The 143030-nt window shown below is 49.1% G+C and overlaps 2 protein-coding genes and 1 long non-coding RNA gene across 5 annotated transcripts; 1 reads left to right on the top strand and 2 right to left on the bottom strand.

Moving 5' to 3' along the window:
- Positions 1-7828: 7828 nt before the first annotated feature.
- LOC102456604 (chemokine-like protein TAFA-5) lies at positions 7829-28399 on the top strand. The gene is made up of 5 exons (XM_075909897.1): positions 7829-8504; positions 8993-9099; positions 21573-21725; positions 23694-23821; positions 27119-28399. The coding sequence occupies exons 2-5, from the start codon at positions 9003-9005 to the stop codon at positions 27125-27127; spliced, it is 387 nt and encodes a 128-aa protein (XP_075766012.1). The 5' UTR covers positions 7829-8504; positions 8993-9002; the 3' UTR covers positions 27128-28399.
- A 25324-nt stretch (positions 28400-53723) lies between these two features.
- LOC112544573 (uncharacterized) lies at positions 53724-58042 on the bottom strand. The gene is made up of 3 exons (XR_003087916.2): positions 57625-58042; positions 56635-56772; positions 53724-53847 (listed from the first exon to the last, which is right to left on the bottom strand). It is a non-coding gene; the product is annotated as an uncharacterized LOC112544573 (long non-coding RNA).
- Positions 58043-75128: 17086 nt separating this feature from the next.
- On the bottom strand, positions 75129-128171 carry BRPF3 (bromodomain and PHD finger containing 3). Of its 3 annotated transcripts, none has more exons than XM_075910524.1 (13): positions 128032-128171; positions 109823-111224; positions 105573-105729; positions 102866-102997; positions 99970-100098; positions 99289-99601; positions 96660-96929; positions 94673-95176; positions 92457-92550; positions 88612-88709; positions 84488-84585; positions 81706-81860; positions 75129-77546 (listed from the first exon to the last, which is right to left on the bottom strand). In XM_075910524.1, exons 2-13 carry the CDS (start codon positions 111205-111207, stop codon positions 77363-77365), a joined length of 3519 nt encoding a protein of 1172 aa, XP_075766639.1. In that variant the 5' UTR covers positions 111208-111224; positions 128032-128171; the 3' UTR covers positions 75129-77362. The 3 variants fall into 3 exon arrangements, with proteins under 3 accessions (XP_075766639.1, XP_075766640.1, XP_075766638.1); XM_075910525.1 differs by lacking the exon at positions 128032-128171 and adding an exon at positions 117367-117667; XM_075910523.1 differs by lacking the exon at positions 128032-128171 and having other exon boundaries at positions 94673-95173.
- Positions 128172-143030: the final 14859 nt, after the last annotated feature.

Genomic DNA, 143030 nt, shown 5'->3' with positions numbered 1-143030 from the left:
AAGACGCCCAACCCTGGCCCTGAGCTTCCCCTCCCCCTTCTTCCTCTTGCTTCCCCCTTCCACCTCCCTCCTCCCAGGTTTCCCCCTCCCCTCTCCTGCCTCCTTTCCCCAGTCTTACCAGAGTTTCATCCCCCCCCCCAGTTTTGTTAAATGGAGAGAGTAACGGTAGTTCGGACTAGGAAGCCTAGTCCGAACTACCTAGTTCGTGCTGCGTGTAGCCGCGCGGCACGGGGTTCGAACGAGCAGGGATTTAAAAATGGCGGCGCCCAGTTTATGCAAATGAAGCCCGGGAAATTCAAATCCCGGGCTTCATTTGCAAGTGCGGTATGCCTACATTACCCTCCTAGTTCGAACTAGGAGGGTAGTGTAGACATACCCTGGGTGAATTAGTCTCCACTGACCAGCTACCGTTACTTCTTCTTTCTCTCATTCTCCTCCCGTACTTTCAGGCTGTGTCTACACTGGTGCGATCTCGCGCAAAAGCAGCTGCTCTTGCGCAAAAACTTGCTGCCTGTCTACACTGGCCGCGTGATCTTGCACAAGTAAACTGACATTCTACTGTATGAAATCAGGGCTTCTTGTGCCAGAACTCTGACGCTCCCGCTCAGGAATAAACCCTCTTGCACAAGAGTTCTTCCAGAAGAGGCCAGTGTAGACAAGCAACATGAATTTCATGCGCAAGAAAGCCCATATGGTTAAAATGGCCATCAGAGCTTTCTTGTGCAAGAGAGCATCTACACTTGCATGGATTCTCTTGTGCAAAAGCACATGCCAGTGTAGATGCTCTCTTCTGGAAGAGCTTTTGCAGAAGAACTCTTCCGCAAAAGAGTTTTTGCATGAGAATGCGCCAATGTAGACGTAGCCTCAGAACCATTGGGTGGCCACCAGTTTCTGCCATATATTTCAGTCTTGTACTGATGTGTTCAAGCATCTGAGCATCATTCTGATGGAGGTAGCTTTCTCAATTGTAACATTTCTCTAGACTGCCCTTCTTCTCCTCTTTGCTGCTGGGTTATCGCTTGAGATGAAAATCAGTGTGGTGACCTCCTTCAAACTCCAAAGATCAGGTAGGTAGGCTGTGTCTAGACTGGCAAGTTTTTCCACAAAAGCAGCCGCTTTTGCGGAAAAACTTGCCAGCTGTCTACACTGGCCGCTTGAATTTCCGCAAGAACACTGACGATCTCATGTAAGAAATCAGTGCTTCTTGCGGAAATACTATGCTGCTCCCGTTCGGGCAAAAGTCCTTTTGTGCAAAAGCTTTTGCGCAAAAGGACCAGTGTAGACAGCTCAGATTTGTTTTGCACAAAAAAGCCCAGATCGCGAAAATGGCGATCGGGGCTTTTTTGAGCAAAAGCGCGTCTATATTGGCACGGACACTTTTCTGCAAAAAGTGCTTTTGCGGAAAAGCATCCGTGCCAATCTAGACGCTCTTTTCCGCAAATGCTTTTAACGGAAAACTTCTATTAAAAGCATTTGCAGAAAATCAAGCCAGTCTAGACGTAGCCGTAATGTTTAAAAAGTACCACATGGGTGTTGCTACTTTTCTTCTCGGATGCTATGGGCTACAACACTAAAGCCCCTAGTGTTATGGAAGCTGCTACAAAAATCAAATAATTGTCTATCATGCGAGTAAGGAGTAACTGTTTAAAAAGTACAGCTACTGCTCTGAATCCTTGGCCAGGTCATCAGCTCACACAGCCTGGAATTAAACCACTAATGGCATATTATTAGAAGTGCAAAGGTGATTGATTAATGGCCCTTATCCACTAGCAACTGAAGCCAGAGGGAGTCTCTCCATCGACTTCAGCAGGCACTGGATCAAGACACAAATTATCTAGTGCCAATTATGTCCAGGGCAGGTAGAGCACTAGACTCAGACCCATAGCATTCTTGTTCAAGCCCCTGCTCTGCCACAGACTGCCTGGGTAAAGATGGCAGTGTGGCCTAATGGACAGAGCACTGGACTGGCTTCTATTTTCAATTTGACTGCTGGATGACCTCAGGTTTCATTTTTTCCATCTTAAAATGGGGACATATATTCCCTCCTTTGTGAAGCAGCTTTTTAAGAGCTCTGTTATGATTTAATCTCTCTGGTCTGAATCTCGAAAGGTATTTAGGTTCCTAACTAAGCTGGGATCATAAATGCCTTTTTGAAGATGGTCTCAGTTCCGCATCTGTACAATGAGGATCTTAGCATTGCCCTGCTGACAGTGGGAGCCATAAAGGTACCTGCCATCAACAAGCAATGGCCCATTTATTTCCTGAGCAATAGACGGGTGAAACCCCCCACCCACCTAGGAGAAGGCACAGCATTATGGCCAGCGCCCCAGCAGCCAGATTTAGTCACTAGCGTAGATAAGTCATCGGTGTGTTCTAACACAGCATTTCCTTTCCAAGCTGCTTAATTAGGCTGAAATTAAAATAAACGAACGCTCCTGAGGGCTGCAGGGCCTTTGGGGTCCCAAAGCTTGAGAGCATTTCAGAATCATTTAAAATTAAATTAAAAGAGCTGCTACTCCTTCGTGCCCTTTCCCTGGGTCAGATCTCACCTGCAGGAGGCTACTTTGGTTAACGAGTTGCCCCACTGAACTGTTGTATATTGTTCTCCAGCATCAAAATACTTGTCAGCCTCACCCCTTTTCCCCAGCCAATGTATATGATACGACACATGATAGATCCACTGATGCCTTCTTAGGCTTTTCTGGGAGGTGGAAAAATGGCTTTAAGTGAGCCACAAAGTCTAGAGCTCAGATTCCGCCCCCCCCTTTCCCCCCCACCCTCACACACGCACATTTTGGGCCTTTCCTTAGATTTAATATCAGCAGGTTTCTCCAGTCGTATTCCCCAGATGTAAGCTGCACTGTTTGGAACCAGGTGATAGCATACACATGCCTTGAAGGTTCTGGGGTTGTTCATGTCGTTGCCACGAATGCGTCAGCCCTCACTAAAAGCAGGCACCAGCTGCGCAAAGCAAGCATCTATGTTCAGAACCCACTGATACGAGGGACATCCAACCCCGTGTTTTGCTCAACAATCTCAGAGAGCTATGGAATTAATCCAGCCAATCACTTACGCTTACAGTTAAGCCGGTGCTTATGAGTAATCCCACGACAAAAAGCATGAGGATGATTCTCACGCTTAAATTAAGCATTGGCTTTAGTGGTTTACTAGGCCCAGGCGCAGGTCAATGGCAGAGCAAGTGTTGGCCTAGAGAAGAATGATCTCCGAGTTAGATCACTGTCTGGAGACTTAGGTTTGGTTCCAAAGAGATATTAAAGGATTTGTTCAAGGAAGGCTAAGAAAGGGGAACCCACAATTGCCCTTCCACAGTGAAGTTGTGATTGTAACAAACCCAAGCGAGCTGTAGGCTGGCTAATGTAGCTAACTGTAGTGGTGAAAACCTCACAGAATGAGCTTCAGTGCTGGTAATTGGCGTGTGCACCCAAAACGCCATCACAACCTCACTACTATTGTGATGTCTCTGAGCTAGATTAAAGCTAGCTCCCATGTACTTACCCGTACTCTAATCACCCTATCATTCTTCAGTGTAGACGTACCCGGAATGTGGTGTTGCAGCTGGTTACGTGGGGATTGGTTTTTACAGTCCTTATTTCACCTGTCACTACCTGGTTGTGCCTTCCTTCCCAAGAGGTGTATCATACAGGGCCCAGAGCTGCATGAGGCCCCGGGAATGCTTAAGCAGTGGTTCCCAACCTTTTTGAGCATACGGATCCCTTTTCAAACTATTAAAGTTTCACAACCCCCCCAAAACAATCCATTTTTGCTAGCCCACCTAAACCCTTCCCACCACTCTAAGGCTACGTCTACACTGGCACCCTTTTCCGGAAATGCTTATAACAGAAAACTTTTCCATTATAAGCATTTTCGGAAAAAGCGTGTCTACATTGGCAGGATGCTTTTCCGGAAAAGTCATTTTTGCGATCAGGGCTTTTTTGCGGAAAAGAAATCTCTGCTGTCTACACTGGCCCTTTTCCGGAATAGTTTTCCGGAAAAGGACTTTTACCCCAACGGGAGCAGCATAGTTTTTCCGGAAAAACACTGATGATTTTACATTAGATCGTCAGTGCTGTTCCAGAAATTCAAGGGGCCAGTGTAGACAGCTGGCAAGTTATTCCGGAAAAGCGGCTGATTTTCCGGAATAAGTGGCCAGTATAGACACAGCCTAATAGCTTTTGAAGGGTTGAATATGTTTGACATATTCAAAACAGAGAAAAAAATTGTAAAAAGTGACTGGCCCGTGTATAAGTTAACTCCAGAGGACAGTTGCAGCTTGTCAGCATCAGCGTGGGCTGAGGTGTGCGGACTGCAGGGCACGAAGCGTCTCCGGGCATTGGCCGCTGTTCACCTGCGCTGCTTCTTCAGCTCCTGTCCCTTCCATCCCCTGCCCAGCCACGAAGCGAGGGGGCTCTCGTGGCCAAAGGGAGCTCTGGAGCTGTCAGCTCCACAAAGGTGGAATTTCGGGAAGGTAGGGAGCAAGGGCAGAACTACAAGGGCTTGTGCATGAGGCATGCACAGCATGCAAGCACCTTCCCCACGCTCCCTTCGCTTCCAGAGAACGGGATCAAAAGCAAGCCGCATTCCGGCACGCATGACTGCTGCTCCCCTGCTGTGCTCCAAGGGTGGGGGGAGAAAAGGAAAAGAAAAGCAAGGATCGGGCCCACCATGATGGGCCCGATCCTTACTTTTAAAAACTTTCCGCGGATCTCCTACAGTGCCCTCACAGACCCCTGGCTACAGGTTGGGAGCCACTGTGCTAAAGCACTGTCATCAGAGACCCACAAGACTTGTCACTGATACGACTGTCACACCTCCTGCCCCTTCCATGCGATAACAGCAGCAATAAAAACTACCATCCGGAGATGGCATTTACAAAAAATGCAGAGACTGCCAGTCTGGCTGCTCCAGTTAGCCCAGGATCCAGTGCCCAGCAGCAGACGCTTCTGAGGAAAGATGCAGTCAGACAGGTGAGATAATCAGCCCCACAGGAAAATCTCTTCCTAGCCTTGCTAGCTTCTACAACTTGGAGGCTGTCCGGAAGCAATCTAGGATTTAGCCGTGCAGAAGCCAGCGCTGGCTCTCTGCCCAGGGTGAATTTACCCCAGTGAGAGCAGAGCTGTCCTACATAACTCGATGGATTTCAGAGCAGACAGGGGAACTGAGCTTATGCTGGTGCATCCTAGCATACATGAATGTGGAGAACTGGCAGTTGGGGAGGGGGTGTTCTTGTGCAAGATGTTCTTGTGCAAGAAGCCACCAGTGTAGACATAGCCTAGGTGTGGGTGCTCTGTTAATCAGATGGGTAGCTTTGGAATCTCCCTTGAATGGCTGAACAAGCACCAAGCTTACAGGAATACTGAAACACACACACACACACCAAAATTCAGCAAAAGCTTCTGATACTTATCACCTCTAAGGATCAGGCCAAAAAAAAACCTCTCTCTGTGCCTCAGTTTCCCTATTAGTAAAATAAGTCTAGTCCTGCTTATTTCAGATGGAAGGTGTAGTACGCAGGCCACGGAGCTCTGTCGCTGCCTGGGGCCTAGGCTACATAACTCCAGAAGCATACAGGAAAATCACCAGTAGCACCTCTTGCAAAATCACTAGCCTCGGAAGAGCCTTCAGTGTTTTCTGTGCAAGCAGGACTGCATTTTGGGCTCACTCCTGCAAGACACTGGGCACTCGCGATTTCTGGGAGTTGAGTGGTCTCGTCACTGTGCTGCAGCATCACGTCCCTTGAAAAGAATTCCGGTCCGAGCAACACGAGGGCTGCTCACGAATCAGCACTAATAATGCTGACTTGCGCCCCAGTTCCTTCTGAACTTGGTTACAGCTCCCTTCCCTATTAATGGGATCAGGGGCTTTATGAAGATAGTCTCCCCCTGCTTTGTGGCTCTCCTGGACAAGAGTCAATAATTGTAAGCTGGAGAGCTTATCAGAGGCACACTCCCCTGCATACAAATCTCATTAAAAGAACCCCCCAGTGTCAGTAAACAGTTTTATTACTGACTACTTATATTGGTTTCCCTTTATCCCTCTCTGATCTGATGGTAAATTACCTGCCTGAGCGTTATTCATTCAGGAGTCCTCATAGTTAACAAACTAGTCACAGGCGCCGCCGTGGCAGAAAACATGTATCGATATCCCCCAAATCAAAGGAGAGGGCTAAGAAAGTGTGGGTGGGGGAGGAAGGAGCAACAAGAGTGAGAGCTGGAGCTGCCAATGGTAATAAACTAGCTCCTGCCACTGCATTTGAATGGAGAACATAGAATCAGTGGCACTAGGACAGAGGTTGGTGCTAGGGAGGAGAAGGAGACTCCATCACCTTCCTGTTCTTGGCACTTTTCCTCCGCGGCATGTTGGCTGTTTGCTCAGACAGGGCTGTCTCTGTGATGTGCCAAGACAGATTCAAAATCACAATTTTGGGGGGGCTTGAGGTTTGGACCAGCCTATTATAAAGATAGGAGCCATTTGGTCAGTTTGGATCTGGATCCAGGTTCAAGTCCATCTTCAGTTCTGTTCCTTCTTCTCTTGCCTTGTTTTCTGGGAGCCAGTGCCTTATGTCCCATCAGGACTAAAGCCAGGCAGCTGTGGTGAGCGTGTGGGGTCTCAGCCAAGAGGCCCTACCACTCAGGGCCCTAGAATAGGGCTCCTTCCCCTGCACAGTGTAGCAGACCCAAGCAGTCTGGAGCTTCCAGACGCAAGGGAAATCCCCAGAGCTCCAGAGCAACCTTCCCCTCAAAGCCATAGAGCTGGACTAGCTGGACATCGCTGCAGGCTCGCAGCATCTCCACCTGCACAAGGCCCAGGAACCATGGCAACCACCCACTACAGTCCTGCCAGAGCAGCTTGTCAAGTACCATGCCCTCCCCCCCATGCCACGATCTCCCTTCTCCCCAAGATGGGCATCACAGCACATCTTGCCCCTCCCTCCCCCGGAGCAGGGTAGCCCGGCAATTGCCCCTCCCCCAGCTAGGCATCCCAGCACCGACCCCTCCCCCAAGCTGGGCATCCCAGCACCGACCCCTCCCCCCGAACTGGGCATCCCAGCACCGACCCCTCCCCCGAACTGGGCATCCCAGCACCGACCCCTCCCCCCGAACTGGGCATCCCAGCACCGACCCCTCCCCCCGAACTGGGCATCCCAGCACCGACCCCTCCCCCGAACTGGGCATCCCAGCACCGACCCCTCCCCCCGAACTGGGCATCCCAGCACCGACCCCTCCCCCCGAACTGGGCATCCCAGCACCGACCCCTCTCCCGAACTGGGCATCCCAGCACCGACCCCTCCCCCCGAACTGGGCATCCCAGCACCGACCCCTCCCCCGAACTGGGCATCCCAGCACCGACCCCTCCCCCCGAACTGGGCATCCCAGCACCGACCCCTCCCCCGAACTGGGCATCCCAGCACCGACCCCTCCCCCGAACTGGGCATCCCAGCACCGACCCCTCCCCCCGAACTGGGCATCCCAGCACCGACCCCTCCCCCCGAACTGGGCATCCCAGCACCGACCCCTCCCCCGAACTGGGCATCCCAGCACCGACCCCTCCCCCCGAACTGGGCATCCCAGCACCGACCCCTCCCCCGAACTGGGCATCCCAGCACCGACCCCTCCCCCCGAACTGGGCATCCCAGCACCGACCCCTCCCCCGAACTGGGCATCCCAGCACCGACCCCTCCCCCGAACTGGGCATCCCAGCACCGACCCCTCCCCCGAACTGGGCATCCCAGCACCGACCCCTCCCCCCGAACTGGGCATCCCAGCACCGAGCAGCTCACCCCACCTGCGAGGCTGCCTCCCGGCTGCGGGCTCGCTCTGGGGCCGGGCTGGAGCGGAGACATGCAGCGTGGCCCGCTCGGCCGAGCCTTGCCCCCGGGCTCAGGCGCCTCGGAGGCTGCGGCAGCTCGGGCCGGGCGGCTGCAGCGCCGAAGGGGTTAAGCGCGGCCCCTTGCCGGGGGCTGCTCCCGGGAGCCGCCGCGCGCGGAGAAACTTTCCCTGCGCCGGGGGGGGGGGAGGCTGAGCCGGAGCCGCGGGGATGCTCGGAGGGGGGCGAAGCGGCCGCTGGTCCCCCCCCTCCCCGTGGTTGGCTGCGTAGAAGCGGCCGCTCCTAGCCAGCGGGGGGGGGGGGGGGGGGGGTGATCCGCAGGCTGCAGCGAGCCGACACCCCCGGGAGGGGGGCGCTGGAGGGGGCTGTTGGGTGGCCGGTCTCAGCCAACCCCCCGCCCCCCCCGCTTCCCGGGATTCCTCCCCTGCCGCGTGCGGATGCTGCCTGGCGCGGTGCGGCTGCTCGCCCCCGGCTCGCTGCCACAGGTTAACGAGCCTCGGGGGGAGCGAGCTGGGGGCGGGAGGGGGAAGGCTGCTCCCCCCCCCCCCCCCAGCCCTCCAGTGAATCCTCCTCCCTCCTCTCGCTGCCCAGCTGCGCCGGGGGCTGCAGGAGGGACGCGCGGAGGGGCTGCGGGTGGTGCCGGAGAGACTCGCAGCCTGGTAAACTGCATCCAACCGGGGGGGGGGGACATTAGCCGCCGCTCTGCGGGCTGAATGCAAAGGAGCTGGCTAGAGATCCGGGCTCTTCCCCCGCCCCGCCGGGCAGAGGGACTTTCCCTGGAGCCCTGAGCCCTAAAAAGAAGCCGGCTACTTCGGGTTTAATCCCCCGCCCGTGGGCCCTCGCAATGCTGGAGTGTGGCGACCCAGGCGCTAAGGGAACCAGCCTGCACCCCTGGAGCTGCAACCCACGGCGTGGCTAGAACCGGGGGCCCCGGGGCTCCGCCACGCCCCCTGGCTGGAAGTGCTTCCAGGGGGCACAGTGCGCTCCGTGGCTCCCCTGAAGGGAACGCAGCCGCTCCCCAGCCATGCTGGGCTGCCTTGGGCCAGGGGGAGACGTCCCTGGTAGTTGGATTTAGAGACCCGGACTGCGCGCGGCGTGAGAGAGGTGGGGGGTCCAGTCCAGCCCTGCTTCCCTGCCCCCTTCGCAGCCCACTCAGGATGCTGGCCGGCTGGAGAGAGCTCTCTGCAGGGACTGGTGCCACGCTTTGCTGCCTGCTCTTCTTCTGGCTCTTGTACTCTCACCCGCCTAAGGAAGGTAAATCTCTTCAGTATCATACTCCTGCCAGCGCTGCTGCCTTGTGTCTGCTGGGGGAGGGGGACTTTTAAAGGGATTGGGTGTCCTTCTGCCACATGCCACCCCAGACAGCCTGCATCAAAGCCACCTGGTGCCATGTTCCCTCTTATTTTTTTCCCCATCCCTGTGCAAAATAAATGTTGTTCTGTGCACCCATGCATGTGGATGTGCACCACCATTAGAAACCTATGTTGCTGGCTGTGGGTGCTCTGCTAATAAGCTAGGCCCCTTTGCGTCTCTCCTGGGGGACCACTCAATTGCTCAGCTTTACAGGGAAAGCTGCCTGGTATCATGACTTTTACATAGATTTCCCCCTCCCATCTGGGATTTCCCATAGCAGAGCCCTTAGGGGCACAATGCAAACTTCCCAGCAAGGGTTCCCCACTGGAGAAGAGGTTCAGTCTACTACTAGGCTTGGTCTTTGGTTGCCAAGTGCCTGGCCAGAACTATGGACTGGTTTTCCATCTGAGAGGTGCTGGCTTGGAGGAGGGGGAGGATTCACCTGACTGGGAATCTGGGGGACTGATAAACCTTGGAAGCTAGAGAGTTCAGCAAGGAGAATCCATGGATGCTGGGCCTGTGTGGTGCACTGGGTCAGAGCTGGCTTCTCTTCCCTATTGCCAGCTGCTAAATCACATTAGATATAGTCAGTTCTTCCCCAATGTTTCTTCTCCATGTAAAGCAATTGCTGTAGTTGCCATAGAGTGGAGTCATCCAGTGGGAAGGGAAAGTCCGTGCCATCATGAGTGAGGATGTGCCTATAGGACAATCTCTCCTTTAAGATCTGCAGATATCCTGGGGAAAAGTTTGCTCAACAGGACTGGGAATTAGGAAGTCTGGGAGCAACACTTGGCTCTTTCATAGACTTCCTATGGGACTATGGACAAGTCCCTTTGGGTGCATCTACACTGGACTCTGAGCTTGAAATAAGCTAGGCAATTTGAGCTACCGCAAACTGCATAGCTTATTTCAAGTTAATTTCAAAATAGCTTATTTTGAAATTTGGTACTATGTACACAGAGTACCGAGCACTATTCCGAAACGTCCCTTAATCCTCACGGAACAAGGTTTACAGGGACATTGGAACAGTGCGCCCGTTATTTCAAAAGCTATAAGTCTCTCTGTGCCTTGGTTTCCCATCTGTGAACTGAATCTCATTATGCCTGTGTTTACAGAGGATTGTTTATTAACAGGGGTGAAGTGCTTAAGTGAAAGGTGAAGGGTGCAAAATATTATTGCTATGGGGGGCTGGCTGGGATAAGTTAAAATAAGCCAAGTTATCTTTAATTGAACAGTCACATATAATGTGGCTTGCAACTTGGGCTCCCAGAGTGATTCTTCTCCCAGACAAGTGAATGGATGGAGAGAGAGAGGTGAAAGTAGGACAGTGAAAGGAAAAATGCCAGATTAAAAAAACTCCAGGGAGCCCTGACAATTTCCCTTTCTGGAGCGTGCTTTAGGTTGTACACTGGTTGAACTTTGTCTAGTTCCATGGGTCCCACTTTCCAGTATTGTCCCAGCTGGTTTCCAGAAGGTACTTTGGGGATGGCCAGACATCTATAAAGTGTGAGAGCTGGAATCTCTCTCTCTGTGTTGTTTGCTGATGATATTTTATGCAGTACTGATCCTTTTTATATCTGAAATGAAATTCACTTCCAACACTGCTTAGTGTGTCCCCCAGTTCCTGCCAAAATGGGGAAGGAGGGTGTCACATATGACCCAAGGAAAGACTGTAGGATATTGGAAAAGACGTGACAGATGGCAGAATGAGGAGCAATGGTCTCAAGTTGCAGTGGGGGAGGTCTAGGTTGGATATTAGGAAAAACTATTTCCCTAGGAGGGTGGGGAAGCACTGGGAGGGTTCCCTAGGGATGTGGTGGAATCTCCATCCCTAGAGGTTTTTAAGTCTCCACTTGACACAGCCCTGGCTGGGATGATTGAGTTGGGGTTGGTCCTGCTTTGGGCAGGACTTGATGGCCTCTTGTGGTCTGGGGCCCAGATTTCTATGATTGAAAAAGGCATGAGAGCTGGATGGAAAAAATGTGGAGAACACCCCTTTTCTATGGGGCCCAATCCTGCAGGAGTGCTGTCCACCCTTGACTCCAGAATGACTTGAGGTTGCTCGGCTCCTCAAAGGACAGGCCCTCAGCTACATATCTCATTTGACTTCCAATATGCTCCTTAGCTTTGTTGCTCCTAATTTGCCGCGTGACTGCTGGGACTGGCAGCAACCTGAACAAACTGTGCCAAGATGCTTGCTCACCCCCTGAATCGGCACCGCTATGCTGAGCGCTTTGGCAAGCAGGCCGCTTCTCCCTCGTCTCTGGAGGCTGCGCTTGCAAATGAGGACGTGAGAGGAGCGTTGCTGAGCCATGTGGATCCATAAATAATGCCACAATTATCAACTGTAACTAAACATTTATGCAATAATTCAAATGATGGAGCATTACTCAGTCAAGCAAGAGACCAAGTCTGGCCTCCGGCGTGGAAGAAGCTAGAACTGCGAAAGCCTCAGCTGGGATTAGCAGCGCTATAAGACAGGACAGCTCGGCTACGTCTAGACTGGCATGATTTTCCGGAAATGCTTTTAATGGAAAAGTTTTCCATTAAAAGCATTTTCGGAAAAGAGCGTCTAGATTGGCATGGATGCTTTTCTGCAAAAGCACTTTTTGCGGAAAAGCGTCCGTGCCAATCTAGACGCGTTTTTGCGCAAAAAAAGCCCCGATCGCCATATTCGCCATCGGGGCTTTTTTGCGCAAAACAAATCTGAGCTGTCTACACTGGCCCTTTTGTGCAAAAGTTTTGTGCAAAAGGGACTTTTGCCCGAACGGGAGCAGCATAGTATTTCCGCAAAAACCACTGATTTCAGACAGTAGGAAGTCAGTGCTTTTGCGGAAATTCAAGCGGCCAGTGTAGACAGCTGGCAAGTTTTTCCGGAAAAACAGCTGATTTTCCAGAAAAACTGGCCAGTCTAGACACAGCCCTAGAGGGTGTGATGCTCCCTGACTCCACAGCACCCCCTGCTGGGCCATTTGTAAAGCAGCTGGAACTGGCAGTCATTCATCCATGGTAGAGGTAAAGGACTGCAGCTCACTGATTGCAATGCCAGAGGAAAAGAAACCCCCATTGTTTTTCTGGTTTAAGATATTAAGCCAGAAGAAAGCCCTGCTTAGCAAATAGAGAAAAAGCCTAATCAGAGAGGCAGCACAATCTAGTGGATTGAAACAGGAAATTCTAAATTCAAACCTCAGCTCCGCCATTAATTCCCAGGATAGGTTTGAGAAAATCTTGTGACCTTTCTCAGGTGGTCCACTGTGAATCAGGTGTGACTCCAGTGAAGTTATTCTGGATTTATACCAGTGTAACTCAGCAGAAAAGTGACCCTCTTTGAATTTGACATTCGTGTGTTTTAGCTTCTTCAGTCTGTATAAAGGGGACAGTTGCACTTACCTACACCAGATGTGGTTTGGCAGGTTTAATCAGTTCATGTTCTATAGGCAACTGTTAAGGATTAGGCTCAACTGTGTGTAGGTGGTAAGATGTGTGCATGTGTGTGTCCTAGTGGAGGGAAAAGCGGTTTCTGGTGATTTTGAGGGAGAGTTCCAATTTAAAAGTCAGTGGCACAAAATGACAACCACACACCCATCCTCTCTCTGGCTGGCTGGAAGAGCCTAGAATTCGAATGCCTCTAAGGGAGTTTTGAAATGAATCTTCCCCCCTCTGCCCTTGAGGAAAAGGAGTAGAGAGATTTCAGTGAGACCCGAACATTTTCCAAGCCTTGATTCTCAATACCCTTCCCACAGTGCTAGAGAGTTTCTTCTCGGACTACTTAGGATGACAACTGAGAGCAGTTGTTTTCTCTTGTAGTTGTGTGAGTGCAGTGAGCTGGCGGCACTGACTCCTTTAATAAGAGGATTTCGTTTGGATCTGTATTAGATGTTTTCTAAGCTGCCATCACTCTGGTGTTGGAAAATTCTGCAACATGTGACACACAAAATCTCCTCCAGACATTGGAAATTGCCTATCATTCAAATGGCCACAGCTAATTGGCACTGTATGTGTGGATAAGGGGGAAATGCTGAATCCTTCTGGTGCAGATCCCAAAGGCATATCCCAAATCAAACCATAATCCTGCTGAATCAATAGCAAGTCTCTCAAGGATGCCTGGCTGTGGACAGCAAACAATTCTGGCTACAAAACTACCAAACAGTAGGCCAAACAGGGCTCATGTTGGAGCTTTCTAGGGATGTAAAAGTGTACAGGTGTAAACGGTTAGCCGATGGGCCCTCATAATGTGACCCTACCGTCTGACGCAGGCAGTCACAACTGTTTTATAGGAAGCAGGGATGTTAAAATGCATTAAGGGAAATGTGTAACTGCTGAAATTGTCAACGGTTACACATTTACATGGGGGAGGCAGATTCCAGGAGCTGGTGTGCGTGCGTGTGTGGGGGGAAGTCTGCTTTTAAGCTCCTGGGGAGCCGACTACCCCCACCTTGCACTGCTGACTCTTACAGAGGACAGACTAGAGCTACTACACGGGAAAGCCACGTGCCCCTCCTCCCGCATGCTGCCGTCTCTGTATCAGGCAGCAGCGTGGGGGCAGAAGGGTAGGTGGGAGCCAGTGCTCGTGGGGAGCTGGCTCCTACAGAGTGGCCTACCCCCACACATCCTGCTGCCTGATACAGAGGCAGCAGCGTGGGGGGCAGGAGGGGGGGGCAGGTAGATCCCCACATGCACCAGCTCCCGGGAATCCGCCTCCCCCATGTAAATGTGTAATCGCTGAAGTTTTCAGTGGTTACACATTTACCTTAATAAATGCAGTTTAACATCCCTACTTCCTACAGAACAGTTGTGACAGCCTGCATCAGACTGTAGGTTTGCATCAGCAGCAGCGATTCTGCCTGCACCCAGCAAAGGCCAGGAATGGTGGCTGATGCCCCTAATACTCATCCCCCGACTCCATTTTTAGCAGATTCTCCCCAGTAACTGGTTATGCATTTTTAAAACTTTGGCATTGACAAGGGACCATCGGTGTTATTCATCCATCACTTAGGAATAGCCATAGGGTGCCCATCTCAGCCCAGTATTTTCCTGCTCCCATCTTTCTCCGTGTGGACTTTTTCCTCTAACAGACGGGTGCTCCAGAAGCTGTCTTACCCATATGAGAAGAGGAGACAATGCTTTAATGCTGGTTTTCGAGGGGCTGCTTGAGAGAAGTGCTAGAAACAGACAGATTTATATTCACTGGCTGTTTTAAATCTAGACACACTCTGAACGCCAGACACGCAATTCATTTCATTGTAACGAGAGGGCATAGCAGCATGTTAAATAATTGCTGTGAGGAACAGAGGATTTGGATTCATAACCCAGTACAAACTGGAGCTGCCCACTGGCATTCGAATAGCATTTCCTGTGCTACCTTTGATGTGCATTTAAAACCCAGGTTACCAACACCATAACTTCCAAGGGACGAACTCTCCTGCCCTTACACTTTACATGCCAAGCTGAATAGCTTGGGCTCATTGAACTAAGCCACTCTTCTGCCATGGACTTGCTCCTGGAGTCCTGTTTCACCCCATATCTAGACTGAAAGCCTATTGCAGCTCTGGGAATTGCATGTGAAAGCCGGGTTTCCACCCAAGCCACAGAAACACAAACTGCAGAGTAAGTGTCCTCTGTAAACAGATCTGAGAATCAGGTTGCAAGCCAGGAGTCCACTTTGGCCTCCTCGAAGCTGAGCTGGGAATCACGCTGCGCTTGAATAGTGGTTCCCACTACACGGATTCCTAAGTTGGTTTAGCTGATAAGAGTGGATGGAGTCAAATTTTGTTTGAAAACCATGTTATCCCTCGCTCCCTCCCTATATCCATCCATCCTAGTTATTCTAACACTTTCCCTAATCAGGATCCACCGCCTGTTCAGCAACAGGGGAAGGAGCACTGCTTGTGGCTGGAGGAGACCCAATCAAATTCTCTAGGCCTCCCTCACTTGCCTTCAGTGGGGACCGTCTGGTTTTAGTTCCTGCTAAGCAGGCTCCAGATCAGTGGGGTCACACCAGAATCACAGAGCAGCCCAAAGCTGTTGACGCAGAAAGGGAAGTGGCTAAATGTTCAGATCAATTTTACAAAAAGACTAAGGGTGAACACATTAAAAGGCTGTGTGCCGCTCGGACACTATTGTAACATGAGGCCAGGGGAAGACCAGAGATTTAAGGATCAAAGTTCTGAAAGCTTTGTCATGTTTTGTCCTCTGTTTACCATGAATTAAGGACCTGATTCTGTGACATGGCTAGTGCCTAACTCCTGTTCACTTCAGTGGAGATTCCACCACCTCCCTAGGGAACTCATCCCAGTGCTTCACCACCCTCCTAGAGAAATAGTATTTCCTAATATCCAACCTAGACCTCCCCCACTGCAATTAGAGACCATTGCTCCTCGTTCTGCCATCTGTCACCACTCTGAACAGCCTCTTTCCATCCTCTCTGGAACCTCCCTTCAAGTAATTAAAGGCTGCTATCAAATCCCCCCTCATTCTTCTCTTCTGTAGACTAAACATGCCCGAATCCCTCAGCCCCTCCTTGTAAGTCATGTGCTTCCAAGAGCGGCCTGAGGCTGGCTGTGGCAGCTGGTGCCCTAGGCGGAAGGCATGATTGGTGCCCCCGCCTGCTCAGCCGTCAATGGCCATGACGTAATCATGGGGTGCCCCGTGACATCATCATCAGGCACCCAGGCCGGCAGCACCCCAGGCAACTGCCTAGGCTCATGGGCCGCCCCTCTGTGCTTCAGCCCCCTAATAATTTTTGTTTTTCTCCGCTGAGCCTTCTCCAATGCGACCACATCTTTTCTGTAATGGGGAACCCAGAATTGGAAGCAATACTCCAGATGTGGCCTCACCAGTACTGAATAAAAGGGAATAATCACGTCTCTAGATCTGCTGACAATTCTCCTCCTAATGCACCCTAATATGCCATTAGCCTTCTTGGCTACAAGGGCACACTGTTGACTCATATCCAGCTTCTCATCCACTGTAAATCCCAGGTCTTTTTCTGCTGAACTGCTTATCCAGTTGGTCCCCAGCCTGTAACAATGCTTTGGATTCTTCTGTCTCAAGGGCAGGACTCTGCACTTGTCCTCGTTAAACCTCATCATCAGATTTCTTTTGGCCCAATTCTCCAATTTGTCTAGCTCACTCTGGACCCTAATCCCTACTCTCTAGGGCAGGGGAGGGCAAAAGTGCCTCCAACGGCCAGATCCGGCCTGCCAACCGAGTGGATCCAGCCCACAGAAGCCCTGCCACTCCCCTGCTCCCAGGGTCAATCAGGGCTCGGGGGCAGGAGGCGCGTGCGAAGTTTCCGTTTGCAGTACGTAGAAGAGCCACGCGCTCCTGGCATTGCGGGAGGAGACTTTGTGTGCTCCCCTCGTCCCCAAGCCCTGATTGACCTGGTGGCAGGGGCGGGGGAAGTGCGCAGTCTCCTTCCACTCTGCGAGGGGCTCGGCACTTCAAATCAACAAAGGGAGTCTAAGCGCGGCGCTCCCTTGCAGGGCGGGGGCAAGGAGCAAGAGACATCACGTGCTCCTCTTCCCGGGGGGGAGCATGCGAACTCTCCTCCCACTGCCAGGAGCGTGAGTAGCTAGAGGGAACCGCCAGCTGTTTAGAACTGCTGGTGGTTCTGTTTGTGCACTTCCCCAATTAGGGTCTGTGGGTGGGGAAGCACAGATGCGTAATGGCCTGTCCCCTTCTGTCTGAGGCCCTACCCTTTCCAGGGTGGTCCAGGGCCACTTCCAAAATTTCTGAAGTGCCCCTGGTCAGAAATTATTGTCCATCCTTGCTCTAGCATATCTGCCTTCATCCCGTCATCCAGGTCATTCATAAACAAGAAGCTTCCTCTTCTCCTAACTTAAAGCAAGGCCAGGACAACCGGCAGCTCTGGGAAAAGGACTGGTTTCCATACCATGCAAGGGAGGGGCTGCTGTTCAGAGGGACGTGATAGGAGAGTGGTCACTGAGCACAAGCTGTCCTCAGGGGAGAGCTATGCAGCCGGAGTGACGGCCGGGCCAGCTGCACCGCCAAGGGGCAGGGCTCTGCCATTTTGCCTGTCACCAGAAAAGGTAAGTGGGGGCCCGCTGTGTGGGAGGCAGCTTCTGCTGCCCTCTCTATGCCGCCCAGGGAGTGGGGGAAGGAGAGAGCCCCTACTGCTCCCCCATCCTGGTGAAGGTCAGGGGAGGGAGAGAGTACCACCCCTGGGAGGGGCTGTGAGGGAGGTGACATCCGCCCTGGGAAGGTCCGGGGGCAGGGAGAGAGCCCCTGCCAGCCTAGGAGGGGCTGGAAGAAGGAAGAGTGCCCCCGCTGCTCTGGGCCACCTCCAGGGAGAAGCCAGTGGCCACCCCCACCCTCTGTCCGCCCACCCCAACCTTCACCCTCATACCCACCCATATCCTTGACCTCCTGCCCTGAACCCCCACATCTCCGAGGCCCCGCCCTGACTCCCGCACCCCCTATACCACCATGAAGGACTCAGGCAATGCCAGGTAAGTCTTCTAGTAAGGAATAAAGGACTGGGCCCTAATTAATCAAAACAAACCAAACAGGGCGTAAAACAGCATACTGGAAGGTAAGTCAGAGCTAATGAATGCCATTCTAATAGAAACATCTTATCCACCCACAGCTACTTACTCAGATAACAAATAGCCTAGTCTAGGAAAGTCCAGATTGAATTTATTTATTACAGGCCAAATAAATATGATAAGGCTGCCAAATGCTTTCACATAGACACCAATGATCTCATAGGATTTCGTCTATGCAATCTGGAGAAATATGAAGGAACGTGGCAAGTGTTTTTATCCAGCTAATGGGGTAAATGGCACACAGGTGGGTTTTTTCCACTCATTGGAAGGAGCAGGACTGTCAGAAATAGAGAGAGGGCTGCAGCTGGGGTGTCAAGGCTGTTCCCCACTCTGGCAGAAGTGGGGGCCCACAAGAGCACCCTAAAACTTGCTTCTACAGGCTCTGGTACAAAAACTTCCCCCCAAAAATCCTAAGACACAGATTTTGGGGAATCCGCTGCCACCATCAAATACTTTTGAATCCCCAACAGAGTGGATACTTGAAACCAACCCCAGGGGTGCTCCATGCTCTTTCCCCCCCCAAAAGAGCTTGAAAAAAGAAAAGAGAAAAAACAAGCTGCAGTCTGTGGTAGCTGACCCCTCCGTCAGGCATACAGATACACCCAGACAGACCTTCTGGGATACAACAATCAACCAATACCAGTTAATTAGAAAAAAGTAACAAACTTTTATTATCAACACACAACTACAGTTGCAAGCATAGTAAAGTGGTTAGATGGGAAGAGCCACCAATTGATATAAATACTCAGGGAAAGTCCCTGCGCTAAAAACTTAGTTTTAAAAGGGAAAAAAAACCCACTTAAGCTCAGATATTATTTCCACATCCCCGAACAAGGCAAACAATACATCTTAACAGATTAGCTAAACTTTTCCCTACTTACACTTTGTAAGAAGTCCATTCTTGGAGAGAGAAGTGTCTCCCATCTCCCTCAGTACTTGGAAGTAATTGCTCTGCCTCTCAAACACAGAAGAGAGAGAAAAACCCCTCTTTGCCAGTTTGAAATGCCTATCTGCATTGTTATTGGCTGACCACCCCATACCTGCCTAATCACCAGGTGCTGGTCAGCACTCCTGTTTATGGCACAAGGCTTGCAAGAAGGGAAAGAGGAATCATTCATGTTGTTGTGTAAGAAGTTGTGTCATTTTCTCGGCCACCCCTGTGGTTAAAGGGAAGAGCTACATCTACACTGGCATGATTTTGCGCAAGAGATGTGTTTTTGCGCAAAAGCATCCATGCCAGTGTAGACGCTCTCTTGTGCAAGAAAGCTCTGATGGCCATTTTAGCCATCGGGCTTTCTTGCGCAAGAAATTGATGTTGCCTGTCTACACTGGCCTCTTGCGCAAGACCAGTTGTGCAAGAGGGCTTATCCCTGAGCGGGAGCTTCAGAGTCTTTGCACAAGAAGCCCTGATTTTATACATTAGAACGTCAGTGTTCTTGCACAAGTACTCGCGGCCAGTGGAGACAGGTGGCAATATCGATCAAGAAAACAAGATGGCCACCAACAAAAAGACCAGAAGCAATGCCTTCCCTGGGTCTTAGTGCTCAACCATCTCCCCGTGCAATTAAAGGGGCCATGCTGTTTTAATGCTGTTTTATTTTATTTTGCTTAATAATTTTTGGAGTCCTTTTTTTTTTTGGCTCAACAACTTTGATCTCCCCCCACCGCCTTTTTTCCCCCCAACAGAATTTTTCCCCCAGTGGTTTTTTTTGGGAGGGGCGGAGGTCGGTATTTTTGGTGAAATCATCTGGCAACCCTCGGGCTGTATGTACATTGCACGCTGCTTGTACAAGAACAGCCGTACTGGCGCAAAAACCTGCCAGCTGTCTACACTGCACGCGTGTTCTTGTGCAAGTACATTTACAGCACAGTGTTGGAAAACAGAGCTTCTTCCGGAAGAGTTATTCCTCTCCCCAACAGGAATAAGCCCTCTTGTGCAAGAGCTCTTCCACAAGAGAGCAGTGTAGACAGACAACATGAATTTCTTCCGCAAGAAGCCCCTATGGTTAAAATGGCCATCAGAGCTTTCTTGCGGAAGAGAGCGTCCACACTGCCATGGATGCTCTTGCACGAAAGCACATCTCTTGTGCAAAAGCACATGGCAGTATGGACGTGCTCTTGTGGAAGATTTTTTGCACAAGAACTTTTCCTAAAGAAAGTTCTTGTGCAAGAAGCCTGCAGTGTAGACGTAGTCTAGGAGTCTTGGACCAGGCAGACCAGGCCTCACTCTATGCTGGGCTGGATTAAAGAACTTCTGACCCTTGCCTGCTACTGCAGTTGTGCTCAACATGCACCCAGCCTGCCAGTTTTGCCTTTCCGTCCCCATGCTACCAGCCTGCCCTGTGCAGAGGTGCTAAGGGATCAAAGTAAAAAGACTCCCCCACCTCCATTCGGTCAGGGGAGAAGACCCATGAACCTGTCTAAGCTATTCCCAAGCATCACGGGACAGGAAAGAAGCTGAGGGAAGGTGCTCAGTGCCTGGCCCCCAGGGGAGGTGAAAAACCTTTGCTCTAGATGGGGACATGTTCCGAGTTGTCCTGACTCAGACCCAAGTTCTGTGGGAGTTGTTCCTCCCAGGAACTGTTGCATTGAGACCTCTGTGGGCTTTAGGTTTCCTTTCACCAGCTGGAGACCATGGGAGCACCTGGCTGTTAGCTTCTCTGAAAGCCAGGCCCTAGCTGGTTGGGCTCCCAAGAAAGAGACACCCAGCAAGCAATGGCATTTTTTGACTTGTGGCCTAGCGCAAGCAGGTGGCCAGTGACAGAGCTGGGCCTAGAACCCAGATGTAAGAACATAAGAACGGCCGTACTGGGTCAGACCAAAGGTCCATCTAGCCCAGTATCCTGTCTGCCAACAGTGGCCAATGTCAGATGCCCCAGAGGGAGGGATCATAACAGGCAATCCTCACGTGATCCTTCCCTGTCACCCATTTCCAGACAAACAGAGGCTAGGGACACCATTCCTACCCATCCTGGCTAATAGCCATTGATGGACCTAACCTCCATGAATCTATCTAGCTCTTTTTTGAACCCTGTTAAAGTTCTAGTCTTCACCGCATCCTCTGGCAAGGAGTTCCACAGGTTGACTGTGCACTGAGTGAAGGAAAACTTCCTTTGGTTTGTTTGAAACCTGCTGCCTATTAATTTCATTTGGTGACTCCTAGTTCTTATATTGTGGGAATAAGTACATAAACTTTTCCTTATTCACTCTTTCCATAACAGTCAAGATTTTTATAGACCCCTATCATATCCCCTGAGTCTCCTCTTTTCTAAGCTGAAAAGTTCAAGTCTTTTTAATCTCTCTTCATATGGGGCCCATTCCAAACCCCTCATCATATTTGTTGCCCTTTTTTGAACCTTTTCCAGTGCCAATATATCTTTTCTGAGATGAGGCGACCACATTTGTACACAGTATTCAAGATGTGGCCGTACCGTGGTTTTATATAGTGGCAATAAGATGTTCTCTGTCTTATTCTCTATCCCTTTTTTAATGACTCCTAACATTCTATTTGCTTTTTTGACTGCCGCTGCACACGGCATGGATGTTTTCAGAGAACTATCCACAATGTCTCCAAGATCTCTCTCTTGAGTAGTTGTAGCCAAATTAGTCCCCATCACGTTGTATGTATAGTTGGAATTATTGTTTCCAATGTGCATTACTTTATATTTATCCACATGAAGTTTCATTTGCCATGTTGTTGCCCATGTGCTGCCTCCTGGTCTTATTCCTAGGGTAGCCCCCCGAGCGCAGGTGCCATGCCCATCTGACTGTGCAGCAGCTGCTCAGAGTCCCCTTTTCTTGCTGCAGGGAAGGAGCTGGAGGTGGGGATGTGCGAGATCACAGCACTAAACCGAGACCTCAGCCATCCCAGGAGGATGATCGCCCGGCAGACAGCACGTTGTGCCTGCAGGAGAGGCCAAGTCGCCGGCACAACGAGGGCAAAACCTGCCTGTGTAGATGGTAAGAGAGCGTAGCACGGTTCCCATCCATGCTTCCCACACCAGCTGCTCCAGAGAACTCGGGGCTGGGTCATGAGGCCACCTCTAGCCCCTTGGTTCCCTTTATGCACACCATGGTCACATGCAACTTTGTAGTGACAGCTGCCTCAGGCCCTCTTGTCCACATGGGCATTGAAGCAGCTGTGCTCCGCACCCCTGGCTAGAAGCGGTTTCCATCATGGACAGGGATCACCATTTGGTTCAGTGGTTCTCAGCACCCACACTAGACAAATTGTTCCAGCATCCCTATTTGTTCCGGGTGCACAGTCCCTGGTCATCACTGGGAGCTATTAACCACACAGGTGACATGACACACAGCCAAACAGCCTGCTCATGGTCCAGCAACGTCCAGCTGTATCCGTGTTTATATCCATTGGTAACAAGGCCGGGGGAAGAGGATTTTTGCATGGCCAGTTTCTGCAGCTCTACTGGTGGAGGAAGAATAAGATTCAGTAGGAGTGAGGGGCGTTCGTTTTCCAAGTTTATTCATTCGTAGGCTCCTATACATTAAGCCAGCCAAAATGCCCTTCTCCTGGAGGCTGACAAAGCTACCAGGAGTGCAATAGGAGATGCTGATTTTCGCCATCGGGGCTTTTTTGTGCAAAACAGTTTTTAGCTGTCTCCACTGGCCCTCTTGCGCAAAAGCATTTCTGGAAAAGGGCTTTTGCCCGAACAGGAGCAGCACAGTATTTCCGCAAGAACACTGACAATCTTACATGAGATCGTCAGTGCTCTTGCGCAAATTCAAGCGGCCAGTGTAGACAGCTGGCAAGTTTTTCCGCAAAAGCACTTGCTTTTGCGGAAAAACTTGCCAGTCTAGATGCAGCCTGGGAGTTTGATGCCAAGATGCCTTTAGGAGCTCTTTGGAAAACCTTGTCCACAGCATCATTCCAGGAGCTGCTGGGTACTGCTGAAAATCCGGCCCTTATTTAGGTGCTTTAAACGGGTGTAGAGCTCTTTGGAGTGTTTGGCCCCTTGTGGGAAATGCCTCCATAAAATCTGGCTCTGAACTCTTTGGAGAGTCCAGCTTCACAAGCAAACTTCTCTGCACTCCCTGGCAGGGAGGCAGGAGCCACGTTGGGGCTCCTCTGGTTGGAGTTCTGCAAAGAAAACCCCACTGTGGTTTCTCAGGTTGCTGTGCCCTGCAGCTGTCAGAGGCCCGGCAGAGCCCCGGCAAGGGAGGGACATGTCATCTCACATGGCAATGTGTAGGGAATGTGTCCCTCACTGGGGGCAGGTTTCCTATGTGTGGGAAACATGAGAGGCTGCTCCAAGTCTCTGGCCTGCAACCTGCTGTTATCTCATATTGGTACAGTTACAGATTGTAACTTTCTGCCTTACACTGTCGCTAATGGTCTCCATTCTCTCTCCTTGTCTCCTCTGCCCCGTGACACAATTTTTATTTTGCCCTGTGTTCTGCCTAACCCAACCCTCCTTTCCCCTCTCTGATTCTACTTTCCTTAATTGTCCCTGTTCTTGTTTAATCTTGTGCCCCATGCGTATCCATCTATCCTTCTATACACCCATCTTTCCTTCCCTGTACACCCCCATCCATCCCCCCACATCCCCCATATACACTGTCTCTCCATCCTCTGTATATGCCTTTCTGTATATCCATCTCTAAACACCATGTATCTATCCATCCCCATTCATGTCTCTATCCCTACACACACACCCACACGCCTTTCTATCCATCTATCCCTATATATACCATCTCTCTCTATGCCCATCTTTCCATCCCTATATGCATCTGTCTCTGTATCCCTATATATTTATGCCCCCTGTATGCACACCCACCTTTCTGTCCATCCCCATATATGCCCGTCTAATTTCCCTTTGCACCCTGCTTCTCTCTCTCCCTTGTTCCCGACTCCTGCTGATTTCGCCCTCCCCGCTCCATGCTCTGTTACCATCCTGCTCTCTCTGGCAGCTCAGCTCATTGCCAGTAAGCAGTGGTGTGGGATGGAGCCCTGTGACGAAGAGGAGCAGTGCACTGTGTTAATAAATCGGTCAGGCTGGAGCTGCACGAGGCGACTGGGCCGCATAAAAACCGTCACAGTAAGTAACCTCCTTGCAACCTGCCCTCCTGAGCTGGGAGGAGAAACCTGCTGGGGACGGGGGCGAGGGGCGGATGTCCAGGTTGGAAGGTGTCTGGAGAGAGGGGTTAGTGTGAGCTGGGAAGGAAGGTGAATCACTGGGGCTGTGTCCCTTCTCCAGGGGTGAGCGAGGAACGCCAGTCTCCATGCATGTAAGAGTATTGCTATTGGGGCTGCTGGGTTCCCCTCCTGTGCCAAGGCTGCAGCCTGGAACAGACCCGGACACGGCCGACCTCGGACACCTGCACAGACTGGTGCACAGCTGGTTTAGTACCAGCCTGTCCCGGCGCCACACACTGTAACAGAGGCAGGTGTCTCCCGCCTACTCCAGTCCTTGCCGTTCCCAGCAAGGGGTGCTGTAGGGCATGGCAGAGCAGCAGGACCGTGGGGGAGACGAAAGGGGGCAGCTGCCAACAGCCTGTGCTTTCCCGAGCTCCCACAGGAACGCTGGGGTAACGTATAGGCTTCTGGGGAAAGGACAAGCCCTAACTGCAAAACCTGCCCTTCCTGCCCCCAAGCATTGTGTGTGTGTGTGTGTGGGGGGGGTTGAGATCAGTAGTTCCGGTTTGGCCTATTATAGAAACAGGCGCCACTTTGGGGCTTCAGATCTGGGTACCGATTCCAGGTGCCTCCCAAACATTGGGGGATCCGGGGTCTGAGCTGGGTCCCTTTTCTGTTAGGCGGCAGGCAGCGGAGTGGGGCAGAAGCCCGCTTTCGGCTGTGGGGAGGGCTGAAGGAACTCCGGAGGAGAAGGGGCTGTTTATCTTGCACTTCAGGGCTGTCAAAGTGACATGCTTCTGTAGTGGCATCCCCAAACCAGACGCACCTGCGTGGCTTCCCCCTGCGTGAGGCCCACGGGGCTGCGCTGCAGTCAGCTCAGCAAGTGAATAACAATGAACGGGGAGCTAGACACTGCTGGCAGGAGCCCCAGAAGTGCCGCCAGATATTTTATTAATGTCAGAGATATTAAGATGGAGAGAAAAGTGAATTACGCTCCCTGCAGGACAGGGGAGACAGGCATTGGCAGGCCACGGCCGTGTGTCTCGCGGGCAGGCGGTCCTGTGAGCATGGCTGTCCTGGCCCCTAGCCAGCTCCAGTTCCTGGGAATTGTCTCAAGGCACGACGGGAGGGATGCTCTGCTGCACAGGGAGGAGTAAGGAGCCATTGCAGAACCCTGGCTCTCTGGCTGGTTTAGAACGAGCTGCCCACGGGCAGGGCTGATTTCTGGGCAGTGCAGTGGAAAAGGCCTTTCCTGATTCGTATCACAGGCACAGCCAGACTGGGGCAGACCAAGGGCCCATCTAGCCCATTATCCTGTTGCCAGCCGTGACCAGCACCTGCTGTTTTGGAGGAGGGTGCCAGAAGCCTGTAATGGGCAGCTATGGGAAAACCTGCATTATCATCATCTCCTCCTGATCCCGTCGGCTACTGCTATACTGGAGCCTTCTTGCGGAAAAGCATATGCAAATGAAGCGCGGCATGGAATATCGCCACGCTTCATTTGCATAATTAATTAGCAGCTGCTTTTGCGCAAGAGGCTTTTGTGCAAAAAGGAGCCGTCTACTCAGCTCCTTTTTGCACAAAACCCTCTTGCGCAAAAGTGGCTGCTAATTAATTAGGCAAATGAAGCGCGGCGATATTCCACGCTGCACTTCGTTTGTATAAGCTTTTCCGCAAGATGGCTACAGTGTAGCCAAGGCCTTAGAGAGATCAGGTTCAACCATGTCTAGCCCTTCTAAAATGCTGGCTAGCAATAACTACTGTATGCTCCATTTGGATATTCAAGGGATCCCTGTACACATCTAATCCCTTTGTTAATCTTGCTAAACTTTTAGGCTGCGTCTAGACTGGCAAGTTTTTCCGCAAAAGCAGCTGCTTTTGCGGAAAAACTTGCCAGCTGTCTACACTGGCCTCTTGAATTTGCCCAAGAACACTGACGAGAACAAGAATTTGCGCAAGAGGGCCAGTGTAGAGAGCTAAAAAGTGTTTAGCGCAAAAAATCCCTGATGGCAAAATGGCAATCGGGGCTTTCTTAACAAAACTGCATCTAGATTGGCACGGACGCTTTTCCGCAAAAAATGCTTTTGCGCAAAAGCCAATCTAGACGCTCTTTTCCGCAAATGCTTTTAACGGGAAAACTTTTCCGTTAAAAGCATTTGCGGAAAATCATGCCAGTCTAGACGTAGCCTTAGTGTCAGTGACTTAATGTGGTGGTGAGTTCCAATGACAAACAATGTGGAAAATTACAAATCTGATTAGCTGTGTATCTATGAGAGATCAAGACCTGATCTGCAGCCTTAAGACTCTGTATCCAGCGCTGGTGTCCCATCTGGGTTTGTCAGGGCCGGGTTATCAGAGCCACTTCTGGTAACAGCAGATACTAGATCCAGTGGCCCAAGAGATCCCTTCACAGCGTATGCCCCTATGATGATGGAGTACTTTTAGAAAGGATGGGGCCCTTTATCTTGTCAGAGCATTACCTGCATGGTTGGTACCAAATCCTGCAATGAGGTTTACCAGCTAATTCGATTTAGGGGCTTTAAATCGGAATCCCGTTTCACTGCCGCGTGTAGACGCGGGCAGTTACTTCGGGCTAGTCAATTTCTAAAATGGCGACCAGCCGGGAACATGCAAATCAAGCACGGGACATTTAAATCCTGGGCTTGATTTGCAATTTCGGTCGCCCTCATTAGCCTCCCTAGATCGATCTAGGGGGCTAGTGTAGACGTACCCTTAGGGAAGAGGTTCTGAACCCAGGGATCTGACCACATGGCAGATGGGCCATGACTGCCTTGCCCTACTCCTATTGATAAATGTCAGGGCGAGATAATGGCAAAACAGGGCTGAGACACGTTGGCAGAAGGGCAGGACGAGCTTGCCCTGTGGCTAGACACTGGCATTTGAACTCCGCCCATATACTGTGTCCAGGGCCCTCCGCTCAGTGTCCCCCCCGGATCCCCTGTTTGGGGCCTGCACCCCATCCCTGCAGGCAGACATCGCTCCTCCCCCTGCTCTTCTGATCTCTGGGTTAGGACCCTTCCTCCTCGGAACGGGCAGAGCCACGGTGCCCTGAACTCTCCCCATCTCCCTAGCTGGGCAGAGGGGCAAGGGGCTGAGCTAACTGAACAGGGAGGATGCTCCAGGTAGGAGACGGCTGCTGGGCAGGGTCTGACCAGCCCCGGAGCACCCAGAGCTGTTGGAGGAGGCGGAGAAGGATGGGGGGGAATTGACAGGCTCCCTGTCTGCTTTGTTTCCCCAGGTCTCCTGACAGCAGCAGCTGATGGCCTGAGCCTGGCATCTCCACTCCTGGCTGATGCAGCAGTACAACGACCGTCTCCCTGGGGCGGGGGCTGGCCCCTCTGGCTGCATCCCCATGGGTTGGTCTCCTTGCAGCAGGGCCTGTCGGCCTCTGCTTTGCTGCTGCACACTGGACAGAGCTGCCTGGGCTGGGGGCTGCTCTGTCGCCAGCTGGGATGATGCCTCCAGCTGGAGAGATGGGACGGGATTATCATCTGGAGGGATTTTCACTGAAATGCACCTTTCTGCAAACCTTTTGTGGACAGAGGTAACGGCCCTGGGGCACCCAGAGGGTTCAAAAGCAGCATCTTTGCTGTGGCTGGCTCTAGGTCACTGGGGAGCGGCCCAGATCGGAGACCCAAGGAGGAAACAGACTCAGATGGATGTTTAACCAGAGCCGAGTGGAGCGTGGGGGGGTCAGTCCATCACCATGATGCAAACGCTCTTGTATTTCTCTCCCTCACCCCAATCTCCAGAGTGAAAGAGTGCAGAGGGGACAGCTCTCGGCTACGGTCCTTTCAGCTCTACCCCACCAGCTCATCCGCAGTTCTTTGGAGAGTTCCCTGACACGGGGACGGGCCGAGAGAGTCAGGCCCCCACCCTGCCGCGCAGGCTGTTGTGGGTTGTTCCATAGGCCCGACGTGGATTGAAGGATTTCCATTTGCAGCTTGCCCATCGGCAGCTCACAATCTCCCCAGGTGTAGTCGGCAGCCAAATTATTCCTAGGAATAAAATCTGAGCCTCTCACCTACTTGCAGTTAATTCATCGTGGGGTGCATGTGGGGAAACCTTCAAACTGAGTCAGGTTAATTGGTTGTGATCGGTCCCAGTGTGGTGGGTTTGGGCCTTGATTGGCCAAGTATCACTTTTGGGATGGGGACACTTGCTCCCACGAGAGTTCTCCAACCTCGTGGACGCGGGTCCGGTTCTTATAGGTGGAGAACGTTCGCCCTGTGCACGGGCGGCGGGGGAGGGAAGACAGAGGATGGAGTGAGGCTGTTGTGTGACTGAGCTATAGAGTTGGAAGGGCTTGTTTGCCTCACATTGGTCTGATCCCTGGGTGGGAATAGAAGGAAGGTCTGCGGAGCCGGTCAGGGTGCTGGGGAAACACTCAGCTGTGTCTATACCAAGATTTGGAAGGCATTCGTGGCCTGGTGCAGACGGGCAGTGTCCAGTTAACATGCCTTGCAGGGCTCATGTCAAAGCCTGGATAACTCCAGTAACACGTACTCAAAGCACACTGCGTAGCTGTTAACACCTTCAAAGCACACCTGCAAGGCTGTTAACACCTTCCACATCCTTGTCTTGGCAAGGCCCAAGAGGTGCTGAGCGCTTACAACCCACTCAGAAGCCAAGAGCTGCTGAAATTGCTTGGCACCTCTCACGACCAGGCCTTTTATGTCTGCTCTGGTTGCTCTATAGACTATAGAAAGGTTTATGGAGGTCAGAACTACACAGCTGTGAAAGAGAAGGCCCCTGTCCCCAAGAGTTTATCCTCTGAGAAGGGCCTGAATCAAAGCTGTGGGTGGAGACATCCCTGAGCAGCAGATGGGTTTGGATCTTGGAGCTTGCATGTTCTCCAAGGTACCAACAGGCACAGGGCCAGGAGAGCACATGGAGAGCAGTGGGCTTGTGTCTGGACACTGGTGCAGACAGGCCCCGCAGAACGACGGGTTCTGCATGGGGGGAAGGACACGTGCAGGAAATGTCACCTGTAATTCAAGGGGCAGCGTGGGAGAAGGCAGGCTGAGGAGAGACCGCACAAGAGCAGCGTGGCTCGAAGTCGGCAGAAGTCCCTGAGACACTGGCGTAAAAGAGGAGCGGCTCAGGGACAACATTCAGTTCAGCTGCCCTGAATGCTAGACAACGGGGCAGCGTTGTCCAAGAGGGCTCTTGCTGTCAGGCCACAGGCATTTCCTGCCCCGGCTGCCCTGGTTGCTCTATAGACTATAGGCTTTGTAGTTGGGGATTGCAGGGTGGGTCTGAGCCTGGGTTCCACTTTTCATTCTCTGCAACCAAGCAATATTCGGGGGTGTCCTGGCCCTGGCCTCTTCCATGCTGTCTACAGAGCTGCTGCTAGGGCAAGATCCCCTGTCCTGGCCAGCCCGACCCCATCACCTTGTAAATATGAACAGGGGTCCCCCCCACCCCATCTTGGGAGCGGGACTCAGCCGAGGGACCGTTCCCCCTAGAACACGTTTCCTGCACACTTGTGATGTTGACAATGTACGGAAATAAAATTCTAACTTTATTAGTCAAAGAGACCCCTTCCGGTCAGGTATTTGTCTCTGGTGATGCTTTGCCGTTAGCCGCTCCACAGCAGCGAGGGCAGGGTGGGGGATGCTCCTGGCGATGGCTCCTACGGGGCAGGCACCTCTCACCAGGAATCAGTGGTGACATCCTGGATGTGGTCCTGCGGTCCCTCCACAGACAGGCGGATTGAATGGGAAGCCCTACACTGCTTCAGGCCTCATGGCGAGCCAGCACACTGCAGCTACCACCGCCTGTTTCAGTGGCATGCTCTCGTTCCCTGACCTTGGGCACAGCAAACCAGCTTGGACTGGCCAGTGAACTACAGCAGCTGCTGTGAGGTCCCAAAGCCAATTGCAGTCTTCTCTTGCAGCCCGGTTGGATAGAGGGCTGCGTTTTCCGGAGGTTGTCCTTATGGGTGAGAGTCTTTTCCACAGCCCCATTCCCACTGGAATGTCTGAGCCAGCCTACCCCATTCCTGCGTTTATCCTTCTCACACCTCCACAAGAGAGAGGGGAAGTTATGCTCCCGCTGTATAGCGTGGGGAAGCCTAGGATTGCCTGGTGTCCGGTATTCACCTGGACAGTCCGGTATTTTCGCCTCCTGTCCGGTAAAAAAAATTCAGAGAATACCGGACGCCTGAGATGTCCGATATTCTCTGAATTTTTCCCTAGCCAGGAGGCGAAAATGCCGAACACTTGGCAACCCTACAAACACTCAGTGCCGGGCCTCTCCCCCGCCCCCGAGCCTCTCCTGGCCCCCAGAACCCCCAGCCCCCCGACCCCAGCCCCCATGATTACCTGGTTCCCCAAGACTGCTGGCAAAAAATGGCTGCCGGCCAAAAGACCTAGGGGAAACAGTGCTCAGCCGCTCCCCTGTTTCTATCCCTGCACTCACTCTTAAAGGGGACATGCTGTTTTATTTTAATTGGGGGTTTTTTTGGGGGGGGGGGATAAATAAGTCCTTGGGGTCCTTTTTTTTGGCTCAACAACTTTGGTCTCCCCCTCTTTTTTCTCCCTTCAACAGAATTTTTTTCCTGGTGTTTTTTTTGGGGGGGGGGGGGGGGTTGGTATTTTTGTTTCAACCATCTGGCAACCCTAGAAGCAACACCCAGAGAGGGGAAGGGGCCAGGTGGGTTTACAGCGGAGCCCAGTGTGCCGGGTATAAAAATCTGGCCACGAGTCTGACAATGAGAGCTGAGCTCCTGGGAAAAATCCACTGTCATCTGTGGCTGCTGAGTCCCTTAGAATCAGACCCTACTGTCCACAGCTAATGTCTCCCCATCCAGACTGCCACGGCTGGAGTAAAGCCTCGAGTCCCGTTACAAAGCCCTACACACCAGGCTGCCCTTTCCTCTCCCTCCTGCGCATGAGCAGATACAGCTTGGGATGGGGAGCAGCCAGCACGGCCCTTCCACAGCTCTGCGGAAGCAGGCCAGTGGGGGGGTTAAAGGAGACAGCCTCCTCTTTGGGATGTGCACCCAAAATACAACAAACTCACCTGTGCCTGGACAAACCATCCAGGGATCTGGAGAGCAGCTAGCAGCATTTAGATCATGCTCCTTGCCAGGCGGGGCGGGGGATAGGGGGGAGGAAGGGAGGTGAAGCCCTGCAGAAGAGTCCAGAGGGACAGTCTCCAAGGCACAAATTTATGTCTCCACCGAGTTACCATTGATTAGATTTCCACCTACAATCATCTGTGCCGTTATCACAGCACCATTCCGACAGGCTCTATGCAAGGGAGAAAGGACAGCCTGAAGCAGCTTCTCTAGAGGCAATTTGCTGTCCAGGCACAGAGCAGTCCAACCAAGGAGCCTTTAATTACCCATAAAACACTGGCTGGCAGCATCCCTGCAGTCTCTAGTGGTTCTCCCGGCCCAGGCCTACTCCAAAGTTACCGGCTTCAAGGAGCTTTGGATCAGGCTCTCTGTCCCCAGCTTCTCTGGTAAAGCAGCTGCCGTGTAATTCTTCGTCTCCTCCTAGTACATGGAGCAGGAGCTGGAGTTCACAGCCTAAGAAGGTGTTTAGAGCCTATGCAAAATGCAGGACAATGTAGCACTTTAAAGACTAACAAGATGGTTTATTAGATGATGAGCTTTCGTGGGCCAGACCCACTTCCTCAGATCAAATAGTGGAAGAAAGTAGTCACAACCATATATACCAAAGGATACAATTAAAAAAAATGAACAAATATGAAAAGGACAAATCACATTGCAGAACAGGAGGGGGATGCGGGGGGGGGGGGAAGGAAGGAAGGTAAGTGTCTGTGAATTGATGATATTAGAGGTAGGGAGAGTGGGATGTTTGTGAGTTAATGGTATTCGAGGTGATAATTGGGGAAACTATCTTGGTAATGGGTGAGATAGTTCAAGTGTTTGTTGAGTCCTTTTTGGAAAGTGTCGAATTTTAACATGAATGCCAGTTCAGAGGATTCCCTTTCAAGTGCAGATGTAAAAGGTCTTTGTAGCAGAATGCAGGTGGTTAAGTCATTGAGAGAGTGTCCTTTCTGGTTTGACTTAACCACCTGCATTCTGCTACAAAGACCTTTTACATCTGCACTTGAAAGGGAATCCTCTGAACTGTCATTCATGTTAAAATTCGACACTTTCCAAAAAGGACTCAACAAACACTTGAACTATCTCACCCATTACCAAGATAGTTTCCCCAATTATCACTTCGAATACCATTAACTCACAAACATCCCACTCTCCCTACCTCTAATATCATCAATTCACAGACACTTACCTTCCTTCCTTCCCCCCCCCTGCATCCCACTCCTGTTCTGCAATGTGATTTGTCCTTTTCATATTTGTTCATTTTTTTAATTGTATCCTTTGGTATATATGGTTGTGACTACTTTCTTCCACTATTTGATCTGAGGAAGTGGGTCTGGCCCACGAAAGCTCATCATCTAATAAACCATCTTGTTAGTCTTTAAAGTGCTACATTGTCCTGCATTTTGCTTCAGCTACCCCAGACTAACACGGCTACATTTCTATCACTATTTAGAGCCTATGGCCACAGTTGCTCAGACAGCACTGCTGTGGCGCTTGCTACGCCAGTGAGTGCTCGCCCAGAGCGTGTTCAACGTGGATCGTGGTTGGCTAACAGCGGGGCTGCCTCCCCTCTTTTGGATTGCCCGCTCGTGCTCCCCATGGGGCTACTTGAGCTACAGGGACGTTCGGTTTAATGGCACGTCTCTCCTTGTCAAGCATTCTGAAGAATCTCTTTGCACACATTTTACACAGGGCGGAGGCACGGCGCAGTAACTACTCTGTCAGAGGCTATGCACCAGAGTCAAGGACAGGACCCAGCTCTCAGGAGAGCTAAGCAAGTGCTCTACTCCCCTGGATTGCATAGTTTCCCATGCTGATGCCTCGGAGGAGGAGCTGTTAGTGCTATGGAAGCCTTTAAGCTATGGCGTCCCTCGATAAGTTGCAATTGCATTACTTCGTTAAAAAAGGCTTTTAAATTAAATCGTTCCATCCAAAAATGTCATCGGGGAATTTAAGACACAATTACCTATCCAATCTAAGGCTAAGTCTACACTGGATACCAGAGTATCCTGAAATAGCTATCCTGTGACTTCACAGCAAGCCCATTATTTCGGGCGTGCTTTTCTGACGTCCCTATAAACCTCATTCTATGAGGAGTAAGGGACATTTTGGAATAGCACTTTATTTTGAAATTCGGCGCTGTGTAGACAGCACCAAATGACGAAATAAGCTATTTTGAAATAGCATTGTATTTGCAGTAGGATATTCAGCGAATAGGTGTCTGCTTGCTGTTAGGGTTGCTAGGTGTCTGGTATTCACCTGGACAGTCCAGTATTTTCGCCTCCTGTCCAGAAAAAAAAATTAAAAAAATACCAGACACCTAAGATGTCCGGTATTTTCTGATTTTTTCCCCAGCCAGGAGACGAAAATGTCGGGCACCTGGCAACCCTACAAATACTCAGCGCCCGGCTTCCCCGCCACCCCCGAGCCTCCCCCAGCCCCTAACACCTTCAGCCCCCTGACCCCAGACCCCATGCTTACCTGGTTCCGCAAGGCTGCCGGCACAAAATGGCTGCCGGCAAAAAGACCAAGGGGAAGCAATGACTCCCCTGGGTCTTAGTGTTCAATCGCTCCCTTGTTCCTATCCCTGTCCCCACACTCACTCTTAAAGGGGACATGCTGTTTTAATTTTCTTTTCTTTTCTTTTCTTTTCTTTTTGCTTAATAAATCTTGGAGTCCTTTCCCCCCCCCCCCCCAACAACTTTGGTCTCCCCTCCCCCCTTTTTTTTTCTTCAACAGAATTTTTTCCCAGTGTTTTTTTGGGGGGGGATGTTCGGTATTTTTGTTTCAACCATCTGGCAACCCTACTTGCAGTACTGAGTTCCAGTCAGGGTGCAGCCTCTGGTAAGCAAAGAAGATAAAGCTGGGACTCAAGCTAGATGAAGTCCTGTTTGTTTCTATACTTTGTTCCCAATTTCTTTAAGACGGACTGTGACTCCAAATTGCACAGCAAGAACCTAGGCATTCAAGGGCCATGGCAATTCAAGTGGTCCCTCTGGACCAGACCTGGGAGCAGTGTGGTGGAAACTTGCTCTGTCACTCCTTTCTGACTAAACACAATAGCCCAGGCTGTCACAGTGAGCAGACTCATTTTGGTGGTCTCAAAAATGTCCCATCTTTGCCCCATGCGCATTGGCACGAACCCCCTCTCTGCCCAACCCTGCCTGCCAGCCAGAAGTAAGTTTTGTGCTCCCAGAGAGGAATGAGAGAGACAGCATGAAACCTATTTTGCTGTGACTCACTGAGGTAGAAAAATTGCAGTGCAACGACTGTAGCAAGATTGATGGGCACTTTACAAGATGCTCCTTATGGAATTAAAAACAATGCCTGTGCAGTGGCTAGAATAATACGGCCTCTGCCTATGCTAGCTTGGCACTGCTAAGTCTCCCGCTTTGGCACTACCAGTAATCCAGTCTTGGCACTGCCATTTTACTGCTTTGGCATTGCCCAGAGAAGAGTCAGCATTCTCATCTCTCCTGTGTTGGCAATGCAAGTTCTCCTGGCTTGTTGGCTGCCACCCCCCAAAAGCTTCTGGCTCTTTTCCTCCTTCTCATGTGCCGGCTCCTCTCAGAGCTGCCAAGCTTCCAGCCAGCAGCTGACAGGGAACGAACAGCTGTGTTCAAATGTGCACATGCGCCAGCTGTTCACTGGCAGCACACTTGGTGCCAACCAATGTCAGCCTGCCACATCTTGCAGCTATTGGCTCCCTGGAGGACAGGAGGCAGCTGACTAGCAGTGGTGCCCAACGCCATGTACCAGAAAGCCAGTGATGCCATGAGGGCAAGGTGCTGGGAGGCAGATGCCTTGAGGTTAAGTGGTAAACAGAAGTTGATGGCAAACGGTGCACACATGAGTGAGCAGCCACGCCAGACCAAAGCGCTGTCACACGCAGACAAGAACTAGATCCTGCAAGTCCAAAGTTTCTGTGCACCGCCCCTGTCAGGCAAAGTTCTGTGCACAGCCCCTGTCAGGCAAAGTTCTGCACGCTCGTTTCAGAGGTGCATATGTGGGGAGTTAGGTTATCACACAGGAATAAACTGATCGGGTTTGCAATTATTCACAAAAGAACTCCCGCAGATGCAACCGGCACGGAGGGTATGTAAAAACTGAGTGCAGATATTATTGTAGTTTGAGCTCTTTGCGGTGTCCCCGTCAAGGACAGAAACCGTATTATGCTACGCTTTGCACATACACAAACAATCCGTGCCCCCAGAGAGCTTACAGTCTAAACAAAGTCCGAATTCAGAGAACTGGAGACCAGTCCTGCACTAGATTCACAGTTCTGTAGCTGCATAAAAACGAAAATCGTTTCTCATGCTTCATGACAAATCAATTGTCTTTAGGAGTCAGGAAGGTATCCCTTCACGTCACCCCCTCTCTTGCACACCACGTAACATTGAACATCTAGACAATTGAGATAGAAAAGCCAATATCTAGCTAGTGCTAAAGTATGCAGCTAAAGTCTATTGGACTTCATTTCTGATCTGATATGACAGGCCCTAGGGTACCTAGTTCAGAGTCTTAATGCTTCTCCCATCCAACTTAAAATCACTTAGATTCAGGAAAGTTTTTCTTTTAAATCACCTAATCATAAACACTGTCTTCTAGTGCAACTATCCCACAAATGCTATCCACTCAGTTCATCCGCCACTCACCCTCCACAGTAATCTAACCATAATCAACTTTTCTTTATCTCATAGGCAACTATCTGCTTCCAATGCCCAACTCATTTTTCTAGCATGCCATGTTCCAATTCCCACCCCAGATGGGGGACAGCTATCTTTGACCCATCATATACAGCAAAAGGCAGTGTGCATGGAATGGATACAGCCTCAGACACTGAATTTTAATTTAAATCTTCTTGGAAGGCAGAAGAGACAATTTTGCATTGCTCAAACTAAGAATGAGAAATGAAAGTTCACGCTCCAGTGAGTGCATCTGCCAGGGAAAATTTATTTTATTTAGCAATTCTAATGGGCCAATTAAAATATATCAGCATGACAATTTCATTTCTTTTCTGATCAGTTACAAAGTAAACAGGCAGAGTTAAATACACAAGCTGTGAAGCAAACTCTCCCACACCCCACAAAGTACCTTTCAACTGTGAAGTTAACTTTATTCACTCTTCTCTTTCTGGGAAGAGTCCAGTTACAGTGTTGGCGACAGTAGCCAACTGTATTGTTGCAGGAACAAGATAATGTCACTATCTAGCCACATACATACCCAGCTGTTTCATCCTGACATCTCTGTGAAATCAATAGCATTCATGAAGTCCTGCGTGCGCTTCCCGAGGACACTGCCACTGGTTCTTTTGGAGGTAGGGGCAGAGGGCAGTAAAAACTCCACATCAGGTAGCGTTTGTTTGGTTTTCAAGATTTTATCAACTTGCCTTTGTTGGTAGAGGTTTCAAGGTACAAAGGGGTGTCGTTGTGGGGAGGCAGGTTTGTGACATGCTGACAGTTGGAAAAGCTTTGTCAAAGAAAGACTTCACAGCATTTTCTAAAGACTCTTTGGCCTCCAGTTTCAACTGATCTCTACTAGGAGTTCAGAGTGGGATTTTGAAAAATGACTCAGGGGCACAAGTCCCATTAAAAGATTAATATCCCTAAGCCACTTACGGCCCAGATGTACAATTGCACCAACTGAAACAAATGGAAATTAGGAACCTAAACATTTTTGTGGATTTGGGTCTCAGGCGTTTTTGAAAGATTGACCATTCCCTCAATTACCTTAAAACATGCATATTGCTTCAAAGAGACTTTAACTCCAGACTTCAACGAGAGGCTTCAGAACTGTAGAAGCTTAAATTTGACACTTTATGTATGGGTCTAAACAAAGCCTCTAATTATCTCACGCATTACAAAGATAGCTTCCCCAATTATCACCCCTAATGTCATTACCTCACAGAAACTACCCCTATTATCACCCCTATGTCATTACCTCACAGACACTAACCGTCCCCCCTCATCCTCGCTCTTCCACAATTTGATCTGAGGAAGTGGGTCTGGCCCACGAAAGCTCATCACCTAATAAACCATCTTGTTAGTCTTTAAAGTGCTACATTGTCCTGTCTTTTGTTTCAGCTACACCAGACTAACACGGCTGCATCTCTATCACTATTCATCCCTTAGGTGTCCAGCTCACATTGGATTTCAATGGGAATCGGGCACCTAATTCACTTAGACCTCTGAGCAGGTTGCTGCCATCCAAGCACCCTCTTTTGGCCTCTGCAGCACCCTGCCTCAGTTTCTCCCTCTCACAGTGCTCCTCAAGAACCCCACTCAGCCCGTATCACTTTAAAGCAGGGGTGGGGAACTTTTTTGGGTCAGGGGCCACTGTCCCACAGAAAAAATCAGTTAGGGGTCACACACACGAGAGAAGCCCCTGGCTGAGAAGGAAAAAGGCACTCTTCACATTCCCCTCACACGCCAGAGCCTAGGGGGCCCAGGTGAGTTGATTTTGTGTGCTCCAGCCCTGTGGGTGGGTGGCAGGAGGATCCCTGAGTCTCAGGCAAGCCAGCCCTGCTTTAAAGCTTTCCCCTTCCCCAGGGATCCAATTTATTTAGTCCATCCACACATTGGCTCTCTAGGCTCCAACCCTTCTCTCTAATCCAGGAACCCCAGAGCAGTGCTGCTACACACCAGCTGCACCCAGCTGGCCCCTTCAGCTGCCAGCCTGCCCCTGAACCAGGAACCCCCAGGCCCCTGTTCCAGGGCAGTGCACAATCCAAGCAGACGCTTCACCCCTGCTCCATGCAACACTCACCTCTGGTTGCTTTCTCCAGCCAGCTACCGCTTCCCAGGCCTCCAGCCCTGCCTCACTGAAGTTACGGATTCAAACTTCCCCAGGAGGTGCTCAGGCTGTCCCCTTGTATCCCAGCACCTTGCTTGAGTTTGTCACAGGACTTTCCTGTCACATGACCAAAATAATTTTCCCCCACCTAGGAGGCATCTTGTCAGAGGCTCATGGATTCATGTTTTCCAAGGCCAGAAGGAACCACTGTGGGTTGTGCCCACAAAAGCTCATAATGCCATCTGCACATTTTGTTAGTCTAACATGGTGCTGCTAGACTATTCATTGTTTTTTAAGGGTGTGGGTTTTTTTGGTGATCATCCAGTTTGACTTCCTGCCTCTCACAGGCCAGAGAACTCCCCCAAAATAATTCCTAGAGCAGAGCTTGCAGAAAAAACAACCCACTTTGATTTAAAATGGTCAGTGCAGGAAAATCCATCCTTGATAAATTGTTCCCATGGTTAATTTCTCTCACTGTTAAAAACCTTATTTCCAGTCTGAATTTTTCTAGCTTCCAGCCTTCAGATTGTGTTAGATCTGCCAGATTACAGAGCCCACTATTAAATATTTGTTCCCTGTGTAAGTTGTTACAGACTGTAATTTAGTCCCCCCCTTAACCTTCTCTTTGTTAAACTAAACAGACTGAGCTCTTTGGATCTCTTGCTATATGTAGAGTCCAGCAGTGATTGCAACCGGTGACAGATACAGAGGTAAAATAACCTCTCTGCTCCTACTCAGGAATCCCCTGTTTATGCATCCTAGGCTCCAATTAGCTCTTTTGGCTACAGTGTCACACTTTGAGCTCATGTTCAACTGATTATCTATCCATCAGCCCTGCCCACCAACTCTTTTTCAGAGTCACTATGTCCCAGTGATAGAGATGTAGCCGTGTTAGTCTGGGGTAGCTGAAACAAAAGACAGGACTATGTAGCACTTTAAAGACTAACAAGATGGTTTATTAGGCGATGAGCTTTCGTGGACCAGACCCACTTCCTCAGATCAAATAGTGGAAGAAAATAGTCACAACCATATATACCAAAGGATACAATTAAAAAAAAAGGAACACATTACCTCACAGACATTTACTCCCCCCCCCCCCCCGCATTCCCCTTCTGCTCTGAAATGTGATTTGTCCTTTTCATATGTGTTCCTTTTTTTTAATTGTATCCTTTGGTATATATGGTTGTGACTATTTTCTTCCACAATTTGATCTGAGGAAGTGGGTCTGGCCCACGAAAGCTCATCACCTAATAAACCATCTTGTTAGTCTGTAAAGTGCTACATAGTCCTGTCTTTTGTTTCAACTATGTCCCAGGAGAGAGATTCCCACCTCTTGTAAGTAAGGCCTGCATTCTTAGTTCCCTGATGTGTACATTTACATTTAGCTGCATTCAGACATGTGGGGTGCGTCTAGACTGGCAAGATTTTGCGCAAAAGCACTCACTTTTGCACAAAAACTTGCCAGCTGTCTACACTGGCCGCCTGAATTTGCTCAAGAGCACTGACTTTGTAATGTACAAAATCAGTGCTTCTTGCGCAAATACTTTCACGCTCCCGCTCGGGAAAAAGCCCTCTTGCGCAAGAATACTTGCTCAAGAGGGCCAGTGTAGACAGGGAAGAATTGTTTTGCGCAAAAAAGCCCCGATGGCTAAAATGGCGATCGGGGCTTTCTTGAGCAAAATTGCATCTAGACTGGCCACGGATGCTTTTGCGCAAAAGCACTTTTTGTGCAAAAGCATCCATGCCAATCTAGACGTGCTTTTGCAGAAATACTTTTAACGGAAAAACTTTTCCGTTAAAAGTATTTCCGAAAATCATGCCAGTCTAGATGCAGCCGTGGTGTTTGCTTGAGCCTAGATTACAAAGTGATCCAGATTGTTCTGAATCAGTAACTTGATCTCTTCCTTACTTTTAGCCCCCCCTCCCAGTTTTTGTTTCATCTGCAAACTTTATTAGTGATGATTTTATGGTTTCTTCTAGGTCATTGATACAAATGTGAAATAGCGTGGGTGTGTTTCCAGGATAATGCTGGAAACACACCCACTCGATACCAATTCCTCTTTTACAGTTACATTTTGAGACCATTCAGCTAAGCTGTTTATAATCCACTTTATGAGTGCCATGTAATTGTATATTGTTCTAATTTTTTAATCAAAATGTTGTAATGTCCCAGTCAAACGTCTTATAGAACTCTAAGTGTGTGGTGTCAACACTTACACCTTCATCCACCAAACCAGACATCAAGTTAAACAGAATCTATTTTCCATAAACCCATGCTGAGTTGCATTAATTATATTACCTTCCTTTAGTTCTTCATAAATTGAATCCCATATCAGCCTCTCCATTATCTTGCCTGGGATCAGTGTCATGCTGACAGAACTACAATTACCCAGGTAATCCAATTTACCCTTTTTAAAAATTGGCACAACAGTTAGTTTTCTTCCTGTTTTCTGGAACTTCTCCAAAGCTCCAAGACTTATTGAAAATCAATGTTAATGATCAGCAAGCTCCCCAGCCAGTTCTTTTAAAACGCTTGGACACAAGTTGTCTGGACCTGTTGACTGAAAAATGTCTAACCATAGTAGTTTCTGTTTAATGCCCAGGGCTCGACAAATAAAGCGATCTACTCACCCGTGGATTGCAACCTGGAAGAGCCCTGTTAATGCCCTACCACACCTGTTTCCAAGTCAATACTATTTTTTACCTAGAGAGCCCCACACACTCCCTTTTTGCCCACTTGGTCTTTCTTAAATAGGTTGTAACATTCCAATAATGCCAATCATCCCACCAGGTCTCACTATTGCCAACTGCATCACATTTATGCTAATAAACGAGTAATTCAAATTCATGCTTATTTCCTAGGCTCCTAGCATAGGTAGTTCAAGAATTTCTTCTCATTATGTCCTTTGGTTTCTCAGTTTAATTCCCTCCCCCCGCCACACACACACACACACACACACACACACACACTCCTGAAACAAAAGACAGGACTATGCAGCTACATAGTCCTGTCTCTTGTTTCAGCAAGACCAGACTAACACGGCTACATCCTCTATTACTACACTCACTCCTGACTATTCTAGCCAGCCTATCCCCAAGGAGATTGGTTGCCCTTCTACTGAGATGGAGGCTGAGCAATTCATGCAGAAGGTGAATCAATGTTCCAAAAAACAGAGACCTTCGTTCACCACCAGTTATGTGGAGCAGCAGTTCCCACTTCTAGAATCTTCTACCTTCTGCGTTCCTTTGCTTGTGGGACAGAAAGGATCAGAAAAGCGTGCTTGACAGGGGTGGCCCTAGACTAGCTGCCAGCAAGTGGCGTCCTAGGCAAACCATGCAATCGACGCCCCCACCTCCAAACCCCTCAATGATATTGTGCCACCATTTGGTGCCCCATTTAACTTGGCGCCCTAGGAGACCACCTAGTTCGCCTATATGGACGGGACGCCCCTGCTTGGACATTCTTCTACAGTCTGCTTCTGAGTTCCCCGGTATCTTCTACTATCTGTGAGATATCCCACAATGCAGTGTCTTTAGTGCAGATATGAACCGCTACCAATAGATCCTAACCTGTCAGTTCCAGAACCTACCCTATCTGGAAAGATAGCATCCGGTCCTGTTGTCCACCTGCCCCTTGAAGAATATTTTTTCAATTCTTTCCAGCATTGAATCTCCAACAAAGATCATCTGTCTTCCTCAGACAGTTGGAGAACTCTTTACGGGTGAGCGTGGCTTTCTGACGGGTTAGGCTGAGCTGCCGCTGTTCGCATGTCCTGTGTGTCCTACAAACGTTCCCTTGGACCTGCTGGATTTTGCAACTTATCTTCTAGCTTTTCTATGTTGAGGACTTGACACTGGTTTGAATCTGCTAGTCGTGTGGTGTTCCTCCTGCTTCTCTTCGCACCGGTGGCCACAGCCTGCCCATCCTCAACTATCTACCGCCATGTAGAATGCTCCCATGACCTCTTGCCTCTGGTGGTTACCAACTGCCAGGCCTCTCCTCTAACTTTGTCTCTCCAGTGCCTTTCTGGCCAGCTCCATTCTTTCTTGTACTTGATGTTTCCTGAACCCGCCAGTCTAGAAACTCCGATTCTTAGTAGCGTCTCAGTTCACCCCTCCAATTCAAGAGTCTTCTCCACCAGCAAAGCCACCAAGTGGCACTTTGTGCACAAAAAATCCCTTCCATCACCCAACAGGAAAAAGAACATGGCATTACAGGTCCCCATCCCTGTTCCAGGTGGGGCTACGGCCCATCGCTTCTTTAAGGAGCCAACCATCCCCTGGCCTGGTCATTATTTACTGGTCCTGCTATAGCATCTAGAGGCTCAGATAAAGGCTGCTGTGTGCGAGGTGTTGTAGAAGGTTCCTGCCCCAGAGAGCTTGCACTCCGTGTAGTGTGGATTTTACCAGCTGGTCCAGCCCAGATGCTCTACATCAGAGGTGGCCAACCCATTAAACGAAAAGCCGCACCAGAATTTTTGTTTGAGTCATTTTTGTTGATAAAAAAAAGGAAGAGCTCCCCACCAGCTCCTCAGAGTTGTTGAGCAAAAATAAATAAATAAATAAATTAAAAATAAATAAATAAATTAAATATCTGGAGATATTTAAGAACAGGTTAGATAGACATCTGTCAGGGATGGTGTAGACGGAGCTTGGTCCTGCCTTGAGGGCGGGGGGCTGGACTCGATGACCTCTCGAGGTGCCTTCCAGTCCTATTATTCTATGATTCTATGATAATTAATTAATTTTTTTTTAAAAAAAGGACGCTGTCCCTTTAAAAGAAAGACAAGGCTTTTTGGCCACTTCAGGCTCCTGTCGGCCGCCGCCAACGTGGCGGCGCAATTTTGAATCCCCGCCCCGGACGGCTCCCTTGCCCCGTGAGCACAGGGAGCCGGGGGCCATTTCTAGGGGCGCAGAGGCCGCTTTGCGAGCCACACTTTAAGGAGGCAAGAGCCGCGTGCGGCTCACAAGCCACGGGTTGGTCACCCCCGCTCTACACCATGTCAACCCTGTTTTGAGGTCTGGGGAGAATTAAATGGGGCACATCGGCCTTGGCGTGGGCCTCTGCACGGGGGCAACGTGTCTCTGATTCAGCAAAGCACTTAACCTCAAGCCTCTGGGGCTAGCGCTTGTACAGGTTGCACCTCCTTGGTCCAGCACCCTCAGAATCTGAGCAGTCCCAGACCATGTGAGTTTGACGGACCAGGGGAGGTCAATGCTCCACTGCCGGCTCCTCCCTCTGGGGCTCCAAAGGCTGGGGCACCCTGCCCTGCCAATGCCGGCCTGGCTGGGGCTCCCCCCCCCTCCAGAGGTTCCTGGGGTTCCCTGGATGGGGCCGTCCAGCCGCCACTGGCCCCGCTGCTGCCAGAGGTTTCCTGGCCAAGGCTCCCCAGCCACCACGTGGCCCTGCTGCCACCAGCAGTTCCCTGGGTGGGGACAGGACATTCCTGGCTACCTGGCTCCACTGTCACCGGGGGTTCCCCTGCCTGGCCCCGCTGATACCAAGGTTCCCTGGTCCAGCTGCTGCTGGCCCAATTGGGACTCCCCAGCCCCCATGTTCCCATGGCTGGCTCCCCCACCCGTCTTCCAGGGCTCTTTGGTTCCGCAATGTCTGTGGCCATGCCAGACCATGGATGTTGCTGGACCAAAGAATCCCTGATTTAGAAGGTTCAGCCTGTACCACAATTGCACGGAGAACTAGAGCAACTCGCTTTTCCTTCATTAATTTCAGCTCTGTACAACACCGCTGTCCTTAGGCTATTGCATAGCATTGTCATTTGCTATTAACCAGGTGCATGTTCAACCCCAGAGCTGAAAGTCTGTATAAACAACAGATGAACCCGACAGTTCTAAGGCAGTTTGGCTTATATTAATTCTTGTAGGACAAATCTTGATCGATACATGATAAAGCTGATTGATCAGCAGAATTTTCTGGCTGCCTGGGTGGGCAGAGTGATGGAGGAGAGGGGTTTACAATCCAACAGGTGCTAAAGATGCATTAAGAGGTAATGCCAGTGGATTAGAACTATGTCTCAGGATAATGGCTACTTGCTACTACATAAATTCCCAGGCAAAACTGACACATTTTCAGTTTTATTGATCCAGTGGCAATGTTCTATTACAATTCCTTTATTTCTTTTACACCAAATGGGAGATAATCATTTTGCCTGATAGATGTTGGTACAGGCAAATGACAGCTGCTCGCTGATTGTCTTATAGAACAGACTTATTGTGTGCTTCAGCCAGGCAGGGACCTGATTATCCATAAAATTAGGATTGAAAAAAATTATATATTGTGCTTTTAAGAGGAAGCTGGTTCTCGCTAAATGAACTCTTAAAAAATCTATGGGTATAAAATGGAATGGGTGACTCAGATTGTGCTTAGAATGAAATGAGCAGCCCATATGCAAAAATCAGATATACCGTCCATGCCAAATTAGCCTGGGAACCAGCCATCTAGCTATATCTGTGAGCCTTATAAAATTCTGTGCACCCGTACATATAGCCTACACAAGACGGCTACGTCTACACTGGCATGATTTTCCGAAAATGCTTTTAACGGAAAAGTTTTCTGTTAAAAGCATTTTCAGAAAAGCGTGTCTAGATTGGCAGGATGCTTTTCCACAAAAGCACTTTTTGCGGAAAAGCGTTCATGCCAATCTAGACGTGGTTTTCCGCAAAAAAGCCCCGATCGCCATTTTCACAATCGGGGCTTTTTTGCGGAAAACAGTACTGTGCTGTCTACACTGGCCCTTCTGCACAAAAGTCTTTCGGAAAAAGACTTTTTCCCAAACGGGAGCAGCATAGTATTTCCGGAAAATCACTGACAATCTTCCATGAGATCGTCAGTGCTTTTCTGGAAATTCAAGCGGCCAGTGTAGACAGCTGGCAAGTTTTTCCGGAAAAGCTGCTGATTTTCCGGAAAAACTGGCCAGTCTAGACACAGCCGACCACTATCTTCTCCTTGGTGGGTCAGTACTTGGATTGGAGAACCTCCAGAGGGTGTTTGTCATGACCAGGATATGGGCAATCTTGCTCAGTGGGTAGAACTAATAGTTAGGCCTAGTGCTCAGAGCAAGGGCCAGAGCCAAAACCAGGAGTCAAGCCAAGGGTGAGAAATAAAAGGCAGGCAGCCAGGTGTTTGAACTACAAACAGGGCTGGGGTCCAGCGCAGGCTCTGTTGTAGCAGCAGGCCAGATACTGCCAGGTTGTACAGACAGCTTCCTGGAGCATTCACGCTCCAGCTTCAATCCTGCAGCTGCACCAACAGAGGTTGCAGGGGAAGCTGCCAACTCGGTCTCCCATGGGCAGCACTTCCTGTAGCATTGAGTCACCCAGGATTTATGGTGGGCTGAGCAGACTTCTGCTAGAGTGGCGGAGAGGATGCTTGCTCCCAAGAAGTCTCTTGATTTCTCACGGGTGTTAGTGATGCAGGCCCCAGAGCCTTTTGCAATGAGTCAGCGCCAAGTCCAGCTCCCAGGGCCGTGTCTTGCTGCTAGAGGAGCCCTCACCCAGACGAGAGGTGCGGCTCAGGCCCTGACCACTCGTGGGCATTCAGGCAAGAGAGGCAGACTTACAAGTGTAGGGATTCTGGCTGGATGCCAGCTTGGATAAACAGCTCGGGGCAGAACAAAACCCAGAACCCAGGATGCCTGACTCACAGTCCTTTACCTGAACCCACTGCCTTGCTTCCAGGGGGGCTGACAGAATTGCCAGACCCCTGTGCGAGGTGGGGGGCAGCGCCACAATGGGGGGGCTCAAGTGAAAAGGAAAGGATTGGGGGCAGCCAGCCCTCAATGCTGCCTGGACTGTGCCACCCCTTCCCCTGCCCTTAGAGACACATGGGCTACGTCTAGACTGGCATGATTTTCCTTAAATGCTTTTAACGGAAAAGTTTTTCCAGAAAAGCGGCTGATTTTCTGGAAAAACTGGCCAGTCTAGACACAGCCATGGGCTATGTCTACACTGGCGCGATCTTGCGCCAGAGCTATGCAAATGAGGCTAAGTGTGAAATATCGCCATGCCTCATTTGCATATCTAATGAGCTGCCTTTTTTGCAGAAGAGGCTCTTGCGCAAGAAGGCGTGTCTACACTGCCCCTTCTTGCGCAAGAAACCCCCTCTTGTGCAATGCCGTTCTTCCTGAAAATAATCAGCGTAACAGCCTTGCGCGAGAGGGTTTTTCTTGCGCAAGAAGGGACAGTGTAGACAGCTCCTTCTTGCGCAAAACTCCCTTCCGGAAAAATGGTGGCTCATTAGATATGCAAATGAGGCTCAGCGATATTCCATGCTTAGGCTCATTTGCATAGCTCTGGCACAAGATTGCGCCAGTGTAGACAGAGCCATGGAGTGCGCCACCTGGAACTCCAGCGGCACTTTAAAAGGCCCAGAGCTGCTGCAGTGGAAATGACCAATAGTCCCAGGCCCTTTTGACTCGCCAGGGCAGCCCCTTTGCTCCCCTATCCTGAAGGGGACCTCCTTTTTGCCCAGACTATCACCACTGTTTCTTAGCCACCCTGGCCTATTGGCTGGCTCCCAGTAATCCTCCCCATCACCTGCAGCCATGGTCACCCTTTTGCCACCACCACAGTGACCAGCTCCTTGGCCTCAGATTATTATCGCTCCGGAGGAGCTGTGAGGGTGGGCCCGGGCATAGTGGAGAAGCCGAGCTCTGCCAGCCAAATGAGGGAGCTTTAGAGACACCTCTGCATGCTCCATCACTGGCTCAGAAGCCTTATTAAATACAGCTGCAGCTGCGTGAGCATCTTGCTCCATTAACACCTGTCCCCACCCCCACCCACCGTTCTTCGTAGTTTCGTAGCCCTGCAAGCCCCGTCCCTCCCCTCCCCCGAGTGCCTGACTTTCTCCACTACAGCCTGGAGATGCTGCGAGTACAAGTGCAGTGAAAAGAGCTCACTTCGCCGACTGATTGCCTGGTTATCCACTTTGTACCTCGGAATTAACAGCCCCTGAGATACTTGCTCTCACTTCTCTGGCAGGCAGCGCATGCTGGAGGGCAGCCAATACAAGAGAACACCTCCTGACTCTCAAATGAGCAAGAGAATTGCTGGCCCTGGCTGCCGTGCAAATCTCTATTGCCCTGGGGATCCAGATCCTGAATAGCACAAAGATCCACTGCAATGCAGGGAGCTGCCGGTCCCACAAAACTGGGGAGGGCCTGCAAATCAAACCATGGCAATGCGCTAGGTCGGAGTGGGAAAGCAACGCAGCACGGAGGGATGCAAAGTACATGGAGGATGGGAGTCGTGGTGCTGAGTCAGGAACAATGTTCCCTTGAATCTTTTTCATCCGTGTGCGGAATATTTTAGGTGCACCAACGCATGTATGAATGTGCACCAGCAGCAGAACAAAACTTAGCTATGGGAGCTCTGCAAGTCAGCTGGGTGGCCTTTGAATCTTTCCTGAGTTGCTGTACAAGTGCACAGTTTCCAGGGAACACTGGTCAGGAAGGGTCTTGGACAGTGTTCCCTGTAAGCTGAGTGCTTAGGTGGCCACCCAACAGAGATTCAAACGCCACCCAGCTGATTTATGGAGTTCCCACAACTGGCAGCATGTGTTTCTGCAGGTGGTGCACATCCACACGTGCCTTGGTGCGCATAACAAAATTTATTCTACGCATGGATGGAATTCTATACATGGATGGAAAACATTAGAAGGAACATTGGTCCTGGATTGGGAGAATATCATGTGTGGGGTGGGGAGAACAGTGCAGTAGCCCACCATGGAGAGCATTCATGGCAGACAGAGCATGTCTGCATTGTGCACTAAGGTTCTGATTCAGATTTGAGCCAAGTCCTGTTTCTATCCATACATCAATCAGTCTGACTTGGGTCAGCCAGCACTCAGGACCCAGACTGTAGGACCCTATTCGGGGGGTAGGACCCTGCTGGGACTCAGGTTCAAGCCCGGCCATCCCCCACAAGCTCAAGTCCCCCAGATAGACACTGGCTCAGTGTGCCATGCAGACAACCATGCAGGACATCACGTCCGTGGCTGGGAACAGCGTGCGTGGAGCAGAGCTAGGATAAAAATGGCAAATCATAAATCGCTGAAAAAATTAGTTTGGGGACAACTGAATCGATTTGTGAACTTGAGTCACATTTGTTGAATAGTTTCGACCAAAGAAAAAGAGAGGCCAACAGGAAAAAGGGGACGCAGTTTGAGCGTTTATTCCACGGTGTCATTTTGTTTGACCCACTCCACACTTCTTCTGTTTTTCAGCTAGAAATCAACACCAAACATCTGTCTCGGGCAGATTTTTTTCCCCTTCACATGTTTGGTTCAGTTGCTGAACGGAAGGATCAGTGATGTGCTCAGCTCTGGTGTGGAGCGGGTGCCGAGTGAGGGGAGGCGGCGTGTGCACCAAGGCAAAGACTGACCCCCCACACACATATCCCCTAGGCACTGCCCAGGATCAAAGCTGTCGACAATGTGGGTACCGCAGGGGCTGCATGCTTGCTGCTCACAGCATGGTCAATGCACATGCCCATGGCGCAAAGCCTGCTTGCAGCATCAGACTCTTGCTTTATTCTGTGCCAGTGCCACTGATGGCTCTTTCATTCTTCAGTTGCCCTTGTGTGATTGTTTCTTTCTTCCCCCCTTCCCCTGCCATTCTCCTGCTCTGTGTTACCTTTGGGGCTCATCACCTCACTAGCTTTTACCCCCTTTCCTCTCCCACTCTGCCCTCCTCTTTGGCTCCCCTTTTCCTAGCCATCTCTCAATCCCCCTCCCCTCCCGCCCTCAGCTTTCCCACTTGATGAGAGGAGCTCTCTGAACCGTCAAGGTCACCCTAATTGTTCCCCTGTACCTTATCGGGCCTCTGTTTCAACCTATTTTTGCAAGAACGATAGAATTTCTCAGTTCAGTGGCGCAGATAATCCCTCTGGTCTCAGAAACAAACAGAGTAATAAGGGACTGTAATGCCTTGGGAACTTACTTCAGACGTCTCAAACTTTCCACAGGTTTCTCATTTCAGGGCACGGAATTGAGAAACAAACTAACCTTGAAGGGCATTCTGCATAATCCCCCCCGCCAGACTCTGGCAGGGAGATGTCAGTGGGAGAGTTGGCTTCCAGCCAGTCGCCAGCTGCAGAGCTAAAGGGCAGGGCCGGGAGTCACCTCCATCCAGGACAACCGCACTGGGCCAAGCAGCTGTAGGGATCTGTGGAAAATCCACCCCATCGCTAAGTGATCCTTGCCCAGCCCCCCAGTGATTTCAATTAGGGCTGTAGGGCCAGGAGAGATTTCTAAAGAGCTCAGGGCCAACATTTTAAGGGCGTAGTGCCCACTGAACGGAGCCCTTTTGCAAATCTGGCTGCTTGTTTCAGCGCAAAAATGGGAGCTGAGCTCCCTTTGGAAAATCTGAGCTCAGTTCCTTCCAGAGAGGGGAGGGAAAGGAGTAGGTGATACACAGAGGGAGTGAGGTCGGGGGAGAAGACGAGGAGAAAGGGGAGAAAAGAAAAGGGGAAAGGGAAAGAAATGCAGAAAGAAAGGGGAATGGAGCGAGGATGAAGGGGACAGACAGGACGGGACAAGGTGGGAGAGGAAACGATGGGTGTAATATTTCTGTGAGACTCTGCGTTCACCTTCAGAGGGGTCGCTGGGTTAGTCTGAATCTGCAAAAGCGGCGAGGAGTCCTGTGGCACCTTATAGACTAACTGAAGTGTTGGGGCATAAGCTTTTGTGGGCAAAGACCCACTTCGTGAGATGCATGTGACAAAGTGGGTCCTTGCCCATGAAAGCTTATGCCCCAACACTTCGGTTAGTCTATAACAGGGGTGCCCAAACTTTTTTCAAAGAGGGCCAGATTTGATGAAGTAAACAAGCGTGAGGGCCGACCATTTTGCCTGACATTCTTTGAACCATTAAAATTAAATGCAAATTAACTATTTTATGCAAAGTTTATTGCAAACGGCATACTTTTCATTTCGTCACATGGATGACAAATCTAAACAGGTGTTAAATCACTCTGCCTTTCATATCTGAAGGCCAGATGAAAAAAAATCCAGGAAGCTGAAATATGTGTCAGGAACATTGTAAAGTACATTACATATTATTGGTAATAAAGGTTGTCTGTCAACTTTTAAGTTCAAAAAATATGAACAGGAACATAACACCAAGTATACATGTTGTGTCCAAATATATTTATAACTGATTTAGACCAACTGACATTAACTGAGATTTTACAATGTATTCATCTCAATACATATGGATTCGTTGGGGGCCATAAAAGATAGATATTGCCAAATTACCTGTGGGGCCATATTAAACCGGATCACGGGCCGCAATTGGCCCCCGGGCCAGACTTTGGACATGCCTGGTCTATAAGGTGCCACAGGACTCCTCGCCGCTGTGTTCACCTTGACTGCAGCTTCCCCAGCTTGGCTGCAGCTTCCCCAGACAGGCGCTGAGTTGGGGCTCTCTGCTCGGGCTGGCTGCCCCATGGAGCACAAGTGACCCCAGGAACTTGGCTCAGCATGAAGGGCAGTGAGCCCCCAGGCACTTCCATTTGGGTTTGCCTGGAGGATGCTGAAGTCCTTGGCAGCAGTGAGCTGGGCTCACTCAGGCGGAGCCCTGGCCTCAGGCATGGTGGGAGGGGGGGCCTGCTGTCTGTGAGCTGGTTTCCTTGGCGGGGAAGGAAGGTTAATGACTGTGTGAAACGAGAATCCTTCCCCCTGCCTTTGATGATGGCACACCTGTGTGACACTCCAGCTGGTGCTGCTGGCAGGGTTGGGTGGTCTGTGCAGCCAGGCAGACAGCCTGGCCCAGCCCCAGCTCCACAGCACTTCTAGAGGTGAGAGAGATGGGTGTGTGTGAGAGAGCGAACGTGCGGTGATTGTGTGTGCGCACGAGCAGTGTGCATTTGCACATGGATGAAGCATTTGCACAGGTCACATTTAGGGCCATAGGACCCAGCTGGGGTACTGGGTTTGGGGGATGTGTTTGTTGTTAGTGTCAAAAGGGAAAATAGAACGTTTAAAGTGACATGTTTCAGGTAGTCCGTGCGGGGAGCCGTTCGTCACTGACCTAGAATGTTCCAGATCTTTGTAGAATCTCGTGGATCCTTCTAGACTCGTTGAGAATTATGTTTTCCTTGAACCTCCTAGAAAGCGGAAAGCCAGGCACTCACAGGATGCTAAGAAGTGGGGGTTCCCAGTCAGTCAGCGACATAGAAGAATGAACTGAAGTAAAATGAGAGCCCAACTGTGAGACTGTCGACAGGGAGAAGCTGTACACGCAAATTGTGCATCCGTGTCATGAAACGGGCGATGAATGCAATAAAAATCAGGTCCTCAAAAGTTTGACAAATGGAGAGAGGGGCTCCCTTCAGTCTAGGGCTGGTTCTGTATGTGTGTCTAAGTGTGTACGTGCAAAAAGCCTCTGCAACATAGACATAGCCTATGAGTGTGTGTGCATGTGGCGTATGTCCATGTGTGCGCAATGTATGCATGCAGAGTATGTCTGTGAGTGTGTGCCTGCAGTGTGAGTGTGTCTATGAATGTGTGACAGAGAAAGGTAAAAACAGTGGGCTAGACTGCAGTGGAGACCCACGCTGAGCGATGGGGTGGGGGAAAGGGGCTGAGAAAGAGGGAGAGAGATTTAAGAGGGAGAACATACCCAGAGAAACAGCCCTATCACTGCAATCCCCATTTCATCCTCACGCTGCTTATGGCTGCTCCCTCCTCTCACTGCTCACCCTTCCTTCCTCCAAGTTTCTCCTGTCAGTGCTGGGATTTCCCTTTTCCTCCGGCTCCTTTGCTGTCCACCCCCATCTCCCTGGGAGAAGAGAAATGTTATAAAGCTGCAGGTGCAAACCTTCTGCCAGTCAGACAGCAAAACCTTCCCTAAAAGCCTTTAAATACCAGCCCCAAATAGATCTCCTGGCACAAGCCCCTGCGCACAGCTAGACAGCAGTCCCTGAGAAATGATTCAGACACTGCGTGAGCCTGGGGGAAGGAACTTGTTAAACACAGGCCATTTATCATACGCATACGTCTCCCCAAATATCCCCACTTTCCATGTGGCTTTTCCACGGGGGTCCAGGAAACTGACCCCTAATTCCCAGCACCCTCCACTCACGCCCTCATGAACACACGAGTCGCATATGCTGCCTCTGCCCGGGTAAATCACAAGCACCGGCTCACAGAAAGAAGGAGACCAGTCTGTGTCCACCAGGGAAAACTCCCCAGACACTAACAACAGAGGGGTCTACGCCAGGCTGCACAAGCTCTGCTCTTTCCCATTGCAGGCTAGCACTTTACGCAGCCCACTTTGATACACTCTAGTCAGGGGACTGGACCCGATGACCTCTCAAGGTCTCTTCCAGAGTGATACACTCTCCTGGGATTTATTTCTCCTTGTAAAATGTTCAAATTTCCACCAGGGCCAGAGAGAAAACAAAGTGCTGCCTCCAGGGATGCCCACTGTTCACAGTGCAGACTAGGGATGTAAGAGTGTAGTCGATTAACCGATTAACCAATAAGCAAACGTTTATAGGTTAATGCTATAGACTACACGCATTTCCCTCGTCCCCCCAACCAGTATATTTTTTAGCAGGCTGGCCAGCAGCCCTGCTCCGTTCTGGCTCATGCTGGGTCTGGGACCTATCCCTCTGTGGCTCTCCATTTAACGTGTATAAAGAGCCGGGTGGGAAGACACCCTCACTCAGTTCCGGTTCGTGCAGGGTCCAGGAACTCAGACCCCTCCCACCCCAGACAGGGGCTGCTGCCTCTTTCTCAGAGGCAGCAGCACAGGGCAACAAGCAGCTGGTCTGCAAGAGGAGCTGGTTTTTAAACTGGCTCCCCTTGCGGATTAGCTCCCACCTGGCACCCCGCATTGCTGCCAGCCCCGCCCCCAGGGACTATAGAATAGTTGACTAATTGATAAGACTTCACGCAGTTACTTGACTATTCAGTTAACCGATATTTAACATCCCGGTGCAGACTGAATGCTGTGACCCATCTCACCTTGGGAGACTAGTTGCACTTCCACAGTTTAGAAACCTACAATTCTACCTAACTCTCTAATTATTTCCCATACAAACCTCTCACAATAACCACGATAATCATTAAGTTCTGAGTTTTCAGCAAAGACCCCCATACGTTACCCCACTTCAGTGTAATACTAAGATATTGGCTCGTTCCACCATTAAGCCCAGCCTGGTCATCACCTCTAGTCCTGAGATCAAAATGTCACATAGGCTCCATCCTGACTCCCTCTACGAGCTTTTAGAGACAGGAAGTCCTAACACAAGCCAGGTCCACGTGTAAAATCTAGTTCAACCAGAGACCGTGGCTCAGGGCTGGGAAGATGCCATACCCTGCGTGACATAGTAGGCGCAGTGTCGGTGTAGGTAGGTCGATGCAAGAAGTCTATGAACCTACCACCAACCTACCACCTCTCTGTGGTTTTGTTGATTAACTACAGTGACCAAAAAAACCCACCCACCCTTCTTTTGATATAGGAAGTGTCTACACTACAGAGGCATTGCTGCTGCACCTTAGCTATGCCCCAGCAGCAGCTATGGGGCAGACATACCCCTGTGGAGCCTGTTCTATGAATACTGGTCACTTTAAAGAGTCAAATGGATTGCGAACTGGAAGGAAAATCAGGACACCTGGGTTCAGTTTCCAGCTCTGTGCCTGACCCGCTGGGCAAATCACTTCCCTTCTGCATGACTCCGTTTCCTCTCCCATCATTTGCCTCTCTTGCCTGGTTAGATTGTAAGCTCTTCAAGGCAGCAACTCTTTCTGACTGTGTGTGCACAGCACACAGACGGCCACGGCCAAGAACACGTTTGGTACTACTGCAATCAGAATGATAACAATGTAACCTAGGGCAAGTCACTGCTCTCTGAACCTTCACTTTCCCATCTGTACGATGGATATTGACCTTCCTTTGTTAAAATGCTTTCAGATCTATGAATGATAATTATGATTGAAGAGACACTGACAAGACCAAGAGCGTAGGTTTACTTTAAAAACGCTTCCAAGTATTGAAAATGGAAGGGTGTGTTAAAATTCAAGTCGAACTTTCTCTCTCTCTGCCATGTGCTTTTCCTTTTCATTTCACTCTGCTGAGAAAGTAGAATCTGTGAGGTTAGCTGTGTGTTTGCAGGTAGTTTTGGCTCCTGCTTGTCAGGGGCTGATCTTTGGTACCCGATTTGCAAACACTGCAACATGTTTAGAATTAAAAATATAAATCTATACAATGCTTTCTACTGGAAATGCAAAATAGGAAAAACAGTTTCTATTCACATTAGGGTTTTAAAACCTTTTTTCCTTTTTAAATAAAGCTGCTGCTGTAAACGCTGAGTCCTAATTATTTGACAGCCTCGGTGGCACATTAGCATTTAATCAATGCATCCTTCAGTCAGGGACTAGAGCTCCAACAGCCACGAAAGCCACACTCCATGCAAGGGCTCGGAGATACTGCATGAATGGGCCACATTCCTTGTTGCCTGTTCCCACATGTGCATCACCTTGCAGGAGATAACACAGCCACACCTAGCAGTGGCCAGGTGTTTCCAGGATGGTGCCCATTTTATAATCTTTGCTGGACTAAATCCAGAGGGAAAATCCCAAAAGGCTGAGGCTGGACAAAGAGGCATCCGAGGGCTGCAGAGCAAAGCCCCCTCCTCCACACGACCAAAGTTGTGTTGCTTCCTCTCCCGTCCCCTGAGAGTGAGAAAAGCTTCCACTCCTCTTCATCTCTGACGTGTGCTTGGCAGCTTTCTCCAGAACATGCCAGGTGTCCTTATCTGGCCTGGACAAAAGCCGGCCTGGTGCCTGTGTGACATTCCCTCCCTGGTCCCTTCATGGTGTTGGTCCTCCTCCTCCGTGGCAAGGAAACACGATGCTGCAACCCGCACGCCAGCTGGGTGAGGGGCGCTGTCCCATCCAGTGGCTCTGAGGCCACTTCCAGCGACAAGAATGAGTCTGCCCTACAGCCGTAGCTGAGAGGTCAGGGTGGGGAACCTTTTTGGGGTCAGGGGCCGCTGACCCACTGAAAAGTCAGTCGGGGGCCACACACAAGTGGGAAGCAAAGTGAGAAGCCCCTGGCTGAGGAGACAGACACTCGGCACATTCCCCTCACACACCAGAGCCTAGAGGGCCCAGGCTCCAGTGTGTGCTTCAGCCTGCGGTGGGGCACTGGAGTGCCAGCGCGGGCTCCTCAATGCTGGGAGGGCCCGAAGTCTAGGGGCCCCGATCCAGGCGAGTCAGGGGCCGCATCTGGCTCCCAGGCCTGAGGTTCCCCACTGCTGTAGTAGAAGCTCATGCACTGAGCCTCCACCCACACCCCACTGGGGCCTGCTGGCGTTACGCCGCCCCGGCATAGACTGTTCCCGCACAGGCACTCCACCAAGCAGCGGGCAAAGAGCAAGTGCACACCCAGCTCTGCACGCACAGCTGGGGCCACCTCCAGAGACCCCAGGAAGGCTCTTGGAAGAATCCTGCCGCAGACATCAATGGCTGTGAGAAGCCAGCCTCTGAATCCCAGGCGTTTCAAAAGCGTGAACTAAGCCTACTTACTCCCCCCAGTGTTGGGGGGCTCCTAAAGCGTGAACAAAGCCTACTTACTCCCCCCAGTGTTGGGGGCTCTCGGCCCACTCCCTAGGTGCTAACACTCCATCCTGACACCTGCTGTCCAGCTGCCCCACCTCCGGGATCCCTTTGGTACATCTACGCACCCGCAGCAGCCAGTCCCCCAGCCCAGGCCTATACAATCGGGCTAGAAGGGCTCATACGAAAACTCGATACATAGCTGTGTGGACAGTGCTGAGAAACTGTGGCCCGGGCTGGAGCTTGAGCTCTGAAGCCTGAGGTGAATGTGATGATTGTGGCTGCGTGTGCTGCACGTCAGCAAGTGCACGTTTGCACGTGTGAAGCAAAATGCAGGACAATGTAGCACTTTAAAGACTAACAAGATGGTTTATTAGATGATGAGCTTTCGTGGGCCAGAGGAAGTGGGTCTGGCCCACGAAAGCTCATCATCTAATAAACCATCTTGTTAGTCTTTAAAGTGCTACATTGTCCTGCATTTTGCTTCAGCTACCCCAGACTAACACGGCTACATTTCTATCACTGTTTGCACGTGTGTGTGTAGTGCTGGTGAGGGCGTGCGAGCAGTGGTGAATCTGTGTGTACTGTGTTGGCGAACGTGTGTGTGAAGTGGTGGAGCTGTGTGTTCTGTGCTGGTGAGTATGCATGTGCAATGGTGAATCCACGTGTGCTGTGTTGATGAGCAAGTGAGTGCAGTGATGGAGCTGTGTGTGCTGTGCTGGTGAGCATGTGTGAAGTAGTTTAGCTGTGTGTGTGCTGTGCTGGTGAGTATGCATGTGCAATGGTGAATCCACGTGTGTTGTGTTGATGAGCAAGTGGGCGCAGTGATGGAGCTGTGTGCTGTACTGGTGAGTGTGTGACGTAGTAGAGCTGTGCATGCTGTGTGGGTAAGTGCATGTGCGCAGTGGTGAATCTGTGAACGCTATGCTGGTAAGTGGTGCTAGGTATGTTGTGTGGATGAGCACGTGTGCATGCGTGTGGCGCTGTGTGTGCTGCGTGTGCACAGTTGTGGTTGCACGCAGTGAGCCGTGGCTGGCTAGCAGAGCAGTGCCTGGATCCTCGCTTTACTGTATTTCTTCCCCATGTGCCAGAAGGTGAGCAGATGAGGGATTTCATTTGGCTGGACGCTGTGAATATTGATCAGTGCCTGATGAATCCCCACTGTCCCACTGAGTAATTACAGGACATTTCGTCGTGTAACACCATCTATCAACGCCTGAGTAACATGAAAGAAAAACTAATCATACGCCTGAAAGAGACCTTGGTCTCCTCTCTCACACCCTCCTCACACAGCACCTCACCTTGCTGCCAAAGCACCACCCCACACCATGTTCTCGGCTCCCTCCATGGTACACCAGGCCCCTCTGATGGAGGACAAATTCCTTGCTGATCACGTGGGCAGAGTCTGCAACAGCTGGCAGCATTACAAGCCACATGCTCTGAAACAACAGTGGATTCATTTGAATTCAGGGCTGGACAGATTATTGTCTCACCCAGGCTACGTCTACACAGGCATGAATTTCCGAAAATGCTTTTAACGGAAAACTTTTCTGTTAAAAGCATTTTCAGAAAAGCGCGTCTAGATTGGCAGGATGCTTTTCCGCAAAAGCACTTTTTGTGGAAAAGCGTCCATGGCCAATCTAGACGCGCTTTTCCGCAAAAAAGCCCCAATCGCCATTTTCGCCATCGGGGCTTTTTTGCGGAAAACAGTACACTGGCCCTTTTGCGCAAAAGTCTTTCAGAAAAAGACTTTTGCCCAAACGAGAGCAGCATAGTATTTCCAGAAAAGCACTGACAATCTAACATGAGATCGTCAGTGCTTTTCCGGAAATTCAAGCAGCCAGTGTAGACAGCTGGCAAGTTTTTCCCGAAAAGCAGATGATTTTCCGGAAAAACTTGCCAGTCTAGACACGGCCCCAGTGTTTCTCAATTTTACTTGGCCACGGAACCCTTTTAAATGCGAAAGAATTTTGCAGAACCCCTAATATATGGAGCTGAAATAGTAGACCACAAATAAGTAAGGATAATAATAAACAAATGCTAAACAAGGTCATGAGATCAACATTTAGTTGAATTGCACATATTTAAAAACAAAAATCACATAATAGTCATTATTATTTCTGTAATCATAGAATGTAATTGTAATGGAATTTTCTCGCAGAACCCTTATTTTCACTTCTGGGGTTCGGCGGAACATCATTTGGGAAACACTGGTCTAAACCAACAATAATCCCTACAAAACAAACTATTCCCATGGCACCTTAGAGACTAACAAAAAATATAGAGAGTACCTTGAACTTTTGTGGGGAAAACCCACTTCCTCAGATGAGCGTGAGTGGAGAAAAAGGTGGGACCTGCAAAATTAATAGCAGAAAAAGAGGTCTGATCCCTTGACAAAGACACTGGAGCCCAGCAGGTACCTCTGAGCTGTGGGCTGTTTGATGACATCAGAGCAGAGGCCAACACTGATAGGACGATATTCTGACATCACAGTGCGGGACAGTATTCAGAGCGTCTCTGTGACATCAGAGCAAAATGGACGACATAGACTGGATGATGCTGTGTGACATCGTAACATTGTGCGACACTGATTGGAGGATGCTGTGAGGTTATGCCTGAAAGTAACTAATGGTTGGATTGGGTGCACTACTTCCTTGCAGGAGTGAGCCAATGACATTACCATGGCCTACCCTCAAATAGCTCTAGTGTAAGAAGTCAGTTAGGGTACGTCTAAACTACATGGCTCCGTCGACGGAGCCATGTAGATTTGTTTGTTTGGCAAAGGGAAATGAAGCCGCGATTTAAATAATCGCGGCTTCATTTAAATTTACATGGCTGCCGCACTGAGCCGACAAACAGCTGATCAGCTGTTTGTTGGCTCAGCACGCTAGTCTGGACGCTCCCCTGCCGACATGAAAGCCCTTTATCGACCTCCCTGGTAAACCTCATTTTACGAGGCATAACGGGGAGGTCGATAAAGGGCTTTCAGGTTGGCACGGGAGCGTCCAGACTAGCGCGCTGAGCCGACAAACAGCTGATCAGCTGTTTGTCGGCTCAGTGCGGCAGCCATTTAAATTTAAATGGAGCCGCGATTATTTAAATCGCGGCTTCATTTCCCTTTGCTGAACAAACAAATCTACATGGCTCCATCGATGGAGCCATGTAGTTTAGACACACCCTTAACTGCTAAGAAACAGCAGAAGTTCAGCCTTCCTCTTCCTAACTCCCAGCCCCAAGCAAGGTATCCAGAGATGATTACCTGGAGCAAATGGTGTGAACAACATTTGGGATGAATTCATTAATCCTCACAGCACCTGTGAGAGGCAGCCATGGATGTGTTTCTGTATTGCCATGCCTTGTACAGCAGGGGAAACTGAGGCATGGGGAAAGGACTTGCCCAATATTGCAGAGAAAGCTAGGAACCAACCCAGAAGTTCTCCCAAAGGTCATGAGCACTTTGTGGTTAGAGGAGTTCTGGGCTTGGGGTGAGATAAGGGGGTTTTCCTGGTGGGAGGGAGCGTGGGACTAGATAAATGTTTTGGTGATTGAGTCTATGGACTGAGCAGAGCCTACTGGCTGACAGAATCAAGGAAAGGAAGCTAAAGCAGAGCACTAAGTAAGAGTGTGTGTGTCGCCTTCCCCACTGGTGGCTGGCCCACACAGAAAACAATAGCCTGCTACAGCTACCAGCTAATGGAGCTACTCCTTTCCCCCAAGTGGCAGCAATCAAAGCCAAAAATCCTGGTTCAAATCCAACAGACAGGCCCCAGCTGGGCTCTTTCCTATTCCCCACAAGGATATGGGGGATTTTCCATGGATTATGGTGAGCAGTGAGCCCTAACTGACACATGCAGCCCACAGATCTTGCCCATTCGCCCTGTCAACCCCCGGCCAAGGACAAAGGCTTGTTCTTGTTGGTGAATGAAGCTAACAGCGGTTTCTATTCCTCTCGTGGCAGACGCACGCAGACCAGAGATGATGGCTGCCCATTGATTTTCCATTTAAACAATTAACCTCAGGCACCGGGTAATTTGCCTGTGTCACAATATTAGGGCAGCCTCCATGTAGAGTCCTTCTGATGGCTGACCCTCCTGCCCCGGCAATTCCCACTCTGCCGCTGCCTATCAACCTGCTCTTCTATGCTACACACGGCACGTCTGCTGCTGCTGCGCCCATCCCCATGGCCCTAGCCTGGGGTATGGGGCCTCTGCGACTCTGAATGAGTAGCAGCAGCAGAGAGCTGGCTGGCTGGGAGACACAGGGGGAAGGAAGACCAAGGGCAAAGCTGGGGGAATAAATTACTCCAGAGCCCATACTTTGGGTGAGGCGGCGACTGGAACGGGCAGCATGGAGAACAGGACTCCGAGCAGGTGGGGAGAGGGTGACAGCGGGTTTGTCGTGGAAGCAGTAGTTGGGCCAGCCCCCTATCTCTCCTCAGCCTGCCCCATCCCATCTGAAAGGGCCAATATTCTGTGTGCTCCCTGGTCACTCATGTGAACTCATCAGTCATCAAGGCACAGCTGGGAGACAGCCGAGTACATGTTACTCTATTGCCTTTCCCTTGTAAACTGAGGCACAGGTTGACAGGACTTGCCCGATGTTGCAGGGAGAGCTAGGAGCTGAATGTGACGGTTCACTCTCCCCATGCTTTATGAAATGGGCTTATGGACATCAATGTACATAACTCAAAGGTGCTTTGAGCAAATTACTTCACGTAATCGATCGATCTTCATGCCTTACTCCGCTGGGGCTGTTTATCTTATTTGGGAGTGTGTATCACGCTTGTGTGTAAAGTTAGACCTATGGGCTACGTCTGGACTGGCATGATTTTCCGCAAATGCTTGTAACGGAAAAGTTTTCCATTAAAAGCATTTGCGGAAAAGAGCGTCTAGATTGGCACAGACGCTTTTCCACAAAAGCACTTTAGTGGAATCTAGTGCAGGCTGCGATACCCGAGGCAGCTTCTGGGGAGCTGGGGCAGGAGCCAGGGACTCGCCACGCCAGGCACTGCTGCAGGGCTGGGCCGGAGGCTCTGTCTCTCCCACCCACACCCTGGGGTGGGGCTGCCCAGACACAAGCTGCTGCCACCTCCATGGGGCACCAGGGCCCCACCCAGCTGCAGCCGGACTGTGCCTGGGGCAGGCAGCATGCAGAGCCGCGTGTATGGCGCCAGCTGCAGCCAACATTCCAGCCCCTGCCTGCCGGCGCGTTGAGTGAGGGCAACAGCCTCAGCCGTGGCTCCTGCACATACTCTCTTGCACCCTAAGGAGAGAACGCTGAGACCAGCTGCTCGTGTCACTACAGCCCTGGGCCGGGGGGGTTGGGGGGGGCAGGCTGGAGCTGGAGCTGGGCATGGCCAGGGCTGGAGGAGCTAGGCAGGGGTCAATTTTGTTTGAAAAAGAATGAACAGGGCAAAATCCCGGCCATTTATAGATATTTAAAAAATCCATCCCGATGGAGATTTAAGGACCGAAAAGGAGGACATGTCTGGGAAAAACCGGATGTATGGTAACCCTGGAGCTGAGACCACAAGCCCCAGCCCAAGTCTGGCTGAGGTGGGGGTGATGCATGGAGAACAAAGGAAGGGGCTGGAAGGGGAGATGCACACATCACTGCTCTCAGTAAGGCCCACTGTCAGGGTGACATTAATCATAGAACACTAGGACTGGAAGGGACCTCGAGAGGTCATCGAGTCCAGTCCCCTGCCCTCATGGGACACTGATAGCTTTCTTTGATAGGATAACAAGCCTTGTGGCTAAGGGAGAAGCGGTGGACATGGGATGCCTAGACTTGAGTAAAGCATTTGATACGGTCTCGCGTGATCTTCTTATCAATAAACTAGGCAAATACAACTTAGATGGGGCTACTATAAGGTGGGTGCATAACTGGCTGGATAACTGTTCCCAGAGAGTAGTTATTAATGGTTCACAGTCATGCTGGAAGGGCAGTACAAGTAGGTTCCCCAGGGGGCTGTTCTGGGACCGGTTCAGTTCAATATCTTCATCAACGATTTAGATTTTTGACTTTAGCAAAGCTTTTCATATGGTCTCCTACAATATTCTTGCCAGCAAGTTAAGGAATTGGATAAATGGACTGTAAGGTGGATAAGAAGCTGGCTAGATTGCTGGGCCCAATGGGTAGTGATCAGTGGCTCATTGTCTGGGTGGCGGTTGGTTACAGCTGGAGTGCCCCAAAGATCAGTTCTAGGGCCAGTTTCTTTCAACATCTTTAATAATGATCTGGTTGAGGGGATGGATTACACCCTCAGCAAGTTTGTGGATGACACTAAGCTAGGGAGAGAGGTCGATACGTTGGCAGGCAGAGAGAGGGTTCAGAGTGACCTAGACAAATTGGAGGATTGGGCCAAAAGGAATCTGATGAGGTTCCACAAGGACAAGTGCAAAGTCCTGCACTTGGGACAGAAGAATCCCAAGCTTTGTTAGAGTCTGGGGACCGAATGGCTAAACAGCAGTTCAGCAGGAAAGGACCTGGGGATTACTGTGAATGCGAGGCTGGATATGAGTCAACAGGGTGCCCTTGTAGCCAAGAAGGCTAATGGATATTAGTTTGCATTAGGAGGAGCATTGCCAGCAGATCAAGATAAGTGATTATTCCCCTTTATTTGGCACTGATGAGGCCACAACTGGAGTATTACGTCCAGTTCTGGGCCCCCCACTGTAGAAAAGATGTGGACACATTGGAGAGGGTCCAGCGGAGGGCGACCAAAATGATGAGGGGGCTGGAGCACATGACCTACGAGGAGAGGCTGAGGGAGTTGGGCTTATTTAGTCTGCAAAAGAGAAGAGTGAGGAGCGATTTGAGAGCAGCCTTCATGTTCCTGAAGGGAGGTTCCAGAGGATGGAGAGAGGCTGTTTTCAGTGGTGACAGATGGCAAAACAAGGAGCAATGATCTCAGACTATTGTGGGGGAGGTCTAGGTAGGATAGTAGGAAAAACTAGTTTACTAAGAAGGTGGGGAAGCACTGGAATGGGTACCTTGGGGAGATGGAATCTCCATCCCTAGAGGTTTTTAAGTCCCAGTTTGACAAAGCCCTGGCTGGGATGATTGAGTTAGGGTTGGTCCTGCTTTGAGCAGGGGGCTGGATTCAATGACTCCTGAGGTTTCTGCCAGCCTTAGGATTCTAGGATTCTATATTGGCACAGAGAGTATACTTATTAAGTTTGCACGTGATACCAAGCTAAGAGGGTTTGCAAGTGCTTTGGAGGATAGGGTCATAATTCAAAATGATCTGGACAAATTGGAGAAATGGTCTGAGGTCAGTAGGATGAAGTTTAATAAGGACAAATGCAAAGTGCTCCACTTAGGAAGGAACAATCAATTGTGCATATACAGAATGGGAAGCAATGGTCTGGGAAGGAGTACGGCAGAAAGGGATCTAGGGGTTCTAGTGGACCACAAGCTAAATATGAGTTAACAGTTGCAAAAAAAGCAAACATGATTCTGCGAGGCATGAACAGGAGTGTTGTGAGCCAGACACGAGGAGTCATTCTTCCGCTCGACTCAGTGCTGATTAAGTCTCAATTGGAGTATTGTGTCCAGTTCTGGGCACCACATTTCAAGAAAGATGAGGAGAAATTGGAGACGGTCCAGAGAAGAGCAACAAAAATGATTAAAGGTCTAGAGAACATGAGTTACGAGGGAAGACTGAAAGAATTGGGCTTGTTTAGTTTGGAAAGGAGAAGACTGAGAGGGGACATGAGAGCAGTTTTCAAGTATTTAATAGGGTGTCACAAGGAGGAAGGAGACAAATTGTTCTCCTTGGCCTCTGAGGATAGGATAAGAAGCAATGGGCTTAAACTGCAGGAGGGAGGCTTAGGTCGGACATTAGGAAAAACTTCCTAACTGTCAGGGTGGTGAAACACTGGAATAAATTGCCCAGGGAGGTTGTGGAATCCCCATCTCTGGAGATATTTAAGGAGAGATTAGACAGACATCTATCAGGGATGGTCTAGAATCTAGGCAGCGCTTGGTCCTGCCGTGAGGGCAGGATGCTGGACCTGATGACCTCTCAAGGTCCCTTCCAGTTCTCGTGTGCTAGGACTCTATGATTGGAGAGGCCGCACGCACGCCTCAACCTGGAGGAAATTCCACTCTCCAGGGAACCAGCAGCTTCGTGCTGCCTGTGCCTTTCCTCTTCTCCTTTCCCTGTCTCCCTTCCTCACCCTCGCTGCCGTCTCTACAGCACCCACTTAATGCAAGCAGCAAAGAGACCTAGAGCCTGACCCAGATGCCATTTTGTTCCTCTTCCTCCTCCTCTCATTTCCATTTATATTAGCAACCTGCTGGAGTGAAGAGCACATGGCCGGGGGGACACAGGACTCCTGTGTTCCATTCCTGTCCCCTCTGCTGCCAGGCTGGGTGACCTCTGGCAAGCCAGTGCCTCAGTTTCACTGTCCACATAGTGTCTGAGGTGGCAGGAGCTGGGGAAGCGCTCTGGATTACCACACTGCCTTCCCACCTGTGGCTTTCCCCCATCCTGGAGAGGTTGCTCAGTCTTCCTTCCTTCTCTTTGCTCTCTTCAAACCCTCTCCTGCTTTTACCTCCCTCTCCCTTCCCCTGCCAGCCCCCGTCCTGCTCCCCCTGCTAACCCTCTGTCTGCTCATAACCTTCACCCCTCACACACACACACAGCTTCCTGCTCCCCTGCTATCCCTCGCTGTCTATCCCTCCCCCCAGTTTCCTCCTCCCCCCGCTATCCCTCTGTCTTTCTTATCCTTCACCGCCCCACCCCAGCTTCTTCCTCCCCCTTTATCTCTCCGTCTGTCAGATCCCTCACCCCGCACAGCTTCCTGCTCCCCCTGCGATCCCTCTTTCAGATCCCCCCACACAGCTTCCTCCTCCCTCCACTATCCCTCATCCCCCCCCCCACAGCTTCCTCCTCCCTCCACTATCCCTCATCCACCCCACAGCTTCCTCCTCCCTCCACTATCCCTCATCCCCCCCACAGCTTCCTCCTCCCCCAGCTATCCCTCTGGGTATGTCTACACTACCCTCCTATTTCGAACTAGCAGGGTAATGTAGGCATACCGCAATTGCAAATGAAGCCCGGGATTTGAATTTCCCGGGTTTCATTTGCATAAGCCGGGCGCCGCCATTTTTAAATCCCGGCTGGTTCGAACCCCGTGCCGCGCGGCTACACGCGGCACGAACTAGGTAGTTCGAACTAGGCTTCCTAGTTCGAACTACCGTTACTCCTCGTGGAATGAGGAGTAATGGTAGTTCGAACTAGGAAGCCTAGTTCGAACTACCTAGTTCGTGCCGTGTGTAGCCGCGCGGCACGGGGTTCGAACGAGCGGGGATTTAAAAATGGTGGCGCCCCGCTTATGCAAATGAAGCCTGGGAAATTCAAATCCCGGGCTTCATTTGCAAGTGCGGTATGCCTACATTACCCTGCTAGTTCGAACTAGCGGGGTAGTGTAGACATACCCTCTGTCTTTCATATCCTTCCCCCTCCCCCCCCACAGCTTTCTGCTCCCTCCGCTATCCCTCATCCCCCCCACTGCTTCCTCTTCCCTCTGCTATCCCTCATCCCCCCCAGCTTCCTCCTCCCTCCACTATCCCTCATCCCCCCCACAGCTTCCTCCTCCCTCCACTATCCCTCATCCCCCCCACAGCTTCCTCCTCCCTCAGCTATCCCTCTGTCTTTCATATCCCTTACCCCGCCCACAGCTTTCTGCTCCCTCCGCTATCCCTCATCCCCACCCTCCCCAAAGCTTCCTGCCCCCTCTGTCTGTGTGCATCCCTCATCCCCTCGCGCAGCTGGCCGTGCTCGCTGGACATCTCCCCTGGCTGCAGCCTGTACCGCGAGCCAATGGCGCCATCAGCGGAGCAAGCTGACCTGCCTCCTGGCAAGAGGCCTGCAAATTAATTGTGCAGTCTTAATTAAAATTAAGTAATTTTTCATCTGTGCCCAAGCCCATGCTTTGCTGTGATTTATTAAAGCGAGCGGTGGGTAAATTAGTCACACGCTGCCTGTCAGCTCTGCCTGATGGATGGGCTGGAAATCTGCAAGTGCAGCAAGAAAGGACGCAGAGCAGCTCAGAAGCCCCTCATCCATTCCTGTCCAGGATACCCTCTCCCCTTGCCTCCCCTGAAAGCCACCCCCCTGCCCTGCAGACGCCTGACAGGACTCAGCAGTGGAGGGGTCACAGTCACAGCGAGGCTGTTTGAACCACATGTTGGAACTCGGCAATGGGATGGATCACTCCGTGAATCACCCGTTCTGTTCATTCCCTTGGCTGCTGGGGGAAGACAGGTACTGGGCACATGATGATTTCATGCGCCACCAGCTCAGGGCTCCAGGACAGGTGCTTAGCAGGGAAATGACTCACCAGCCTCTGTCCAAAGGCATGAAACACAGGGGCAGGAGCACTGCTCCCCATATGGTCACTGGGACAGCGCTGTGGGTGTGTGGCGGAGAAAGCCGTGTAGGAACCTACTCAAACAGCGCTCAGCCAGATGCAGAGAATCACCCTCCCCCACACAGGTACCTTCCTGAGTTCCTTCACTTCCCCCCACGGAGAGCCGGGGAGCTGCGGGACTGTCCCAGCCCCGACACCCCATCCTGCCTCAGTGGCAGAGGAGGAGAGACAGGGACAAGGCCAAAGATGGAGAAAGCTGTGAAGGTGGAAGATAAAGCCGGGAGAAGGGAGCTGAACACAAGGAGATGGAGAGAGGTAAAGATGGGCAGGGGGAGCCAGATGGAAGGAGACAGATGGCAGCCTCTGGTCTGGAAAAGCAGGTCTCTGGGAGTCACTCTCTGGGCCCTGAGGCAGCCAGCCTGCAGCTGCCCATTGGCTCGAATTAATTTAGCAGCTAAGCCCCTTCCTAGAGCTCCCCTTCCTGCTGGGAGATCACAGGGCTGGATGTCCCATGGGAGGGCGACAGGGAGCCACTCCCTGGTCTCAATGATGCTGAAGAAATTGTCTTCAGACCGGGCCACCGCGGCCAGCAGCAAGGCGACCAGACGTTGCCAGAGTGGCTCCCTCCCTAGGGCTGTGCTACTCGTGTTCCTGCAGCCTGGGCACAGGGAGGGACCCATCGCACACACTCACTGGGGAATCTCTGAAAGGCAGATGGAGTCTTGTCTTGTCTTTCAAGAACCCTCCCCCACTACCTGTCAGCCGGGCTGGGCTGATGTCCACCATGGTCCCAGTGCTGGTGCTCAGAGGTCCCTGAGTCCCCGCCGGACAGAATGCTGGGCAGTGGGTGTCAGTCAAACCCTCTGGAATGGAGAGCAATGGGGGGATCCAAACACGGTGTGACGGCGCGTTGGGGTCCCCCGTCTCCTGCACCCCGAAATGGCACAAACAGACTGCACCAGCCGGTGGACTAGAGGAAGTTTATTGCCTCTCCAGGATACAGCACAGCACAGATGTAGTCTGGTCACAGAGCTGGGCTAGGATGCCTCAGGCCCCCTTGAGATGGGGGAGACTGGGCCCCTAAACTCCAGCCTCTTTCCTTGGGCTCTCCTCCATGCTCCCAGGCAGTAACTAACTCCATTCCCTTCCAGCCCTGCCCCCCAGCCAGGGCAGCCTTCCCCTTCCTTTGTTCCTCTCCATGGGGGGTGTCTGGCCACTGGTTCAACAAGTTTGGCATTACCTCTGCCTAGCGAGGTTTTCCCTGCTGGGTCTTGCTCCAGACAGCAGGGGTCACCACAGCCCAGCAAGTACCCCCACTACGTCACACACGGCCCCTCCCGCCCCTCAGCAAACCCATGCTGCATTTGCAGGGCTCCGTGCGGAGCTGCTGTGCCCTGCAGGAGGTCGGTGAAAGGGACCAGTTCTGGCCCGTCTCTAGTGAGCTAGGCGTGAGTGCGAGGGTTGGCTCTCTGCAGCCCCAAGGAACTCACTCGAATCTGATCACTTAAGGCCGTGTCTGGGTCTGAGCATGGCCAAAAGCAGGCATAGAGCTTGAGCCGGCTTGTCCCAGGCCAGCCTGGCCCACTCTCTGCCCCCGCGCCTGCTCCCATGCAGCAGCATTCAGCTGGACGTTAACAGCATGTAGAACACAGAGCGCTAATGGAATTACAGCCCTGCCTCCTGTGAGCGAGGCCTTGCACACGCTTGGCTTGGCGCCGCACAGGCGGTGTGGCATGGGCCAGCGCTCTAGGGAGGCTGCCAGTTCCGAAGAGCAAGCTCCTCCAAAGCAGAGACAGGGTGCGTTTTGGGTGAGTCGGGGAGCAGTAAGGTGGTAAAACAGAGCGTGAAGGGAGGAACTTCTCAGCAGTGCGAGTTTCGGGGCTGTGGGAGGCCCACCATGGGCAGTCTCCCATCTCTCAGGAGAGGGGACGTTACAGGATATTTGGGGATGCATGTCTGCTCCAACCTCCCCCCTTCAACACAGGCAACTGCAAGTTAAACACAGTTGGGTGCATCTAGACTGGGAAGATTTGGCGCAAAAGCAGCCACTTTTGCACAAAAACTTGCCAGCTGTCTACACTGGCTGCTTGAATTTGTGCAAGAGCACTGACTTTGTAATGTACAAAATCAGTGCTTCTTGCGCAAATACTTTCACACTCCCACTCAGGGATAAGCCCTCTTGCGCAAGACTACTTGCACAAGAGGGCCAGTGTAGACAGGCACCTTAATTTTTTGCACAAGAAAGCTCAATGGCTAAAATGGCGATCGGGGCTTTCTTGCGCAAAATCGCATCTAGACTGGCCACGGATGCTTTTGCGCAAAAGCATCCGTGCCAATGTAGATGCTCTTTTGCGGAAATACTTTTAACGGAAAAACTTTTCCGTTAAAAGTATTTCTGCAAAATCATGCCAGTCTAGACGTAGCCAGTGGGTCCGGCTGGATCGGACGCCTTCACAGGCCCGTCTCCATAACATCTACTCATGGCTCCTCCAACTGGCGTGGGTGCAAGGCTAGCTTGTCCTGTGGCCATTGGCTTCTAGCTGGGCCGGGCACTGAGGGTCTTATTTAGAGCTGCATGAATGAGTCCCACAATGCAGCCCAGGTCGGATCTGGGAACACATTGCACAGAGCCGCAGTTCCCTGGCTACCCCCACTCAGGCTGCATGATTTGGCCTGTCCACTGCATCTGGCGTGATTTTACTTCCCCCGTGGCTGCTCCAGCGAGCGCCTGTGAAACCCTCAACCCTCCCCTCACATCCCGCCTTCGCCTCATACTCCCACCTGCTTTGATTGCGACTCTGTCATTGTAAGCAACGCGGATGAAAGCGCGGGACTGTCAGCTGAGAAATATGGCATTATCCAGCTTAATGGCGCAGAACTGCAGCCCTGAAAGTTGAGCAAGCCCATTAGCCGACTGATAGAAACATACGATTATAAAATAACTAGTCTGAGCCCGCCAACACCGCTGCAGAGGCCTGGGCGATAGGGAGGGGCACTTCTCCCCAGCCTGGCCGTGGCAGGCTTCAAGTTGCTGCTCACACAAAGAAATTCCCAGGCACTGCTGTCGATATTTAGACCTCAACAAAATAAACACTAAAACCGCAGGGTACGTCTACACTACATGCCTCTGTCGGCAGAGGCATGTAGATTTGTTTGTTCAGCAAAGGCAAATGAAGCCGCGATTTAAATGATCGCGGCTTCATTTACATTTACATTTACATGGCTGCCGCGCTGAGCCGACAAACAGCTGATCAGCTGTTGTCGGCTCGCCACTAGTCTGGACGTTCCCCCTGTCGACATCAAAGCCCTTTGTCGGCAGCCCCGGTAAACCGCATTCCACGAGGAATAACGGGGCTGCCGACAAAGGGCTTTGATGTCGACAGGGGGAATGTCAAGACTAGCGGCGAGCCGACAAACAGCTGATCAGCTGTTTGTCGGCTCAGCGCGGCAGCCATGTAAATGTAAATGAAGCCGCGATCATTTAAATCGTGGCTTCATTTGCCTTTGCTGATCTGTCTAATCCACATGCCTCTGCCGACAGAGGCGTGTAGTCTAGACACAGCCCAAGAGATTGGTCGATAGTTTCCCAAGAATTCATTGCATGTATCATAACACGAAAGAAGTGAAAAAAATCAGTGTCAAAAATGTTAATTTAATAGTTTTTTGGGTAAATATCAGGGTTAAAATTAGGGTCTATGGGAGAACCTGATCTGGGGAGTTCTGACATTCTTGCGGGGATGGGAAAAGAAAAAAAATCAGTAAAAAACTAAGTTAGTGTAAAACCTGAAAATGGTCTAGTCCAAACCAAAAATGAAGGGCCTTAGATGTCAGGGTCACCGGCCTTCCTAGGTGTGAGATCCCTCACCAGAAAGATTCCCAAGACTCATCTAAACAAAAGAGACAAAACAGGTGAACTATGTGAGGTAGTGTGGTCTTGTGGTTAAGACACTGAAGACGGGGATTCCAACTGCAGCTGGCCAGCTGTGTAACCTCCCCCACTGAACTGCACCCCTCCCTCCCAGCTGCATTTATAATAAAAGGCCCATCCCTTTATAAAGCATGGTCTTTTTACTTTCCACACTATATTAAGATGATGATGGCGTCCAGACAGAAGTCCCTTCTGTGGAGCTGAAACGCAGAAAGTGTAGGCAGAGCAGTCACCACAAACACGTCAAAGACACCCACAAGCAGAGGCAAACTCCACTTTTTAGATATCTACGTAAAATTCAAAAATACTAAAAATAACGCCCCAAATGAAATTAATACATGCCCCCAACAAAGAAGTGTATAGTCCATATAGGGCCCTTCGCAGAGGGGTGAGTTTTGTTCTGTGCATGCGGTGGGACACAGACAGACACACACACCCTGCAGATGGTGCCAAGTGGCTCAAGACACGGAGCTGCTCATGTGCTGCGGGGTTTGTACATCCAAACCGTGACACAATTCGTCGGCTTGTGCAATGCACTGAAAATTCAGCCGAAGGAGACAATGGAACGTCAGGCGTGATTCCTTAATGGCAGTTATGTTTCCAAAGCATCTCCCGGAGGAACACACCAATGCACCTTACAAACTATAGGTAAGGCCTCCTGATTAGGGCTGAATTACTAGAGCAGTGGTCCCCAACACGGTGCCCGTGGGTGCCATGTACTAGAGGAATAAAGAAGTTAAGTGATTTGCCCAAGGTCTTGATGGTGAGTCAGTGGCAGCCTCAAGGCGCTCCTGTAATATTAACATGCCACCCTTTCCTTGCCTTCAGCATGTAAACAAAACCCAAGTTCAAAGCTGCTCCTAAAGTTTCAGTGGGTCCAACTGCTACTACTTCCTGTCCCCCTGGGAATAAGGCAGCTCACACGAGCATCTCTCACTGCTCATTTCTACCCGGGAGAAGCAATTTCCAACAGCACCAAGGAGCCACAAGCCACAAGCCCCTGAACCAGGCACATTTGCACAGGTGGCCCGACCATCTCAAACTGCCCATTTCACAAAAACGAGGGGTCATTTCTCCGGGACACTTCGGCTGGATCGTAATTCAAAGCTGAGGACTCTCCTCTCCCCTGCCACCTGCTGAGCCTGCGCGGGCGAACAGCCACCGGGGGGATGCAGCTTGGGCGCTGCTAGCCTGAGCTGGCAGCCTGAGGGAAGCTCCAGAGCAGGCCGGCCCTGGGGCAGTGTCCTTTGCGTTCTCCTTCCCTCAGCCCCACACTGGGACTGCCCGAGCCAGTTGACCCCCGCCCCGTTTCTCAGCAGCTTGGGGTCCTGAGAGACCAGGACAGGAACAGGTCCACACTGTGCAGCAGGACGCCCTGGGTGGGGCGTGGCCTGGTCCCACGGCAACCAGCAAATGGACCAGAGCCCCCCTGGGATGCCAGCATGTCCGTGGCTTCCCCGTCACACAACTGCCACTTGCACCAGCCATGGCTGCAACCCGGAGAGTAAAATGCACCATCGAAGAAGGGCAGGGACAGCAGGAATGTTGGTCAGGCCCAGAATTCCCTGAGCCTGCACCCTCCCCACTGATACTCCCCCCTTCCACCTAGGAGTCTGAGAGTATGGGTGGGGGAGTTGGTTGGGGTCAGGGAGGGCGTTCGGGTGTAAAAGAGGTGAGGGGTTGGGCTCTGGGGGGGGGAAGGTTGAGTGCAGGAGAGGTGAGGGGTTAGGCTCTGGGGGGGTTGAGTGTAGGAGAGGTGAGGGGTTGGGCTCTGGGGGGGTTGAGTGCAGGAGAGGTGAGGGGTTAGGCTCTGGGGGGGTTGAGTGTAGGAGAGGTGAGGGGTTAGGCTCTGGGGGGTTGCGTGCACCTGCTTCTCACATCCAGCCCCTCCCTAGGGCAGTGACCGGACAGGGAGCTCGTCTCCCACCAGGGAATCCAGAGCATGAGACAGAGGGAGGACAAGATTCTCTTCCAAGGCTCGGTTGCCACCTAGAGGGAAGTAGAGAGAAATTAGAGACAGATTCAGCAAGGCTGTGCCCTGTGCCAGGCAGAGCCAGTCACCCACTATACTGCCTGGACACCAAGGAGAGAGGGCCAGACAGAGATCCTCCTGGGACAGAGGGCCAGACAGAGATCCTCCTGGGACAGAGGGCCAGACAGAGATCCCCCTGGGACAGAGGGCCAGGACAGAGATCCCCCTGGGACAGAGGGCCAGGACAGAGATCCTCCTGGGACAGAGGGCCAGGACAAGAGTCCACTTTGTATCCAGTCCATCACTTGGCCAAAGCAACGTCTTTCCAGCGGTGTTTTCTAAGGCTCCCCGACGAGGCTCTCCCAATCTCATTTGCCCAGTTCAGTGACGCTGTGAACAGGGTGTGAATAGCCCGATGGGTGGGAGGGTGAAGCAGTGTAACACGGACCCACCTGGTGTTCCGGGGGGCGGCGCTCAGCGAAGGGGGGATTCTGGTCTGGGTGATGCCAACGGGAGTGCAGAATCCAGTGTCACCAGGCAGGCGGCAGATGCAGCCAATAGGAAAACAGCATCTGGGTGTGTAGTAAGCCAGCGCCCGCTGGCTGTGCTGAGGCAGCCGAAGGATAAATGTGGGGCCATGTTGTGTTAGTTCCACTGTGACTTTCTGGGCAGGACCAACACGTCACATGATGGGGACCTAACCGGAACAAGTCTATACCGGAGTGAAACATCTCGTCATCTGGTGCCCAGATAACCCCCACAACACACTCTGGCCAGCAGCTTACCCTGAAAACGAGCTGAGTGACATTAGGTGCCTACGGGGTTCCGTGGAAGTTTTGCCGATCAAGGTGGAACCAAAGCTGGGTCTTAGGCCCATAATCCTGGAGCTTAGGCACCGAATTACCTCTGTGGCTCCAGGACAGAGTGCTATGGAAAGTCTTCTAATAACAGTGGCCCTCAACCTGGCTCAGGCCCTTTGCGGAGGCTTTTTTAACCAGACACAATCTTTCCCATAAGCGTTTTGCAGGGCACTTTATTGAGAACTTTTATACAGTGACCTGGGATCTCTTGCGCTTGTGATACTGCACTTGCGGCCGGGAGAGAGACAGGCAGAACACGCTGGCAGGTGAATAGAGGCTGCAGGAAGGAAGAGATGAGTGAGTGTAAAGACAAAGTCCTGCACTCACCGGGACAAGGAATAAAGAGACCACACACAAAAGGATTGAATATGATTCGGAGGCAGGGTCTGTTGCATCCAAGGGAGTTGGTTGTCACGCTGTCACTCGAATAGCATTGTAGCAAATGGGCTATGTCTTCAACGCAGAGTTAGCACCTGGGCTAGCCCCGCCTTGGTGCAAGTAGCGTGCCTAGGTGGAAAGCAGCGCTTAATTCGGGTGAGAGAGCAGGTTGGCGTTTGGAGGACAGGGGCTAGGAATGGATCCTGAGTGAGAATCCTGGTTAACTCTGCAGTGTAGACACACACAGCTCCCTCTGGAAGCTATCAGCTCAGGCTCAGCTCTTCAGAAAATCCTAGCACACTAGCGCTGGAAGGGACCTCGAGAGGCCATTGAGTCCAGTCCCCTGCCTTCCAGCACCATAGACCATCCCTGACAGGTGTCTGTCTAACCTGCTCTGAAATATCTCCAGTAATGGAGACTCCACAACCCGCCTAGGCAATTGATTCCAGTGTTTAACCACTCTGGGTATGTCTACACTCCCACCCTAGTTCAAACTAGGGTGGTTAATGTAAGCATCCGAAGTTGCAAATGAAGCCCGGGATTTAAATATCCTGGGCTTCATTTGCATCTTACCGGGCGCCGCCATTTTTAAATGCCCATTAGTGCAGACTCCGTGCCCACAGCTACACGCGGCAGTAGTTCGGAATAGAGAGCCCTAATCCGAACTACCTACTCCGTGCTGCGTGTAGCCGCGGGCATGGAGTCCGCACTAACGGGCATTTAAAAATGGCGGCGCCCGGCAAGATGCAAATGAAGCCCAGGATATTTAAATCCTGGGCTTCATTTGCAACTTCGGATGCCTACATTAACCACCTTAGTTCGAACTAGGGTGGGAGTGTAGACATACCCTCTGACAGGTAGGAAGTTTTTCCTAATGTCCAACCTAAACCTCTGTTGGGTTTGGAATCTTTCACGAGAAAACCCAACCAGGTTTAAAAGCAAAAAGGCTGCACAGAGGTCATCTTACTCGCAGCCTGGTATTTCAGGAGCCAGGAAAATAAGGGCGTAATTCTCCTGTCATTTGAAACAGCTATGTCAAATAGCAGTGCAATGACTCCCGGGGAATTGCTCCTGACCTGCCCGGAGAGCAGCAAGATGAAAATGAGGCCAAACTAAATCTCACCCCAAGCTAGCAACGGGTGAGATTTCATTTGTAATGTGAGCAGATTAAAAGCAGGTGCTCGTCACAAGCCTCAGAGCAGCTCTCCTCTCCCAAGAGCAATCAGGCAGTAAGAGCAGACAAGCGCTCCAATGACCCCTCGCGATAAGAAAAGCAGATGAGTAGAGACAACTACAGGCCAGCCCAGGAAGCAAGAAACCTCTGACCAAGGGGCGAGTTCTCATGAGTGAAATTCGCCCCATGTGGAGTGCCAACATCACGGGGACCATGTAAGCTGTTAGGCCCCGGTCCTGCACTGAAATATAAACTTGTGCTCAGTTCCTCTGAAACCAGTGAGGGACCGCAGGACCAGAGCCGTACGGTGTAAGCGGATGTTAATGGCACGTAAGCATTGTGCTGGGTTTCTGCCCAAGGTAAATTTCGCTTCCTCTGCAGGAGCATTTTCATTTTCTACTGCAACATGTCTCACCTGGAGCCATTCACTCTCCTGTCACGAGGAAGAAAAGGGAAAGCAAACCATTGCAGCCAGGAATTAGCACGGGACCTGAAGCAACCAAGGAGCCACTCCTCAGACAGAAGATAAAAACCCTCCCTTGCTATCAGAGAGACCCGATGCTGCTTGCCAGAACAGGACGGCTCTTCCAGCTGGGACTCTGACACTAAGGCCTTGTCTACACTGGCACATTTTGTCACCAAAAACTGCCTTTTGGTGACAAAGCAGTGAGAGTGTTGAACACACTACAATGCAACTTTTGCCAGAAAAAAACACCCAGTTTTGGTGACAAAAAACTTGTCTTTTCCCTTCCCTTTATTGTAGACAGAGCGCCAGGTTCTCTGTTGTCTATTTGTCCAGAGAACTGGCTTCTGCCAGTATCCCACAATGCCTGCCTTGATGGCTATGCTCGGTGTTTTGTGACCTCTCCCCTTTCTAAGCTCCCTGAAGTATCTGACAGCGGAGAGAGCTACTCCATTTGGGGAACAAACCAAAAGAGCAAATCACTAAAGAAGAGGACTTGCTCGCTTTGTCATCTGGTAATGCAGGAGACCAAAAGGCCTTCATGAAGGTTCTTGCTTGTTTCTCATCTCTGGGGGCTGGCAGAGGGTGGGAAATGAAACCCCCAAAGTCTGAACACACAAGGACAACTTGACCAGAGATTTTACATTAGAACATTTATTTCTCAAAGAGAAAATATAGTTTCAGACAGTCAGATTATAGTAGGTAAAATTAGCATTTTTTCTTTACAAGCATAGATTTTCTTATTACCTCTCTTATACCATCTGATATAAACAATTCTAGAAAGCAAATAAACTCACTTTCTACAATAAATAGAGCGATCTGTGCTTTACAGCAGACTGACAGTAACGTTTAGGTCCCGTAGCAACAGCAGGATATTAGCCAATTAAAATTCTAAAATGTCATTTAAAAAAACCCCATAAAACAAAACAAAAAAGGAAACAAAACAAATCCCCCCAAAGATCTTAAAACAGTTATACACAGGTCACAAGTCCACAGCTGAGCTACTATTTGGAAAAAGTGTATGTTCCTTTAAATAAATTATACTGTGTGCATACAAAAAGACCCAGCAACACAACTGAGGACTTCAAGAATGGTGACAATAGGCCTGAATAATTTAGAACAATATTTTACAACTATGTACACAACTTCTTCCCTATCCACACTCTATAGGGATTATTATTTTTACAAAATCCTATACCCCATCTTTATATGTTACAGTGTGGATCCATGTCCCAATGTATAAGAAGTGGTACTTTAAAAAAGTAGACCAAGTAGAAATGGCAGTGACCCCCCCATTTATTAATTATTATTATTATTATTATTATTATTTTGTCCCCACATTCTCTTTAGTAAGAAAAAATTAAAACAATAAAAAAATATTGAGTTAAAAAGCGAAAGGATGATATTCTGTCTACAATCTTGATCTGCACCTTTGGTTCTTAAAATTTCAGAAAAAAACACAACAGAACAAAACAGATAAGAGAAATTATGCGGAGTTGCCTAATGGAAAAGAAAGGTTTTGTCATCAGTTTTCAAACATCCACTGTCCCTTTTTTTGCAAGACAATAGCAATAAAACAGGGCTCTTTGCAGACCTGGGTTTTTGTTGTTTCTTTGAATGGATCGCAAATGCTAGAGACGCACAGAGCAGGGAAGAGACGCTTTTGTGAGAGGAAAAAGGGAAAGGGGAAACCGGTGAGGTCCTCTAGCCAGCAGGAATCCAGTCATATGTTTAATTCAGTTCAAACCAAGCTGGAGGAAAACTTTAAAAAAAACAGTCAGTGAAAATATCAGGGCAGACAGGAATTGGGGTCTGAGCGCTCCAACTAGTTATTTTAAACTGAATGTGCATAACACAATACCACAGGGCGTGTCTTCCTCTCCCCCTGATCAACTTTAGTGCCTGCAAAGCTGCCCCAGTTGATTAGACGACTCCAAAATTAGGTTAAAAAATATAAAAGATGTTTTCTTGCCTAGACTTAACGTTCTGTTAAGATGCAATAGGAAGTACACGTTTTGGAATTGTCACAGTCACTGAAATTGAAATTTACACAATGAAACTAAGTCTCAGTCACGCACACACACACACACACACAAAGAAAAAATAAAATTAGGGAACTTGGTTTTTATATTTAAAGCTCTGTGCATCTGTGCATGTAAGTATGTGTGCGGAGGAGAAAGGGAAAGTTATCAAAATATGATCTCAATCTTTTCTAACTGAGGTGAAAACCTACCATGAAAACATACTATATATACACAGGCAGGAGAGTCATAACCATAGCAATAGGCTGCAGATTTATTAACGCTGTGGGCAACCAATGTCATTTAAAAATAAAATTAAAAAAGTCCAGGGATGGACATTGTGAATTTGGCACAAGACAGTCCAGTTGGAGTTCCACGAAAGGGTCTTGGGTTATTTACAGTGGTGATGGATTCCAGAGAATTACTCAGAGCTGGCTGTAGACTAACAATTCAAGAAGCGTGGGGCATGAGGCCCAATCATCAAACTACAGCTTCCCCGCCCTTCACCGGCTGACTGTGACTTCTGCCAATGCACAGCTGCCACACTGCAGCTCTTCCCGGCTTCTTCCTTGTGGTTCAGCCTATACATCACTTCTTCTCCTGCCGGCTCTTCAGTGAGACACATTCAGAAAGAACCCGGACAGGATTTTTGGCACGATTCAAGGTACTTTGTAGGAGTTGCTCACACTGCTATGGACAGTGCATCTCTCACCAGAACACAAAAGGACACAGCAGCCACCCCATCATGCTCCTCCAGGCAGGGAGGAATCCCCGACCATTTTGTGCACGGCAAGGTCCACTCTGCCAACGTGTGACAAATGGGTCTGAAAAAACGGGGCATTTCCGACTCCCTACAGATAATTTGAGGTGACAAAGGGGTGGTCCCCCCGGACACGGCTCATGTGGATCATTGCTCGGTCGTACGCCACCTGGACGGATTTGCGGATGCTGGTTTTACGACCCTCCATCATCTTTAGTTTGTCCACTGTGTCGTCCACCCCCAGGGGAAGAACTTTGTCCCGAGGAAGCCACTGCCTGCAACCCAAGCGGAATACAAAAATCCCGGTGACAGAGAGAAATGGAGACAGGGCAGATGGGAAATAAAGGCCAACACCCCAGGGCCATCAAGACTTCCAGCCCTTTCAAGACCAAGGGCTAAAATCGTCCTAACTTTGCAGCGGACTAAATTCTCCAGCCAATCTGACCTGACTGCATTGAGGTTACTGGGGACAGAATCTGACCAGACACCCCCCTTCTCCTGGCACCCAATCCTAAATTCGTTCTGTTCAGCAGCTGCAGTCACTCTGTAACGAGCTCCTGACACTCTCAAACAATGTGAGATTTTGAAGTGCCCTGATTTTAACAAAACCTTCCAAACCCCTCTGTAACCCAGCCATCAGTCTGTTCAGTTCTCACCCAACCCACTGTCCGGAAACAGGAGGGGAAGATGCTTTGGTGCCGGCCACTCAGAATCAGGACCCTGGGCTAGCTGGACCACTGGTGTGACCCCGTATGGCTTGACTTACATAACCCCATTCAATCCGCCCCTCTCCTCTAGGAAAGGTGAAAAATGCAGAGTGTTGCAAAGAGCAGTAAACACCTCCTCTGGTGCACCAACGTGGAAAATGAGCCCCGGATCTACAGACCCGTCAGTGTGAAAGCCCTGCTCTGTACCAGGAAGGTACCAGAACAACGTTCTGGATACCCCCCTCTGCTCAGGCATCACCCTGGTGTGCTCTGGCAGACAGGATCCAAACCCAGTTGCTCCCCTTAGAGTTGACCCGTACCATCTTATCATGGAGCCCTGCAAATCCACGAATATCCGCGGGTATCTGCATATCACAGCTTGTTTTTGTGGACATGGATGTGGATACAAATTTTTCATCTAGAACCCTGCACAATCTATCCCAGTAATTACTGCGGAAGAGGGGCAGTGGAGGAGGGTGGAGAGCCAGTGCTGACAGCTCCATGCAGCTCCCCACTGGGACCCCTACTACACCCTGGGCTCAGTTTCCTGAGCAGGGAGCCTCCAGGCAGCTGCCCGGCTGGGAGTGGAGAAGCGGGGGCAGTCGGGCTCCAGCTGCCCAACTTTCTCATCCATTTCTCAGCTCCAGCATGGCTCCATGAAACCAACAAGACAGTCTCTAGCTGATGAAAGTAACACGGGCTACATCTAGATTGCATCCCTTTTTCGGAAAAGGGATGCAAATTAGACGTATCGCAATTGCTAATGAAGCGGGGATTTAAATCTCCCCTGCTTTTTTAAGAGGGATAAGGGATCTTTTGGAAAAGGCTTTATTTTCCGAAAGATCAGCGTCTATACTGGTGCTTTTTTCCGGCAAAGCTCCGTGCTGAAAAAAAGCGTCAGCCATTTTTATGCTAATGAAGTGGGGGAGATTTAAATCCCCGCTTGATTAGCAATTGCGATACATCTAATTTGCATCCCTGTTCCGAAAAGGGGATGCAATCTAGACGTAGCCACGGTGTTTACACAGGGACGATGTCACCCTAGCTACACCCCCGTCTCGTGGAGGAGGAGTTATGAGGTCAGCGAAGTAGGGCATGACACTGGCAGGACAAGACTGTAGTGTGAACACTGACACAATGAAGCCAACGTAAAGTGCCTTATGTGAACCTGTGTCATGCAGACCAGGCCTGAGGGAGTTAGGAGCTCACTGAAATGGGATGTGGATGCCTAATTCCTTTAGGCTCTTTTGAAAATCCCAGACTCATTCCATTTTGTAATGTCAAGGGGAGGGAGGGAGGGAGAGACACGAAGGAAGGAAGGAATCCTATTCCTTCTCTCGTCTGGGTTTCCTGGTGCACTTGTCTCCTGCATGTCTCCTTTGTCCAGAGCTCTCCGAAGTAGGGTTCTAAAGAGCACATGGACATAAGCTGCCATGTGACTGTTACTTTCACTGTCAGCCCTCTTTTACTTGAGCGAGCTCCTGATCCCTAATGTAGCTCCTTGAAAGTGTGGCTATCGGCACCATTTAGGGACTCACCTCTCCCCCAGTATGTCTTCCCTGTTGTTGTAGCTGTGTCAGGCCCGAGATATGAGAGAGACAAGGTGGGTGAGGTAATATCTCAAAAACTTCTCTCTTTCGCCAACAGGTACTGGCGCACTAAAAGACATTTGCTCGCCCCTCACCTTCTCCCTGGTACGTCACTCCAATGTGTTAATCTTTACATTGCTTCACATATGGATTTTGAGGCTTGAATTTCCTAATTGTCAAAGCACTCCATTGGCTTGGGGCTTGTTATATCTCTTCAATCTTTTCCTACCTAATAAACCTGGCTATCCACTCAGGCCAAGATCGGCAGGGTATTTAGTCTGTCTGAGATCAAATGACAAGGTCCTTGACAGCTAGGCACAAGATTTTCCCTTGGATGCCTTATGACAGATGGCTAAAATAGCCTGATATGGAAACTGTAGTAGGCACTCAGCACCTCTGAAAAATGAGGCTGCTTGTTTAGGTGTCTAAATATGGAATGAGCCTAATGTTTTGAAAATGCTGACCTAGACATTTTGGCAAGACTTCTCTACAACTGGCTGCATACTCTGCCTTAGCTTTCAAAACAAAAGGAACGTATTACTGGCTGCTGATCTTGACTGTAAAATTAGCTCTTGACACAATTCAGCTTCTTGTAAAAGCATATTGTGAGTGTGCAGTAAGGTCACTGTGCAAATTACAGAATCATCAAATACTAGAACTGAAAGGTACCTTGAGAGGTCATCGAGTCCTGTCTCCTGCACTCATGGCAGGACTAACCACCATCTAGACCAGGCTTGGGCAAAATACGGCCCACGGGCCAGATCCAGCCCATCAAGTCACCAGATTCGGCCCACCGACACAGCAGGGAAACCCAGGCAGGCTCCCTACTTGCCTTCCCTTACCACACACCACTCAGAAAAAAGGATGCTGGGCTGTTTCTCTTTCAAAACTGTGAGTCCAGAGGGGAGGGGGGGAAAGGCTTCAGGTGCTGCTCCCACCCCTAGCACAATCCCATTGGTCAGTTTCTGGCCAGAAACTGGCCAATGGGAGCTGCCAGTTTGAATAACAGGCAGCCACGAAGCACCACATTCCGTCGCACATGTCACACACGTCCACGTCACACATGCTTATGGCCCTGCAGCCTGTGTGAGGGTGGGGCAAGCAGGCAGGCAGGCTGGCTGGCTGAGAAACATGATGGGCTGCTAGCCAGGAGTAACCCAGATAAGTCTCCTGGCCAGAGCCTGACTCTGGCACCCAGTCCCTCCCTTCCCCAACCCTCTTCCCTCCACTCCTGCCCCCTACCCCACATAACCCCAAACCCTCTGCCTTCCTCCTTGCACCCATATCAACTCCTATATCCAGTACTGCAGTCCCCTGTCCCAGATCACAATCCCTCCTGCCCTAGCTCACAACCCAAACCCCTGCATCCCAGTCAAGTGCCCCAGATCACAACTGCCTCCTTCACCCAAACTCCCTCCCAGACCTCATAGGCCCTCCTGCACCCCAATCCCTTACCCCAAATTCCCTTCTGCACCCAACGTCCATCCCAGACCCTGCACTTCCTCCATTAATATCATGGAAGAGTGCAGCCACTTACCAAAATCTTGGAGTGACCCCCCCCCCCAAATTGTTGCCCACCCCTGATCTAGATCATCCCTAACATATATTTGTCTAACCTGCTCTTAGATATCTCCAATGATGGAGATTCTTCAGCCTCAATAAGCAATTTATTCCACTCCTTAACCACAGTGACAGTTAGGAAGTTTTTCCTCATGTCCAACCTAAACCTCCCTTGCTGCAGTTTAAGCCCATTGCTTCTTGTCCTATCCTCAGACGATAAGGAGAACAATTTATCTCCCTTCTCCTTGTATAATTTTAGGTGCTTGAAAGTTGTTATCATGTCTCCTCTCAGTCTTCTCTTTTCTAAACTAAACCAAACCAGTTCTTTCAATCTTTTCTCAAAGGCCAAATGCCTCTTCCAGTTGTTGATCATGTAGGCAGGAGACCCAACTGACATGCATTTGGGTAAGGATACAGTGCACAAGCCCCGTCAATGAAATTTTTTTGACTGCTTTGTCTTTAAAAATTCTCCACCGTCTGTCGGCCTTAATGACGACCAGCCTTTTATGTCCCCTTGTCCCAAGATGCTGTTAATTCTTCCTTCTGGGCAGCCCACCCCACAATGCTTGTTTGCTCACCAGGTTCTCTTGTTGTCAAAGAACAGGACAAGGTAGAGCTTTTCTCCTGCCTCTGTCTGTTTCTGCTCCCCCAACTTCAGCACATCCAGGGGAGGGACGGGGATGGGAACTCCGTTGTGAAGGAGGCCTTCACGCGGCATCTTGGGGTCAATTATCTGGGGAGACAGATGAGGTGCACAGATCAGTACTCTGAAAGCCCCGCCACATGAAGCCTCCTGCAATTCAGCCTACGAGCACAGTTCTGCTTTACGCCACCTGAGTGAAGAGGTATGGTGGGGCGGACGGGGGGACCTGCAGGGACCAGGAGGGAGGAAGAGGATGGGCGTGCATGCAGAAGAGTTCAGCCTTTTGATAGGAGAAGTGGGATTTCCCAGTGCAAAAGATGTTTGTGCCGATAGGAGGGCTCCCAATCTGCTCTGCACCAGAGATTAAGCCGAATGAAATGTAGTCCGAAGCCAATGAGTTTACATGGGACAGAATTGGGTAATGGAAGCCATATAAGCACTTAAGATTGCTAGATAGCCATTATGATACCTTAATATTTGTATTACAGCAGCCACCAGAGGCGCAAGTGGCTGATTTTGAAAGGGAAAGGGCATGAACTTACAGCTAGGCGGGCACAATACTGTATTTTAATATAGACTTTTTTGGTAGTCAATAACGTAGTATAAATCCAGTCTTTTATTATTTAAAGAAGGCTTCCTTCTTATGCCAGGCAGCAAATGTAGCGCAATTAAAGATGTTACAATGCGGTTAACTGACTAGTCGACCACTGGGGCTCTTGTACATTTCAAAGAAGGAATGTGGAACTCCGCGTACAGCCGAGGGCCAGCGGGTGCCTGCTTTGAAATGCACAAGAGTCCCCAGTGGGACACATCACAGCCCTGCTTGGCCCCAGACTAACAACATTTTATAAAGGTGCAGCTGCCGTGTAGAGCCCGGGATCAGCTGCGGAGTCCCTAGCTGACCCCGGGCTCCATTGCTATCCCTTTGAAATGCTGCCTTGGAGTACTCCTTCCCTCCCCCCTTCGCTGCTTCTATCTCATAGAGGCAGCGGGGGGGGGGGGGGGGGGGGGGGGGGGGGGAAGGAATTGACTAGTCAAAAGACTAGTCGACTAATCTTTAACATCCCTAAACACAGTTATTACATCCAATAGGCATACGTTCATCTCATGCCAGTTTCATCCAGCTGGAACTCCACTGTGTTCATGGGAGTAACTTCTGAATTTACACTGGTACTAAATGAGAATCAGGTATACTAGTTCAGAAGCGTTGACAGGCAATGTCAGAGCTGGGAGGGCTCTGAACAAAAATGCAGTCCTTTAGAGCTGATGGCGTAGCAGACGTCTCAATTCTCTCTGTGTAAAGCAGAAATGCCAATGTGTCCAACATCTGCATTAAGTCAGTAGGGGAAGATGAAGCCAGATATGAAACCAGGTTCTGTCATCTGTGCCTTCTGACCTGGGCATGGAGGCGCATCTTACTGGCTTGGATGAGCAGCTGGGCTCAGACACGGGCCAATAGCATGAATTCGATAACACATTCTTTCTCAGCACATCAGATTGCATCCAGTTTCAAACAGGAAATAGGCTCTGGCTATACTGATATAACAGTTAAAAATCAAGTTTTGACACAGTTTAAACTCTGCTTGTGGCCAAACAAGGCTCCAAAATCCCTTAGTTGGCCAATAGGGGATGGCATAGAAGGCTTGTTCTCCTCCTTAGACTCCTGTCTGGGCTAACAAGGATTATGAACATTGTTCTAGCATAGTTTGGGCCTGTCTAGTGGTGGAATTCTGCCTGGCCAAGTTGCAGCATGGTGTTAAACCGCTATTGTGACACCCGTGTAAATGGCGCCTTTGTCATTTCTACGCCTTTGTGTGCAATAGCTTTTAGTTCCTACGGTTTTCAGAGGGTTACCAGGGACCATCAGCTTTTTGTCTATCCCAGCACTCCCAACAATGCAGATGCATGAGTGGCAGTCACACTGGGAAATTACACAGGTCAGGGGAGCCAAAAGAACAGCTTCTTGAGAGAGGTCTTTGTTATGTGTAGTAGAAACTGTGAAGAGCAGAATCACGCTTATTGTTTATTCGGCTCCTATATCCCTGTTCAAACCTATGTGAGAATTCTCTCTTCACTGGTTAATTGAATAATGCTTGAAAAATATACAGTGCTAATTACACCTTTCAGCAATAGCTGCTTGTCTTGTACCATGAAATCTAGCAAATTTCCTTTAAACCCCTGATGCAAGCCTATGGATTTCTTAGCAACAGCTTGTGCACTAATCATGAAAGGTACTTAGGACTTTTGTTCAAAAGGCTGGGTGCCTAAGGCACAAAAATGTGTATGCAATAGCACAGAAATTTGCGCACACAGTCATTGTAACTGTTCACCTTCACTGTATATCTGCACATGCAAATGGCTAGTTAGGAAACTACATGTATGAATGCAATAACTGTGCAAGCAAACAGTGTGTAATTGCACAATATGGCCTCGGGTGCCTGGCCGTATAGTGCCAACAGCACAGACAGCTCTTGCAATATGCCAGAGGAGGGAGCAGGACAGGAGCAAAGTGTTCCTTGCTCGGCACCAGCAGATTTATGTTTTGCAACATTTTCTCAATGGTCTGCAACAAAAACAAGCTGGCAGTTGACAGTGTGAAGGAAAGAACCAGGGATTTCGAACTCTGGAGGAAGTGTCTCTCTTCTAACTCCTACGCTGCATCCCCAGCTAAAGCTGCTGCAGCAGACGGGGAGGGTCCGTGCAGCAGGTCTACTTACCAAGGCAGGATAGGATGGATAGCCTCGACACTTTGCCCACACAAGCTCCAGAGGTTCCAGGTCAGCATGGCTCTCAAAGGGCATCAGCAGGTTTCTGCCTACAGGGTCACAAAGAAACATGACTTAGCGTTAGGATGGAGAAGTAGGGGAACAGAAGAAATTGCTCTGTCTACTAACCTTTCTACTGAGGGATAGAAAGCAAGACGAAGAATATCTTAACTGCCCCTGTATAAAGCTATAGTATGCCTACATCTTGAATACTGTGTACAGATGTGGTCTCCTCACCTCAAAAAAGATATTTTGGCATGAGAAAAGGTTCAGAAAAGAGCAACTAAAATGATTAGGGGTTTGTGAGAAGAGGCTAAAGAGACTGGAGGTGCATCTAGATCACCTTCTTCTTTCGGCAGAGGGATGTAAATGAAGCACTTTGAAAGTGCAAATGAAGCCAGGATTTAAATATCCCGTGCTTCATTTGCATCATCATGAAATGGTGCTCTTTCAAAATAGTGCTTTTTCGAAAAGCCTGGGACTTTTCAGTTTAGAAAAGAGGAGACTGAGGGGGGTTATGATAGAGGTCTATAAAATCATGAGTGGTGTGGAGAGGGTGAATAAAGAAAAGTTATTTACTTGTTCCCATAATATAAGGAATATAGGACACCACATGAAATTAATGGATAGCAGGTTTAAAACTAATAAAAGAAAGCTCTTCTTCACACAGCACACAGTCAACCTGTGGAACTCCTTGCCAGAGGAGGCTGGGAAGGCTAGGACTATAACAGAGTTTAAAAAAGAGTTAGATAAATTCATGGAGGTTAGGTCCATAAAAGGCTATTAGCCAGAGGGTAAGGAATGGTGCCCCTGGCCTCTGTTTGTCAAAAGCTAGAGAAGGATGGCAGGGGACAATTTGCTTGATCATTGACTTCGGTCCACCCCCTGGGGCACCTGGCACTGGCCACTGTCGGCAGACAGGATACTGGGCTGGACGGACCTTTGGTCTGACCCAGTATGGCCGTTCTTATGTTCTTAACTCAGTCAGGGCAGCCTACGGTCTCCAAAGCAGACAGCTAATGCAGACAACACTGCTTGTATGGGTAAAATACACAAGCACAATTTCTGGCTTGCTTTCTTAAACCTACTTGCTCTATGGCAACTGCGCAGCTGAAATTTCACTGCGTTCAAAATAAACCGACCTCCTTGGGCCCATAAAAAGATACACATCATCACTAGTATGATACACATCATCACTAGTATGTGTGCATCTACGTAATTTTATAATCCACACCATTTTCCTGATGGAGGGCTACAGCAAAATGAGAAGTCACCTGTTTATGTCTTCTGCTGCCACACCATGTCTCTGGCGCCAGAGTCTATGCTGTTGTGCAACACCAGAAACTGAGCTGTTTCTTACTCTCTTGCAGAACTGGACAAGGGGGAAAGTAAGGAGCAGGGAATCCACACCTCTCTGTGCCTTGGGTAGGCTGCCGTCCTCCACAGTCCCCTTCCTCTTGGGATGGTGCAATGACAGCTTCCCTTCCTAAGCTAATGTATTTTAATTACTGTGCTAGACCAGGATGTCTCAACCTTTTTTTTTTATAAAGTATCCCTTTCCAAAAAAAAATGTATAAGTACTCCCAGTACCTACTGTTTTCAGACACACACATTTTTTTTTCTACCATTGCAACACATTTTTTTAAACAACTTAATTGTTGGTGAATGAAATGTTTGGGTGTAAAAAGTACAAAAATAATAAAGCGCTGTAAAACTTAAAACAAAAATTCCGTTTTCTTCAAATTCCAGTTGTGTTGACGTACCCCCTAGACTTCGCTCGAGTACCCCTAAGGGTACTCGTACCACTGGTTGAGAAACACTGGTCTAGAAAATCTGGCTTCAAGACTAAGGTCTGGGAAATTGGAGACTGGGATCTGTCCACCTGTGACTATAAGGTCACTTGTGTGGAGATTATTTCATGGACCACGACCACTCGGTGCTAGGGGCTGTACAAACACAGCCCAAAAACATGATCCCCCTGCCTGGAACTTCCTCAAGCATCGCTTACCTGACATGAGTGCCATGCCAAGCTTGCTCCCTGCTGATGCAAAATGCATAGGCCTTTGCCTCTGGGATGCATCACAGCCCTGCTTGGCCCCAGAGTAACAACATTTTATAAATCATTACCTAGCAAACCTGTGCTCCAGCTCCTCCAAATTCTGAAACCCACGGACTTGGCTCAGCAGGGTCCTATAGCTATGTTTGCATGGATAAGTCCTTATCTGTGTTGTTCTATGCAATGCAGGTTCTAGGGGAGCTCCTGCTTCCTGTTCTTGATAGGAACCAGCCAAAATGATTTGAGATACTTGAGTTTGGATACTCAGTGTCCAGAGCCTTCAAACAATGGTCGAGGTGCTCGAGAGGGACAGAAGTCTGAAGAGCTGGGGACTCATAGTGGAGGCACAAGACACAGGAATGACAACCCTGCCTGGCTGCTTTCATTACAGGAATATTAACCCTATTTTACAACTGCAGAAACTGAGCACTGAGTGGTGAGGTGACTTGCCCTGGACTGCATAGCAACTCAGTGGCAGAGTTAGGAGGAGAAGCCAGGGAACCACTTGCCAGCTGTACCAACCAGAAACAGTCTCCTCCATTTACGATGTGGTTTTATACTTCTTTGTGTTATCACAGTGCTGTGGTTGGGATTCTCCCCTCTTTCAGCCAATTGCACAGCCCAGTTGTACTGCATATCTCACAGTAATATTTATTCAGCTATTTTATCAGCTACACCACAAAACTTTCCAAAATATCACAAGCTGTAAACACTAGAACAAAAATCCCCTACAAACACCCATGGAAGATCTCAGAATCAATGGGTCCCATGGCAAAAGACCAGCCTTATTAATGCACCAAAAACACTTTTAATATAAAAACACTGATGAGATTTAGTTGTAGGGTATATGGCTGCAACTTCCCTAAAGTCAAATGAGTTACATCAGAGGTGAATTTGGCCCAGTAAACCCCAGAGCAAAATTATAATGGGCCAAATCCACCCCAGCGAAACCCAATTGATTATTCTGCTGTCATGTATCCGGCTGTTTAATCCCTGCAGGATTAATCAACCCTCACTCAGGTTGATGGAATAAGATTTGCTACCATTTTTATGAAAGCCAGAAGGGTGGCAAAAGGTGCACATGGGGCACAAAAGATGAATCTGCTAGCCCCTGGCCTTGGAAGTGTTTTAATTAGTGTGAGTTTCACAGGTTGAGCCGGCCTCTGCCTGAGCGGATAGTCACTATTCCACAGAATGCAGACTACAAACAGCACTGCAAGTCAGAATGAAGCAGAGAAACACGTTCATAGGATGAGCTAAGTGAGGGCGAGGTTGGAAATACAGGATGTATGTTTTCTTTGCTATGCTGAAGTGGGGTTAAAAACACACAGAGACGCTACCTGCATGAGGAGCGGGCCCTAAGTGGAAAGCTTATCTGAGCAGCAGTTTGCTGAATGAACAATGCCCTTGACAATAATAGTTTCCATTGAGATAGGAGACAGAGTACAGTGGCTCTAAAGACGGGGACAGATGTATAGCTGAGAGTTAAGATTCTGCTCTTAGCGGCCCCAATTTAATGCCACTAACTGGCCTCAGTACCTGTTATCAGAATCTGTTTCTGAGTGTGCTAGAAAACCAGAGAATTAACTTGGTCTGTATAGAGATAAGAACATAAGAACATAAGAATGACCATACTGAGTCAGACCAAAGGTCTATCTAGCCCAGTATCCTGTCTGCCGACAGTGGCTAATATCAGGTGCCCCAGAGGGGGTGGACCAAAGACAATGATCAAGCAATTTGTCTCCTGCCATCCTTCTCCAGCCTCTGACAAACAGAGGCCAGGGGCACCATTCCTACCCCCTGGCTAATAGCCTTTTAAGGACCTAACCTCCATGAATTTATCTAGCTCTTTTTTAAACTCTGTTATAGTCCTAGATGATGCTCCTTTTGTTATTATTATTTATATGTTGGCAGAACCTCAGAGTCCCAATCACAAACCAGGACCCATCATGCCAGGCACTGTATAAACACAAAGAAAATACCTGCCCCAAATTGTTTCTTCTACAGAGATTATTCTCACCTGAGCTGCTGTAATCAGAGTCTCCATTCACACTGTCCAAGAAGGGGACCCGGGAAAGGGCTGGCTTCCCTCGACTACGTTTGGGAGGAGTCAGACCACTGTTAAAAAGGAAGAAAAACAGAGTGTTATGGAAAGCAAGATTTCCCTGCAAAACACAGCAGAGTTATAGGATTCCACAGATGTTTGGAAAATGCTAGGAAATTATTGCTCTGATGCAATCTTGATATGAAAAGAACACTGAAGGTTAACTTTCATCAGGCCTCGCTACATGCTCCAGTAAAATTTACCAATACATCTGCTTTGGCGTCTTTGAGAGGCCTGTTGAACTGGAGGAAAAAAACAATCAAAGAAGTGTACACTAAGAATCAAACCTGCAACACTTAAATGCAACGAGTTTACCTGATTTGTGTTCAGACACTGGAGGATAGAAGAGCAGCCAAAATATTTGAAACAGAGTCTAATGGATAAACAATAGGGCCCTAGTATCAGATTTTCAGGGTTTCTTCTTCTTTATTCTTCATTATTGAGAACATTTATGAGAACCATATAGCTACATCTTAAGAATTTAGTAACTTTTGATTTTTGTTCCCTAGCTGAAAATTTTCATTTGTAACATTATAGTGATGTTATAGTAACCAATTTTTTGAAAGAGTGAGACATAACCCTGCATAGAATAATTGTATGTTTTCCAGGATGCACCAGCTAATTTTCAACTCCTTGTTTTTGCGGGCATCACATCCCTCTCATATCATTTTTGTAATTATAATACGCATTTACATAGCACTTTTCATCTTCAGAGTGTGTTTCAAACATTAAATAATCTTTACAATTCTCTTGTGAGACAAATCAGCCAAGTATCATTTTCTTCATTTTATAGGTACAGAAATTGTCAAAAGAGGCAAAGTGACACAGATTCTGGGCTATTGCTCCTGTTCTTAGACCACTGGACCATTCTTAGTTTTTAAGGAACTTCCAGTGGGCACAGAAATACCTACCTAATCAGTATTAGGACTAACTGTAAGTCCAATTCTTCCACTCTTGTTCACACTAAGTAGCATCTCTGTGAGTAGTTGCATTGGCTTTCATGTCCCATTGGCTTCATCAGGATGACATATAGAACAAGAGTCTACTCAACCTAATTAAGAGCGGCAAAACTGATTTAGATCATATTGCTAGCAGGATGTCCACCATAAGGGGTGAGAAGAAGATGTGCCACTCTGGGAGAGGACTTGGAGGCACTGTGCCTCAGGAATGGGGGCATTATTTTGCTAAGTCTCTATTAAACTCTCTGAAATTATGGCCAGCCCTTACCTGCCACACATAGCGTGTGTGCAGGGAAATATCTTCCAACAAAGACTGAGAGAGGATAGGGTACAAGCCAGCCCTATACGAGGTGGTGGCAGGATGTGATAAGTAGCGATGTGAAAATGTAACTGTGTACATGGTTAACCGATGAGTCTGTGCTCACTGGTTAACGTTCAAGGTTACACGCAGACTCCCAGTATGCATGGGGAGCTGGCTTAAAAGCCCGGCGAGCTGCCTGCCCAGCCGCCCATGTTGTATCAGAGGCAGCAGTGCGGGAGGCAGGTGGGAGCTGGTACGCACAGGGAATCAGCTTACAAGCCAAGTCCCCATGCACACCAGCTCCTGGAAAACTGACTGCCACTCCGTGTGTAATGATATAACTGTGTATATAAATCTTCAGCAATTACACAGTTACTTAATTCAAATCAGTTTAACATCCCTAGCGGTGAGGTCGTACATGTTCTACTAACATGCTGTAAACTGTTTTTATACCCAGCATGCTGTCTCAGACCTTCTCAAATATTTGTCAAAGAAAGCCAAGATTAGTGAGTACTGTGGACGATCTTTCTGTAAAAATGGGCTTTAATACAATACTATGTATGAATTACAAGAGCATCTAAGAAATTCTAGCTTCTTACTTCCCCAAACATATGTGCATTTGCTTTTCAAAAAAATGTTTATTAAAAAAAGAAATGTGTAAATCCACACTAAGTTTGCTCCTGGGCTAAAATGTGCTATGTTAATTCTAGTCCAAAAGTAATTGCTGTTGACAAGTTGTATACCTCTGAAAACAGGTTCATAATGGAAACACAAATCAAACCCTAGCTACAATAGCAAAGTTATAGACAGCTGTTGACAGCTAACGTTTTGGAACACTCTATGGAACTCCCACAGCAAAATTTTCATCCTAAAAATACTTCTATGACTCAAACCCTCAATGGAATAATTTGTTAAGAGAAAATGACAGTGATCAGTTTTAAATCGTAGCCCAGTTCTGGAAAGATATGCTTGTGGGGAGAATCTTATGCCCTCAGAGACCACATCACCTTACAGGATGAGGGCCTCCCATGGCAAAATGAGTATTTTCTTTGGAAGGAAGGCAGGCCTAGATAGGGTTTTTCAACTGGTGGGTCACGATCCCAAAGGCATCACACAAGGCCATCGGGCACTGTGAGAGGCTGCGGATATAGAAACATGTTACGATTTAAAACAAAGCGAATCGTGCTTCCCAACTCCCACACGTCCCCCTTCAAGGGCTAACATTCTCAGACTGATCGCTATGAGCACCACTACCTGAAAACTTCTCACCTCAAACAAGGAAGTCACCAACCTGAAAAAGTGATTTGGGCTCTGGGTTGGGACTCTCAAAAGCTGGGTTCAGTTCTTGGCGCTGACACAGACCAGTGTGCAATGTGGGGCAAGACACTACCTAGCTTGTAAAATGGAGATACTACCTTCCTAGGTGTTGTGAGGGGAAAATCTATTAATGACTGTGAGGATAGGTGATGTAATAGACAGAATTTATGATCATACCCCCAAAACAGAAAGGTAATATCAATCGTATCACATACACCAGTGTTCCCTATAAGCTGTGCACTTGGATGGCCAACAGGAGAGATTCAGGCCCACATCCGGCAGCATGCGTTTCTACTGGTGATGCAAATCCTTACACGCCTTGGTGCACATAACAAAATTTATTCCACACGTGGATGGAAAAAAAACTGAAAGAGAACACTGATATACACTTGTGTCTATGTCAACTGTTTTCAGCCAAAAAGGGGGACCATGTGGTCACTTTACATACGAGTCAGTCCTGCCTGAGCTGCCCAGAATGGAAAAGAGAATGTCATTTCCGCACTGCTGGAAAATGAAAGCAGCCGTGCTGGTAAGTGATGGGAGCTTATGTTCACCTTATGGGAACTGGGCTGACCAAGTAGGACCCGTGCTTCCCCAATTTTGGCTCTCTGGTAGCGTATATACATGTGTAAAAACAGCTAGTCTGTGTACATGCGTATCAGGTGACACAAGTCTACTATGCATCAGTACATCTGCAACATTGAATGTTGTGGTGGGATCAATGAACTGGCTTGAGAACTATAGCTGAGTGTAAAGGGTGGAGATGCAAGAGGCTTTTGGCTCTTATTCCCAACATTAATACTGAATACGGATGTTAAGAAACAATTTCAACAGGATTTTACATGGCGAAGTTGCCTTATAAAGAAGGGCAAGGAAACCTGGTGGGAACATAAGACTTGCCTATCCTGACACTTCGTTTGCAAAAAGCTGGGATGCAAATCTACCATGCACTAAGTGTGTGTGTGGACCCTACTGCTTCGCACTGACCACTTACTCATGCTCTTTGAACAGTTCCATAGCTAAAGAGGGTAGATCAAAGCGCCCTGCGGAACTTCTACTGCTCATCAGTGGGGTATGTGCAGATGGGGCACGGCAAGCTACTGTGGGGTAGACTCACACCCCAGCTTCGCGTTTGTGTGTAGACTGTATGCATTCTGGGGAACGGTTCAGCAAAGGGGACTTACCTGCAGGCCTCAAACGCCAGCCCACTGCCCAGGCCAGAGCTGCTCTCCGAGTCAGACCCGCTTTCGGCATGTTTCCCAAAGCCGTTGGTCACTCCTGCGGAGAAGACATAACAGAATTAGCCTAACGGCTAGGTGTGCCTCTCCCGGACTCAAGGATGCTTGAAGCGGGAGACACTGGGACAGCACAACCTGCTCAGGGACACGCTGCTTCTCAGGACAGTACCAAACTGACAGGCTATTTTGTCCCCCGCTGTCTTTTTTTTTAAAAAAACTCTTGTTTAACAGTTAAGTGAAAGGGAAACTCAGTTCCCCAGACCCAGCAGCTGCCAACAGATATCTGGTAAACTATTATTTGTCTGAAACCATTTGGCACGACGGGTTAGCTTCAAACCAGGGGTGGTGATCACCACTGTCATGTGTGCATTTCTCCAACCAGTTTCTTCTTTCCCCCTTCGCTCTCCTTGCACCTGCTGGTCTGTAACTCATAGGGGTTACTAGGGGTGAGGCATCATCGCAGGGGAAACAAACACCTATTCTGAATACACGAAGTACTTTATTTACTGTCCACTGGACAGGCTGCAAAATAACACATGCCAATCTTGGGGAGCACTGATTGCAGCATCTGATCCACAGTTAAACGTGAAAACAGGCCTCTGGACTCTCCCCTTGCAAAGCAGCAGTACCCCCACGTTCCATACAAAATCAGCCCCCCTAAGGGAGACCAGTATGGGGTACAACCAGCAAAGCAGAATTAGAGGAAAGCCAAGGGAAATAATCCACTTCCTCTGGGGCAATCTGAAAAGAAAGTGAGGCAAGAGCCCAGTTTTAGCATCAGGTTCATGTCAGATGTGCCAATTAGTCAAGTCACCCAGGCTTTTCAAGCTCAGGTCAACAGCTGGCCCATCAATCACAAGGTGCTTTCCAAAGGCAATTGAGCATTATTACCCCCACTTTAAGGATGGGGAAACAAAGGCACAGGGAAGCAAAGCTGTTTGCTCAAAGTCACACAGCCAGTCTGTGGCAGAGCTGGGAATTTGCCCCCAGCATCCTGGCTCCAAGTCTGGGGTTGTAGCTGCTGGAAACGTGTACAAAACAACTCAATTGGAAAAGGTAACTCATACTGATTACAACTAACGACCACAGGAATCACTGTATTTTTTTTGCTAGAAAACCAAATCTGAGATCTAGGAAAAGTCACCTTAGATAAAACCTTCTGCCTTGGATTTCCAGTTCACTTGGCTATGCTAGAGAGTAGAAAAGCAAATTCTCCATGGGTAGACCAAAGCTCCATCTACCATCTTTCTCTCAGGCCATTTCAAATGTCACTTTAACAATGAAATCAAATATTTAGACGTACTCTGCTGAACTCTAAAGTACCAAAGTTAGAAAGTTCCCTAAGCTGCCTGATTTTTATATTGCCTAACATACAATTACAGAATTTACCAGCTCAACAAAACACAATCCACACTGCTGTGATATGGTGTTCCCTGAGAAATAAATACAAATGCAGGATCATCTTTCAGCTTACACAGAAGGAGACACGAACTCCAAAGAACAGGCAGGAACATGCCCACAGTAAGGGTACATCTACTCTGCATCCCTAGTTCGGACTAGCGATGCAAATGGAGACAACCGAAGTAGTTAATGAAGCGGGGATTTAAATATCTCGCGCTTCATTAACATGATCTCGTCCCGGCACTCACCAGGAAGTGAGTGCCGGGAAGCGTTAGTTGGGACTAAAGCCTTTAGTCCAAACTAACGTTACTCCTCAAAAAATAAGGAGTAACGTTAGTTCGGACTAAGGACTTTAGTCTGAACTAACGTGTCCCAGCGCGCACTTCCTGGTTCGAATCAGCTGTGATTCGAACTAGAGCGCCGGCGAGATCATGTTAATGAAATGCTCCTCTTAATGCAAGCCAAGTTATTATTCCACTCCCAGCAAGCCAAGTTATTATTCCACTCCCAGCACCTCTTGGCTGAGTGATGGAGTGCAAGTCCTCTGGGTAGATTCCAACCACACCATAGTTTCCCCTATTTATTTAGCAATGGAATCCTACAACCACCCCAAACACCAACTAGTTCCACAACCCCTTTACAAGTGACTAAGGGCAGCAGCTGACCCGATGGGAATTTGGAGCCCGTCTTTTAAAGGCAGCTGGGTCAGCTGGCCAAGAGAGCAAGGACCAGGCACCCCTGCCCAGACACTGAAGAGTCACCTGTCTCTCCTGACTGCCTGGGGGATTTCTCGCCATCACTGGCACTGCAGCTCCTACTTCGCAGCCGTTTCCGAGCTTGTTGTTCGCCCTCTGCACTGGAGGGGGAAAGCTGTCCACTCTGGCTGTGGTCCTCTCCATTCTCCAGGGGGCAGTCCAGGCCCCTCTGCAGCTTCACCCCATTCTTAGCTTTTTTAAAAAGCACAGACGTACGCCTGCCTACGCCACTGAAGGGGGGACTGGCAGGAGAGTCCGCGGCCTGAAGTGCCAGTCCGTTCAGCCCACTGTCACTGAGCAGGCGTTGGAAAGCCTGGCTCTCCTTCTGTAGTGTCTTCTTGTCAAAGAGCTCGCCCTCCGATTTCATCCGCTTCTGCAGTCGGCTCAAGGACTTGCTTTCACTAATGGGCTTGAGCATTGGAGGATCCTGGAGAGAGTCCAGCTCAGAGAGGGAGGGTGCGGGTCCTGTGGGTTCCAGGGTGGGAGGATGCGGGGGCTTGGTGTCATCTGCTAAAGAGAGAAAGAATCTGCTTGAACATTTTAGGAAGCGTCATTCCCTGAAATAATAACAACCCTCTGCATTTCCATGGCAGCAGGAAAGCCTGGAGTGATCACAGACGCCTGTCACTCTCCCTTATGGATACAGCAAAAGACACAGGTCAGAACTAGACTTCCCCCGACGGAGAGCAAGACCATCTTCGTCCACACTAGATCCAGCTGCCATGTCAGTTGCAGCCCGTCCCAATACTTAATCTCCAACGCATGAAAAGACAATCTCGCATAGTGACATGCAGCAAAGCAGGGAGTGACGGACGCGAGACACTGGATGCACAGACAGATCTAAAGACTACTGTTTAGAGATATGCCAGACACCATAGGCACAGGGCCTGGTCACACACTTGTGCCTCTGTACTTGTGTGTATTTCTGTGAGCTAGGGATTGTATTTAAGCAGGGATTTTGAAACGCGTTTGTTCAGGTAAACGTGCAACCGCTGAAAAATCCTGTGGGGCCGCCTGCACCCACCCATATCAGAGCCTGTTTACACAATCTCATCCCTATATTTAAGCTCCACGGGGGAGGATTATGAAGCTTTTTCCAGGGACTAAGTCACTGCAAATCCCGTGACAGATAACTCCAGAGAACTGCCACCCTGGCAGGCGTTGCGGAGACTGGTTCAGGCCAGGTTTGAAGGCCAGCAGAGAAAGAGAGGGGTTTTGGTATAAAGCCAAAGCCCCCCATTTCGAAGCTCAAACTGACATGAAACTATGACCACGAGAGTAAAACCCCACTGGAAAGATCTGAAGGATCCTGGGAACGCACCCATGCTGGAAGACAGGCTACATGTGTAAGCACAGCATGAGTATAGACTGTACTGTTTTACGGTATGTTTTCTCTCTCTTGCTTTTGCCTTAAAACAAATGGACTATGCTTGGTGAAAGCTGGCTATTCAATGGTAATGCTGCCAGAGTCTCTTGGAGGTGTTGGATTAAGGTCACACCTGCCGGGATACCCATAAAGAATCCCTAAATCCCCAGCCCGCAGAGGAACGATTGCTGGAGGTCTGAAACCTAAAGGGGAATCCCTTGAATAGACAGCAGAGGGAGCAGAGGTGCAGCAAAACCCAGACCCGTGACATACGCCCAACCTTTCCTCTCACCCTCGTCTAACCTTTCCTGAAAAGCTTGTAACCCCATTGCTAATTCCAGTCCCTCACATGGTACAATCCCAGCCACCGCAATCCAGGGAACATGCCAATTGATAGACTGCCATGAACTACCAGAATGGTTTCTGATGCCCTATTTCCTTTTGACAGTCTGCTCCAGATTGTTTACAAAACTCACTGCACATGGTACACATCTCTTGCTGATACAACAAACACACTTTCCCAGTGCACAAAGAAATGACATTCCTCTACGATCCCAAACAAGGTTCCCTTCCTGCCCAGGCTGCACTAGGATCCATTTCCCTTGGAGACCCTCTGAAACTTCTCACCTTTCTCCCCATCATCGTCCTGCTCTCCCCTTAGCGTTCTGTCCAGCCCCTCCTCCCGCAAGGCAGGTTCTCCATTTGGCATGCTCTTGTTCTGTTGCTGGGCCAGCTTTTGCCGGATGGAGTTGATCTCACGTCTCAAAAGTCGGATGCGTCGGGTCCGGGCGCCACTCGACCGCATGGTGCTCACCATGTCCAGTTTCTCCAGCAACTCCTTCAATTGTGCCTCGAGGGAAAGGTGAGCCCGATTCTCGGGGAGGAGAATGTTGTCCACTGCACCAAGACGAGAAGCAGTGTTAGGACGTGATTGCTGACATCTCATGCACTCAGGAGTGAAAGGAAAAAACTACGCTCCTTGGAGGAGGAAATTCCACTAGACCCAAACCAACCATAGAATCATAGAGCTGGAAGAGACCTCAGGAGGTCATCAAGTCCAGCCCCCTGCTCTAGGCAGGACCAATCCCAACTCAATCAACCCGGCCAGGGCTTTGTCAAGCCGAGACTTAAACACCTCTAGGGATGGAGACTCCACTACTTCCCTAGGTAACCCATTCCAGTGCTTCACCGCTCTCCTAGGGAAACAGTTTTTCCTAATATCCAACCTGGACCTCTCCCACCACAACTTGAGACCATTGCTCCTTGTTCTGTCATCTGTCACTACTGAGAACAGCCTGTCTATAGCCTCTTTGGAACCTCCCTTCAGGAAGTTGCAGGCTGCTATCAAATCCCCCCTCACTCTTTGCTTCTGCAGACTAAACAGACCCAAGTCCCTCAGCCTCTCCTCATAAGTCATATGCTCCAGCCCCCTAATCATTTTGGTTGCCCTCCGCTGGACCCTCTCCAATGCGTCCACATCCTTTTTGTAGTGGGGGGCCCAGAACTGGACACAATACTCCAGATGTGGCCTCACCAGAGCCGAATAAAGGGGAATAATGACATCTCTGGATCTGCTGGCAATGCTCCTCTTAATGCAACATAATATGCCATTAGCCTTCTTGGCTACAAGGGTACACTGTTGACTCAGATCCAGCTTCTCGTCCACCATTCCAAGTCACAGCCATGCATCTAACTATAAGGATAATTAAACACCGGAACAGGCTTCCAAGGGAAGTTGTGGAATCCCTGTCATTGCACCAGTAAGACAAACACCTGTCAGGATGGTCCTGCCTCAGTGAAGGGGACTGGACCAGATGACCTCTCAAGGTCCCTTCCAGTCCATGTTTCTCTGATTATTCCTATGAATGCTTTTTGCAAACACGATGCCACTGGTGAAGGATGGAAGAATTCTCAGGGGCAGATTCCAAGAGGGAAAGCAGATCACAGACAGAGACAGCTCCCTGGAGGAACGGGAAGCGGTAGTCTGAGCTAAGTTCACAAAGTTATTTCGTACTGCATGGGGTTAGGAGCAAGTGCTTCAGAGATGCAGATTCGTATCATGGTGGTTTTTACCCCTGAAGCTATCAGAAGTTCAGGGCGACAAGACTATTTTCAGTGTTTTCAGTATTCTGGGTCACAATACCAAGACCACCTCTGCTGTCCGCTTCACAAAGAATTCTTCCCATCTCCCACCTCAACCCCTTCAGAACATGCCACTTCGACTACCCAGACTGCCTGTGTTGGGAGAGGGTGTGCGGTCATTATGTCCAGGGCCAGGACAGGGGTGAAATAAGCTTAGGACAGGCTCTCTGCAGATGTGACTCAAAACAATCATAGAAGTTAGAAAGAGACAACACAATCCCATTCTACCTGCTGGCCAACACAGAACTACAGCCAACTGCCCTACAAGCACATAACTGATCTCTCTGTAGGAGGCACAGGAATACCTTTCTCGTGTATTTTAAATTCCAACAAACCAGCCTCCCAACCTAGGCAGACAGAGGCGAATGGTGGGGCAACCTCAGGAAGTATAAGACAGTCTAAACCTGCATGAATTCATCTTTTCAAGTCTCTTTAAAAATACCCAATTTACATTAGAGCCACAGCCCATAAAGTCCACAGCAAATATGTGCCCCTGGTCTTGCAGTCTGTGGTCCAGGGGGCTGGGTTTATGACCCAGCTCTGCCACAGACTTCCTCTATGACCTTGGGAAGATCACTTCATCTTTCCATGACACAGCTTCCCATCTATAAAATGAAAATTAAAGTCATTTCCCTGACTCCCGGGGAGTGCTGTGAGGATAAATTTGTGATTAATAGATGCATAAAGTCAGAATTTCAAAAGCTTTCAAGGCCACATTTCCAAGGGCCTGGCACCCCAAATCAGAACCAGATATTCCAAAGTGCTCAACAACCAGCAGCACTGCAAACTTTCAAAAGAGTTCAACACACTATGGGGCTCTTTTGAGAAGTTGTCCAATTTTTAACTCCTAAATAGGAGCTAAGATTGTCTGAAAATCTGTCCCGGGTAGTTGGTGTTGAGCTCATCTGGAATCTGGCTCTTAAATGTTACAATGGGGGCTACATACGTGCCTATCTAGGTAGACAGATGTGCCCGAATCTTACTCCTCAACTGGTGAATATGGTTGTAGCCCAGACAGAGTGATGTGGTCAGAATGATGGCCGGTTCTACACACAGTCTAGGAGTCTGGCTTTTACTGGACAGTCCTAAAACTAAACAGCCCAAGGGAACTCACCATCTTCCCAAGAAAAGCGATAAAAGTCTTCTGTTTTGGGTGACTCGGGCAGGTGAATCCCCACATTAGTGTCAAAGCCGATGTTTTCAGCCTGCCGTCGCGCATGGCGTAATATCGCTCCTCCGAGGTCTCTCAGCCGGACAGCTGCTCGGTGGAAAATCGTGTCTTTAGCATTATACCTCATGCAGTTGGTAACTATAAGGTTAAAGTCTTCCTCAAACTCATCCAAGGTTCGGTACAGGTGGGACTCCAGCTTCCGCCTCATGGTGGAAAAATCCATTGGATTGGATATGAATTCCAGGTAATCTGGAACCTAAACATATAAAACCTGTACAATTACAAAAACCATTTACTAGCCAACCAGAGCGCATCCATCATAAGCACTCTTAATGTCCTTTCCACCTGCAGAAGGGGTAGTGTCACCCAACTGAGCCAGCCGTGCCCTGGCTCTGCAGAATGAAATTGCGTGACTGAGATGCTGTAGTAAGGTTCCTGGGGTGCCCAATATGAGCCTCTCTTAGAAATGTCTTAGTTCATGCCCACTGAGGACAAAGATGGTTTGAGCTCTCTCAAAACAATGTCTTGCCTCTTCCAACTATAACACCATGTGAACTCCCCCCGCCTCCACTTCTTCAAAGCAGCATCCCCATCAGACCCTAAGCTTCTAAGAAAGATACTTGCCTCATTCAAGTTTACAGGTTCTGCAAAAATCTGGGCTGGATCCTTCTCTTGCAGCAGGTCCAAGGTTGTGCGCAGCAGCACGTTGAAAGGAGTCAGCTGTAACTCCATAGCAGCCTGTTGAATTTTGACCTGGGAACAGTGGACAGGAATCACATGCAGTAATCCAAAATGGAAAATGTAAGTGGTATTTCCCTTACTTCCATTAAATTAAATTAAAACGCACTCTGTTCACTGATGGCAACCTCAGACCTTTTAAGCTCGTTTCTGACGCAGGTTTGATAAAATACTTGTTTCTTCTGTTTGTAATGTAGAATTTTAAAAAATACTTTGCAATATTCTGGGTCATAAGAGCTATAGAAGTTGCCTTCTTACCATCGTAACAAAAATAATTATTGCCTAAGTTTAATATCATTCTCTACCAGGAACTAAACCTCATAGACCTCACTAGTTTACCTCATAAAACCAGAGCAAGGGGACACCCAATGAAATTAAAAGGAAACACAAAGAAAACAAGTTTTAATGCTTTGCAAAGTAACCTATGGAATTCTAGCCTCAAAATGTAAGAGCAATTAGCAGGATTGGGTTTTTTAAGTATTAAAGATTTAGGCTTTTTTTATGAATAGCAACATGCAGGGTTGCATTAGACAAAATAAACAAATTTTGTAAGAGTATAAACTCTTCCACACATAAGCCAATCACTAATTGACAGGGGTTAGAAAGACTCTAGGAGGAGACAATCATATATATAGTAGCCCAATGTCTGTGACTCTGTAATGCTGAAATGCTGGCTGTTCCCTCTGGGCAGTGCTGTTGCATCCCGCCGTGGCGTTCGGCTGACTTCTGCGCCGCTCAGCCGGGCCGCCACGTGGGAGCAAGTGGCTCAAGTGATCGTTTGGGCTCCGCAGTCCCCCGAGTGAGAGGCAAGAGGGAAGGAGAAGAGAAAGAGAGAGACAGAGAGAGAGGCAGGAGGCGGAGGAGAGAGAGAGAGAGGCGGAGCGAGAGACCGGAGGCTCAGGAGAGAAGATCTGAAAATCCCATCTTCTGACGGGCTAATTGGCTAGTTAGTCAATAATTGTCTATCAGAAGATTTTCTGCACCTTCCAAAAGCTTATACCACAGGTTGATTTCAGAGAGAGGGTAATGGACTAGAAGGACCATTGATCTGACATGGTATGGCTATGTTCCTACATCAGGATGATGGAACTGAAGGAAAAAGATCTTCCTCCTTCAATATTGTAATGTCTCTGATATTGCAATCCTTCACTCTGGCATTAAAATCACCAACTCAAAGTCTAGGGAAAGGATTCTGCTTCTCTGTGACAAACTTTACTTTGTGTGTCAAATGACATGAAAGCAACAGCAAGAGCCTGGACAACACCACAGAAAAAGCTTTAAAGTTGAATCTGTACAAAGACCAAATGCTAGGACTGCCATGCACGTCTAGCATATCCATTTCAAAGCTTGCTGAAGTAGTTCCAGCGACATCACCTTTCCCTTCTCATCTACACTGGAAGAAGGGAAGTTAAAATGATTAACTGGTTTACTGCTGGGGCTGCTGCTGTGGAGTCCTGCTGCTTGGTCCACCAGCCCCTCGGAGGCCAGGACTGCTCCGGCTCAGCACAGCTGGATGCCACCAGAATTCACCAGCAAGGATCAGTTAACTGGAAAGCCTCATGCTTACCGACTTGCTTACCAGTTAATTGTGTAACAGCCCTCACTGGAATTTCACCAAGCTGTTTAGGATGTAGCTATGTGTGATGCAGATTAGGGATGTTAAAAAGCAGGTAGTTGGGTAACTGTATAACCACTGAAAATTCCAGCAGTGACATGCACCTGCAGCGCGGGACAGCAGACAGCTCCCTGGGAGCCAGTGTGCTGGAGCACGGCTTTTAAGCCAGCTCCTGGCATGCACTGGTTCTTGCCCCGTGCTACTGCCTCTATATCATAGCAGACAGCTCCCTGGGAGTGGGGCATGAGCCTGTGTGTAACTCTTCATGGTAACGGATAAGCTCAGGCTTATCGGTTAATCATGTAAACAGATATCCCATTATATCCCTAATACAGACACATCAAATATCACAAGCAAAAGGAAACAAACATAAGAATGATTTTTACCCTCCCACCCAAAGGATGTCAGTATTCACAGCAGGATAATCACCACCCTGTAAATCAGGAACATAAACGAGATGAATCAGTGCTGGCACCCTCGGAAGATCCCAGTTAAAAAATGGACAGAGGCCAGTCAGCTGTCACTAAAAAGGCTTCCCAACTGAACAAGCTTGTAAATAAAGTAAGTAATAATGAGACCAGGAAGGAATAAATCTGGTCTAAGCTTGAAAAACTGCAAGGACAAAAGAGAAAACTTTCCAGTCTCGTAAGTGATCTAAGTTTTAAAACTGCATCTCACAAAATTCCCCCCCAAAATTCCTGTCTAAAACACAGGAATCTTTGCCTTTCCAAATGGAGAGGAGGCAGATTTGGGATCATTCTTAGTGTGATGGTTACCAAAATACTGGAATTAACATTAAGGAAGTTCTCGTGTCTGTGGCATGAGCATGCGGTCCATGCTCAGGACAGGAATAGCAGGAGTGTTGCAGGTCAGCGTTAAAATGCACAGGTAGTTAAAGAAAGAAGTTTGCACAGCGCATTGTCTGACTCTGCCTAGTGCCATCAGTCAGCCTCTCGCCAACAGTGCAAGCCAGCGAGGGTCTGATTTGCAGAGGCACTGACCACCTGTATCTCCCTTCAGCCTCAATGGGAGCTGCACGTGCTCAGCACATGATCAGAACCTGTGCACAGAGAAAAAGAGTGAAAGAAGCTGTTGTGTTGCAACCCCGCCCCCAGCTGCCAGCGGAAAGCTGCACAAGGCTGTAGGAAAGGCCTGGAATCTACCCACCTGCTCCCGTTTGAGTTTCTCTCTCTTACGGATCAGCTCAATGAGCAGCCGCGCTCTCTCCAAATCGTGTCTTAACTTCTGCCAGTACTTCAGTTCCTCCTTCACCGCACTGGTCTTCTCATCCTGCTCCTTCTGCAAAGGGTAAGAAAGGCACATACAAGCTTTCCAGGTGTCTCCGCTGCACTGTATCGGAGGCAGCAAGGCAGGGAGCAGGAGCTGGTGCTGGGGAGAGCTGGCTTAAAAGCCAGTTCCCCCCAGCACCATCTCCACGGGGGCGTGAGTGGACAGGCGAGGCAGAGGCACAGTGGGGGACCCGGCTCATGCCCGGTCCCAGACAGCCGCAGCTCTGCCGTTGGAATGTAGCAAGAGCCTAACAGCTCTCATTGCATTTAAAGAGCAGAGCCACAGCGAAACTTCTTATCGACTAAACGAGTAGTCGATGCAAATTCCATCAACTACACAATTAGCTTGCTAACCACTATTTATCATCCCTACTGTCTACTTAAACACAACAGCAGCCGGATCATGTTAAAACCAGCGTTTGGTCTTATCTATGTGGACAGGTCTAAACTTGGGATGCAAATCTCTCTTCTGCTCCCAGGGGTCCAGCAGCAGGAGCTAGTAATTGCACACATGGGGGAGGGGGGGAGAGAGAGCTTCTGCTCCCAGTTCCTGCTTGCACCCAAAGCTCCCAGCAGCAGAAGGCAGCAGCCATATGTGCGGGGGGGCCGGCTCCTGCTCCCAGCCCCTGCACACAGGGCAGCTAGCTTCTGCTCCCGCCTACCCCCTGCGTGAGGGGGGGCAGGTCTGGCTCCCATCCCCGGCAGGGCTGGAGCAGCCCTCTGCCCATGGCTTAGTCAGTATCAATGGGAGAAAGGAAGTATTGCTATCTCCTTTTTCACAGATGGGGGCCTGAGGCATGGAGAGAATTTCTAAGTTGCCCGAGGTCACACAGGAAGCGTCAGAACTAGGAGCTGAACACAAACCTCCCAAGTTCCAACCCGATCCCTTAACTACACCGCAAGCTTTCCCCTCTTAAAATCCTTTGCTTTTGTCATAACATGTTTATACTGATGTAATTGCCTGAGACAATTGAAAAAAAGACAACCCCAAAATCCTGCAGAAAGGAAGTACTGATCATTTACATGTGTATAGTGTCTTTCACCCAATGACTGCTTACTGAAAACTGTTACATCAACATATTTTGCAATCTCCCACCCTGAATTCATTACTGTAAATTAAAATTTTGTACGAATCCATCAGAAGTCCCTACACAAATCAAGTCTGTGATTTCCACTAAATATGGAAAAAATTCATGTGAACAATATACATATACACACTACATTAGCTGCTTCAGAGGGTAGCCAAGTTAGTTTGATAGGGTACATCTACACTAGCCCCCCTAGATTGATCTAGGGAGGCTAACAAGGGCGACCGAAATTGCAAATCAAGCCCGGGATTTAAATATCCCGTGCTTGATTTGCATGTTCCCAGCCAGTCGCCATTTTAGAAATTGACTAGCCTGAAGTAACTGCCCGCGTCTACACGCGGCAGTGAAATGGGATTCCGATTTAAAGCCCCTAAATCAAATTAGCTGGTAAACCTCATTGCAGGAGGAAAAACCAGCAAGAAAATGGTCTGGTAGCACTTTATAGACTAACAAAACATGTAGATGGTTCGTTTTTTTCATAACTCCAGTCATCTGAAGAAATGGGCTGTGCCCATGAAAGCTCATGATACCATCTACATGTTTCGTTAGTCTATAAAGTGCTACCAGACCGTTTGCACACTACATTGGTTCTGCCTAGAGCAGGGGGCTGGACTGGATGACCTCCTGAGGTCTCTTTCAGCTCTATGATTCTATGATTCTTTGATTCTACATTAGCTGCAATTGTTGGGAGTTTTACAGCATACAAGAACCACTTGACTTCACTAGCTCACCAACTACTGCTGGAACACAGTGACTGTTTAACACTGCACATCAGTTTAGAAGAGGAAGTGAAAAAGGCTCCATCTGATTATTATTTAAATAGGGACATAAGGATTTGAAATTGAAGCTGCAGGAAGAATTATCCAAATTGAAATGTGGCCACAATTCTGAAGCTAACACTTTTTGTCTTGTGAATGGAATCTTTTAGGGCCACTATTTAAGGGTCAGTGCTTGATATTATGATTCACATTGTCACAATCACCAGTGAAGCAGGTCTGAAGAAGTGAATCTGCCCACGAAAGTTCGTCACCTAATAAACTATCTTGTTAGTCTTTAAAGTGCTACACGACTGTTTTTTTTGTTTTAGGGAGTTAGCGGAAGTTGACAAGACAGTTTCTCCTGTCGTCCTCCCACAGTGGGAATACCGCGGAAGTTTGAACTAAGGTATGTTGACTCTAGCTAGGCTATTCACGTAGCTGGAGCTGCACATCTTAGGTTTGCATCCTCCCGTGGTGCAGACCTGGCCTAAAAAGAGCTCTCATTCTCCACTGTAAATACCTGTGAACTGTGAACAGGGTGTTTCTCTAGTTCTGCGCCTTCCAAACCCCTAATGTAATACCCCTGACAGATCTCTGCCAATGCTCAAAGCTGAATTATATCTTTCCCGTTTCTCCTCCCTGCTCCCCTTTCCTGTTTATCCCAGACTTATTTCTCCACCCACACTGCCTTGTTCTCCCATGCTGCTCCAGCCTGTGGTAGAAGAATGAGGGGTGGTACCTGCTCTGCATTTCTTTGGGACTGTAAGTGAGAGTGTAGACGCCGGATCAAAGGGACACCATTTCTCGACTGGCGCTTTAACAGCCAGTAGTTGTGTAGCCGCTGCATAAACTGGTTCTTCCTCTGGAGAGAGAGTCCACTGCAGATTTTATTCAACCTAGAGGAAACAAACCGAGTCAGCAACCAGAGGACCCACACATACAAGCAATCATCAAATGCTATGGACGGTGCATGTTAAGATCTCCTGATCCGGTCCCAGTGCTGCACCATTTCGCAATGTTGTGTCAATATGTATAAAAACTGTACACGTAATTCATGCCAGCCTGTGCCAAGCTGGGGTCTCTAAGCCATGAAGATAGCCATCTCTGCCTTCAGGAATGCAATATTATTTCCACAGCAGCTCTGTGGGAGGCTCTTACCTAACAATAGCCATAGCACGGTGAGACATATCCAGTCACTGGTTCAGCTCCAAGGGAGCAGTTAGCATTATGAAGCGAGGCACACTAGGGAGCAAACTCAAATGAAGTCCCAGGACAGTATTTTAAATGTCTGTAACAATTAGCAGACATTCCTGTGTTTGTACAGTGACCAGCATTTTGGGGACTTGGCCTCCCGACTAGGGCTCCAAGGTGCTGCGGTAATACAAATACACCTGAACCTCCATAATCTAGGTGTCCCTTATGCGGGAACTCTAGCAGGACGCTATGAACCTTGCTGCTTCCCCTCTCCCCTCCAGCTGGGGGAACAGCTGCACAGCAAAGTGCTTCTCCTGATAGCAGAGGGCGGTGCCTGGGAGCGGCAGGGAGGCACCCCTGGGAGCAAGGTGCCAGCTAAGCACCCCACCCCCTTCCCTCTCACGCACCCTCCCTACCTCCTGGATTCTGCTCCAGCATCCTCCCATAGTCCAAAAATTTCCTTAATCCGGCATATCCTGTTTCCCAGGGTTGCTGGATTAGAGAGGTTCAAATATAATAAACAATACATAGTATCTTGGCAATTTCTGAGAGAACATCTTATTAAAATTTCAGGGGCATCTGGCTGCACTTTCCAAGATGTTAAAAGAAAATAGTGCACCACTGCCTCCTCTGTGAGGCTGTCCTGGCAGAAATATACTAGGTACATTCACAGCTGCTATGACAACAATGTGCATGCTTAGGAGCCATAAAGTGAGGAGTCAAACTACGGTGGCTTTAGATCAGCAATGGGCAACCTAGGCTGTGAGTGGGCTGCATGAGTGGCCTCCATCTCAGGGGGCCGACAGACTGTCATAACTGAGACGCTCTCCTGGCATAGGGCAGTTTTGCTCACTGCGCTGGCATCCCTAGAATTGCAGGGGGTGTAAACTGAACCGTAGCAGCGCTGTGATTGGATACAGAGGAAATGCCTGGATCTCACAGTCAGTGGTATGCAACCAGCACACACCTTATTTCACGTGCCCTGGCTTTGTGTGCACGTCAGTTTAGTAATCCCAGTTAAGGATGTTAAGAAGTGGGTAACTGGCTAATGGTGGAGTCGATACAATTTGTATCGACTGCATGATTAGTCAATAGGGAGGTACAATTTGTATCGACTGCACGATTAGTCAATAAAGGGAGGTACAATTTGTATCGACTGCACGATTAGTCAATAGGGAGGTACAATTTGTATCGACTGCACGATTAGTCAATAAAGGGAGGTACAATTTGTATCGACTGCACGATTAGTCAATAAAGGGAGGTACAATTTGTATCGACTGCACGATTAGTCAATAAAGGGAGGTACAATTTGTATCGACTGCATGATTAGTCAATAAAGAGAGGTACAATTTGTATCGACTGCACGATTAGTCAATAAAGGGAGGTACAATTTGTATCGACTGCACGATTAGTCAATAAAGGGAGGTACAATTTGTATCGACTGCATGATTAGTCAATAGGGAGGTATAATTTGTATCGACTGCACGATTAGTCAATAAAGGGAGGTACAATTTGTATCGACTGCACGATTAGTCAATAAAGGGAGGTACAATTTGTATCGACTGCACGATTAGTCAATAAAGGGAGGTACAATTTGTATCGACTGCACGATTAGTCAATAAGGGGAGGTACAATTTGTATCGACTGCACGATTAGTCAATAAAGAGAGGTACAATTTGTATCGACTGCACGATTAGTCAATAAAGAGAGGTACAATTTGTATCGACTGCACGATTAGTCAATAAAGGGAGGTACAATTTCTATTGACTGCACGATTAGTCAATAAAGGGAGGTACAATTTGTATCGACTGCACGATTAGTCAATAAAGGGAGGTACAATTTCTATTGACTGCACGATTAGTCAATAAAGGGAGGTACAATTTGTATCGACTGCACGATTAGTCAATAAAGAGAGGTACAATTTGTATCGACTGCACAATTAGTCAAAAAAGAGAGGTGCTCTGTCTCGGCTCACGCTGGGTCCAGGACCTACCCCAGCTGCAGCTCAGCAGTTTAAATGCAGTAGGAGCAGCCTAGCTCCCACTACATTTAAACTGCAGACCTGCAGCAGAGGTAGTCCCGGAGTTGGCACAAGCTGGGCGACAGAGGCATGTAGATTAGGCTACCCAGCATAGGAAAATGAAGCGGCGATTTAAATAATCGCCGCTTCATTTAAATTAAAATGGCTGCCGCGCTGAGCCGATCAGCTGTTTGTCGGCTCAGCGTGTTAGTCTGGACGCTCCGTGGTCGACAGCAAAGGCATTTGTCGACTGCCCCGTTATGCCTCGTGGGATGAGGTTTACCGGGGCGGTTGACAAATGCCTTCGATGTCGACCGCGGAATGTCCAGACTAGCGCGCTGAGCCGACAAACAGCTGATCGGCTCAGTGTGGCAGCCATTTTAATTTAAATGAAGCGGCGATTATTTAAATCGCCGCTTCATTTTCCTATGCCGGGTAGCCTAATCTACATGCCTCTGTTGCCAGAGGCATGTAGTCTAGACGTACCCTTACATCCCTAAAACCAGTAGGAAAAAACTACGTGGATGGGAACCAGTGGAATCTAGCAACCCTGTGCATGAGTAATGGTAAACAAAATGTCTTGTGGGCCACACACAGAACCCCAATGGACCACATGTGGTAGGTTGCCCACCACTGCTTTAGATCGATAGGAAGCTGCTTTTCACCTAGACCCTGTTCACCCAATGACTTGCAATCACGTCTGAAAGTATTTTCAAGCCTGGTCACATCCCAGCATGGTTTATGGGTACACCCTGCGTGTTATAACTAGAGCTAGGTGACATTTTCCAGTGTAAACTTTTCCTCGCAAATAAACACAGATTCGGGTCAATCAAAATAGTTCACGAATTTGTGTCAGTTTGGGAAAAAATATTTTGGTCAAGAAAAAAATGAAAAAATAATTTGGAAAGATCAAAATGATTTCTGTTGGCATTATGGAAACACGCCCTTTCAATGTTTGATACTAGAGTCCTGACTCAGTTGCCACTGGCTTTCAGAAGGCTTGAGGAACAGGTGCTGATTCCCCTTTTACCTGTAACCCAGGGTTTACGGCACTCACCCAAGATGACCCTGGTTCAAATCCCTTCCCTGCCTCATGTGGGAAGGGACTAGAACGTGGGTGTCCCCCTTCTCAGGTGAGTGCACTCATCACTGGACTCTGGGGTGTTTGAGGGTGAGTCTCTATCAGTCTCTCCTGTTGAAACGGTTCTACTTTGTACAAATAAATATTCAATGAAGCAGGGACTGGAATGCAGGTATCCCCTCCCCACCACCAGGAGACAGCCCAAATCACTCTTGACTCTCTGGCCCAGTGAGAATGAGAAAGCTCCACCCTTAAATAACCAATAGTGCGTAAGTAGGAGGGGAAGACCTGGATCCAAAGCCACGCTTCACATCAGGAAGAAGGATTTGAACCTGTGTTTCCCACATGCTAGCTGAGTGCTCTCATCTGCAGATATACAGGGGGTAGCGGCACCTTCTCCTCAGTTGTTTGAATGCCAGTAGTCCCTAAGTCCCCTTGAGAACCTTGTCTCCTTTGCTTTTATTTTTAAAAATGGTTAAAAAGGACCAAAATCAAAGAAAACATTTTGCTTAACCCATCATGTTTTTTTAAAATTGCCAGCGAACTGAAGTCCAGCCTGTTCACACAGCTCCGGTGTTTGTTAAACATCGCCGGTGTCTGTTTAAAGATTAAAGGGAGGACAGTCCCAGGCCTTAATACAACACTCCCGGCCAGCACCAAGTCTCCACCAGAGAGCATCCATGCCAACACTCACCTGTAAGAAGGGATCTGTGTGACTGTCACCAATGGCATGGATGAACGCCCATCTGCCAGGTCACACACTTCCTTTTTGATCTTCTGCTTCAACTTCACTTTGCTCTTCTTCAAGGATCCCTTGGGGATGCCAATGCTGTCGTCCTCCTCCCTTTCCTCCTTTGGGATGTCCTCCTCCCCTTCGCTGCTAGCAGACACTGGCCCTTTTTTCATTGTCCCAGGTGGGGAATGTGCCCCACAATAAGCTGTCTTGCGCACCGTGAAAGTTGTGCCGTTGATGCTGGTCTCCCTCATGGGCTCTATCTTCATGAAGAGACCGGCCCGCTGGGCACAGGTGACGTGGAAGGCAGTGTAGCAGTTCACCTTATGGCACTGGATCGCAGCTCCCATGCCCTTCTGCTTGCAGATGTAGCAAGTCAGCTTCCAGCGTGCCGGCGGGATGTTGTTTATCCCTTCAATGGGCTCCAGGAACACAGTGTTTGCAAAGCAGACCTCGGGGATCCAGATGGCACAAACAACATGGGCCCAGCGGCCATCGCTGGTCTGCTTGAAGGCTCCACCTTTGTTTGGGCACAGAACACAATCAACCGGGCGCGAAGGGGACTGCAGGCAGCAGCGGCAAAGCCACTGGCCCTCGGGGATGTAGGGAACGCCGTAGCACTCCTGGTGCACAGCCAAGTTGCAGATGTCGCAGAACAGGATAACGTTGCTGTTGTGACACTCGTCATCCATGCAGACGCAGCAGACAGCGTCCTCGTCAATCAGGGACTGCTGGGCCCCATTGTTGCGGCTCTCCAAGTATGACTCCTTCTCCAGCCTATCCACCAGCAGCTCAAAAGCATCGGCAGAAACTGTCCCATAGCCATCGTCCTTCCGCTTCTCGTTGACCATGTCCAGCCATGCCAGATCCTCCTCATCCATGTCATACTCCACCTCTGCATCGAGATCCTCAGAAGGCTTCTCAATGTACCGGTAGTACGCTGCAGGCAGAGGTGGGGCCTCTGGCTGGCTGACGGAATCCATCACCCGGAAGCTGGGCTGGGGTAAGTGGAAAGATGTCCCTGGTGCGTGTTTGGAGCATGACTCTTTCTTTTTGCCTTTACAGGGAGTTTTCTTGGACTTAGAGGGAAACAGGGGCTGTTCGCTGTTTTCCTTGTTGCTGTTGCACTCAGTGATATCCTGGGCCGTCAGCTCATCCTCCGTGATGATCTTCAGGGGATCGTAGATGCTGATGCGATGAAGCCGTCCATCAATATCAACCTCCACTATCCGCTGGGCCTGGGCATATGTCAGAGTCTCCCGAGTGGGTGAGCATTTCAGACTATATGGTGAGGGAGAACGTCTCCCTTCAGGATTCTGCCGGGACCTCCTCCGAGGCTTCCTCATAGCTGCACCTGGAAACCCTGTAACACAAGAGAATACAATTTAAGCCAGCAGCACAGGAAACTATGAACAAGCGCAGATTCAAAACCATACTCCGCACGAGGAGTGAAACACATCCACTAGGGCAGGGGTTCCCAAACTTTTTGACACGGGGTCCAGTAAATCCATTCATGAGCTTTTGGAGGACCAGTAACATTCATGTGCATATTTGCATATTCATTAAGCAAATGATGAATATGCAAATAAGTTGTTTCTGGTCCTCCCAAAGCCCCCAGTGCCAGCTTTAGCAAAGCTTTTGATACAGTCACCCACAATATTCTTGCCAACAAGTTAAGGGAATATGGATTGGATATGGATGGACTGTAAGATGGATACAAAGCTGGCTAGCCCAGGGTTTCCTAAACTTTTTACTTTAATTGGAACCTGGTTTTTTTTTCAGTACTGCTTTTTGCCGCCCAAAACTATAAGCGCGTATAAAAAAAAGAATGAAAAATTGAATAAATTTGCACTGTTTCACTTGGCTGCATCCTCCACCCAGCCAGGGCTGGGGGTGCCTGGCGCTGCATGGGCACTCCAGGAGTCTGGAACACCCTGGCAGCCACGCTGAGGCCTGGCATTTTTTTCCTGCGGACCAGTACCAGCCACGGCCCATAATTTGGGAAACATTGCACTAAGGGCTCAGCTAACTGCAGATTCACTAAAGCACCAAAAGCATTTCCTCCTGGATGGATCCAAGGGGGCGCACATTCACCAGGAGATAGGGCTGCCATTTCTCCAGTTATGCTGTAGCACTGCATACCAAAGCCCCTCCAGGCCTCTGGGCTTTGTTATCTTTTCAGAGGATTGACATACCAATGTACAGCCAGCTGAGAAAGGCTGGAATGAGTTTGACAGCATTTTGTATTGAGCTAACTCTATTGCTTTGCTCAGCTCCCAGGTGGAATTCTCACTAAAACGAATAACATATTGGATGGCATTGTCCATATGTTAATAAATTGATGCTGTACATTGATTTTCCTATGTTCTTGTTCCTGTTATTATCTTTATTTCCAGTAGCACACACAGGGTGTGTCTAGACTACATGCCTCCTTCGACGGAGGCATGTAGATTAGCCAGATCGGAAGAGGGAAATGAAGCCGCGATTAAAATAATCGCGGCTTCATTTAAATTTAAATGGCTGCCCCGATCTGCCGATCAGCTGTTTGTCGGCAGATCGGGGGAGTCTGGACGCGATGCCCCGACAAAGAAGCCTTTCTTCATCGACACAGGTAAGCCTCGTGAAACCAGGTTTACCTGTGTCGATGAAGAAAGGCTTCTTTGTCGGGGCATCGCGTCCAGACTCCCCCGATCTGCCGACAAACAGCTGATCGGCAGATCGGGGCAGCCATTTAAATTTAAATGAAGCCGCGATTATTTTAATCGCGGCTTCATTTCCCTCTTCCGATCTGGCTAATCTACATGCCTCCGTCGAAGGAGGCATGTAGTCTAGACACACCCACAGTGTGCTAGAGATTTTCCAAACTTAGAAACAGGCACTATTCCTGCTCAGGAAACTGGAACTGTTTTTACTCAACAGATGCTGCAGTCAGTGTTCCCTATAAGCTGTGCACTTGTGCGGCCACTGGGAAGAGATTCAAATGCAGCCCAACTCATTAGCAGAACGTCCACAGCTAGTTTTTTTTTTTTTGTTTCTACTGGTGGTGCACAATCACATATGCTTTGGTGCACATAACCAATTATTTCCCACATTAATGGAAAACCCCCACATATGATCAGAGGGAACACTGGCTGTAATACTTCCAAAGCTGGACCAAAAAAAAAAAGGTGAGAATTGTATAGAAGAGGGTTATATACCTAGATCTGCAAGTAATACCCCACTGCAGAGAAAGTAGAAAAGGGAATACTATTTACTCCTTTTCACAACAGAAGAACTAGAAGTCACCAGATGAAATGACTAGGCAGTGGGTTTAAAACAAACAAAAGGAAGTATTTTTTCATACAACGCACAATCAACCTGTGGAATTCTGCCAGAGGATGTTTTGAAGGCCAAGATTATAACAGGGTTCAAAAAAGAGCTAGATAAGTACATGGAGGATAGGTCGGTCCATCAATGGCCATTAGCCAGGATGGGTAGGAATGGCGTCTCTAGCCTCTGTTGGTTACAAGCTGGGAATCGGTGACAGGGGGTAGATCACATAATGATTCCCTGTTCTGTTCAATGCCTCTGGGGCACCTGTCACTGGCGACTGTCAGAAGACAAGACACTGGGCTAGAGTATGGTCGTCCTTATGCAAACATACTACATTATGTGAGTTCTAGCCATGAAACTACATAGGAGAACTTGTCTTTTTTAAGTGGAGTCAGTTCCTTGGCTAAGGCTGCAACCACTTTTTCAGTCAGGGCCTTATTTTCAATCCTTCTGTAAAGCAGTTCGCAAAAATACGCATTTTGCAAATTATGACACAGGCTCAGAGTGCTGCATTAGACATTGCTGCCAGACAATGGTTATGCAATGTGATATGGAAAGGTTTGGAAAAGATTCATCTGGCCAAGAACTGTGGGAAGTTGTCTCCTGGCTCTGGAACATTTCCAGAGTATCTATCGAAAGGGACTGACACTGAAATAGATCAGTAATATGCTCTTCAGTAAGCACAATTCTTGAAGGAATTTGGGAATCCAGGTTTATCCTCCCTTTCTAATACACTCGAACCTCTTTAATTCAGCAATTTTGGGAAAAGGGCTATGCCAGATTATGGGATTTTCTGGACCATGGGTGTTTGCCACAATGAAGGGTAAACAAAGTCGATTACCAAAGCTTTTGTATGTACAAACCATTATCGAGTACTGTATGGCTGTGTCTACATTGGCACCCCTTTCCGGAAAAGGGATGCTACATTGGCACCCCTTTCCGGAAAAGGGATTTCAAGTAGGAATAAGGGATCTTCCGGAAAAGGGATTATTTTCCGGAAAATCGCATCTAGACCAGCGCTTTTCTCCGGCATAACCCCAAGCCGGAAAAAAGCGGCAGCCATGTAAATGCAAATGCCGCGGGGATATTTAAATCCCCCGCGGATTTGCAATTCCGAAGTGTCTCATTAGCATCCTTTTTCCGGAAAGGGGTGCCAATGTAAACACAGCCCATATGTATAACATGTCATAAATAGGGATGTGAACATGTAACCATGTACACGGTTACATGCAGGCTCTCAGTAAACGTGGGAAGCTGGCTTAAAAGCCAGTTCCCGGAGTGCACTGTCTGCCCTCCCTTTCCCACACTCTGCTGCCTCTGATACAGAGGCAACAGTATGGGAGCAGTGGAGGAGGCAGGTGGGAGCCAATAAGTGTGGGAAGTCAGCTTTTAAGCCAGCTCCCCACGCACACCGGCTCCCAGGGAACCCCCTGCGCCCACATGTAACCATGTAATTTTCAGTGATTACACGGTTACTAAATTAAATGCATTTTAACATCCCTAGTCATAAGATAAATCTTATGAACTAGCCAATTAGCCCATCATAAGATGGGATTTTCAGGTCTCTCCTCCACGTCGGCCTTCTCTCCTGAGCCTCCAGTCTCTCGCTCCGTCTCTCTCTCTCTCTCTCCCTCTCTCTCTCTCAGCTCTCCTCCGCCTCCCGCCTCTCTCTCTGTCTCTCTCTTTCTCTTCTCCTCCCTCTCCTGCCTCTCACTCAGGGGACCGTGGAGCCCAAATGAGCTTTTGGGCTCTGCACTCCCTGTGCTGCATGGGGAGTGCAGAGCCCAAACAGCTCCTTGCGCCATTTGCTCCTGCGCGGTGGCCTGGCAGAGCGACACAGAAGTCAGCTGGGCGCCACGACAGGAGGCAAAGAGGGGGCGGGGTGGTGACGTTCACAGCCAGGGAGCAGGGCCTGGAGCCGCTGTCATGCCGCACATCACAGCCCTATCCTCCTTCCCCACCGGCCATGGCACTCGGCTGACTTCTGCGCCACTCAGCCGGGCCGCTGCGAGGGAGCAAGCAGCCATTTGGGCCCCACACTCCCCATGCAGCACGGGCGCCCAGAGGGAACAGCCAGCATTTCAGCGTTACAGGCTCTCAGACATCGGGCTCCTATATCTTATGAATAATCAGCAAATTCATCATAATAATCTTACGAATAATAAAAAAATCATCAGATAAATGAATGTACAATCAGTATCCAATGAATGCGCTGGGGAGAATGAGAGAGTGAGCAATGTTGAGACTACTTGTTCACTAAGGCCAGGAAAGGACTTAACTATTAGTAGTTATCTTTTAAGTTTTGTGTAGGTATGCTGCATGACTAGCAGTCAAGGACAAGTTGCTATTCCGGCACCTACCTACCATCCTGGCTACATACCATACGTAGATTAGAGCTATAGATTACCTTTATAATCCTGCATGCTCCGACGACCAACACAACTGAGCTGAGACTGCAATGTAAACTGGTCTCCAGCCTCACTCTCCGCAATGACAGGTGTTCCCTGTGGAGCACTCCAGAGAGCGAGCGTGTATGTAACTAGTCCTGTGTCTACCTCTGAACATGCCCAATGGGATAAAACTGGCCAAGCAAAGTCAGAGGAAGAATGCAGCCAGATGTAAGGACAAGGCATTCCTTCCTTCTGCTATTCGGTGGGATTCTCAAGGAACAGTGGGTGACGGTGAGGTTTCATTTCAAGGCTCAGGCACCAGCTGGTCAACATGGAACAGGGGAAGAGATAGTGACACATGAAAAGATTCTTTTCCTCCCAAACACTTGTCAAACAGCAACACAATACGTTGAGGGTGATGACTTTTTAACAGGGAGAAACAGAATGGTCTGCCGGAGCCAGAAGATTCATTCAGTGGGAACTGAGGCAGCTGGAGAGAGGAAAGAAAATACCAGGAACAGAACTGCTATGTAGGAGAGAGGTGGGAAAGGCAAGTTGGGAATGTTACTAGGAACTTGAGAAATGCAATGCCAGCGACATGAAAATGAGCTGTGGGAAGAAAAGGCTAAAGAAACAGACCCAGAAAGAAGGGGAGAGGAGAGAAAGACAAACAAACGTGAAAGACTCCTGAAAAGATAAGTGGGCTCCTGGCTTATCTCTTGCTGCACTGGGGGTGTGCGAAGGGCGTGACCTACAACCTCACCCATATTTCATTGAACTATATAAATTCAGCCCTGCTTACAGAATTTGCAGCCATGAAAAACCGTTATATAATGCAATATGTGTTTAGCCCATTGCATGATTTTGGTCTATAAAGAGCCTGATCCTGCAAACACACATTCACAATAGGCAAGAATGAGTAAGGGATCAGGCCCTTGCACAGTAATCAGTTAGGCTATGTCTACATTGCTCCGTTATTTCAGAATAAATGATGTTATTCCAAAATAACACAGTACACATCTATGCACTCGCAGTTATTTGGACTGCTTACTCCAACTCCTGTAACCCTCATTGTACGAGAAGTAAGGGAAGTCTCTCTCAAAATAACTGCTGTGTAGACAGCGCCAAAAGTCGAAATAAGCTATTTCGACTTAAGCTACACAATTAGCGTAGCTCAAGTTGAGTAGCTTATTTTGAGTTTAGCCCTGCTGTGTAGGGCTTAGTTCTGTTGGTGAAAGATAAAGAAGTTCTAGGAGAGATGCTTCTAGCTCTGGAGTATCAATATTGCCGCAGCATGGGGAGTCAAGGTTACAGGAAAGGCTAATGGAGTATTAATCAGTATTAATCATTCATCAGCCAACTGATCAGCTGGTAGCAAAGATGCCAATTTCATTTGTCCTGACAACTTCCAGATGTCTCTAGTTGCTGGACAAGAGAATTTAAAAAAAAATAAAAAAGGATAAGGTATTTTTGTCTACAAATTAAAATACAAGAAAACCATAACTAAAAGCCATCCTCTTAAAATTCAAACAGGTAAAAGCAAACAAGGTGTTCCCTATAAGAAGCTGACAGAAGGGAAAGCTGGCAAGTACGAGCCAACAGCAGTCATTGTTAGTATCACTTCTGGGAAAAACAAGTTGTTACATACATTTTAACAGAACAGAGAAATAGCCTGGGGCAGATTTCACCCTCGATGGACCAGCTATAGAAAGAGCCCAGTCACTAACAGAATGGTAGGATGCGCTGGTTGCCTTATTGAGGCAGTTTGCATATTGCAGGGAGAAACTATGCAAAAGATCTTACTTTGGGAATGGAGCTAAGAAATGCACTCGGCCACTAAGAGTTGTCCCCACAGCAGAGAAAGTTCTCCTTAGTCAACTTCCTTTCCAACTTGTCTCCTGTAAACGAATGGGAACAGAGTCTCTACTGCACATTCCTTTTTAAGTGTTATCGCCTTCCTTTCCCACTGCAAATTAGCCAGGCCTAGAACAAGTTAACTGGAAAACATACAAGGGAGGGTTGAAACACAGAAGAGGAGGATTTCAGCAACACAAGTGAAATAGAAACCTAAAGAATTTAAACAGGCCCCAAGTTTGGAAAAACAGAATCAAATTCTATAACGCATGCAGCTAACTGAACATGCAGCTTCCATGTCCTGAAGACTGTTGTAAACATGTGCATCCAACCTAACCAGTCACAACATTTACCTTCTACTTAAGACCTATTAAAAAAGGGGGAGTTCTCTCAGCATAACTGGCTGTCACAAAACAAGGTTACAAAAACATACAATCACTTAATACTATTCAGAAACATCTAAAAAGTTACTGAAGCATCTAAAAAGTTAATGAAAGCAGAGTTGCTGGGCCAGAGAGGGCAGCTGAACCCCAAAAGGGCCAGGATGCCAGTATAACCAACTGTTGCGTCCCGTCTCTGAATCATGGCTCCAAAACAATAAAACAATCTGAAACAAAGCTAGCCAAACACAGCAGCTTCGCCGACTGCAGCTTCACCTACATTAAAGGAAATTGCTATTCTAATTCTTCAGACCTCCTAGCACCTTGTAAAATCCGTCATGGTCACAAACAAGTGCTCCAAAGGGTGTCCATGTGTACCAAAACAGTTGTTTTCAGTACGGCTAAATATGATAACATACTGTGCTGTTTTAGTTCCAGCATGAACCACGGTTGCCAGTGTAATAGTACAAAGGTCCAAACACTGCTATTTTTACTGAACCATGATGCACAGGTAATGTTTCACAAATCACCCATATCGCTCTACTTCTGGGAACTGAGGGCTAGGTACCTAGAGAGCACCACAACGGAACCAAATAGCATGGCCATTATTAAGCACACATGGAACCATTTGTTTTTAACTCATTACTACCCACTAGTACATTCAGGAGCAGTTTCATTCTCAAGTATAAACGTGGCCTGCAGCCTCAACCAGAGACCCAAGTGCCATCCTGATTCACATCTATTAAATGCTGGATTTACCATTCCAGAATTTCAAAGCTATTTTTCAGGGCTGCCAGGCCTTACTTCACCCACCCTCCATGCTCCTTCTGCACCCTGCTTATTCTATTCTACTCCTTTCCTACGACACCTAGTCCTTCCTTGCCGCCATAAAATATTTCTCTTTCAATGCTGTTGCCACATTACTTCCTAATTCCCATCCCAGTGACATCATGTCACATTCTACTGGTCCTTCTGAAGCCATTCCACCATGCTCACAATGAAGTCCGCCATCCCCAGCATTGGCAACTCAGAATATCTTTGCTAATCCGTTTCCAGTGCCACCAAGCTTCAATCCTTGCTTAGCTGGCTGCAGGTCTCACTTTGCCTCCACTCCATTTCCAGAGTAACCAAGCCACAACCCTTCCACTTTGCCTTTACAATATCCCCCAGATTCCTTTTCTAGCAACGTACTTGCCATCCGCCTACATGTCAGCCACTTTCTCCTCTTCGTCCACCTGCAGCCTGATGCTGCCCCTCCCTCGCCCCGCAGAGCTACTCATGAAGGTCTGATCCACCACCTCTATCCAGCAGGACTGAAAAGAACACAGACCTGTATGAATTGTGTAATGGAGGGGGAGGTCAAATGCATGAAACAGCATTGTGTGTTATGCCTATATGATTGGATTGGCTGATGTGGAGAGAATTAAGTTGGTTTAAGAATGGATGTCATGGAGTGAGAGGCCTTCAATGAGTGGGGGTGGAGTACCAGGGTGCTCCACAGTGCGTACGGGTGCCATCTGAGTGGGTGCATCACGGAAAACAGAACGGTGTCCTGGGAGGAGTTATGTTTTATGACAAATTTGGGTCCTGCCTTTGAGAGGTTCTAATCTGGACATCTGTTCCCTCTGATAAATGTCTCAGGCTGGCCGATAAGGTTGCACAATCCTGTCATCAGCTGAGGATAGGGGGGCTCCAGGCCAGCACAGACTCTGAGAGCTTAGACCCCTTAATTCTTGTGTTGGTGAGCAGGGGAAGAGCAGGCAAAAAGGAAACACCAAGCGCTGACTGTAAATCAAAGCCAAGATGTCACACTCTGGTTCCTTTGGTTACACCAAATAATCATGCTCAGGAGAAAAAGGCATTGGTGAACAAAAGCAACAGCAGCCTCCGTGCTATTCAATACAGGGTCAGTGGCTAAAGAAATTAGTATCATCCAGGATTCAATAACAGATGAGGCCCCCGACTTTGTATGCAGAGAGTGAACGGCATGGCAGGATTAGTGCTGGCACATTTGATTCCAGCTGATCGGCTCAGCATGAAACAAAAAGGTACCAAAGAAGAGGTGAGGTTGCTTATTGCATTTGACCTCAAATGCATCTCCCCTACTACAGTAAGATCTGAGCCTAGAAGCTGATGCATGAGTTCTGGGAGGGGATTCCAACAGCTTGGGTGTGGAGCTGCTCTATGCTGATCCAGAAATCCTCTGTGGGAAGATCAAGTTCCTTATCACAATGGCAGGAGAGCAGTGGTTCCCAAACTTTTTGGCTTTTTGATTTTTGAAAAACCCTCAGGCCCTTCCCCCAAATAGCAGCAAAACTTGTTGAACAAAAAAAAAAAAAAGGAAAAAAGGAACTGAACAGGGCAGCAAAACTTGATGGGGGGGAGGCTGGGTCACTTCGCACCCTCCCTGGAATTTCTTTATGCCCCCTCAGGGGGCACGCCCCCCAGTTTGGGAACCCATGCACGAGAGTTACTGATGATGCTCTATAATTTCAATATCCCCTCAGAGGAGGGTTTTTCTGGCTCATTCCAGAATATCATGCCAAGAAAACTGCCCTACATAATTGCAAGCTCCATTCATAAGGACACCCTGGATCTTGCAGCTGGGGGGAAGAGGCTACGACAGCGGAGGGCAGCCTGCAGCTCATAGGCCACATGCGACTCATTTTGGGGTCCTATGTGCAGCCTTCAAGACATTTTTTTTTACTGTTGCCCACACGCAGGGTTGTCAGATTCTGCTGGTTTCCAACCGTGTAGGTTTTTCCCCACCAGTGTTACTAAAGTGACACACACATAAAGCAAGGGCATGTGAAGCGAGGTGCAGGCTGATTGCACACTACATAGACTGTGAGAGCCTTTGCATCCAACCGAAGTGCTGCTGTGGTTCAGTCGGCACCATCCGCAAATCTAGATACACAAGCATGGTTCAGAAAACTACCCTATCCCGGGAGACCGTCTTGGTTGCAACAAACTTCCAAGCCCGCTGAGATGAGGGAAGGCCACTCATGCAGCACACATGCCTAGGTTGCCTGTTGCTGGGTTAGAATTTCCTCTGTCACGGGACAACCGCAGGCTCCTTCAATTTGAGATCAAGACGTGCCATCCCACTGGGATGATGATGGTTTGCCCTAGAGCAGCGGTTCTAAACCCATGGGCTGTCTGTGGACCAATCAGCAGTGTGGATGCGGCCCACATAACACACAGAGAGTTGCATATACAGTCCACAATGGTAAACAGATTGACACGCACTACCCTAGAGGCTGATGGAACTAGTGAGTTTCCAGGTTTTGAGGCAGAAGGCTGCTCTTCCAACAGACCACTCTGTTTGTAGCCGAGTGAGACTTTATAACAATCTTTTTCCTCCACACTGACAGTGACCCCTAAAGGCCCCCTCTCTCTCTGTTATCTTTGGCTTCCCAAATTACTTTGGTGAACTGTCACAGGCCAAGCAAAAAGGGAGAGTGCCAAAGCACTGGAAGCAGAAGTCTAAAACTGAGCCTGAGTGACTGTTGCATGCACAGCTCTTAAGATCATATACCATGGCTGTGCTAAGAAATGTTTCCTCGCTTCCACCATAGCATCTGCAATGTCTCGCACAGCAAATCTGTTCCAAGTGACACTGACAGCTTGGTGAATCCTCATTGCCTCCACTCGGATGCCAACTTGAGTTTCTCTTGAAAAGTTTCCACGTTACTTTCCAAACGTGAGCAATTTTGTTTGCACTGGGTTATCCTGTCTTAAGAGGGCCCATACCCCTGCCTCTTCAGCGGTGGCGCGACCAGTATTGCTTGCTGAGATTGTGGAGACTTTGGCTACGGCTACATTGTAGCTTTCTTCTGGAAAAGCTTATGCAAATGAAGTGAGTCGTGGAAAATCACCACACTTCATTTGCATAATTAATTAGTAGCCGCTTTTGCGCAAGGAACGAGGAACGGCTCTTGTGCAAGAGAGGGTTTTTGCGCAAAAAGGAGCTGTCTACACAGCTCCTTTCTGTGAAAAAGCCTCTTGCACAAAAGCAGCTGCTAATTAATCATGCAAATGAAACACGGCGATATTCCACGCTGCGCTTCATTTGCATAAGCTTTTCTGGAAGAAGGCTACAGTGTAGCCGTAGCCTTTAGGTCAGCTTCGGGTTACAACCCAAAATCTGGACGCTTGAAACAGCTGGCAGGTGAACATCAGTGGAGAAGCTGCATCCACTTGGATCAAGATCGCCCATGTTTCAGCGCCACGCTCAAGAAATGAAGTTTAACTGGTTAAACCTTCACATCCCTAGTGCGTATGAGACACTCCTCAAAGAGGGTAAGGGAGGTGACATGGGCTGCACTGTATTCAATACACTGAAGAGACACAGCCCTACCTCTCTATCAGGTGTGACCAAGAGACAGCAGCTAAACACATTCTCTGTGCTTAGATGAACTTGGGACTGGAGTGAGTATTAGCTGGTGCAATCCAACCCAGACAAGACTGAGATAATGTTGGTGGGCTGCAGGAAGCAGCTGGGATTGTTTAGGGGTCTTATTTTAGCACCCAATATCCACAAAGTGCAAGACATGGGCTCCACTTGAGGCTGTTATATCCTGAGCTGCTCTGGACCACCCAAAGTAGCAGATGGGGCCAAGCGGGCACTACACCTGCAAGTCAGTGCGACATTTTCCCTGCGAATGGAGTCTGCTGCAATTTTCCATGCCACAAAGATAAGACTGCTGGAATGTGCTCTCTGTGGGGTTGCATGCTCAGACCATTCAGACACTGCAGCTCTGCAGAATCCTGCAGCCCACTGATTAAGCGGAGTTGCACAGTGGGAACACATTTAATCAGCACCCTATGATCAGAACTGACCTCCAATAAGCTTCCAGGTGGAATTCAAAGTGTTGGCTTTGCCTACAAAGCCCTGATTGGTTTGGGACCTGGTTACCTGAGAGATGCCTTGTTCTCCATGACAGAGTGTTGGAAGTGAGACCAACAAAGATGTTTTTTACCTGCTGTGCCTTTGACATAAAGAAAAGAAGCTGTTTCAGGGCATTCTCTGTGAAGGGGCCTCAGTTTTAGAATTCAGTCCCAACCTTGATCCACCAGAGCCCAGATCTGTTAACCTTCTGAGTACAATGAAAATCCCAACTTTTTCACTATTTCTAAAGCAGCTTAGAAAGACACAGACTGATGTAGTTATAAAACAAGTAGTCCTGTAGCACCTTAGGGTGTGTCTACACTGCATTCCTCTTTCGAGAGAGGAATGCAAATGCAGCCGAGCGAAATTGCAAATGAAGTACGGATTTTAATTTTCCATGCTTCATTTGCATAATGGCGTCTGGGCACTTTTCCAAAATGCCCTATTTCGAAAAAAAAAAACCTTCTTTCGAAATAACCCTTAAACCTCATTTTTTAAGGCGTAAGGGTTATTTCGAAAAAAGGGTGGTTTTTTTAAATAACCCCATCTACACAGAGGGTTTTTTTTTGAAATAGGGCATTTTGAAACAGCGCCCGGACGCCATTATACAAATGAAGCACAGGAAATTCAAATATGCTCTTCGTTTGCAATTTCACTTGGCTGCATTTGCATTCCTGTATCGAAAGAGGAATGCAATGTAGACCTTAGGCTACGTCTACACTGAAGGCTTCTTGCGCAAGAACTGGTTTGTACAAGAATTCTTGTGCAAAAAATCTTTCACAAGAGCGCGTCCACACTGCCATGTGCTTTTGCGCAAGAGCGTCCATGACAGTGTGGACACTCTCTTGCACAAGAAAGCTCTGATGGCCATTTTAGCCATAGGGGCTTCTTACGCAAGAAAATCATGTCGCCTTTCTACACTGCCCTCTTGTGGAAGAGCTCTTGCGCAAGAAGGCTTATTCCGTGTGGGGAAAGGAATAACTCTTCCGGAAGAAGCCCTGTTTTCCGATGCTTTACTGTAAATTTACTTGCACAAGAACGCACGTGCAGTGTAGACACCTGGCAAGTTTTCATGGGCAAAACCCACTTCCTCGAGATCTCAAGATCATCTCACCTGAAAAAGTGGGATTTGCGCATGAAAGCTCATGATACTATATATATATGTGCAGGACTTGACAAACGGCAGTGAAATCTGCTCCCAAGCCCCGCACTGCGTATGCGCAAGACCTGCATTGCACATATGCGCACCACCGGTGAACGGGGCGACCGGCTGATATCTACTCACCACAACACAGGCAAGTAGATTCAGTGATTTGTCGAGCCCTGTATATATGTTAGTCTCTAAGGCCATGTCTATACCATGCGGAAGATCAACGGTGGCAACGTCGATCTTCTGCGATCTTCTGAGGTTCGCATTAGCGGGTCTAGTGAAGACTAAGGATGTTAAGAAGCGGGTAACTGACTAATTGTGTACTTGATACTAAGCGAGTCCACGATTAGTCGATTAGCGGCTCTGCTGCGGCTCTGCAGTTTAAATGTAGTAGGAGCCAGGGGCACAGGTAGCCCAGCTCCTATTACATTTAAACTGCAGAACTGCAGCAGGGGTAGGTCTTAGATCCAGCGCGAGCCAAAGCTGCTGAGACCCAGACCTAACCTGCTGCGGCTCTGCCTTTTAAATGTAGTAAGAGCTGCCCAGAGGCGCAGCGAGGTAGGTCTGGGACCTGGCACAAGCTGGGACTCAGCAGCCCCGGCTCACGTCAGGTCCCTGACTGCTGCGCCTCTGCCTTCCCCATCCCTTCCGCACTGCAGAGAGGGTGCTGGGAGGAACTGGCTTTTAAGCCGGCTCCTCCCAGCACTAGCTCCTGCTTCCCCCCTTCTTGCTGCCTCTGCTATAAAGGCAGCCAGGGGGGGGGACACCAATAGTCAACTAATCAACAACTCTTTTACATCCCTACTGAAGACACGTTAATTCCAACTGAGAGGGTGCTCCTATCAACACCAGCAGTCCTGTTCCTATGAGGCATAAGGGAAGTCAACAGGAGCACTTGCTCCTGTCGACCTCCTGCTGTGTGGATGGCACCAAAAAGCGATTTAAGGTACTTTGATTCCAGCTAAGTAATTAACATAGCTGGAGTTTTGTATCTTAATTTGAACTGCTCTCCTAGTGTAGACCTGGCTTAAGGTGCCACAGGACTTTTAATTGTTTTTAATGTTACACACTACCCCTCTGATGTAGTTACAGTTATGGGAAGTGCCTTGTTTATGTTAGTCTATATTGTGGTTTTTAATTTTCCAGAGCACTCGATGGGCACCTATAAATAAATCAATAAATGCCACAAAGAAATAATCCTCAATGCCTTCAAGTCACGCTTCTGCGTCATCTTGTCACCATACAGCATTCTTTTCTCATGGCAACCAGACTTAACACCAGCCATGCCTGTCCACCTAATCACATGCCTTATACAGTGCCCACGAACGCACCTACCAGACGCATGTCAACCAAGTCCTACTCTTTACCAAGGACAAACACACACTGTATTTGCAGATGGCTTGGACTGAAGTAGACAAGGAACTGTGTCTAGGCTCAGCAGTACAGCTGCATGCCCTAGATCTGGTCAGAGCATGCAGTGAATTTTATCAAGTCTCATCAATTTTATCAAGTATCCACCATGCCAGTGATAATGCACGCAGAGAGTTAAGACAGGCCTCAGCATCAGATTCCTGTAAGCTGCATGGTTGAGCAGCTGTGCAGTTGCCTATTTAGCGCCATACAGGGGCTCAAGGAAGCCGAACAAGCAAGGGACCTGTAGTGCCCTCCAACCAACCAGGGCTGCTGGGCTCCAGCCTGGACCTGCCATAGGCAGTCCAGTTCCGACCTGGCTCCTGCTGCAGGATCCTGGTCCTGGTCCTGATCCTGCCACAAGAAGAAGTTGGGGCAGGGGACTCTGGCTCCCATCTGGCCATGATGGCCCATCTCCAGCCCTGATCCTGCCACAGACTGAAATCCCCATTCAGCCACGGCTGTGGTGCCCCAGCTCCATGTGGCCACGGTGGCCCAGCTGCAGTGCCCGAGCCCCCATATGGCCATGGCAGCCTGGCTCCAGCCCCTATCCAACCATGGCAGCCCCTGGCAGGGGGGGGGGTGCATGCAGTGAGCTGTGCCAGGTCTCAGCACCCCCCCTAGGCACAGGGGTCAGTTCCTGGCAGGGGGGCGGTGCATGCAGTGAGCTGTGCCAGGTCTCAGCACCCCCCCCCCCAGGCACAGGGGGTCAGTTCCTGGCAGGGGGGCGGTGCATGCAGTGAGCTGTGCCCGGTCTCAGCACCCCCCCCCCCCCCCAGGCACAGGGGGTCAGTTCCTGGCAGGGGGGCGGTGCATGCAGTGAGCTGTGCCAGGTCTCAGCACACCCCCCCCCCAGGCACAGGGGGTCAGCCCCTGGCAGGGCGGTGCATGCAGTGAGCTGTGCCCGGTCTCAGCACCCCCCCTAGGCACAGGGGGTCAGCCCCTGGCAGGGCGGTGCATGCAGTGAGCTGTGCCCGGTCTCAGCACCCCCCCCCTAGGCACAGGGGGTCAGTCCCTGGCAGGGCGGTGCATGCAGTGAGCTGTGCCCGGTCTCAGCACCCCCCCTAGGCACAGGGGGTCAGTCCCTGGCAGGGGGCGGTGCATGCAGTGAGCTGTGCCCGGTCTCAGCACCCCCACTAGGCACAGGGGGTCAGTCCCTGGCAGGGCGGTGCATGCAGTGAGCTGTGCCAGGTCTCAGCACCCCCCCCCCCTAGGCACAGGGGGTCAGTTCCTGGCAGGGCGGTACATGCAGTGAGCTGTGCCCGGTCTCAGCACACCCCCTAGGCACAGGGGGTCAGTCCCTGGCAGGGGGCGGTGCATGCAGTGAGCTGTGCCCGGTCTCAGCACCCCCCCTAGGCACAGGGGGTCAGTCCCTGGCAGGGGGCGGTGCATGCAGTGAGCTGTGCCCGGTCTCAGCACCCCCCCTAGGCACAGGGGGTCAGTCCCTGGCAGGGCGGTGCATGCAGTGAGCTGTGCCCGGTCTCAGCACCCCCCCTAGGCACAGGGGGTCAGTCCCTGGCAGGGGGCGGTGCATGCAGTGAGCTGTGCCCGGTCTCAGCACCCCCCCTAGGCACAGGGGGTCAGTCCCTGGCAGGGCGGTGCATGCAGTGAGCTGTGCCCGGTCTCAGCACCCCCCCTAGGCACAGGGGGTCAGTTCCTGGCAGGGCGGTACATGCAGTGAGCTGTGCCCGGTCTCAGCACCCCCCCTAGGCACAGGGGGTCAGTCCCTGGCAGGGCGGTGCATGCAGTGAGCTGTGCCCGGTCTCAGCACCCCCCCTAGGCACAGGGGGTCAGTCCCTGGCAGGGGGCGGTGCATGCAGTGAGCTGTGCCCGGTCTCAGCACCCCCCCTAGGCACAGGGGGTCAGTCCCTGGCAGGGCGGTGCATGCAGTGAGCTGTGCCCGGTCTCAGCACCCCCCCTAGGCACAGGGGGTCAGTCCCTGGCAGGGGGCGGTGCATGCAGTGAGCTGTGCCCGGTCTCAGCACCCCCCCTAGGCACAGGGGGTCAGTCCCTGGCAGGGCGGTGCATGCAGTGAGCTGTGCCCGGTCTCAGCACCCCCCCTAGGCACAGGGGGTCAGTTCCTGGCAGGGCGGTACATGCAGTGAGCTGTGCCCGGTCTCAGCACCCCCCCTAGGCACAGGGGGTCAGTCCCTGGCAGGGCGGTGCATGCAGTGAGCTGTGCCCGGTCTCAGCACCCCCCCTAGGCACAGGGGGTCAGTCCCTGGCAGGGGGCGGTGCATGCAGTGAGCTGTGCCCGGTCTCAGCACCCCCCCTAGGCACAGGGGGTCAGTCCCTGGCAGGGCGGTGCATGCAGTGAGCTGTGCCCGGTCTCAGCCCCCCCCCGGCAGGGCGGGGCTCAGGGCGCTGCGCCAGGCCCGCGGGCGCGCTGGCTTGTAGTTTTTCCAGCATTCCCGAGCCCTTGAGCGGGGAAAGCCCCTCCTCCCCTCACAATGGGAGCACGGGGAGCCGGATCTCCGCCGCCATTGGCGGCTGCCGCGTTCCATCCTCCCGCGGCGGCCAATGGGAGCGCGGCGCCTGTGTCAAGCACCGAGGGGCGGGCCCCGCTCCCGCCTCGACCAATGGCGTGGGAGAAGGTGGGCGGGGCCACCCCGTTCTGGGGGACAAGATGGCGGGGGGGTTGTTGCCCCAGCTCCCCCCCAGCCACCCCTCCCTCCTGCCGCCCCCGCCACAAGGCGCCGCGGAGGCGGCCGCACCCCCCCTCCACCCCCCTCCCTGCCCGCCCCCCGGGCCCCCGCCCCCCCCCGCGCCGGGCCCCGCGTTACCTGGCCGCGCCGCCGCCTGCTCCTCCCGCCTGGCCGAGGCGGCTCCGGCTCCCGCGGGGGGGGAGCTCGCAGCGCGGGGGGGGCAAGATGTCCGCTGGGTCGGGTCCGCTCCGCCGCTGCCGCCTCAGCGCCGCCCCCCGCCGCGGCGGCTCCGAGCCCGGCCCCGCTGCCGCGCCCGGGGGCCCCGCGCGCTCCGCCGCGGCTGCTGGTGCGGGGGGGGGGGGGGAAGCGGCGAGAGGCGGCGGCGGGGGGGGGGGGGGGACAAGATGGAGGCGGCAGCGCAGCCCGGCCGAGCGGAGAGGGAAGGAGGCAGCGAGCGAGCGCGGCGGGCGGGCGGGGGAGGGGGCTGCAGCAGCTTCGCTCCCCCCCACAGGCAGGGACCGCCCCCCCTCGCTCCCCCCTCCCCGGACACCACAGTGCGGGAGGCCCGGGGGCAGCGGCCTCTGGGGGGGGAGGGGAGCCGAGCGCAGACTGCCCGCCTCGAGCGCCCCCTCCCCCACGGGGGGGTGCCCTGCCGCTGAAGGGGGGCGGCCTGGGGGTGACCCCCCCCCCCACGGGGCTGATGTATTGAAAGGGGGCAGCCTAGAGTCACCCCCACTGGGCTGAATGGGGGGGGTTCCCCTCTGCCTGAAGTGTGCTCAAGGGGGCCCCCCATGGGGCTGACGTATTGAAAGGGGGCAGCCTAGGAGTCACCCCCACTGGGCTGAATTGGGGGGTTCCCCTCTGCCTGCAGTGTGCTGAAGGGGGGCAGCCTGGGGGTGACCCCCCCACTGGGCTGACGTATTGAAAGGGGGCAGCCTAGGAGTCACCCCCGCTGGGCTGAATTGGGGGGTTCCCCTCTGCCTGAAGTGTGCTCAAGGGGGCCCCCCCACGGGGCTGACGTATTGAAAGGGGGCAGCCTAGGAGTCCCCTCCACGGGGCTGAATTGGGGGGTTCCCCTCTGCCTGCAGTGTGCTGAAGGGGGGGCAGCCCAGACATTACCTCTACTGGGCAACCCTTAGGGGTTCCCCTGCCTCATGTGCTGAAGGGGGGGGGCAGCCTGCGAGAGACCCCTACCCCTTATATTGAGCTGGAGGGTTACACTGCTGAAAGGGGCAGACTAGGGTGTGACCTGCCTGCAGTGTGTTGAAGTGTGTGTGGGGGGGGGGGGGGAGAGAATGACCACCTCATATCCCACTGGAGGTGGGTGTGCTGAAGGAGTACAGCCTGGGGTGTGTGGTCCCCCCCACCCCAGTGTGAAAAAGTGAAGGGCAACGACTCCTAACCTCATATCTTGAGAGGGGTTGGGGTATCCCTTCTCCAGCTTTCTGAAGCTGGGGAGCAGCCTTGTAGGTGAACCCCATTCTCATCTACTGACAGGAAGTATCCTCACACCCTCACAGCTGAAGGGGGGTGTTCCAGCCTGGAGATGTCACTACAATCCCCATATACTGATTGACAGCCTTAGGGTGTGACAAGTTATCTTCCCACATGGCTACCCAACAACCTGGGGTTGTGTCTCTTCCCACTCCTCTCAAAATATGCTGTCGGGTCAAGCCTGATTTTTGTGCTCTGTGTGCTGACTGCTCAGCTTCCCACGTGCACCTGTTCCCAACCTTTCTGTTTCTTAAGGTTACCTAGATTAAACAAATGGTCCGAACAGTACAATCCACATCTATTTTGTAGCGCAATGTTTATACATTCACCTAAAGTATTGGGGAGTTAACACCAGAACATCACTGAGAGTAAGAGTAATTAAGGCTTGGGCAAAGGAGAAAATAGGTATTGAGCTGGAAAGTTGGAGAGGTAGACCAAACATTTCTAATATATGGTACGCCCTATAAAAAGTATCCCATGGACATCCTATCACCCAGTAATGATTGTGCGTATATTCCATACAGGGATACTAGTTTATAAAATTAACTGCAAAATAGATTGCATTTCAATAAAATAGAAATGAAAATTTTCATGATTCCCCCCCCCTCCATTTTCTGACCAATTCTGAGTTTTAGCTTTTATTGTGAATTAGCAGTGGAATATGAGTAGCAGCATCTGACATTTAACTTTGCAATGCACTCATGATCCAAGGACCCCAATTTAAGGAAACTGTTTAATGTTATAGAAAAGGATATCCATGATTTAGCGTATCAACTGCAAAATTTAAGCCAACTTTCTTTTCCAAGCCCTGGGTCAATGCATTCTTAAAAAAAAACCCCAGCAACATGCTGGAACTCACAATTCTTCGGTAAAAAGCTGGGTTATAAGCTACACTTGGATCAGTGCATCAATGGGAGCTGTGGAAATAAAGGTTACAAAACTATCAATTTTAGTGGAATGACAATGAGCCCAAAATTAACATTTAATGGCCTAATCTTAATAACAAAGCATAGTAGTCTTCACAAAACAAATGTTTAAAATATTGGAAGCAGGGGTGCAGGGTAGAAAAGACTCTTTTATTTACTAGTAAAAAATAAAATCAACTCATTTCCCTTTTTTTAAGTTAGAACTTCATTTTCATTCCAGACAAAGGTTTTGGTGTGTGTTTGCATAAGTTTAGCATATACAGTGGTGAAACTTGCACTAACCATTTTACTATAGTTTCACTTCTGAGTGTTTAGAGCAGTGGTGGGCAATCTGTGGCCCATTGGGGTTCTGTGTGTGACTCACAAGACATTTTGTTTACCATTGCCCGTTCTCAAATTCTTCTGGTTCCATGTAGGTTTTTTCCTAACGATATTACTCAAGTGACATGCAAGTGCACATGAAGTGAAGTGTGTAATGACTGCACACAACATTGACGGTAAGAGCCATGTGCTCCCTCTGCATCCAATCAAAGCGCTGCTACGGTTCAATCAGCACACCCAGAAAAGCTAGGTACACATGAACAATTAGCAAAACTACACTATTCTACTAGCACAGGAGACCATCTTGGTTACAAATATTTTGCAGCCCACCGAGATGGAGGGTCACTTATGTCCCACTCACTAGCCTAGGTTGTCCATCACTGGTTTAGAGTCAGACGCTTAGGCTACTTCTACATCATGTACTGGGGGTGTGAGCCCCAGTTTTCATAACATGCTTTTTCTAGCTGTCTTGTGAGTTAGCACACTAAAAAATAGTAATGGAGCCATGGTAGTATGGACTAGCTTCTCCAAGAGGGGTTCAGGCAAGTTTGTATACAGGGTATCAAGTATTGCTGTTCGCTAGTGCCTATGCTATCACAGCTACACTATTTTAGTGTGCTCAGAGGAGAGTGTGTATGAGTGTGTATTGGAGATGGGACTCACACCCTAGCTCATAGCGTAGATTTAGTGATAGAAATGTAGCCGTGTTAGTCTGGGGTAGCTGAAGCAAAATGCAGGACAATGTAGCACTTTAAAGACTAACAAGATGGTTTATTAGATGATGAGCTTTCGTGGGCCAGACCCACTTCCTCAGATCAAATAGTGGAAGAAAGTAGTCACAACCATATATACCAAAGGATACAATTAAAAAAATGAACACCTATGAAAAGGACAAATCACATTGTGTAGATTTAGTCTGACTTGCACTGAGATTGGTATCTTTACAAGGTTAGGCCCCAATCTTGCACAGATTTACACATCTAATATCAAATTTGTAAATAATCCCATGGAGTGCAGTAAAACTACTCATATGCATAAAGTTAAGCATATCCATAAACTGTTGCAAGATGAGGCCTTGCATTAGCAGGTTCTCCATCATTTAATTTTACAGTGTATATGTGGAACTAATGTGTTATTTTTAAAAACATTCAGACTTATCTCAATGTCCCAGAGGAACACTTTAATTCAATTTAGTCTCTCTATCTGTTTTTGAAGGGTGCAAGTTCAAAACTAATGCTGCTTCTTCAAAGGAAAACGACAGGCAGTGAAGATCAAGCAGAACTGTGCGCCTTCAGTTCCAAATCATAAATTTCTTCAGCTTCATTCTAGCACATTTGTATTCAAACACGAGGAGAGTTACAATTTGGAGTTGAAACTGTGCAGTTACATTGGTAAATAAAAAAACTGAAAATGAATATAAGTAGCAACTACTCAACTAAAATGTGCCATTTTTAAAATGTTCTTAAAACTGCCATTGCTAAAAGCTACCAGCACACATTAATGCTTGATATACAGAGTTGATTAATATACACAGCTCACATTTATGTCCAGCTGAAGATGTGAATGCTCAGTTAAGTTACACTTTTAAAATGACATTCTAAAGGCTTGCATGTGCTATCTGAGAACCCACACCCAACAGGGCTTTGCTTATGCATGGAGATCCACCTGCACAGAGCAGTTTACAGGATCAGGGCCTAATTAATTAATGTATATGCCTGTAGACATCTTTTTGACATTAATATGTACATTTTTATTTTAAACCAAACCTGTTTGTTCTGAGCTTGAATTTGTCTGCAAAAAAAGTCTGAATTTTGTGACTTCCATTTCTAAAATTCTGTAAAAAGGAGTTTGAAGGATTTAGGTCACTTTCATGAAATCAAAAATAGAATAGGGCTAAATACAAGTATGCTAAACTTGCAATAGGATTTAAAGCAGCAGAAATATGACCTTTCAAAATAAAGCAGTCATCAATCAACAGAAATGTTGATGGAATTGAATGTGAAACAGCACTGGCTATGCCATATTAGAAATGCGCAAACTTGACATGCTCAGAAAACGGCCCTTTGAACAAGTATTCTGTTAAAATATTACATCCATGTGTTCATCTGTATATACTGAAACTCTTATCCTGAAATCATGCTGACAGACAATCCTTCTAAATAAAGTGTGCTTAAACCTGTTGTGCAGACATAACCTCAAGTAATTTTCCCCCTTCGTTTGTCTGATTATACCAGTGAACAGATTCTTAACTGTGGACTGCCTCTTAACAGAGGGGTCTCAAAGACACCAGTGATGTGCCATTTATTGTAGCACGACATCCCAGTGGAAAGTATTATTGCATGGAAAATATTAGAGAAGTGTATTTTTAGTTGTCATTAATGCAATAAATATTTCTTTCGGGGGTGGAACGCTCACTGTTTTCCTTTTTTTCTATCCTCCTCTTCCACTTGTTTTGTTCCTTTGAGGTAGAAACAAGCAGAGTCAGTCCCAGTGACTAGCTGAACCAGCACAGGCTATTAAGAATATACGAACATCCTTAGAATGTTTAAAGTTTAAATGTGAAAAAAAGATTAATCCTATGGGACAAAATAAAACCCATTTTCCAGGCAACTATATGTTTTTTTTCCAAAGATCCACATGAAAAGGAAATTAAATGACTTTTAGGTGGTCTCCAAGACAGAGGGAGTTCTGTCTCCCTTCATCCCAATAATGCAGCAGGTCCTTTTGAAGAAAAAATTACCCTACACCCTCTTCTTTTCCCACTGATTTTTCTAACAGAATAACAAAGTAACTATTCACAGATCAATTTAGAACAAAGAGTCAGACCAGAGGGCCATCTAGCCTAGTGGTGGGGAACCTTTTTTGGGTTTGGGGCCACTGGCCCATAGAAAAATCAGTTGGGGGCCCACACAAGTGAGAAGGAAAAAAGCCACACTTTCTCTGAATGATAGAGCTGGAAGTGACCTCAGGAGGTCATCAAGTCCAGCCCCCTGCCCAAGGCAGGACCAATCCCAATTAAATCAACCCAGACAGGGATTTGTCAAGCCGAGACTTAAACACCTCTAGGGATGGAGATTCCACCCCCTCCCTAGGGAACCCATCCCAGTGCTTCCCCACCCTCCTAGTGAAATAGTTTTCCCTAATATCCAACCTAGACCTCCCTCACTGCAACTTGAGACCATTGCTCCTTGTTCTACCATCCATCACTACTGTGAACAGCCTCTCTCCATCCTCTTTGGAACCTCCCTTCAGGAAGTGGAAGGCTGCTCTCAAATCCCCCCTCATTCTTCTCTTCTGCAGACTAAACAAACCCAAATCCCTCAACCTCTCCTCATAGGTCATGTGCTCCAGCCCCCTAATCATTTTGGTTGCCCTCTGCTGGACCCTCTCCAATGCATCCACATCTTTTCTGTAGTGGGGGGCCCGGAACTGGACACAGTACTCCAGATGTGGCCTCACCAGAGCCGAATAAAGGGGAATACAGCCACTCTCCGAGTTATGAACAAGTTACGGACCAACACTTGGTCCATAACTCGAAGTGTTTGTAACTCAGATCCCATAGAGTTACATGGCGATCGCACTGTTCGTAAGCGCGGATCGCCGTTTGTAACTTGGATCCACATTTATGACCGCTTTGGTTGTAAGTGCGGATGGTCATAAGTGGAGGTGGTCGTAACTTGGGGAGCGGCTGTAATCACTTCCCTAGATCTGCTGGCAATGCTCCTCCTAATGCACCCCAATATGCCATCAGCCTTCTTGGCTACAAGGGCGCACTGTTGACTCATATCCAGCTTCTCATCCACTGTAACCCCCAGGTCCTTTCCTGCAGAACAGCTTCTTAGCCAGTCATTCCCCAGCCCGTAACAATGCTTGGGATTCTTCCGTCCCAAGTGCAGGACTCTACACTTGTCCTTGTGGAACCTCATCAGATTTCTTTTGGCCCAATCCTCCAATCTGTCTAGGTCACTCTGGACCCGATCTCTGCCCTCCAGCGTATCTACCTCTCCCCCTAGCTTTGTGTCATCTGCAAACTTGCTGAGGGTGCAATCCATCCCCTCATCCAGGTCATTAATAAAGATGTTGAACAAAATCGGTCCTAGAACCGATCCTTGGGGAACTCTGCTAAAAACTGACCGCCATCCTGACATCGAGCCATTGATCAGTATCTGCTGGGCCCGACATTGTAACCTGCTTTGACATGGCCCCTGACTGAGAAGGAGAAAGTGTTGGTCCGTAACTTGTTCATAACTCGGGGAGTGGCTGTATTCCCCTTTATTCGGCTCTGGTGAGGCCACATCTGGAGTACTGTGTCCAGTTCCGGGCCCCCCACTACAGAAAAGATGTGGACGCATTGGAGAGGGTCCAGCAGAGGGCAACCAAAATGATTAGGGGGCTGGAGCACATGACCTATGAGGAGAGGTTGAGGGATTTGGGTTTGTTTAGTCTGCAGAAGAGAAGAATGAGGGGGGATTTGACAGCAACCTTCCACTTCCCATATTCCCTTGCATGCCAGAGCCTAGGGGGGCCCATCTTAGTAGATTTTGGGTGCTCCAGCCCTGTAGTGAGGCAGCAGAAGGCTGGTGGACCATGAACTCGGTGGTTCCCCATCCCTGATACAGCTCAATATTCTGTCTTCTCACAGTGACAGATGCTTCAGACAGAATGAACAGAACAGAGCAATTCATCCTCTGGTTTCCACTTCCCGTTTCTGGCAAGTTGGAAGTTTAGGATTATCAGGAGCCTGGGGTCATGTCCCTGATTTTCAGTAAGGAAAGTATCCGCAGAAAGATCACTTAACATAAAGGCTTCTTTTTTCAAACTAAAAAAAAAGTGCTTTCTACTAGACATAAAAATATATGGAGTAGCAACAACCCAATAGGTCCAAACTCAGTATCTCATTATTTCAAGAGTGATGTACTGGGTGAGGGGTCTCTGTGAGAATCTGTACAGCTTTTGCGAACAGGGTTGTAATTTAATCTAAACATATTATTCACTGTTAAACTAGGCTAATAACAAAACATATTAAGGAATTACAAACATCCAGTTTTGCATTTAGCAGTATGTACACCACATCACTGCTGAGAGAGAAAACTAAAAAAACAAATGATATAACACGTAGCTTAAATTGCAACTGTGAAATGTCTAGGAAATCCAATAATACCATATCCAATTCACAATAACAAGTTATTTGTTATTGAAAATGGCACTCAGTAGCCACAGCTCGGAGTTTTCTGTGTGCATTACACAGGTTTCTTTATTTGCGACTGCACAGAAGAATCATAAAGCATCTGCAAGGAGTGAAGAAAGTTTTGAGGAAAGAGTGCTGACTACAAACAGTTGCATGTGACTTCTGAGATCCAGAGAGGCCTTTGAAGTTGGTGAAAGCAAAACTAGCTTTGTGAACAGAAGAGTAAGAAGTAGAACAATACTAAAGTAAGAGTTCTGAAATAGCTACATAAATAGTGTGGCAACAGTTAAGCAAAACAAGGAGAATAAGACTGAGCAGAGGCATGGACTTAAAAAATGAGATACTGTTGCATCAAAATTATTCCTCTCCTTTCTGGATAAAACTTTCAGAAGCCTTGAATATGTAGAAGACCAAAATTGTGTTTCATATACTCAAGAGGAAATCACAATGAACGTAAAAGAATTTTAAATTATTAAAGAGTGTGTTATCCTAATCCAACTGATATCCGATAATTTTATACTAGGAAGATAAAGTAAATAGAGGATTTAGACTAAGGTTTTGAAGATTCAACAGGATAAGAAAGCAGTTTTTTCGCATCTTTAAAAATGAAGGTTGCCTGTGTCTGTCTTTTGATGGATGCGACATGGAACAAATCAAATGTTCCACAAGTACAAAGATGCCTCAATTGACTGGGAAGAAGAATTGACTATATTTTGTGACTATCTGGTATTTGTTGTGGTTATTTACCTTCAAGATACACTGAAAGCAAGATTGGCTTAGCCTTAGTGAAAATTATTTGGCCAACAGCAATCCCCTGCAGGCCAACCTAAAGCAGTCCTAGAAAACATACATACATACATAAATGTTTAGAAAAAAGATAAACCAAAGGACTTGGATGAAAAGTGTGTACAGAAGTCTGAGATATGCAAATTATCAGGTGGCAGAAGAAAGCAGATGAACAAAAGACTCAGTGTTTAGAAAAGTCTTTGGTCCACCAAGGTGGATAAACTTTGCTCATGACAGGTGAAAGTGACTATCTTGCTAACAGAGTATTCTATATTGATGATGCAACTCTTTAGGTGGCCTACTGAATTGTGAATCATCTATATGAAACAGTTAATGCAGGAAGTTTTTATAATATCCTGACCCATACTCCTAAATGTCCAGATTGTAAACCTTTTACTCATATGGTGTACGTTAGTTACATAAACACTGATGCACTGAAGTCAGTGGCTCTAGTTGTGTGAATAAAGTCTCCTCCATCTGAATGTTAAAGATGGACTTGATGACCTCCGGAGGTCTCTTCCAGCTCTAGGATTCTATGATTCTATGCCAGCCAGCACACACTCCAGAGAGCAAGTCCTTCCCAGCAGGGTCCCTAGTGCCCCCCACAGCCAGGTTTGTTGGATCCCCGCAGAGATGTCCAGGTCCCCACCTGGAGAATTGGGAGCAGACCCCAGCCCTGCCCGCTCGCTCTCCAGCACCCCGCAAGTTTATGCAGAGAGGGAGCAAAGGGTGTGAATGCATCCACTATAGCCCCCCTAGTAAGCATGAGCGGCTCTCTCAGTCTCTTAGGGGGAGGGGAGACTGCTGTGTTGCAGGGGGATGGGTGGGCAGAGCTGGTGGGGAAAGGTGCCTCTCCACCCCACCCCACCCAAGAGGAGCAACCTGATGTCTGGAAGCCCTGGACCTACACACTCAGCGATGGCCTCGCCAAATAGGTAGAGTAGCAGCAGGCAGAAGTGACTAAGGGAGCGGGGGCCATGGCAGTCATGTTGCCCACCATGACCCCAGCAGGTAATTTCTATAAAACCTTTATTACTGTGGAAATGTTAAGTATTTTATAACAAAATCATTTTACAAGTCGCTGTTTCCATTCACAAAAAGCACTTTTTGCGGAAAAGCGTCCGTGGCCAATCTAGATGCGCTTTTCCGCAAAAAAGCCCCGATCGCCATTTTCGCGATCGGGGCTTTTTTGCGGAAAACGGTACTGTGCTGTCAACACTGGCCCTTTTGTGCAAAAGTCTTTCGGAAAAAGACTTTTGCCCAAACGGGAGCAGCATAGTTTTTCCAGAAAAGCACTGATGATTTTACATGAGATCGTCAGTGCTTTTGTGGAAATTCAAGCGGCCAGTGTAGACAGCTGGCAAGTTTTTCCGGAAAAGCTGCTGATTTTCCGGAAAAACTTGCCAGTCTAGACACAGCCAAACAGTTTTATGTGGGTATAAGCTTTCATGGATAAAAAACCACTTGCGTTTAATGTTGCCTCAAACTAAGTGGTTTTTTTGGCATGAAAGCTTATGCCCAGATAAGATGTCCCAGGATTCCTCGTTCCCCTTAGATTTCACAGCTCCAAGAGACCCGATCATGAAAACTGTTGTTTGGGCTGCTTCTGGATCAAAGAAGAAGACCCCTATGCAAAAGATTTCGGTCTCAGGATCAGGTTCCAAGACTGCGGAAGAGACAGTTCCTAAATCATCAGATTTGACTTTGAAGTACTAAGATTTTGTCAGTATCAGCATCCAAGATAAGAGCCAAACCACAAAATGAATCATCAGTTCAGTTCCACCTAGATCAGTTCTGAAAAAGTCTGTAAGTACAAAAAGGCTCTGTAAAGCAGGCTAAATCATATTTATGAGACGCCTTGGGTCTGTCAGAGGAAGAGCCAAGAACAACTAATTCTAAACCAAAACAGCAGTACATCAAAGCACAATAGTATGTGGTAGCAAGGTCTACATCACAATTTAGCTTTCAGCATGCTGGTGTAAACTGTGGTGTAAGCAAGTTTCAGGCTTGCTGGGCACTAAGACGCCACAGAGATACGCCCAAAGAACAGGATCTCAGATGAGAGTACATCGTTGTGTAAAGCTCATTTTCCAGTTCCGAGGATGGATGTGAATCCAACGACATTCTGGAATCAGTGGTAGCTTCTTTGTTATCAGTTTACTCAGCTTCCACTCTTCCCCAAAATTCTGTTATTTCAAAATAAATTTGAAATAATGGACAGCTTATTCCGACTTCTGTAAACCCCATTCCACGAGGAATAACATCTCTTCTGAAATAGCTATTTTGCAATAGCTGTAGTGTGGATGCTCTACTGCTGCTATTTTGAAATAGCTCCTCCCCAGTGCCTCTCTAAATCGAGATAGCATTTCTACATTAGGGAAGCCTGCCTCGGACCAATTTTGAGGCTTCCCTGCAGTGTAGATGTGCTATTTCAAAATAAGCTATTTTGGAGTATTTCTTGCAGAATAGCTTATTTTGAAATAAGTGTGCAGTGTAGACTATATACCAGAGTCTACTGTACACCAGAGTCTACTGTGCTAGTTACCTGTGCTGAGCCAGGAGCACTCATATGCAGTCGAATGGTTATCAAAATTTGACAGAGCAAGACACCTGTCAGGACAACACATCAATCACATTGGTAATTTGACAACAACGTGAAGGCAGAGCATTTCTGCCTGAAGAATAATTCTGTAGCTTTAATCCACGACATGGGTGCTCCGAAGTCCGATCCAAAAAGTAATGCTGCTTCTAGGTCTCATGGCTTCAGCCATACGTCATACCAGGCTCAGAATGAGAACTTGCAGCCTTGGCTAATGTTACATTACAGACCAGGTACAAACAGCATGTTGACAAGGTTAATTATCCTGGAAGAAATGACAACTTCAGTCTTCCCAACCTAAATCTCTTTGCCACCAGACAGAATTCAAAGGGCCCCTGTTTTCATTTGTCCAGATTGGACACTTTGAGTCTGAATTGGGGGAGAGGTCTAGTCTATGCTCCCTCTCTCAACTTTCACTTTCCTTTCCAGAGAGTGATAAAAAGAAGATAACACAGAATGGAGCCAAGATAACTCTAGTTGTCCCAACATGGCCTGCACAACCGTGGTAACACAGTCTTTCTTCATCTCTCCATGGGAGTGTACAAACTTCTTGCAGTAGTAGTAGATCACTATCTCAACAAGACAATAGCATTTATCAGTTGGACCCTCTATCACTACAACTGATTGCATGGGCTATACAGCTTTAATGACCTGGGAAAATATTGCCCTTTGGAAGAGCAGCAGGTATTGATTAACTCAAGAAGACAACGAAGTAGAAGGTCTTATCTCAAGTGGGCTAGTTTTGTGAGGCAGGTAAGCAAGAAATAGATCCATCACATGCACCAATTCAATATATTCTGGAGTATTTGTTCAGTTAATGCTATCAGGATTTTCCATATCTTCTTTAAAAGAACATTTCATGCTATCATAGCACATCGTGCACTCATAGATACCAAATCTGTCTTTTCCCATAATGGAGTTAAGAGCTTAATAAAAGGACTTGCCAATATTTATCCATCAATAAGTCATCTGGTTCCATCATGAGACTCAAGTCCTAAAGCAGCTCACAAAGCCTCTATTTGAACTACGGCAGGTTGTTCTCTGTTTCGCCTCTCTGTTAAAAAAGCTTTTATAATAGCCATAACATCAGCCAAGTGAGTGAGTCAGAGTGGCACATGTTCATGGCAGCCCCACCCTTCTCTTTCATTAGGATAAAGTCGTACTTTATCCTTCCCAACATTGTATCAGATTTCCACATTAATCGGGCATTTAGCCAGTTTTCTTCCCTATCCCTCACACTCACAAAGGGAAATTAAAGTTGCACACTTAACCTGCTAAGAAATTTTAGATTACTATCTCAATAGTCAGGGTTAGGTTGTATCTTCACAGTCGTTACCTAAATAGACTCTGGATAGAGGAAAGTTGTAAGCTAGTGTCTGTAGCACATTAGTGGCCACATTTCAGTTACTGAGATCTGTAGTGCTGGTTCATGGGGGCTTGACGCATATTTATCAGACTTCACTCCTTAAACCAAGCATCTAGATTGGATGCTCACTTTGTTAGGGCAGAACTTTAATCCAAAATCAAGCCTGTGGCTTGCTTAGTACCCCAACCATACATCTTACCCCAACACTGCCTGGCCTGGAGCTCCCTCCCCGAGCCAGAGTCCCCTTCTACACCTCCTCCTGCATCCAGATTTCGTCCCAGAGCTTGCACCTCTCACCCCTTCCCACCCCCAAATCCCTCATTCCCACCCCAGAGCCTACACGTCCTGTGACGGTATGGCTAGACTGCAGGAGTTTTTCAGGATTCTGGAGATATCCCAGAAAAACTCTTCTGCATCCAGGGTTGCGTTTGTTCTTCTGCTTTCTTTAGCAGAAGAGTAAACATGATCTTTCGATCACCCCTATATTCCTCTTTCCACGAGGAATAAGGGGGCTTCCAAAAGAAGGGTTTTTTCTGACATTTGATCCAGTCTAGACAAGCCAAATGTTGGAAAAACCTCTTCCTACAGAAGAATTGGGGGGAAAAAGCAGCAGTATAGAAGTTGGGGATAGCAAGTGATGGAGAGGAGGAGAATAGAGAGGGCGGGGCTTCAAGGAAGGGGTGGGGCTTTGGAGAAAGGATGGGGCGGTAGATCTTGGTTTGTTCTGTCATTTAAAAAGTGATCTTGGGTGTACAAAGGTTGGAGACCACTGATCTAGATTTCCCTGACAGGCGTCTGTCTAATCTGCTCCTAAATATCTCCAGCAATAGAGATTCTACAACCCCCCTAGGCAATTCATTCCAGTGCTTAACCACCCTGACAGGAAGTTTTACCTAATGTCCAACCTAAACCTCCCTGGCTGCAATTTAAGACCATTGCTTCTAGTCCTACCATCAGCGGTCAAGGAGAATATTTTTTCGCCTTCCTCCTTGTAACACCCTTTTAAATACTTGAAACCCGTTATGATGTCCCCTCTCAGTCTTCTTTTTTTTAAACTAAACAAGACCAAGTCTTTCAGTTTTCCCTCATAACTCATGTTTTCTAGACCTTTCATCATTTGTGTTGCTCTTCTCTGGACCTTCTCCAATTTCTCCACATCCTTCTTGAAATGTGCTGCCCAGAACTGGACACAAGACTCCAACGGAGGCCTAACCAGTGCAGAGTAGAGCGGAAGAATGACTCCTCGTGTCTTGCGCACAACACAACAGAGATTACTTGTCCAAGAATCACTTCTCATGTCTTGCTCACAACACATGCAGAGATGCATTTAATGTAGGGAACACAGTAGGGACAGAAAAGGAATCCATGGTGGGACCCGTGGAGGGGATCAGAAATGGAAGAAGGGCAGCCTTTTGCTTTGCAATATCCTGGAGGTTGAGTATGAGGCTATCAGAGAGGTTCTTCCCCCCCACTCTGTGTCCTAGGGCCCTTGGAGGAGAAGGCTACAGATGAAGGAGGGGAAGCTATTAGCTGCTGCCTCTGCTGCTAACCTCCATTTGCTCCACGGAAGCATGACTTCAGTCCCTGGGTTCTCCCTCCTGTCCTCTCACCTGCCGGCTCCTGTGGGAAGGGGGTAAGTTGCACTCTCCTGGTAAGCGGGCTGTGCCGGACACAGATATCTGTCTTCTCTGAATCACACACACAGATGCTGATGCTGACTGAATGTGACCAGAAACCTGGACCTTATGCTGCAACGCTCTGTGCTGCAATGATGCCAGATCACGTTCTGGTGGCTTGGCATGGAAAGGTGGCCTACTCTGGAGGACTGAATAAGTCAGCTTCCCCAGAAACCCGGTGAGAAGGATGAAAGGGTTCCTGCGTGAGAGCTGTATGGAGCTGTGCAGGGAGGATTCCTGTTCCATCTCCAGACACGTTGACAAGCCCTTGCACAGTGACCATCACAGATCACACCCAATTGCCTTAACCCTCTTATAACTAGATAAAAAAAAGGAGCTCTCCAGAAGCACCCTCCCTGGGATCAGTGCCCAACCATGAGACATCCTGGGAGGAGGAGGTCGTCTCCAAGGTGATAACAAGTTCTTGGCTCTTGCTACTTTTCTTCCTCCTCCTCCACACTGTCCTCCATGCTGCTGCCCTGATGAGTGTTTTGGGGGGATTCCATAGTCTTGGTTGGGAAGCAAGTTGGGTCCCCCTACTCACGATCAAATGCAGCTGCTCGTAGAAGCAGCATGTTTGCGGCAATGCTCCAGTCCATCTGTTTGTCTCCTTTGTCTTGTGATAGGACTGCGTCGTGCCGTTATTTTCACATGGCACTGCTGGGCTTCCCTGGTGGATCCATTCTCTACTATGGAGTTTGTGATCTTTGCATAGATACGGGTGTTCAGAGCATCGTGAGAATGGATTCCTCTCCTCATACCTCGATGAGGTGCAAGCTTT

This window comes from Pelodiscus sinensis, chromosome 27 (genome assembly GCF_049634645.1).
Source record: "Pelodiscus sinensis isolate JC-2024 chromosome 27, ASM4963464v1, whole genome shotgun sequence".
Lineage (NCBI taxonomy): Eukaryota > Metazoa > Chordata > Testudines > Trionychidae > Pelodiscus > Pelodiscus sinensis.
Note: the sequence above shows the minus strand (reverse complement) of the source record. Positions and strands in the feature narration are given on the sequence as shown.

Bases quoted from the DNA above. Each gene is read 5' to 3' on its own strand.
- LOC102456604 (XM_075909897.1), top strand. From the start codon at position 9,003: ATGCTGGCCGGCTGGAGAGAGCTCTCTGCAGGGACTGGTGCCACGCTT. The intron at 9,100-21,572 runs GTAAATCTCTTC...TTCTTGCTGCAG, and splicing joins CTCTCACCCGCCTAAGGAAG to GGAAGGAGCTGGAGGTGGGG. The intron at 21,726-23,693 runs GTAAGAGAGCGT...TCTCTCTGGCAG, and splicing joins AAAACCTGCCTGTGTAGATG to CTCAGCTCATTGCCAGTAAG.
- BRPF3 (XM_075910524.1), bottom strand. From the start codon at position 111,207: ATGAGGAAGCCTCGGAGGAGGTCCCGGCAGAATCCTGAAGGGAGACGT. The intron at 88,710-92,456 runs GTAAGTCCCCTT...CCTTTTTAACAG, and splicing joins CTGGCGTTTGAGGCCTGCAG to TGGTCTGACTCCTCCCAAAC. The intron at 81,861-84,487 runs GTAAGTAGACCT...CTGTCTCCCCAG, and splicing joins ATCCATCCTATCCTGCCTTG to ATAATTGACCCCAAGATGCC.